Here is a 121,896-nt window from a genome sequence, read left to right as displayed (position 1 = left end):
TTATAAATACAAGTAGTGCAAGACGTAGCTATATAGTATCAACAGGTTTCTAAATGTTCAAAAATATGTGAAAGGACAGTTCTATTATTTTTTTTAAATCTGTTAGTGTGACTAAGGGCTGAGGTGGCTGTGTAAACAAACTTCAGAAAATAATGATATTGTGCTGAAATATGTAAGAAAATTAATATTTAAAATGTAATATAATTAAGTATTTTTATTTTTTAATATTACTAATTAAAAACGAAAATTAGTACATCTGCGTTAAAAAAACTGGTTTTCTCGCGAAGTAAATTACGCGTAATTTACGTAAAAAACGTATCGAGCAAATTACCTTGCCAACCCTCGTGGATACACAGTGATTCGAACCCCCCTTCGTGTCCCGATCAACCTATCCGAGCATAAAGAGGATTTTTGCCATCGGAGGTTCAAATTTTACTGAACATTAAAAGCCAAAAAGTGCAAGAAAAGCAGACAATGAATATTTGCTACTGGCAACACTGAACAGCCCCCCCCTCCCTCTAACGTTCCGCTTGCGATAACTGGGGAAAAGTCAAGACAACAGTGCGAGTGCAGCGGAAGGCTGCTGGCTGCCACTTATTGAGTAAAGCTCGTCTAGCAGGGAAGTGTAACGAAAACATTTTAACACATGAAACTGAACAATAGAGAAACTGTTATCGACAAGTATGTAATGTTTGCAAAGAATTGTTTTCTCTCAGTTGTCGCCCAGAGAGCGGGTAAGTCAGACATATATTTTTTATTGTTCTGTTTTTTATCTGTTTCTTTGCCCTGCAAGAAGAGAGTTGAGGATGAGAGTCGTAGGTGTAAGTATAACCAGATTATTTTCTGAGGAGAGGGATTCCAAAACCAAGGGCGTCGGGAGGGCGGTTGAACCACTCCGTCGAACCCCTCCCCCTGGAAATTGGCAACATTCAATTTACAAAGGAAAGGGCCTTCCCGATCATAGGCAAACTACTATTCCCGGTAGCGCAGTGGTAGCGTCGTCGCCTTGTAATCAAGGGGTCCCGGGTTCGATACCCGGTGGAGGCACATAGTGGTTCGGATCCGATTTTAAACTGTAGCTCCAGTCCCGATTAGCCTTACTGTGCATAAAGTGGACTTTAAACACCAAATCAATAAAGTTACAAAAAACAAAACAGAATGTTCGTTACTTTTAATTGTTAATAACAGACGTACGAACAGAATAACGAAGTAAAAAAGAGGTTAAATCGAAAAAATAAGTGTAAAATACAGGAACGAGTTTATGTTATCATCTGCAATTTAAGTCACAGAATAAATGGTTTCACAGTCTTCAAAATTCCAAAAATTAGAGCTTTATTTGAGAAGTCGCACAACATCAACACTTTGGCAAAATTTTCCTTCTAACTTATAAAGCTTTTTTTTGAACGAAGTGTATTTCGGTACACTAACTAAAATGAATGAAAATAACGATAAACAGTTGTGCTGGATATTTACTCATATGGAGTAGAAATAATAATATTAATAATAAAGTTGGAATTCAATTTGTTCTTTTACTTTATAATAATAATTATTTTACAGTAATAATCATAAGCATAATAATAATTATTATTATTCCTATTATTCAAATTTTATCAATTGCTCGACTCCCCCTAGAATAGTTTTTGGCGACGTCCAAAACCTGTAAACTGGGAATTGTCCCGCCACCTCAGTGGCCAAGCTATTTGAGCAGTCGACTCCTGATCTCGCTACCAAAGTTTCCAGTTTCCACCCAAATTTTCCCCATCCTGAAATTTTCATAAATGCTCACTTTATGGTCATTTCAGCTGTAAATTAACCCTCACATTTCCTTACAACAGGGTGCGAAATCATTTAAGACTGGTGGGTGGGGGAGAAATCTTAATCTACAACCCCCCTTCCACTACAAACACACATAAATTATACCATATACATATTTATAATGTTATTAAAAGTAAAAATAAATTACTAAATTAGTAATTAAAAATAGTATTATTGTTAATTACACAGAAATAAATAAATTTGTACTTTTCTGTATATCAGATATTATAAAGTAGCAAACTACGTCCTTTACTAACTGGATAAAGATGTTAATAACTTATGAAATAGTTGAAGTGGTTGTATTATTAGTGTTGCTCACGGGACGGGACATGTCCCGTCTCGTCTCGTTTTCGAGACGAGACACGAGACGGGACAAGCCTTTTGAAATTCGAGACGGGACGAGACGGAATGCCTTTCTCGTCTCGTTTTCGAGACGAGACACGAGACGGGACGGGACGGCTTTTGAAAAGTCTCGTCTCGTCTCGTCTCGAATGTCTCGAAAAAGTAAAAGCAAAATATTTAATCAGTTGCAAATACTTGTTTGCTTGGAAAAAGGTATTTCAATTAGAAACGTTGATAAGCGCGTGTTAAGTCAAAAGAAGACTATTCTAGAGAGAGTAATGAATGAATGAATACCTAAACTTATTTTCAATACTCTTTCGAAACACAGGGTTACTCCCCATTTTTATTTTTCAATTTATTCCAGGTTAATAACTTTATGTTACGATAGTACTCCAGATACTAATACAATTCTGAATAACATCAAGTAAAAGGGCAGGTAGAGAAGGTGGAGGAGGGGCCAAAAGATCGTGGAGTATCTGAGTCCGAGATTTATCTTGTAAACATAGTCTCAGCTCTATAGGTTGGAAAGATAAACGTACCGACGGATAGGGTTTATTATTATTATTTAATTTTTACATCAAAGGGTGTACAGAAGTGAATGTTATTAGGAAGTAGAAAAAACATTGTGGGAAACATGGCAGTACAAATTGATAAGGAGTTGTTGGGAAAGTTATTAAGGAGTCCAAGATATTAGCAAGACTAAGAGAAAGATATAATTATGGACAAATAATCTTGCATTATCAAACTCCGAACAGCTGAGAGCTAAAGAGGAGGAGAAAATACGGGTGTTATGGAAAGAAGTAATTTGTTGATTTTAGTGTTTACAGGGAACCATGACAAGATTTTACCACGTGATTATTTGCACGGGTTGCGAAATTTTTAGAATGTTATGGTGACGACGACTTTTTCAAAGTGGTGTATTCTGCATGATATCACTTTCCTGCGTATAATACCAACTTGATTAACAAATATTAATTTGTTTAGTATATATATAGCTATGTGTATGTGACTTTCGTTCAAGATTCGAGCACTGACCTGGGCATAGGTGATTTCTCATTCATTCATTTATGTCCTGTAATAGCCGAGATTAACCTAAGTTTTAACCAGTCTTAAGAACTGGGAAAAAGTGTTGAATGTGGATGGTTTTAAAACATCACGAATATTTTCAGGACCACAAGACATCATCTGTAGTACGGGCAAATTATTCTAATCGTGGTCGTTAGTGACAACGCTAATTATTAAAAGACATTCAAAGTTGATTCAAGATTTGGTTGGTTGGTTGATTTGATGTTTTAAGTCCACTTTATGCACAGAAAAGCCAATCGAGATTGGACTTATAGTTTAAAGTGCCTCCACTGGGTATCGAACCCAGGACCAAAGGTGATCGGAGAAACCCCGACACTACATGTCAGTTGTTGTGGATTCATCGCGGTTTCTTACTATTCAGGGACTTGAATTTCGAGATGATGAGTCTGAGGAAACCGTAACAAAGGGAATTTCTTCGATACTCTTGAAGTTAATAAGGGGATATTATTTGGAAATGTATTGAACGTGAACCTTAAAATGCAAATTACACTTAAAATTCGATTCAAAACATATCGCGGGCAGGTAAAATAACGCTTATTAGAATTTGCCACTCTTCAATCATTGGATGAAGGTTCGCTCTTACTCGTACATATCAAAATCGAAGAACTTCTTCCCATGAACCCCATAGGTGCCTGTAATTGTGTAGCACTGACATACGTTGGAGTGGTAGAGTAAGAGTAAGTAATGCCAGGGTCAGAATATTTCTTGAATTATGAGATAACTGTAACCTTTGTCTGATTTTTTTATCCTGTGATAACATTTCCCTGAAAGGTGAAACACAAATTTTGCCCAAAACTCTTCAGCATTACGAAGATGGTTGTCCTTAAAATCTTTGAAAAGGCTTGCTCGAAACAGGATGCTGGATGCAAACTGCCTCATTTGACTGTTCTTGCCATTGAGAAGAAATGTCAAGTCCTGGACGTACCAAAGGTGGGCAATGTGTTCTCCAAAGCACATAGAGCAGAATTCTCCTACAGGAGAAGTGCCTCACATTGTTTCTAATACTTAAGAAGATTCATTTCTTCCAACGTCACGTTTATTTTGCAAGAAAATTAAAATCTTCGAAGCATTTTTTCTTATAACTAAAATATTTATATCAGTAGTTTCATCTCAAGAAAGACGATGAATTATAAAATTATGAATGTCTTCCAATACTGAAATAGGCCACTAGAGACAACGCAACTTATCAATAAAAAATAATTAATGTCTTTATTAAAACGAATCATGTGGAGATAAACTCGTAATCAAGAAGTAAATTTAGGCAGTAAACGTCCACTCTAAATAAAAGACAAACACAAAACACCATACATGAATATAATAATAATAATAATAATAATAATAATAATAATTATTATTATTATAAGTATTATTATATATGTATATATATGTGTAGTGTTTTCGGGCGTTTTAATGTGACTGCCCCCTTACAATATTTTGTTGCCAGCCTTCCGTCCACCCCAGTCACATTTCTCTGGCCCCGTCACTGGTTGGAAGTAAATTTATTAGGACGAGGAAAGTAACATTAGCTGTTGACAGTGTTGCACCAAAGGACGGGATGTGTGCTACTGTTTGTATAAATTATAGGAAATTTAAGCAAAAAATTATAATTGTTGAGACTTGAGAGTTGTTTCCTTCATTTGATCGTAGGGAGAGGTTTTCTGAGACAGAGTGGGATTATTTTACACATACATGAGAAAGGGTGTTTGTTTAAAGATAGAGACGTATTTCGCACATTTTTTAAAAGTTCAGATAAAACGAGAATTTAGCCTTACTCTTATGAAAAGAAATAACGCAGTACAGGGAAAGAATAACTCTTCACATTTCTTGCACCTGGTGGGATGCAACCCACATGCACAAGAGTATTGCAGGAAGTCTATGAACGAGGATGAAGAGGGATATGTGAAATTTGACTTAGCTGCGGGTGAATTAGTTTATTCTAATATTCTTAAGGTTGATATTGGGTTTTAAGTCCACTTGATTCACAAATAGGCTAAATCGCGAACCGACCTACAGTTTAAAGTGCGATCCGATCCACTTTGTGCCTCCATTGGGTATCGAACGCGGGGACCCTTGATTACAAGACCTCGACGTTATTACTACGTAATCGGGGAGGCACCCAATTTACACAAATATGTTGATTCCAATAACACGTTATATGTATAATCTGATAATGATGCACTTTTGGTGCATCTAAACATATTTTTTTCAACTATAGCATGTCTAAAAGAATCATTGAAGTTGGGATTTTTATAACTTCAGGAGGCACGGCTCTGTAAATGTGCGATATAAAATATATGCAGGTTTGCCTTCCATACGTGGTGGTTTTGTCACGTTTCTTCGCTTCGTACAACATACACTTTTGCAGGAAAGGCTTCTTGCATCCTCCTGGGGCCTTGCTCTAGCTAAACAAAAATATATTTCTTTAGCATAATCGAGGGTTACTTTTTCATGCCGAACAAGGATTTTATTGCGATCATACGGCTTTGAATGACAGTATCAATGAAGATTTATGTACACTACTACTTATAATAATGAGAATAAAATATTAATCAGGAATTTTATTTTTCGTCAAGTGGACTTAACATCCTTTTTTGTTATTTAGCAAATATTCAATTCATCACCTTTTTTGACATTAAACTTCTTGCCAGGACAGTTGTTTTTATGCAATTTAGGCGATCTTAACTACACGTAAGCTAGATATTAGCTAATATTCGTGCTGTTATATTACTATTCTTCTACAATCTTTGTAACATTTCATGTAATAACAATAATAGAATTGATTAATTTACATATTCAAGTGAATAGACCTTTGAATTATATTAATGTATTAATTTAAACATTTGCTTAATTGTTGTCGTTAATGTTATTATTATCATTTTTTCTGAAACACTTGGCTCGGACATCCTCCCGCGACATATATTTCTAGATGCATGCCTGCCGAAGGATAAATTAGATCAAGCGCTGGTGGTATCTGACTTAGAGGCTAAAGAGAAAACAAAGAAGTATGTGCGTCGTAAGCTGAGAATAAGAAACAGCACAATATCACAAAGAAACACTTTTTGAAACTTATGTCATAGAAGATGTTTAACAATATTAAGAACAATAAATGCTTTCTATTTGTAATATACTAAGTATTGAAATTTTAAATAGTCTTTTGTGTTCGTACTACACATTTAAAAACTTTGTTGCTCCCGAGCGCCAAGCTTAGAATTTAAAGAAGAAATGTACATTTTCATAGTGCACGGAAGTTCGACATTCAGAAAGAAAGAAGGTCTAGTGGAAAACATTTCAAAACTTCCAAAAGGTATAGCAGTAAAGAAAAGAGCACTCTTGTATGGAAGCCAGAAAAACCACAAGGTAGATTTCATAAGATACCTAGCAATCAGTAACCAACAAACTGCATTTTTAATATTAATGTCCTCATGATTAACGAACCTTATTTATTCTCACCACGCAATGGGTAAAATATTTGGAGCTTTATCCCACTTTCCGCAAAAATTTTTCGTGTTTCTGCAACTTTTGACTTTTGTTGGCATGATATCCCGAATCACTTTTACGAGACGAGACGAGACAAAACGAGACGGGACGAGACGAGACGGGACAGAACCCTTCGAGACGGGACACGAGACGGGACAAACGAATATTTTCGAGACGAGACACGAGACGAGACAGCATTTTCACGAGACGGGACGGGACAGACCAAAGTCTCGTCCCGTCTCGTCTCGTGGGCAACACTATGTATTATGTGTAAGTTTTTATTTAGGTTTTGCTTTATGTTAATATAAATCAATTAGATTTCATAGTTATTTTTATTTTTACTTTTTTGTGCATTTTGATGTAGATTTGTTAATTATCTCTTGAGAGAGAGAAAGTATTCAACACTCGCAACCACACTAAATTGTGTACGTTTTCGATATTATTCTTAGTAAAGTATATTTGAGTTTGGTTTGGTTTAAGTTGCTGTTTTAAGTCCACTTTATGCACAGTAAGGCTAATCGGGACTGGACCTACAGTTTAAAGTGGGATCCGAACCACTTGTGCCTCCACCGGGTATCGAACCCGAAACCCCTTGATTACAAGGCAAAGACGCTACCACTGCGCCATGGGGGAAGCCCCTAAAGTATATTTGAAATTAAAAGTAATTGCTTATCTTTTGTTTGTTGTAACAAAATCTCTCCCCCCCCCCCGGAAATTTTTGGTGGGGGATTGTTGAGGCCAAGATTGTTGGTGGGGGGGAATCCCCCGTCCCCCCAGGATTTCGCACCCTGCAAGATTAGTGTCCTTGAGCATGAGGGTCGCTTAATTTCCCTCTAATCATCAATGCTCGAAGTGGGCGGGTATGTTACAATGCATCTCCCCGTTTGTCTCATTGTCAGCATGTTAAACTATGGAAGCATATACCCAGTCGCTTTCTCTCTCCACGCAATCCCTTTCCTCACATGTTCATAGGTGGAGTTGTCTCGCGTCACTACTTACGCAGACACTTATTTTCGTTCGCCTCCTCCAGAGAAACGCTGCTAATCATCATCGCGATTAGCCAAAACTGACAAAAAAGCGATGCTAAATAAAAATGAATGTGGACCCCTTAGAGGAAGGGCGATAATAGGCTTACCATATTTTCTTTGGTCCAACCCAGGACATATTCGCGATCAACTGGTTACTGCTGAATTTCAGTTGTTTTTTTTTACAAAAATAAATTGAAATGACTAAAAGCCTTAACATTTTATTGGAACATTAAACTATAAATTGTGCAAAAAAATATTAACATTATTTTCTAAAATCGATCAATTAATTTTCAAATGTTTAATTGAATAATACATTTTCTGATGTTTAGGAAGCCTCTCTGTTCTAGGTAGCATTCATTATCTGTTGATTGACTCAGTTGTACAGTGGGATCCATGAGTATTACCGTGTAAATTGTCCATGACTATTTTCATTAATTTTTCTCTTACATCCTATGTGTTTTTAAGCTATGGATTTTTATATATGCTGGTGCAGAAGTTGTCAACAGCTTGCTTTGAGTTTTCTTTTAATTCTTGAAGCTCTTATTGGGTGAAATAAAGTGCACGAACATGGTGATGGACAATTTGCACGGTAATACTCATGGATCCCACTGTACTTTTCACAGAAATGGCTTATTTGTTTAATAACATCATAAAATTCACAACATGAAAGTTCTGAATTAATTTTAACTTTCAGCAGATGTTTAACAGTGGATACTAGAAGTCTACCGCTTTCTGCAAACCAAATATTCCCCATAATTGAAAATACTCTCTCAACTGGAGCAGATGTTTCAGGCAAAGACATAGCAAACTCAAACATTTTAGAAATGTTGTTACGTGAAATATCAGTATTTTGAAACACCTTAAAAATTGCTTGCCACTTCTCTTCAATAGTATCTGGTACTTTTTCAGAACTTGAACCACAACCTACCTTTTGGTTTTGAATTACCTTGTTCATCAATATTTACTGCATCTTTTACAATTGCATTAATAACTTGTGCACTCTCTTGTAAATCAGAAAATGTATAATCGATACTTGCCGGTCATAAATTTTGGTCGTGAATATTCTATACCGGTAGCTATTTTGATGTTCAGATTCTCAAAACCCCGGACATTTTGCAATCCCGGACAGCTCTAAAAAAACAGGACTGTCCGGGCTAATCCCGGACGTATGGTAAGATAGCGATAACGACCAGTTACGCTTGTGTAGAGATTGGCGTAGTTGGCTTGTTAATCGTTTGATTTAATTCTGGACACATATTAAGGAAAGTAAACAAACAACAGAATATTCATATCTGAAAAACAGGAACGGCCCTACAACGTGAGGGGAGGGGACAAAGACAGCTCTAAATTTCGTGGTACCCACTAGAAAATGGCAGCGTGTTTCTATACCATATTTAATAAAAATACGTCATAGTTTGAAGAACGTGTGGGGACAAATTCAATGTAGGAGATTTCTGAAGAAAAGTGTGTTTATGTTTATAAAGTAGCAAAGTAATTTTTTACCAACTGGTTAAAAATCTCAATAAATTACAAAATAGTTGAAGTGGTTTTCTATTACGTGCAAATTTTTGTATAGTTTTTGATTAATACAAAAATTAATATAATCAATATTTTTCTTTTACTTTTATTGTGTACATATTGGTGTAGATCTCTCTCACACAGACACGCACGCGCACTATCCTTCCTTCTTTGTGTGTGCATTAAATATTATCCTTTGAAATAATCGTCTATCCAACATCAATTACTATTACCTAAATGCCGAGGTTACCGCACGTCACTAACGGCTACGCAGCTAATTTTAAAAAGCAAACACGCCCTTTATTGCACCCTCCTGAGTGGATAGTATATACACTGGCGAAATGCTTAGTTAAAAATCCGGTTCTGTTTAATTTTTAGCAATATAAAGCTTCGTAATTAATACATAGGTATATTCAGATACAGCGCCTAGAATTCAGAGTCCCAAGTGAAAAGCAAAAGTGATTGACCCCTAAGATCTATCCTTGAATTATCACACAAAAACAAGGTCAAGGTCTGGAAGGATGATTAAGCAAAGAGGGGAAAGAATAACCGTAGCTTTGTTCTTTTTCACGTACGTGCGTGTATATCCGGCAAATTCGAGCCGAGATAGGTGCGTGTGCTCCTTGGTTGTTTCATTAGGTCCAAAGGTGGGCTCGATTTCGAACTCACATCTGCTAGATATCTTGTACGAGTACAGGGTGATAGAAAAGAGACGCAACCTTATGGGGAAATGTAGTTAATTATTATTACTACTATATTTTCGCTTGTTATGTGGGGAGTAACAGCGAAAACTACACTAAACTGAGTGAAGCTGTAAATTGCATAAACACCTGATGAGGCAAAGTTGTTGCTGTAGGCATGTGATTAGCTGCGAAAATATTCAAAACTGCGTTGATGCAATTTCACAGTAAACGTTAAGAAGGGTCTTTCAAAACATGATTTACTGTATTTACTTGTGTAAATCTACAATGGCAACCACATCCAGCACTTATTGTAAATACTATACAATAAATCGTTTCCTCATAAGGTTGAGTCTCTTTTTAATCACCCTGTGGCCTGTATTATTGCTTATTTTGCTGATATGAGCATTTATTATGCAACTTGGGTGGGTGCGTAAGAGGCCGATTACTGCACATGGGGACGACACCCTTCTCAACGACATCGATTAGTAATCTGATGCTTCAAAATCACACTCTGCATAAGAACTAAGAAGTAGCTTTAAAATAATAACCAAGTTTTCTGACAAAATATATGGACACAATGTAATTGATTGCCGCAATAAGAACCTGAAACAGACATGTGTAATATCGAGACAAGTCCGGGACTTGGTATGTATGAGAGAATCATTACAAATATATGCTGCGTGGTGGCATATATTCAGGATAACACTAATTTTTCGAGGGTTCCTAGCGTCGAAATGAAGAGTCAAATAAAAAAATTTACAAAATGTGGTTTTCTTAATGGTCTCCATACCAGTGGTTCCCACTCTTCTTGAGACAGCGGTCCGCTAAATAAATTTTAAAACATTGTCGATACCCCGATCTCAACAAATTTGCTCCTAAATACCTTTCTAATTTTTAAAACTTTATGCATTGAGTAATATGTGCCCTTGAAACTAAATATTAGTAAATAAATTATGGCATGATCATAAAAAGTAATAAATGTCTAGACATGCTGACAAATACGTGTATAAAATAAAGTTTAAATTAGTTGTCACTGTCAGGCATTGGGTCTAATGCAATCTTGTAGTTTTCTCAGGCCAACTTCATTAAATTGATTCGCAAGTGTTGATTTATATTGCCATGTTGCATTTTGAACACCAAAAAATCCATTGAAGACTAAAATTGGTAAACGCTGTAAGTGCCACAATAACTCAAACACCGTTTTCCACGTTAAACTGTGAAATGTGCCATGCTTTATAATGTGGTAAACGAGAAATGTGGATGTTAGCTCTCTAAGTAGTTCAAAGGGCGAGTAAAGAGGTCACGTTCTTACGGGCTGATGTGCGGAACGATGCGATTTCCCAGCACTTTCGCTTTTGGCGCATACAACGTTTACCACTTGTAGTACTCAATTAATCAGAATTTTTGTACAAAAATATTTGTTAATGAAAATTTCTGCGCAAACTAATATGGCAAATTTCAGAAGAACCTCTCGTATCCCGGCATAATTTATGCCAGGGTCAGACGGTTGAGAAAATTATACGATCAGGCACGTAGTCATAGGGAGTTCGGGAACTGAAGCCCCCCTCTTAAAATCCTACAAATATTTCGTTGTGCCACTTTTTCGCCTTTAGATGGCCCCTGTACACGATGTGAAATTTCGAGAAAGACATATATACGTACAAATCGAGATTTGTTACTAAGTCTCGTCTCGACTCTATACTATCCCTGGTTATGTAATTGCTAGGGTTATCAAATAAGTTCATCCTGCCTTCCCAATAACCTTCTAGCGATATTATTCGTAACTTTTTTTATTCTAATATACTAACATTTGTTAGGTCTTGTAGTTCTTGAGATATCGATTGTTGATACGGACTCGCACGCACATTTTATAAATTGTCACTATAATTTAATTTAGGACCAAAAAAGGGGTGAACTGAACCAGTATCTGAAGGTCATATGAAATCTGCAACCAACATCGAAGCTTGATCATGGGACCACACTCTTGAATACATTTAAAGGTGCTTGTCATTTTCTCTCTTTACATAAACCTCAAGTTTCTGACTTACGACTAATGCTCAAGGTCACGAGCGAGCTACCATGACAACCATACGCTGATCAGTGATCAGAAAGCTACATTTTGAAAGTAGCTCCGCTACAACTACATACAAGTACTCTTCCAAAAATGTAGCTTCACTACAACTACAGCTGCATTTACCAAAAAGTAGCTCGCTGCGGTTCTTGTGCGTTACTCGCTACTTCAACACTTTTTCATAAAAAAGAACAAAACAACCATATGAATATTCAAAAGAATAGCAATTGTACTTACTATGTAATAGGTTACATGTTCCATTATTTATTACCATGAGACCCGTCACTCTTATTATTTACACAGCAGTGTTACCATCTGAGACTTATTTTTCATAGTTTTTGAGAAGGATAAGGTGACCTGGCTTGCTGCTTGCCTTCCCCAAGAACGGTAATGTATGCGAAAGCATCAGGAAACGGAAGCGCGATTTGAATTCCAGATTTTCACTCTGTATCTGTGAGCAGTGCAAAAAGTGAAAAATGAGGACTGGAAATAATAACATTTTTCATATTTTATTGTCATTAACTGAGAGTCTGCGAAATTTATGTTTGGGGGAGGGCGCTGAGGGAGAAGCACCGCGGGAAGGGGTGAGAACTACTAGGGATTTTGCACTACTAGTAGTGTTCTAAGAACTGACCAAAATTCAGCGTTTATGGAATTATTCCCAACATTCGCGTTTTTTTCCCTTCATTGATTCGGCTAAGGCGCATCAGTGATCGATTTACGAGTCTCGGCTTCATTTTCTTTTCAAGCAATAGCACCCCCCCCCCCCCCCGAGATATCTAGAAAGGATTCGTACAATTCAAATTTTGAAATTGTAGGGTGAAAACTTAGACGAGAGGTGTCGTGTAGTGTTGTCCACGGGACAAGACGGGACAGGCTTTTAAAAATTCAAGGCGAGACGAGATTGTAGATTGACCATGTGTCATGAGACCTATGATGAGACAAACGAATATTTTCGAGACGAGACAGGCCAAAGTCTCGTCTCGTGGGCAACACTAGTGTGGTGTGCTGTGAAAGACAGCAGATTAAGTACTTATGGAAATTATCCTGGAGTTAGGGTTTGCTTTACGAGAATTTTCTTAACTGGGGAAAATAATCATTCCGCGTTCCCCCCACTCGCTAACCCCTTGAAAAAAAAACCCGCGGTGGCATTGTTTGCGAGTGTCCATTAATTTAATCCAATTATCTTTCATCCTCACCGTCGCAATTAGCTAAAAGCTGAAACAAATAAAGGTCCAGGAATTTTAAATAAATTCAATTCCGGTCCAGGACAGAAAATCAGCAAGCGTAAATGGGTTCTGGAACGTAAAGAACCTTTTTATCTGTTTAGTATTTTAATTTTGCCCAGGAGCCATTTTTCCTGATCAATTTAAATACGGGTCAGGAATCTTTTTATCCGGATCAATTTAAATACGGTCCAGGAACCTATTTTTCAATTAAACAATAGGCAACTTTTACCTAATTTAAATTGTGCGAGAAAAAAGGTTCCGGTCCTGCAGCGGAACCCATTAGAATTTATGGGTTGCTGGCATGGACGTCCGCAGGATTTTTTCCAAGGAGGGGCAAGGAAGGTATTTTTTTCTGGGGGGTAAAGAAGTCACATTTCCCCCCAAAAGAGTGTAGTTCCTAAAAAAAACATTGCTTAAATTTGAATTTATGGTGTTAATGCAATAATTAACACATATTATTGTGGCTAAATTGAAATTATACAGGGTGTTTCTAAAGGTCGTTTACAACGCTTGGGAGGTGATTCCTCTCACGAAAACAAGCAAAAAGTGTGAGTTCCATTTTTACGACTGAGGCTTCGTTTCCGAGATAGGAGCCTCGCAAAAGGTGACAAAGTGAACGTCACACCTAACTGGGACGAATACTATCACAGATAGAGAGGCGGTTCCAAGGGAATCATGAAGGAATCGTATGTGCTCAGTCCGGAAATCACTATGAAAAGTTCACTGCACGCATGCGCAATGGAGTCCTCAAAGGAATTGGGGATTTCCAGCAAGAACAATGCATGGAAAGGGTATGTAACGCAGCAAGAAGGACCGTGACAATGAGAAATGCGTTAAAGACAACACATCCTGACCTCAAACATCAAAACATGAGCACGGAACACAAAATCCGAAAAGTTGAGCACGGTTGCATACCCCAGTTACACGCGAGGAATGAACGAATTATGTCATGTGGCATACGAGAGACACATTACTCCACCAGGAGGAGGGAAAGAAAAACACAATATCAGATGATTGCGACAACGTGTATTTTTACACGCGACAACTACGTAATATCCCCCACCACACACACACAACAAACAACAAATGCTACAATGTCTTACGCACAGACAGTGCGCATGCGTGCAGTGAACTTTTCATAGTGACTTCCGGACTGAGCACATACGATTCCTTGATGATTCCCTTGGAACTGCCTCTCTATCTGTGATAGTATTCGTCCCAGTTATGTGTGACGTTCACTTTGTCACCTTTTGCGAGGCTCCTATCTCGGAAACGAAGCCTCAGTCGTAAAAATGGAACTCACACTTTTTGCTTGTTTTAGTGAGAGGAATCACCTCCCAAGCGTTGTAAACGACCTTTAGAAACACCCTGTATGTGTGAAATACATAATTTTCGGTCGACTTTCATTTTCCAGGGGGGGGGGCACGGCCCCTTCCGGACGCCCATGATTCCTGGACCTTTAACAACCCTGCCTCCAAATCATATCAGATTATTTTTTACTCATACTGCTGGTACGGGCATGTGTGGGTAGGGTAGGCCTTGTGCCACCTCGCTCCTGCGCTACTTTACAGAGAAATGAAGGTCTGCCCGAACACAATCACAAAGGAATTGAGATATTAATTGCCTCCATGTGAAAGTAAGATATGGTTCAATTGCCCGCACAGAGCATCAACCTGAAAGCGAAGACGGAAATACGTATCAAGTGCAAATTGTATCCATGTTCACGCATCCATTCAAACAGCACCGAGCGCCTGGCCTGGGTTCAAGGATCTTTGTTTCCCTTCACCAGCCTTTCTTCAGCGGAACAGGGTTGCCAAGAGCTGCTATTTTTCTGTAATATAAAGATGTGCTCATGTTTGATATCGTGGCGTTCACCTTTTAGCACAATATAAGTCTTATGGTAGCATATCCGTCAAGAATGAAAGAACAGTGAACGAAAACTAGTTGCGTTGCAGAATCTCGCTGTTTCGTGGTGTAATGTTACTTCAATAGTAGCTAACTTTTTTTTGCAAACACATAAGGTAAGGCTTTGTTAAAATTAGGAACCAAACATGCTTTGAGATTTCTAATTTCAGTTTGGGGGCTGGCCTAATAATAATAATAATAATAATATAATTTCCTGTAAGTGTACCGAATTAAATTACATAATTAGCAACATATTTCTTGCCGCTTCGATGGTTACATGCGTTCAGTGGTCGACTCACGTTATCAATTTTATCGATCTACATTGCCACGATAGGTCTACAGTGGCAATAATGGAGACAATATAAGAAAAATTACAAGATATTTTTTATGAAGTAACGAAGGAGGTAAATAAATCGAAGGAACTGTAAGAGTTATTAAAGCAACGCTGGGGAGGTTCACCTTGTTACTTCACACATTATATTATCCTCTCATCTTTCTCTTTGTGGTTAACCTTAAGAGCAGTAGCGTGCCCAAAGGCGGGTTGATGTTGGCCCAGCCCCAGTCTCTTTAAAAAAAGAAAAGAAAAAAAGAACGTCACATGCAGGAAAGGACAGACTACGAAATAAAAAAGTCACCTCCTTATGACATTTCGCCACGGCTAAAGAGGTATACGTGACGTCAAATTATGTGTGTGTATGCGCGCAGGGTGTCGCTGTAAACACCGACAAGTTCCACAACTTTCCTTGTAACGTTTTCGTTGAGGTTTTATTTTGACGATGCGAGCCTTCGAAAAAACACATTTTCTATCCTGTGTTTATGCAACCATACTATACAAAATCGCGGTTGGCACTGTCATTTATTATTTCTATCGGAAAACACATTAAAATCGTTAGCACGGCTGTCAGGAGAGACCTTGGGAGTGTGAAATCACAGGGTCAAGTGCAAAGGTTTTTTATAAGTTTACTTCAAGCAGAGGTTAATCGGGACTTCTGGAGTTTTTAAAGTGTGGTCCGTACAGCGGCGGCTCCAGGATTAATTATCTAGGAGTGCCGAATGAAATTTAGAGGACTCGGTGTTGAAAATAAAGAAACCATGAAACATGTTTTAACAACTACATCAAACAGCAATCGCCTTTTAGAGACTGAAAACTACTCGTAAATTGCTTAATTTTTGCTTGTTTTGACCACAACAACGAAATGAACAGTGGGATGCATAAGGACGGGCAAGAGGATGGACGTCCGCAGGATTTTTTCCAGGGAGGGGCAAGAAGGTATTTTTTTCCAGGGGGATCCAACATGGCATATTTTCCCCAATAATAGAGTTCATCCCTCAAAAAAACATTGCTTAAATTTGAATTTATCATGTTCGTACAATAATTAACACACATTATTGTGGCTGAAATTAAATTATATGTGTGAAATATGTAATTTTTGGTTCACTTTCGTTTTCCAGGAGGGGCACGGCCCCCCTTGCCCCCCTTCCAGACGCCCATGGGGAAGAGCACAAGGTCAAACGTGTGTCAAGGTCCCATTTTATATTCTGCAGTCGTTGATATTATTGGTTACCCAATACTAAAATTGTTACAGTTCTTCGGCATAAAATATCAGTCAGCTAGCTCAGTGGCAATCAAGAATCAGTCAGTACCCGTAGCGTCGAAACAAGACTTCGAGCAAAACGCTACTAAGTAAGAAAAGTAGCTAGCTCATCTTGATGCGCGCACGCACACACATATTTTACTGCGTAAGATAGTTGTGCTCTCAGTCTGCAACACTAATTTACAACAGACAAGAATACAGAATCGTAATACAGTAAAAACTGCATATCCCGGAACCTCTATAAGAAGGAAACCTGTAAATACGGAAAAAAAATGTTTTTATTCTCAGTAAGACGGAAATTTCGTCCTTTATTTTTTTCGCTCGCAAGAAAACAATGCAATACTGTAAGTGGAACACGCCTCTGTTGCCACTCGCTTATCGGTAACATTGTCGATATGAAAGAATGCGTTACAATACTCATACGATTCAGTTTCTTTCTTTCATCTCTTACCCTCTTTCTCCACCTTTCTTTCTCTATTTCTCCTCTGTTCTTTCATCAACTTTCCATTTTTCTTGTTATCTCTCTTTCTTTCTTTTATCTTCACTTTTAAATCTTTCTTCACCTCTCTTATTCCATCTTTCAATCTTTCTCTTTCCCTCTATGCACATCGCGCTACGACCCCAGGGGTCCCAGGTTGGAAATCCTGGCATGCGCATGGATGTTTGCGAGTGTCCATTTTACTTCGCTTTTTGTGCCACTTTTGGCTATTTTTCGAAGATGGAGATGAGTGATGATATGATGAAATTGATGAATGTATCGCATTTTTATTCATGTACGTATGTGCATTAGTACTATACATTATAAGTAATGCAAAACGTAAATCTGTCTCCATTATTTCCTGCAGCGCTCTATACTGTATTTAAAGTCAACCCTGCATAAGAAGGAAAACTGTTAAGACGGAAAAGTTTGCTCAGAACCATCATGTTCGGGGATAGACAGGTTTTACTGTATTTAAAAATAAAGAAGCTGGTGACAGTGGCGTGCCCAAGGAGGGCTCACATCTCCTCTTTGGTCCATTCCTAAAAAAGAGAACGTCAAAGGCAGAAAAGATGCTAAATGAGGGATCACTACTAAAAAAAAGTATATGAACCTCCCCCCCCCCCTTTTACGAAAATCCTAGAACACTGGTGACCTTCATAGGCTCCTGTGTGACACAAATAACATTTTCTATGATTTCCTTCAAGCGGAACATGCAAGAGAACAAATAAAATCAAATAGACTGTAAATAACAGGAATTAGCATTTTCTCCTTGGATCTGTTTATTAGAAAGTGAACTCCGGTAGTCAAAGCTGATGGTGTGAAAGTTATTGTGTTTCCTGTGGTATGTAAATTCAACACCGCTGTTATTTGTTTCCAGAGCACGATGCAGGGGAAATACACAAGCACGCTATCTGCAGAGGCTCGTCGCTATGCGCGGGAGACCCTTCATGAGAACGACATCATTCGTGAGAGCAACATAGAGAGCATCCGCCAATGGATAAGCAGAGAGACTACCCTCAACGCCAAAACAGGTTTGTGACTAGTGCAGTAACTATACGTGTGATTCAGGTGCTTATTTATGTTCCACGAGAGACTGCTTCTCTCTCTCTCCCTCAATAGCAAAGAATCAATAGAAACGGATTAGATGACAAAAGTCTAAGTCTCGTTTCAAAATTCAAGAACAGACCAAGAATAAGACAGTAACTTGGTCCAAAGTTTGCAAAAAAATCCAGTTTTGTTGAGGCATTTCGGTTGGGAGGGGGCAAATCTAAAATTTTGAAATTTGTTCCCATGAAACTATTAGCAGAAATGAAAGCTAAACAAAACAACAACAATATATAAATATATAAAGCATAGGCGCTAGTATTATTTGTGTTTGGCAGGTCCGAGATAATTGATTCTTATGTAAAAACTTTGACAAAAAATTGGAATTTATCCATTAAATATGGAAACGTACTACAACACTTTAGAACTACACATTGATCGCACCCACGGCAACTCAAGACGAGATACTTGCAAGAACACAAAGCTCTGAGATTGAAGCAGCGAGAAATTTTAAATCTCAGAACATTATCAGTTATTACAGAACTCCATGTATCTCTCAATCCCCTACTGTTGATTTCTCGGCAGAGATTTTGATTCCATCTGTAAGGGCAGGGTCATTTGTAATGAAAAGTTCGAATCTCTGGTTTCTAGGAACTTGGGGCAAGGCAGGCAGTAAGAAATGAAGGAGTGGACATTTTGGTGTTCTACATTTGCTTCTGAAGATTTTCTTCAGAATAACAAGTTAGTTCCCTGTGCAGTGCTCTAGTTCTGCTGCAAATCTCTGAAAATTTTATGTAGTATTAATGAATTTTTAATCGATCCAAATTTTGTTTGGATGATGATCCACAGTTGCAACCTCCCCTAATGACGTCCCTGTTGAGGTAACTCCCAGGTGAGTTCAATGGACAAAACACAACACGAATTTTGAGACCCAAGAGCCAATTTTTGGCCGTGCCCCACGCATTCTTAATTTTTCCTATAGGGATTGCATGCCTAGAATGTAGGCATTCTGCCGAACGTGGTCTATGACCCTCAAAGGGTTTGTTCACTTTATTTTTTTAAAAAAAATTTGAGCCAAGAGGTCATCAGAATATATGCGCGTATTCCATGGGCGGAGTTTGAGCTTTTGCTGGGGGGGGGGGGGGCAGACTCTGGGAGAAGCATATGATGTACCTGAGGGTTGTTGAATATCCCCTAGCTTATAAGGGGTCCAGAGACCTTCCCCAGGAAATTAAAAAACAATAACTTAAAAACACTGAGTTCTAGGCCTTTTAGATTTGAAAATCTTAAATTTCCTCACTTAATTTGATTTGATTTGATTTAGTTTATTTTACTTCACATTTTGTGCCTCTTGGCTAATTTGCGAAGATGGGGATGAGTGATGAAATGATGAAAGTGATGAATGGACATTCACAAACAACCAAGCCAGAGTGGGATTCGAACCCGGGACCCTTGGCGTCGCAGCGCGATGTGCTAACCACTCGGCCACAGGATCCGGCTTTTCTCGCTTAAGTAAACAAATATAAACAAACATTAATTAGTATATTGGTTGTCAGTTTTAAAAGAAGCAAAACAGCATGATTATTGCATTTTGCATTTCATTAAATTTTTATTGATACAATACTCGTATTACTTTAAAAAAGTTAGGGTACAATAGTAAGCTTCAGAAATTTTAGAAAAATTAAATTGAAAAGTTCTTTTGATGCCTCAGCAGTAACTGTTGACTCAACACAAAGTCATTTTACGTTTTTCTTTCTTCAAACTGTACACATCAATCAAATCGTCTAAGACCCGCTATTGTGGCACAATTACCACACATGCCATCATGCCAAACGTCAAGATTTGCGGTATGGCTTCATAACAAAAATGTAGTAACTGAACTTAATCATGTGTTATTTTTTTAGCCTTTTTTTAATTTGGGGGGCCATGTCCCCCCCTGGCCCCTCCAGAACTCCACCTATGACGTATTCATTACAGAAACACATTTGAAAGCAGTGGCGATCTAAGTCAGTCAAAATCTTGAGATTCTTTGGCACAGGCCCAGGATCGTCTCCTACACTGACTGCCTGCATCATTCATCACTGCTGCTACTCTTCTTCCCTCTCCCAGCTTCGTTACCACCAGAGAGGAAATGGTGCTGATGCTTTCCTTCAAAGCCGTGACCCTCCTGCAGCAGTGTTCCTGTTCCACCTTCGCTTTGTGTTCAGCACTAACTGCCTGACACAGCATGTACTCTTCGCCCAACTTAGCCATGAATCCTGATCTTCCTTTCATCCCTTGCTTTTCCAGAATTTTTTGGTAATTGTCTACTTCTGTCATTTTCGCGATGTTCTGATGAGAAATGTCAAATAGACCATCTACTGTTTTCGGGAACATCGCCTCTCTCCCCAGTTGTTTCGTGGTTCTCCCATGCTCAGTCATTCTTGGTAGAAGCCCTCGATAGCCTTAATAGTATGTGCCTTCAGGTAGGCCACCGCCCTGCTAATACACTGTAAACTTCTCCATGACAGATTCTTCCCACATCACTTCAAGAACAACATCAGATTTTGCAGGACTTCTCCTCTTGAAGGCAGCTTGCGTGCTATTCAAAATCTTCCAAGACACGATGACCATCACCCTCCCCATCAACGGCACTTTCACACATTTTTGCATGTTCACTTTATCCAGAGACAAGAACACGGGGCATGTATACAAGAGGATCTGCCCTCAAAGGACCACAGATGTACACTGAGGTCAGTCTCCATCAAGTTGCGAATTATGTGCACTCAATTGGCATGCATTCGCTGCACTGCAGACCAGTGGTGCTCTCTCTGCCACCCAAAGATGATATTGCTAGCCTTTTGATACAGATGGCAGGCCACAACAGCAGATTGGGAGCAACATAGCGATTTTTGATCTTTTTCAGTGCCAAATCTTCATTGCAATGCTAAATGGTCGTTAAAAATCTGATGTTTCTACAATGAATGTGTATTATATGATTTTTTCATGACCTTCTATATACCTTTGAGCACTCAATTTAAAAAATATATATATATAAAAAAGTGAACAGACCCTTAGAGGGCCATACGGCATATTTGGTAGCATTCAAGGCATGCAATCCTTATGGGAAAAATTAAAATGTGTGGGGCACGGTCGGAAAATGTTGCTCAGGTACCAAAATTTGTGTCGGGTGTGTTTTTGGGTTCACTGGCACTCAACTGGAGAAGGGAATTAATCTTTTGGGAATTTTAGACCAGCTAACGAGACAGACTGCTGTAAAATTGTGACCAGACTGAGATTTTGTGTCTAAGACTGGGTCTCGTTTGACACTTCGGCATTACATTTGGAAAATTTGCATAAATCAAATTTACTTTACTATTCAATTTCAGACATATCAGTGCTCGAAGTGAGGGGGAATGTGCATAAATGGCATCCCCAACTATCTTATTGTTACGTCATTAAATAAAAATCGGAGCATTCCCCACCTAACAATTTCCATTTCAGGTACTAACACATATCAATCAGATATCTGATTATTTGTATATTATAATTACAAAGTAAATTCATTAGCAACAATTGTGAGGTTTTGTCACATGGTTGCATATATTCAGAATTCCATTCATCGAAGGTTTGCAGCCAGTTCTACCCCCCCCCAAACAATTTTGCACCTTTAGATGGTGGCTTCTGATAAGAGATGAGCCCCCTCTGAAATAAATTTTTGTGATGCCTTGAAACAAGGCATCAAACAACGAAAAATTAACTTTATTAAAAAATGTGGTTTTCCTCAATGACATCTACACACTGTGAAACTTTTTTGCTGACACATTGTATGTGTTGATTACATGATCTTTTTCAAGAATTAAAACATGACACAGCCAAGATGGGTATTTACAAGTAAAGACAAGGCCAAGACTGAGTAAGACATTTACAATTTGAGACAAGACCAAGATCCAGCCAAGTCTTGTCTCATCTTAAAACCACATATATTTAGAGAGATATGAAAGCAGTAGCATATTAAATAATTTTAAAATTCTGCATATTTGCAACGATGAATGCAGATATGCAACTAAACACAGTCAAAAAAGTTTTGCATAAGGGCGGAAAATGACAAAATATATATGAAGCACCAAGTTTATTGACAATGACAATGGGAATACAACAAAAAAGATGAAGAACAAGACATGTTGAATGAAAAGGGAACATAAAACGTACAATTTTCTCAGAAATGTTTTTAAAACTAAAATGGCACAATTCATGATGGAGGCGAAAAAACAAAGAACTGTCACAAGAAGACTGTTCGTCATAGTGGATCCATCAGAAACATTGCCTACCACTTGGTGTGTCCTCCCCTGGCTGCAAGAAGGTCTTGAACATACTGTGGCATACTGAGGATGAGACGATCAAGGTGATCTTGCGGTAAATGATCCCATTTGTCCTGTGAAGCAAGAAGAACTTCACAAAGATTGGTGGGAGCCACAGGACGGTTTGCACTGGCATTTTTTAGCATTGCCTATGCATGTTCGATGCAATTCATGTCGGGAATTTGCGCTGGCCAGACCATGCGATGGATATTCGCCGCCTGCAGATAATCGTGCACCACCTGTGTGCGGTGTGGACGGTCATTGTCATCCACCAAGACAAATTCGTCACCAATTTCCTGATGAAATGGTTCCACAGTCATCTGGAGAATGTCCCTGACATAACGAACAGCTGTTTGAGTCCCTCTAATTGGAATTAGGGGCGTTCGACGTCCGAGCATGATCCCTGCCCACACCATGATTCTTCCTCCTTGGTATGGATGGACCCCCTGGACACCACAAAGTCCCATTTGCAGTCCAGGGCCTTGCCACACCCGACTTCTTCGTGAATCTGGCCTTAGACAGAGCCTACATTCATCGGTGAAGAGCACATGAGCCCAATGATCGGGTCCCCAATTTCGATGTGCACGGGCCCAATGCACACGGTCGCGCCGATGTCGTGGTAATAGGTACTGGCACCGGAGAGGTCTTCTGGAAGGTAAACCACTTCCTCGGAGTGTGTTACAGACAGTTTGGTTTGACACATGCACAGCAGAGGCTGCCTGGAGGGCATGAGTGATGTTCCTTGCCATCATGGTATTCTGTCGCCGAGCTGAGAGTCGTACATAGCGGTCTTGTGCTGGTGGTGTGATCCGTTGACGATCTGCTACTGTTCCTGTGTCTGTATACCGCCTCCAGGTCCTACAGACATCGCTTCGCGCCACTCCAACAGCCCTAGCTACAGCCCATTGTTACATGCCAGTCTGCAGTAGCGTGATGATCCTGACCCTCGCCTTAGCTCGCCCTTGCTAACTGGACACAAGGAACACATAACTAACCTTCGTCGACTACTGTGGTGTTACACTTGATCACACGCATGCACTTGCCGACTCCGGTAGTCGTCTGTGGTGATCGGTATTGCACGTTGACCGCGTTACTTTGCACAATGAGCTCTGCTTCATCGGTTCTTGTCCGCTTCGGCATGTTGCGAATGATATTTTCATCACTTATCGGGTGATGCAAAACTTCTTTGACTGTGTTTAGTAGGTTCTGCCCAGAAAACACAGCAATTCCACAGACCCTGGATGCTGCCATTCAAAATAAGACAGATTTCACACTGCTCAAAGACCCTAGATGTGAAGACTCAAATAGGACAGGTTCTCATTTGGTCTCAGCTGAACAGAACTAAAGGATCTGCTGATTGGAGGGGCTTATTGCCTCCTTTAATCTGCATTATACAAGTTATGGTTTTATGTACTTTTGAATGTTTATGTACGAGGGTAGTTTGAAAAGTAAGGTAAACAAATAAGAGATGGCAGCACCATAATCAAAATCGATGCATGGTCGATAAGTTTGATCCTTTAAACGACCCCTTGAAGAGTTTCAGCCCAGTGCATGGTGAGGTTATGTTTGATCGCACGAAGTAGGTGAACATGCAAGTGTTTTCAAAAATGATAGACAAAACCACCTGGACAATACGTCAATGGTTTCTATGGCTAAAATCCATTAACTTAAGTTTGAACTGTTGGATCATCCACTCTATTAGCCCAATCTAGCCCCCTCTGACTCCCATTTGTTCCTTAACCTCAAAGATGGCACGTCGGAGGACAACGATTTTCCAATAATGATCAAGTGATTCATGCTGTAAATGGCTGCAGACCAGGAGAAATCATTTTATAAAAAATAACCCAAAAATGCACTGGGCTGACTGCAAGCGCTCGATTCAAGGATCAAACTTATTGTCCACACATCGATTTCGATTATGGTGCGGCCATCTCTGCTTTGTTTGCATTACTTTTCAAACTACCCTCGTAATGTCCAAAGTAGGGTAAAGTTCATTGTAATATTCTGAACCTTGATGTTACAACCTTAGCACTCTTCTTTTTTTTTTAGATGATCTATCAATTCTTCGATTTCTGAGGGGCTGCAAGTTTGATTATGAGAAGACAAAATGCAAAATAAGACATTATTATGAGATGCGGCGTCAAGTTCCCGAATGGTTTACCTTGAGGGATCCAAGCTTACCACAACTTCAGGAACTTTTGGATCTTGGGTAGGTAATTTGCCTTTTTTTTTCTTTCTGAAAAAAATGAGAATAAAATTGATATTTTAGTATAATACTATATTCTCACTGTGGATAATAAGATACAGTAAATTAGATTCCTAAATGTTAATCAAGTTTTGAATCTCATGTTGTGTTGAATATTGCATTTAAGTAACTATTATAATAATTAATAATTACCTTAACTTAAGCTGCTCTTAAAATTCTGCCAACATCAGATTTCTAATTTTTCATCCAAATTTTGCTTTATATCTGCTCTTTAAAATTTAAAAATTTAAAATACTTTTTATGTACTGTTTGGATGTTGATTCTCTCAGGATCAATAGTATGTATTTAGGGGTCTCATCAGAGGCAGTAACAAAGGTTTATCCAAGGTTTATGGAAGTGCCAAGGCATAATTAGATCCCAAATGAGCATAAATTGAAATTTAGTTTAAAATTTTACGGGCAGTGTTGTGAATAATTTGGAGATGTGTGCATGTAGATAAATCACTGGACAGAAGTATAACTCACTCTTCTGAAGTCTTAGAATACTAAGTGTTACAGCCAGCAGAAAGTCTTAGGATACTAAGTGTTACAGCCAGCAGAAAATCTTAGGATACTAAGTGTTACAGCCAGCAGAAAGTCTTAGGATACTAAGTGTTACAGCCAGCAGAAAATCTTAGGATACTAAGTGTTACAGCCAGCAGAAAGTCTTAGGATACTAAGTGTTACAGCCAGTAGACTATGTTATGTGTATGCATGCCTCTTCATTATAATAAGAAATGTGTCAAAGTAATTATTATCTGCATATGTGGGCATATCAGTTTATCAATAAAATTTTACAGATTCAATATTTCTATAGACAGATTGTATTCATATGCAAAATTTTGCAATCTTATAACTGATTCATGCATTGTGATTTTGTGAAGTAAATTTCAATATATATTTTGTTTACTTTTCTAAGACAAAACCCATTGCAGTTACATGATTACCTACCAGGGGCGATTCCTCCATCTAGGAAGTGAGGAACTTCCTACAGTTTCATTTTTACTTATTTCCAGGTCTCTACTTTTTAGGAGTTTAGTACGTGTTAAAAAATTATGAGCGCAATGTAACCTTCAATTGCCTAGGTTAGCTACTGTCAAAAGTTGACTGGTCTCGGTCGCTCCAGTAGCAGTCAAAAGACGATGGACACAGGCTTTTCTGCCACTCGCTGAGGAACCTCGGCGGTCTACAGACAGATGGGAGGGGGGTGGAAGGAGCAGTGCAAGGGAGTGTGGAAAGGTTGCGAAGATCGGCGAGGATCGAGGAACCAGCAAGACTTTCCTCAATCAGCAATGCCAACTCCAACAAAATGTTACTAAACCAAGCACAATTTGATCTTTGCTGGCACTTAGCACCATTTCTAGCATAATCTGCAAACGCCAATCCCTGGGAGTGCCCCTTCATCAATTTCATCATATCATCACTCATCCTCAATGTTACGATTATCCAAAAATGGCAGAAAAGTGATGTAAAATAACCCAATTCAATCAATCAATCAATGAATCATTCAGTCCTTATGTAATATTTCTAATTTTATACTGATTGGTATAATATTGGTTGTCACTAAATTTTATAACTATCAGTATGGGCAAAAATTTCACATTGGCCCAAACCTAATTATTCCCCTCTCTCCGATTAGCAATCTGACAAATCATGGTCTTGAAAATAATATGAATTATACAAGGGTCGTTCAAGGTTGACCGGGATTTTCGTACGTAAAAAATCGATGAATAGCCGATCATGATGAAACGTGAAGGTGACGTAATGTATTCCTTCGCGAGTAACTAGCACCCGGCATGACGTATTTTGCGCATGCGCAGCAGTTGCAGCGAACATGGCAGCAAGCAGTGTGTCTGTGGCTGTGGAGCAGCGGTGTGTAATCAAATTTCTCGTGAAGGAGAAAGTGAAACCAGCTGAGATTTTCAGACGATTGCAAGCACAGTATGGTGAACAAACGATGTCGCGGACAAGAGTGTACGAATGGTGTGAGCAGTTTCGCGAAGGACGGGAGCTGGTGACAAATGAAGCGCATGGACACATTCGCCCGACTGCAGTCACACCAGTGAATATCGCACGTGTTGAGCAAATGATTCTTGAGAACCGGCGAGTAACAGTGCGGGATATTGCTGCTGAGGTGAATATCAGTGTCGGGAGTGTTGAGACAATCATTCGCGACCACTTACGCAATCTGTGCAAGGTGGGTTCCCCGCCAGCTGACATTCGATTAGAAGTGGACACGGAGGACGGTCTGTGAACAGCTTCTGAATCGGTTTCGAGCAGAAGGTGATGAATTGTTGCAATCCATCATCATGTGTGATGAAAAATGGTTGCACAATTCAACCCCAGAGACCAAAAGACGTAGCATGGAGTGGCGGCATGAAGGTTCCCCGCCCCCCAAGAAAAGCAAAACGCAGCCGTCCGCTGGAAAGATCATTGCAAGTGTCTTCTGGGACATGAAGGGCGTTATCCATGTGGATTTTCTGGACAAAGTGAGCACGATTAATGCCCAGTATTACTCCACATTGTTGAGTGGTGCTGTACGAAAGTCCATTCGCAAGAAAAGACCTGAGATGTTGTCTGGAAATGTCATTCTTCTCCATGACAATGCCCGCCCTCACACGACCAATGTGACAACAACAACTCTGGCCGACATGCGCTGGGAAGTTCTGCCCCATCCCCTCCTACAGTCCGGATTTAGCCCCCAGTGATTATCATTTGTTTGCACCCCTTAAAGACCATCTGGGAGGGAAGAAATTCACAACAGACGAAGCACTGCGGAGCAATGTCCTCCAGTGGCTACGACAACAACCAAGGTCTTTCTACGCCAAAGGAATTTGGGAGCTGCCAGAACGATGGCAACGGTGCCTCGGCGCGCACGGAGAATACTTTGAAAAACTAACATAGTTTGGTGTTTCTTCTGCTACCTATTTCCTCTGCAGAAATAAAAGTCCCGGTCAACCTTGAACGACCCTTGTACACAAAGTAAGTTTGAAACCACATAAATATTATGGAAATAGACCACAATCTACACAGAGCAATCTGGCTGTCTATTATTCATGCAACATCAGTACCATTTAAAATAAATGCAGTCTTTTACTGGTTGTTTCAACCAGCAAGAAATCAAATGTTGCTCAAATTACATGGAAAGGCAAGCACTTGCTACCTTTACTTGCATTAGGCCAGGAATAAGGATCTCTTGTAATCCAGCGCTTTGCAGGACAGAATTTGCCACCAGACCTTGTAAGTGGTGGTTGTTCACAAGAGAAACAATGAGATTCCAAACTCATTTATCGTCATCCGTGTACAGACTTTTACAAACGTATATCATTAAGTATTTTAATTTTTTTTTTGTGTTACATGATCCAACATATATACAGGGTGATCTGTAATTAGATGTATTCCCTGAAAGGGGTTAAAGTAGAGGCAATTTGCAATAAATTTGACCATATGATACCCCGTCCGAAAATTAGTAGTAAAGTAAAAAAAGTAAAGTAAAGTGCTCCCCTGTGCATAGCACCACGCCATGAAGGCGTATACGGGGTGTGGGGGTAACACCCCACACTTTCTTGATCCGGTCGTGTGTGGGGTGATGTAATCAGCATCACGCCCCTGACCACCTTTACCCCCCAGGGTTTCCCCCAGGTACCCATTTTATTCGACGCTGGGTGGGCACCAGGGCCACTTCCATCGTTAGAAAAGTTCCTGGATTTGAACCGGCCGGGGATCGAACCCGGGACCTTTAGCATGGTAGTCAGCCACGTTACCGACTGAGCCACCGCAGCCACTTCAAAATTAGTAGTTTTCGAGATAATCGAATTTCTATTTTTATTTTTAATGACAATTTTCCACATAAAAATACAAATTGAGAAAAAACAGCTCATTGTATGGCACATATTTCAGCGTTTTCTTATAACTAAGAAATAAGTGTTTTTTTGGAAGAAAAAAAGTTTTGTCCCAATGGGTGGGTCTAAACTTACAAGTGATGATAAAAAAAATGCACTCTTAGTTTACTTGGCATCGTATTAATAACAAAAATGGTATGACACAAAGCGTACAAATTACTCAAATTACTTTCTTGTGTCATCTGCTATCCAACATGGTACAAATGTTGCTAACATTCACATTTGTGTACAAGAAATAATACTTCATTCATCTTCATGTGAATGGAATCAATGAACAATACAATTAAAGAACATTATATGTCTTGTTCAAAGTGGGCACTTCCGTCACGAATGCAGGCACATAGGTTTTTACGGACATTTGTTCTCTTAACTCGTGATGTGATGGTGTCCTTGATGTGTTGACCAGCTGTTAAGATCCTCTCCCTAAGCTTTTCTTGCAAGTTTACTGGTATCTTGTAAACTAAGTCTTTGATGTGGCTCCAAATGTAGAAGTCGCAAAGCATCAAATAGGGGGATCGAGCTGGCCAGGGAATTGGGCTGCCTTGGCCAATCCATTTCTTTGGGTAATTTTAATCCAGCCACTGTCGCATGCCCAGGCAGAAGTATGGATGGGCATCATCAACAATCATTTGATCGAGCCATTTTTCCTGTGCCTCTAGCTACAAGACGAGACATGATTTACCACCATGTCTACCCAGCTCACTCCCCCGATCGATTTGACACTTTGCAACTTCTACATTTGGAGCCACATGAAAGACTTAGTTTACACGACACCGGTAAACTCGCAAGAAGAGCTTAGGGAGAGGATCTTAACAGCTGGTCAACACATCAAGGACACCATCACATCACAAGTTACGAGATCAAATGTCCATAAAAACCTGAGTGCCTGCATTCATAACGGAGGTGCCCACTTTGAGCAAGATGTGTAATGTTCTTTAATTGTATTGTTCATTGATTCCATTCACATGAAGATGAATGAAGTATTATTTCTTGTACACAAATGTGAATGTTAGCAACATTTGTACCATGTTGGATAGCAGATGACACAAGAAAGTAATTTGAGTAATTTGTACGCTTTGTGTCATACCATTTTTGTTATTAATACGATGCCAAGTAAACTAAGAGTGCATTTTTTTTATCATCACTTGTAAGTTTAGACCCACCCGTTGGGACAAAACTTTTTTTCTTCCAAAAAAACACTTATTTCTTAGTTATAAGAAAACGCTGAAATATGTGCCATACAATGAGCTGTTTTTTCTCAATTTGTATTTTTATGTGGAAAATTGTCATTAAAAAAAAAAAAAAATAGAAATTCGATTATCTCGAAAACTACTAATTTTCGGATGGGGTATCATATGGTCAAATTTATTGCAAATTGCTTCTACTTTAACCCCTTTCAGGGAATACATCTAATTACAGGTCACCCTGTATATATGTATATAATTTTTACCCACACATGCTGTACTATATAACCTATGGATTACTTTAGATTCATCATTACAGTCTAATAGTAAACAAATACAATAAAAAAGGGGTATTCTTAACAGTATTCTGTAATGTTCTTTCCAGCACTTTTGTTCCACTCCCAGACAGAGATCCAGAAGGTCGTCGAGTAGTAATCATAAGAGTTGCAGTTCACAACCCTCGGAAACACAAACAAAATGATGTATTCAAGATTGGGAAAATGATCATGGACCTTCTAATTGAACAAGATGAACTGTGCTCCATTTATGGAGTGGTTGCAATTTTTGATCTCTCTGGGGTAACCCTTGGACATGTTCTGCAATTAACCCCAGCAATGATCAAGAAAGCTGTCCATGCATGGCAGGTAGGTTGTATGAGATGCAGGTTTTGGATGGAATTTTCAAGTTCGTAATTCACAACGTATCTGTTCAAATTGCAGGAAAAAAAAAACAACAGTTAAATTAAAAATTTATCTACGCTATGTATAAAGTTGCTTAATTGAGTGGGTAACATGATTCTATTTAGTTGAATAATTTATAATACGAATTATGGACGTTTTCTTTGTTGTCTTGGATATAATCTTGAAATGAACAGCACCAACACTTGAATCGCTAACAAATACAGGGTGAGTCAAACGTCAGGTTGCATAGGGATTTATAGTACATCCCATATACTCCCTGCTGTATATCTTCAATGTGCGCACCTTGAACATCAATGCATTTGCGCACGTGAAGTTTCCAGTTCTCCAGAACCTTTTGCAGAACGTCCGTAATAATCACTGCACATTGCACTCCTTCAGATGCTAGATGTTTTGAATCTTAACTGAGTAGATGAGTGCCTTTAAATGACCCCAAAGGAAAAAATCCATTGTGTCAGCATTGGCACAGCACATGGGAACTGCCGCCTTCTGCTTGCGGAAAGCTGTAAGCCTTCTGGATTTTGCCTTACAAATTGCTGACCGCGAACGAGCAGTGCCTACCCTTTCTGGATGGAGAATAATGAGCCAAAACCCTACGTGTGTAAGCCTACGGTCAGAGGCTGACAGCAGCGTTGCAAACCTCATGTTTAGAAAAAAAGTGTTGTTCATGGACGTCTGCAGTATGTATTTCTTTCCACCAGGGAGGATTAAGCAAAGTAGTTTTTTCCAGGGCTGGGGTAAACTAGGTATATTTTCCGGATAATAGAGTTGCCTCCTCAAAAGATACTAATTCAATTTGAAGTTACATTTTCCTGCAACGCCCTTACAATAACTAACATAATTTGATGTGACTGAAATAAAATTATATGTGTGAAATAGCTATATTATTTTAAAGTTGAAATTCATTTTCCAGTAAGGGCCTTCTCCGCTTGCCTCTTCTGCACATCTATGGTGTTGTTTAAACTCTGAAATTATAAAGGTAAAAAAAAAGAGGTAAAGGTAAAGTGTTCCCCTGTGCTTAGCAGCATGCCATGAAGGCGTATAGGGGGTGTGGGGGTAACGCCTCACACTTTCTTGATCCGGTCGTGAGTGGGGGTGATGTGATCAGCATCACGCCCCTGACCGCCTTTACCCCCCAGGGTTTCCCCCGGGTACCCATGTTATTCGACGCTGGGTGGACGCCGGGGCCGCTTCCCATGTTAGAAAAGTTCCCGGATTTGAACCGGCCGGGGATCGAACCCGGGACCTTTAGCATAGTAGTCAGATGCGTTACCGACTGAGCCACCGCGGCCACCACTCTGAAATTATACTACATACTATTAAATTGTTCTGTTGTCGATGTATGTAGATAAATCACTGACCATGCCAGCCCAAAAATCAGCACAACGGGAAATAGCCTTCATCATACTAGGCTTACACTTTTGGAAAGGTCACGCTCCACCACTGGCCACATCTATGCTAAAAAATCTCTATATAATGTGCCACAGAAGAATCACTCACCTTCAGCGACAATTGTCTACCTTTGTGTAAAGATTTTGATTACACTTTATATAAATAAAATTTTCTGTTTTACTTTGCATAGCTACATTTAGATTCTACTTATTAAACAAAATAACAAAAATACACAGTGTTTCAAAAATAATCATCTGATTTCGAAGTCATTTAACTTGGTAACCGTTTTCTAAAACACATCGAACAACATACTGTTAGGAAGAGGATATTGATGAGTTTCACATGATTGCCAGCAGGTAGCAGTAGCATGCCCCCCCCCCCCCCCCTTTGCGCTTGCATCACATTCAAGCAAGATGGCGACGTCGCAACAAAAAGCTTTCTGTGTACTGGGCTTTGAAGTGTGTGAATCTGTTACAACAGTGCAGCGTGAATTTCGGCGACAGTATGGTGAGCACTGGCTTTTCCCAGTTACAGCTTGATTTCAATGACTACTGTGGATGAACTGCGAAATCGGATCACAGCAGCAGTGGCTCCAGACATGTTCACATCTGTATGGGACGAATTCTCCTACCGTAAGGACATATGCAGAGCGTCCAAGGGGGGTCACATTCAGCACTTATGAACATTTTTTATGTAAAACTTTGTGTAGCTGTGTATTTTAAAAGCAATTCCAAGTTCCTGGTTTGATAAATAAAAAAATATATAGCCTTTTGAAATCGGGTGATTCTTTTTTAAACACCCTGTATAATAAACAATTCTGTTTAACCCACTGTTATAACTAACATATAAATAATATTCTTTGTTTCCATTTTTATTTAGGATTGTTACCCAGTGAGAACGAGGAGTATGGATTTCATCAATTCCCCACCACATGTTAATGTTGTCCTCAGCATTTTCAGGAGGTTTATGAAGGAAAAGTTACGGAAAAGGGTAAGTTAATTCATCCTGAGAACATTCTAAAACCAGTACAAGATGACGACACCCACATTGCCATAAGCTGTGATTATCACATCCTTAGAGGTAAAAGGATTGATAATTTGCACCTTTGTAATGGCAGACATTATATTCATGTACTCGAGGATAAATGGCATGAAACTGGAACATCGTTACACCCAGGGGTAGAAAAATACAGGGTGCCCAGTTGCCATGGCACCTGAATTTTCATATTTGGTTCTAAAAATATTTCATTAATATTTTGAGTTCACTTATAGAAATTTTCATCACATTTAAAAAGAAAATAAAGAGTACAGTATATTGGTTTGATTTATTATGTTTCACTGCCACTTTTGACTAATTGCAAAGATGAGGATGAGTGATGACATTATGAAATTGATGAAGTGACTCGCAAAGAACAACCATGCCTAGGCTGGGATTCGAACCCGGAACCCCTGGCAGAGTACAGTATGTTTTTGTTGTTTGAGCGTTTTCTGTATTTTGGTGGAGAATGCAATTTTATAAGGATGACTGGGAGCTCCCTGATGGCTATTTCCATAAGTGTGTCTTAAAAAGTGAATGACTTTTTATTCAATCTTGTATTAATTAATAAATTAGGTGTTTTAAGGTCTCATCTCAAATGTGTAGCTTTTTCTTAGTTTCATTCATGTTTTTTCTTAGTCCGTATTTGAAAAAAAATCTGGCACTTGAATTATTTTTAGTTTTTTCTACATTCAATATTTGAAGTAAATCGATGTGTTCAATATTGTCTGCTCAGAACACACAAAAAGATAAAAGATTACTGCTTACATGCATCAGCTCTGGTGGAAGATTTTAGTAGGTAAGCAGCATTGATTTTGTGGTTTCATAGTGTATTTCGTTATTTTCATAAATGTGGTACACCTAAATTACACGTCCAAAATTAACATATTAACAAATTATAATAAATAGTGTACTCCATACAGACAACACATATAATAAAACCCACTTCATGAATAGTTATATAGTCTAATATAGTAATATAGTATAATAGTTAACAGATGTTTTTCTGAAATGAAAGATACATATCTGACCTTCCGAAATGTGGTAACATTTACAGGATGAAAAGTAAAGTAAAAAAAAAAAAAAAAGTAAAGTGTTCCCCTGTGCATAGCACCATGCCATGAAGGCATATAGGGGGTGTGGGGGTAACGCCCCACACTTTCTTGATCCGGTCGTGAGTAGGGGTGATGTGATCAGCATCACGCCCCTGACCGCCTTTACCCCCCAGGGTTTCCCCCAGGTACCCATGTTATTCGACGCTGGGTGGGCGCCGGGGCCGCTTCCACCGTTAGAAAAGTTCCCGGATTTGAACCGGTCGGGAATCGAACCCGGGACCTTTAGCATGGTAGTCAGACGCGTTACCGACTGAGCCACCGCGGCCACTATGAAACTACTCTATTTTTAATCCACACACACATACAGATATGTCAACTGCCACCTGCTAGAATGTTCCAGAACTACTTTCTAATAGTCTGGAGGGAGTAATGTTTGTGTATATATAATGCCCTGTTTTTGTATCTTGTTACTTTTGTACTTGATACAGAGTCTGAAGAAGACCTTGCTAGAAGGTTGAAATGTTACGTTTAGTTTATGTTTTTAATAAAATAAATTACTGCCTTGGTCAGCATATTTAGTTTTTCATAATCATGGAAACAAGGCTTAATGGTGTTATACAGATTAAGTGTTCCTTTATTTTAGGTTCATGTATATGGGAAGAATATGAGTTTGCTTTACCAGTCTGTCCCTAAGGAAGTATTACCGGAAGAGTATGGAGGAACAAATGGAAGAATACAAGACTTCATAAGTATGTAAATTATTTAAAAGTTAAATTTTAAAAATAGGCAAATAAATTTACTGCTTTGAATGTGAGAGATTGCCTCATCAAGGTAAGTACATATTACACAGGTCTACAAAAAAATATTTTTTTTTTTTAGTTGCCAAAGATTTTTGAACACATTTATAGTATTTTGGTTGTCCTGAATCTAAAATGAACAACAGTTTTGCCAAATTGCTTCTAGTTCTTGAGATGCTTGATATCCTTCGATTTTAAGTTTATCTCAATAAGAGATGTAGGTGTTAACATGAAATAGGGCATGACTCTTATTTTAGAATATAAAAATATTTCTCTAGTCAATCCATTGCACAGAATATATTTATTAAAAGTTCGTTTTTCTTTATTTCTTTTATTTTTATTTCTATTGTTGAGGGGAATGAAACATGCGTTCTGCATGAGCAAGCTGCGTAAATGATCCTGATGGATTGTGCTGCATCTGTGTTGAATATTCTGTGCAGGAACAAAGAAAAACATCACTGATTTTGTCAAGGAATCATATCTTGCATGTTGAAGTAGTTTGTTAAGTCTTGGATAAAGGTGGTGAGTGTTTCATTACATCTGCAGATCCTTTCATTGACGAAGTACTGAGAATCTAAAAATGGGGATCTTTGATGGGCCTCAAACTCGTAAACTCATTAATGATTCAAACCTCTCAAATTTTAAGAATGATATTGAAGCTTCTACATGATTCAGTTATGTCTCAGTTGTCAAGAACTTCGGCACTCACAAACATGAAAACTATGAAGAACAGGTGCAAAACTTGCTCACAAACTTCAAATATTTTGATATTAATATAGATAAAGATAAATTTACTCCAAATCAACTTTGACAGTTTTCCAGATAATCTTAGTGATTTCAATGAAATACAAGGGAAGAGGTCCCACTATGATATAAAGGAGATGATGCAGGAAATAATTCAAAGCAGATGGGACAGATACGAGATAGCAGATCAGTGGTAGCGATTAGGAGGACATTTTCCACCCACTTTTTACCTCCGCATTGTGGTCTGTTAATGATAAGCCATGTCTACTAAGGGAGACTAAACTGTCTTTGCACCTGCTCCCCTCCCCGTTTTGGCATCCAATTGTCGCTAGTGTGGCAGATTATTGCTGGGATCTTCAACGTGATTGTTCCAACACCCTGCGAAGAAGAAAATCTCAGAAACGACGTTTTTCTCATCGTTAAGATTGATTAACAATGAGATTTCATGCTTTTTAATGTTTTTTTAAAGGACAGCCATTACTCAAAAACTAGAGCCAATCTAGAAAAATTGATATCATATTTGAAATCACAATGGAAAAGATACCCTAAAATGACTAATTTCGTTGGCAATAAAAAGTGTGTTTACCGGTGTTATTACTTGTATTGAAATCAGGATATATAAAAAAAGCACACAACACAGAGCAAAATTAAAAGTTAACAAAGGGATGTTGACATTTCAGGTATCCTCGTTCCAGTTGTCAGCATAATAATTGCACAAATAAAACTTACAAGGGAGGTTATCTAAGTGTCCCCCTCCGATTTCTATGAAACTTGGCAGGTGTATAGAGGGGCCCAAAGGAAGAAATATGTGTTTTTTTGTCTTGGCTAAAAAACTGTTTTAGGGGGCAACCCCCCCCCCTCAAATGTCAAAATGAAGACAAATTGAAGTGGGCATTTGACCTCTGTGTCCCCTCCGATTTCCATGAAACTTGGCAGGTGTATAGAGGGGGCCAAAGAAAGAAATACGTGTTTTTTTTCAGCTAAAAAACTATTTTAGGTGGGCAAAACCCGCCTCAAATGTCAAGATGAGGACAAATTGATCTGACCCGTGTGTCCTCCTCCCTCCGATTTCCATGAAAAAAACACCTACTTCTTCCTTTGGGCCCCTCTATACACCTGCCAAGTTTCATGGAAATTGGAGGGGGACACAGGGGTCAGATTCCCACGTCAATTTGTCATCTTGACATTTGAGGGAAGGTTGCCCCCTAAAACTGTTTTTTAGCCGAAACAAAAAAAACACGTATTTCTTCCTTTGGGCCCTCCTATACACCTGCCAATTTCATGGAAATCTGAGGGGGACATTTAGATAACCTCCTTTGTTAGTAGAAACCTGTAATAAATTATATTAATGTGTATATCAAGGGGAATAATTAATTTTCGTTACATGTAGAGAAGAAATGTGTTCCAATATTCAATGTCCTTATTCGTAGGCTGCATTGTCTCCAATTTCCAGTCTGGCTTGCTTCTTTCTTTTCTTGAAGTTTTTAGGTTTTTGGCGGTCTTCTAATTGGGCCTGTCACAGTCTACACCTGGGTGGTGGGGCTGCCACTTGATTTTCTGTTGGGGTTCACACTCCCTTAGCCTTTCTAGGCAGTGGGGGCAAACACTTTTATGGTGGCGTTTATTTGCCATGACACAAGGCTGTCGATGGGTATCTGTGGGATTTACTGAGTATGTCCATGCCACTGGACACCTTTCACACCCTGATAGCTTTGCTGCCTCAGCCCGGGTGTAAGGCCAAAGGGGAGACCAAGATGTCGGTAGAAAGAGAGGAGTGGTGGAAGTTCAGGAAAAAATGGAAAGGCTTAACTTCTATGCCGACCCAGCCAGAGGTGAAGAATGATGATGATAGAGAAAAAATGCAGCTAAATACAGCGTGTCCAGCTTAAAAGTACAATAAAAGAAAAAAAATCATTACGTGTAATACGAGGCTTGTCCGGAAAGTAAAGATACAAACAAAAAATAAGATATAAAATAAATGTATTGCTCGCAACTAAAGTTACACTTGATACACTGATAGAGAGGCTATTTCTCCACATAAGTGCCACCATTGTCCAAACATTTGTTCAGACGCGGAACAAGTTTTTGTATCACTGAATCGTAGAAATCCGCCGCCTGCATCTGGAACCAAGTTGTGACTTCTTCCCTGACTTCATTGTCGTTGGCAAAGTGTTTTCCACCAAGATGTTTCTTGAGGTACAGGAACAGGTGGTAGTCGCTGGTTGCAAGGTCGGTGCTGTATGGTGGATGGTGAAGGACCCTCCCATTGAAACTGTGCAAGCAGATCCTTGGTGACATTCGCTGCATGGGGGCAGGCGTTGTCATGAATAAAGCGGATTCCACTTGACAACATGCCTCTCCGTTTGTTTTGAATTGCACGTCGAAGATGTTTCAAAGTCTGGCAGTAGGTTTCAGCATTAATCGTTCTTCCAGGTGGCATGAATTCCACCAGCAGGATGCCGTGGCGATCCCAGAAAACGGTTGCCATCAGCTTGCGGGTTGAAATTGAAGTTTTGAATTTTTTGGCGTTTGGAGAATGGGTATGGTGCCACTGCAGGGACTGCTGTTTGGATTCAGGCATATGGTGGAACACCCATATTTCATCACCTGTCCCAATGGAGTCCAGGAATGCATCTCCCTCTTCTGCGTAGTGAGTAAGAAAGTCCAGTGCATATCCCAGTCGTTTGGTTTTGTATTCGTCAGTCAAATGTTTTGGGACCCAGCGTGCACACAACTTTCTGTACCCTAACCCACTCACAACTTTATGAATAGTGGTTTTCGAACTGTCAGGAAACATCACACTCAATTCTCGAATTGTCACCCACCTATTCGCATGCACCTCTGCTTCAATACAATTGCAAAGGTCGTCAGTGATCACGGATGGCCTCCCACTTCTCTCATGATGAACATCACGTCGACCTCTGCGAAGGCACGGCACCATTTCGCCACATTTTGACGATTCATTACGTTCCCGTACACAGTCACAATTTCTCGGTGGATTTCCGATGGACGCTTTCCTTGTGTCTGCAAAAACCTGATCATGGTGCGCACTTCGCACTTGGCGGGATTCGGTATCGCCACTGACATTTCCAACGTGTGTTCCTCGCACAAGACTCAGCGCACCACTGACGACTCACTCCCAATCCTCATCGTATGGATCGTGGTTACTGCCAGTGTTGCCAACTTTGGTACACATTTTCCCCCTAACGTGCAAATGTGTTTGTGTCTTTACTTTCCGGACAAGCCTCATATTTAACCAAGAGCACCTTAAGCCTTATGTAGTTTGAAAGGTAATCTCAAAATGTTTTTTTTTCCCCCACGCTTGCAAAACGTCTGCACTCATTGCATTGTGCGCACGTGCGCGAAGTGAACTGAACTGAACGCTGGATTGGGAGAGGTTCTTCTTCTATCCTTTGGCCCCCTAGATCCCCGGACATTACTCATCTTGATTTCTTTATTTGGGGTTTTGTAAAGTAACAAGTGTACCAGACACGAGTTCGTGACCTTCCTGACCTACGACATCGCATTTGTGCTACAATCCGAAATGTGACTCCAGTAATGCTGAACAACACATGGGCAGAGCTTGAATACAGGTTGGACATCTGTAGAGCAACTAATGGCGCTCATATTGAGGTGTACTAGGTATGCAAAAAATTTGAGTTACTCTATAGGTAGAAGAAAACTCTACGGAAATATCCTAATACTTAAAACTTTTAAAATGTTATTTTATTGTACTTTGAAGCTGGACATACTATCTTAAATCCCGTTGAATCTGGCATAATTATAATGGCAGCTGTAATGCCATATATCATGTCTTTATATCATAATAAAGCAATTAATTGAAGTTACTATACCTGCATAAAGGATAGTGTATAGTGTGTCCCACTCAAAAGCAGCTCCAGTTTTCTCTGGCAAATTTTGGTTAAATTTGAAGAATTGCTTTAACATTTTAACACTGTTCTGTAGTTCGACGAAAAGAAAATACAACACCACTATGTGGCATGCGTAACTGATATGTGGGATCTTTCCCAGTATTTAACCACTTGCCTGACACATTATTTTCCCAAAAATGGTCCATATTTTACACATTTTTTTTATTGTGTGTTTGTAATGTACCAATATTGACAATTAAGGAACAGTAACGAAATTATATTTTTTGGGGTCAAATAAGGTCACAAAACTATTCAAAAAACCTCCATAATTATTAACCCGAGTTAACTCGTACATATATGGAAAGTACTACAAATGTTTGAAAATAGCATATAAACTGTCGAAAATAAAATGTCTTCACATTTTAATGCTGTAAGTTTACAGACTATCACACATACTGTCTCACATCAAATGTTACCCACAGTGTGATAAACCCAAAAGCATGGGCTAACACAGAGTGCAACATTGCAATGTGGGCAATAGTATCTTGACTCGCGACGAATCTTCTTTCCTCTTGCCTCACTGGAAAGGCGACAACTATGTAGTCTCACAGGAATCCGGTAGATGGCAGCAGTACCTCGACAAAATGTCTACACCTTCCACCTAGTGGCCAAAATGGGAATTAACACCTATTAAAGCTCAAACGAGACTATCCAGGTAGGCAATAAAGTGCACTGCAATTGTACGATTTTAACGAGATAACTCGGGTAAATAATATGTAAAGCAAAAACAAATTGAGAGTTAACTCGGGTTAATCAGGCAAGTGGTTAAGAGAGGAAGTTTTGGTCAATGGGGAGTAGTTGATTGGCTACTTGGTTTTTGGTGTGGGTGGAAATGGTGAAATCAGTTTCGGGTAATTGAACAGGGATTGTTGATTCTGAGACCTTGGGGGTTCACCCAGGTGAAACACGCAGCCAGGCTGCAAAATACAAAACTTTTCATTTTGTGTGGTAAGGATTTACTTGGCAACTTAATAATTCACATTTATTCTACAGGTTATTGGAAAAAGCAAGTGAGTGATAACAGAGACTGGTTTCTGGAAGATGAGAAATACAAAGCTGCAAGTCCTGAGTGAAGCCTGTTTTAAATTTTAGACTTACACTGAGCAAATCATAAAGTCTCTGGACTATGGAAATCTAGTTCAAGAAACATATCCTCAATGACAACTATTGTTCCATTCTTTTGACAATGACAGAACTGTCTTTTTGTATATTTTTAACTTATTAAAGTATCTACATACATTAAACTAATTATTGTTCCCATATATATCACCCATGTATCAGACTGCGAGGTGTGGCAGAAAAGTAATGAGACTGATTTTTTTTTTAACCATGAATATTATTCTCTTTACAAATCAAGGTTATCCCCATCAAAATAGTTCCCTTGGGCAGATACACAGCGATGGAGGTGTAGCAGTGCTGGAATACTCTTCAGCTTGTCGGTTACGCTCTTCTGCATACATTATTCAAAGTACCAAAATTGCACCCTTTTAATTGGTTTTTGAGCCAGGGGAATAAAAAAAAAGTGACAGGGACTGAGATCAGGCAAATATGAGGCCTGAGGAACCACAGGAATTCTTTTTCTGCCAAAAATTCATTGATGGAGACTGCCGTGTGACATGGGACATTGTCGTGGTGCAGCATCCAAGTGCTAAATTTGATGGATGGTAAACCGGTTCAAATTTAACTCACTGCTGATCATTCTCAACTCCAATCCATGATTTGACCTAACAAGAGACCTCAGTCTTTCCACATTGTCGTCCGCTTTTGAGGTTGAAGGTCTTCCCGCATGGGGTTCGTCTTCCACTTGATCTCAACCTTCTAAAAAGGACTTCTGCCACCTCAACACTTGTGACCTGGATAGGGAATGTTTTCCATAAGCCCTTTGTAAATTTTTATAAGTCACAGTAGCGATTTGCCACAAAATTTGATGGCAAAACATTGCTCAAACGTTTTGCCAGTCCATTTTCGTAATGCACCTCACAAATACAATTTCACTTCAGACGTTCTCAACAATCGTGTAGCAGCTGTAGCAAGTTCAAAGTTGCACTGAGTCAACGGCAGGGGTTAACCTAACTGCCATCTGAAGGGGAAGGCAGCAGTGTTGTCAATTCGTGCGCAGTGTTGCAAGTCTCATTACTTTTTCTGCCACACCTTGCATATCATTAAGTTCACTTAGTACATTTGTGATGATTACGATATTTTTACTTTATACATAACCATAAGTCATGCATTAAACAATTATTTTGCTCAGATTTGCCCATATGTATGTGAACTTTTTTTTTATTCTATACCTCAAGACATATGACAAATTGCACCTCATGTTCAACTTTTCATCATCAGCAAATTGATGCCAAGATGAGTTTCTAGAGGACCACTTTATGTGAAAAACACTTTCTTTATCATCATTCGTTATATTCAGCCCTTTTTGCTCAGGAGGCTACTCTTTTGGTCTACACTCCTCAAGCACAGTCGCCACTTATACTATGCTGTGCATTCATATACAAAAAAATCTAGCATCAAGTTAGTGTGTGCTGTCATTGAACGATACCTTTTGAAAATACTAAATACCATTATCAGCTATCCCATGACTGTTTACAGCCTATTTACTGCCTCTCCCTTGAAGATAACTATTATTTCTACCAGTGGTGTATTCTGAAAATTTGACCTGGTTTACTGCAACTATTCTTATTTATTGTGTACATTAATTACACATAATAGAAATAAAACACCAACACAGTAAAACAAAAACAGAAGTCAGTCTACTTCAAATTTTTTGGTAATGTATATATGTGAAAAAGTTGGTTTTGCTGGTAGGAAACCAGGTGACATGGGAAAATATGCCACTGATTTTTACAAAAGACCAAATAAAACAATAATTAGTTATCCAAATCTTATTTTAATAATAATCATACTAAAGATCAGGAAAATTAATATCCAAACTAAAGGTACAACAAACCCTTCCCAGACACCTGGGTGCAAGAGACCCCAACCACGAAGAATCATGTTCCGCATTCCGTTAATGGAGCATGTTAAAGGCAAGCCATAACTGAAAAGTCTTAGTCCATCTGGCATGGCAGACGAAGGCCATATCACACCTGAAAAATAAATATATTTTGCAGAAGTCTTGGAACCATCATGAAAAAGAAATCAAAACATTCTTCATAATGAGGACGAATGGTGAATTGGTGAAAGAACAAAACACAATTAAGTATCCATACTTTACCCAGGATTTGAAGCTAAGATCTCTGGATTTATAGTGTACTATGCTAACTGTTCTGCCTTTGAAGGCTGGCAACATACATTCATGTCAGCAGTACTTTTCAGCTTTTTCTGTTGATATATTTTTCTATGCCATCGGAAGTTTGATATTCCCAAAAGAACAAATAAAATAATACTTCCATAAGACCAATGTATTTTCTCTTTGCCTGCTATGGCCATCCTGGCAGTGTTGCCAAACCTGATGCACATAAAAGAGCTAAATTTCACCATAAACGGAGTGAAAACTTTCAAGGAGCTAGATTTACGAAACTGGATAAAGTGCCTCCTGGGGTAATTTTAGGTGTCAAATTGAGTGGGTGTGTGTATGAGGGGGCGCTGTTATTACCATTAACTTTAAAGTGATAGCAATTTATTCTTAGTTTTCGCCATGTAGATTTGGCAGCATCACCCATCTCAATAATCCACCGATGGTCGTATGAAATCGAAAACAAAGTATTCCCGGATAACAATATTACGTCCTCTTCACGCCAGCCAAGGCGCTATAAAGAAAAGTAGCTGGGGATGTAAGAGGGGGTGGGCCGATGCAGCCAATATAACAATATCACGTCACGTACAAAATGTATACTTATGACAGAAGTTGTCTATGTAAGCTGGAGCCAGTGATGGCATCATAGTAGGGTAAGGGGCGGGTGTCACAGTTCGCAGCCAAACGAGTGCACAAAAGAGCCAGATCTGGCTCCAAAAGAGCGAAGCTGGCAACAGAGATTGGCAGCTGCCCAAGAGAGAAGAACCAGGGGAAATTGTCCCTCCCCCCTTAAGAAGGTCAATGAACCATTTGGAATTTTGTATCAGATCAGTAGAATATCACTTATTGGCATCAATAAATTAAATTTTATATAGGTATCGGCCAAAATTTCATATCGGCCCATTCTTAATTTATTGTTGTACTTGCTAGTTACTATCAACACACTTCTAAAGTTTTATTGTACTGTCAGAATGAAGAAAATAAAAACACAACATAGCAATGGACTTTATCTTCAGTTGTGTATTATTTTCATCACCTAAACGTATTTCCAACATAAGACTATATCCATGTGAAACACTATTTCATTAATATGAATACTCCTATAGAACAACTCCATACCACTCAAAAGCAATATTGGGTAGTAGCTGCCCAGTGCTCCTTCAATTGCTTCTCTCTCAGTTGTAAAGCAGGTAGACAGCAGGAAACCTGCAACAATAAAAGGCAAATGGTAAAATTGGCAATTTTTTTTTTTTCAAATTAAGACAGCTGAAGATCAAGCATTGAAAATCAAAAATATGTGAAATAAAATTTTAACATGAAATTTGCAGTTTATCTATTGACACTCAGACTCCCACAGAGCCAAATGATTAGCATACTCACCATTGGTGCAAGTTATCTTGGGTTCAATCCCCAGTGCGAGCTTCCAAATTTTGGTGCTTCCGAATTTGGTACGAAACTTTCATAATTTGCAACACTGAAACTGCTAATTTGTAACTTTCATACGTTTTGAAGCTTCTTATACTACTGTGTTTGCTGCTGTTACTGCTACTAATTTTAGAAGTAACTATTACGTAAACATGGTTGTAAGAAGAACTATATTATTCATATAATAAATTTATTGAATGTTAAAATAAACTCAAATTGCTACTGCTACTACTACTAGTATTATTATTATTAACAACAACATAATTTAAAATACCAATTATGCAATAATTTTAAAAATGAACCCCCCTTGACAAACGTCTGCATATGCCACTGGTGTGTGTCACAATATTTTTGAGGGGGGTGTTCGACATCTTCAATTCGATCCCCCGTAAGAAAATTTCTGGCGATGCCCATGGATGGGACTCGATATGCTGATAATGGATCACCCAATAAAAAAGCCTCTTAGTAGGGCCTGGCTCTCTGAGGGCTGTTGCATCATGCTTTTTACTTGAGAGTTTTATCGACACTCACTTTCCTGTGAGGTATGTCATATCCTTAAATATATGTAGGATGACAAATAAATTCTTCAAAAATTAATAATTGATTGATTTGGTTTATTTTACTTCGTTTTTCTACCACTTCTGGCTAACCACGAAGTATGAGTGATGATGACATGATGAGACACTCACAAAAGCACCCATGCCCAGGCTGGGATTTGAACCGGGGACCCCTGACATTGCAGCACACTATGCTAACCACCCTGCCACGGAGGTCAGTATTAAAAATTAACAAACTTTATAACATTACACACCTTTGATGCAGTTATACAGCGCATTCGGTTTAGCCTGAGCTCTGGCATGTGCAAAGCGGGAGATGTTTGTCGTCTGCAGAAGGCCTCACGTGACTCATAGGAGCAGTGTTGCAATACGCGAAAGTTACAATCCTACTAGACATTAAACTGGCAAAGCTTTATGCTGTTTTCTCATTAAATAAAATACTTACGAATCTAAACTAGCATGCTCTCCTTCCTGATCGTGAAGTTCGTCAATTGTTCTACGAATAACACACTTGTCAAATTCGTCCACATCACTTTAAATTTCTTTCTTCTGCGTGGTTTGTTAGGCGTTACTAATACCTTCCCAGTTACTGTGTTGTGATCATTTTCGTTTCAAAGTACTTACTGACATATCAGTAGATGCTGAAACATGCTTTTGCACTTGTTTCACGTTCAACACAAGACCACTGTCAGCTTCTTTCTTCATAAACTTATGCACGTTAAGATAATTTCTCAACTCTGACTATGAAGCACTTTGCTTTCTCCGATATTCATTCGTTTTCACCTCAGCTTCCGTTGAATAAAACACCCTAAGCAACACAGGTCAACAATCACCTTACTCGTGGTAACACGATCTGCCCCCCCCCCCCCGGAGAGGAAGATGAGGAGAGGGAGGATGACTCTTTTGCCGAGGGGCTTAACCAATGAGGGTTTCACTGACAAAAAAGAATCATCTGTCATTCTTTTCCTTGCACTATCACCTTTTCAAACTGTCGCTTTTTGAAAATACACAGTAAGTACCGAACACGCCTACCAATAAGCTCTGAAGTCAGATTATGGATATAGGTAATTTTTAAGGCAGTTAGCAACTCTGTTCTCAGTGGAACTCTTGCATCCTCGTACTGACGGCAGGCTTCTGCGCAGCTGAAGGCCAGAGCTCAAGCTAAACCGAATGGCCTGTAGATTATGATAATGCCTATTAGGATGGGAATTTTTATTTTACATGAAAGGTCTAAAATTTCAAAATCAAATGTGAAATTTTATTCACGATAGCAACACCAGAATATCATTTTATAAACCAAATTTGAACCCAAACTTGAGTTCATTTTTGTATATTTTTTTGTATCTATTCTAATTATGTACTTCTACAGATGACCTATAACTATTTCAGGAATTTGTATAGCTGAAGAGCTAAATGGTGGGGTGCATAACAAGCCTTTACCACCAAATAAAATGTTCAAATTTCTAATAATCAATATTAGATGACTTCTCTGACACTACTCATTAGCACAAAAGTAGCATGTCACGAGTAGGGATGGCCAAACAGATCTGGATCCTCTGGATCCGAAAGTTGCAGATCTGGATCCGGATCTGAAAATCCTGGATCCGGATTTGGATTCAAAAGTTCCGGATCCAGATCCGAAAGTTCCAGATCTGGATTTGGATCCGGGATCGAGAGTTTCCTATCTCCATCCCATTATAATATTACCACACCTTAAAAGGTATTATGACCTTCGATTACAAAGAAATTTTTCATTAGTTAGTCCTTCAAGATTTTTTTTCAAGTGTTGTTCCTAAAATAATTTGCTACGCATCGCCTAACACACTCGTGCACAAAAGTAATCTTATTTGTTTAACATAAAATGTCAGAGGTGATTTTGTAAATGCCATTGAAACGAATATGTATTCATTCGAATGTATTGGAAATGGAAACACACATAAATGTGAGACATTCCATTCCAGGATGAAACCTTTAACAAATTTAACAAGATAGAAATGTTATACAAAAATTATACAATTGTTCTACAGTTACAGTGTTATAATTAATCCGCGGATCCGGATCCGGAAAATTTTAGGATCCGGGACCAACCAGATCCAGATTTTGGATCCGGTAGGATCCGGATCTGGCCATCCCTAGTCACGAGTACACATTATCTGATTTGTTAATAATCCTGGCTTACATGTAGATTAATCAAAATCAATGCACTGCGTATCAACTCACCAAAAGAGATTCCACACAAGCCTATTAGCAACAACAAGAGCAAAAGCGAAATGATGTTCCCTCTCATGGACACGTTGAATATTAAAAATATGAAGATTAGAACAACTGTTATCTGGGCAACCACCACCACCATGAATACAGCAACATACGCCAAGGCAATCTCCACATTTGTCACTCCTGCGAAATAATCGTTACATCTATGAGTTACGCTCACTTCCTACATTAGTGTAAATCAAACATAAAACTCTAAGCTCTAGTCACTTCCATGTTTTTAAAGGTACTTTGGATGACAAAAATTAATCAGTACTCTACTAGTAGAGGCACATATTTTTGGTAAATAAAAAAGCAAAGTTTCGGCACAAAAACAGAGTTAATTTCTGGTTCAAAAGCGGTTAATAAAATAAAATTTTGCTGTTATAGCGGTGAAAAAGTGGTTTATAAAATGACATTTTGGTTTTAAAAATTTGAATATAATCCCACACTTGATTTAAAAGCTGCATATACTACACAAAATATGCATATCCCTTCTAATAGCACAATTATGTCGTCACCAGAATAATAAGTTTATTCCTGTATAATGAGGTCCATTTTTGCTTCTCAAATATTTACAGCAGAATTAATCAATTTACCGCGAATTGCATAACTCACAAGATAATTCTGTCTTCCAGAAAGTATCACGTCGGTAAATAAACTCTAAATTTCGTGTTTAAGGGCCTATTTCGCATTTTGCAGTTCATTTCGTGACAAAACAGGGTGGGAAAATGCACCTCACACCTTTCAGAAAAATGTACAATACAATGTGTTATTTCACATTTTCGTCAAAAACAAAATATGCATGCCTCTATCTATTAGTACCAGCCAATATAAGCATTACAACATACTGGTTTATGGCTAAAATTGCCAATACTTTTACCGATATATCTCCAAATAGTCTTTCATTTAGTGTAAAATTTATAATTTATTATGGTGGAAGTCGCCTGGTTACATACATTAATTAAGTAGAGGAGTATGTTGTGGGCATTCTTCATAACTTTATATCAGATCAGCAGAAAATTGGTATCAGCAAAAATTACATATCAGGCTACTCCTAATAAGTAAGGTGAAAAGATAAAGGTACCCCTGTGCATGTGCACACATGCCATGAAGGTATATGGGGAACTGTGGAGGTATAGAGCTCCACATATTCTTGATCTAGCCACAGTTGGGATGATCCGATCAGTATCATGCCCAGCCACCTTTACCCCCCTTTTTCCAAGGCTGCCCCAGGTACTCATTTATACTACATTAAGGCTGGGTGGGCCATAGTGCCATACATAAACAGGGAAATGACTAAAAATTCCTGGCCTAGTTCACCTGCCCTGGGTCTTCCATGTAGTAGCCAGATGCTCTAACAACTGAGATACTGCGGTCATACTCCTAATAAGTGCAATTAAAAATAAGGGGAAGGTGAGGGAGTAAGGATGTTACTGGGTGCCCCCCCCCCACACGTACATGTGTACATACAATGGGACCATTGCTTGGTTTCCGAGTGGCATGCCACTTAGGTGCAGCATCATTTTGATGAGTCCTGATTGGTGTCTGTGCATTAAACAGACTTCAAAAAACACACATTGCCAACCTTTTACAAACCTACCCTGCTTCATTACATTCAGAAAAGACATTCAAAATTTACACAGCAATATTATTCACCACTTCTTTCTCCTGTTCCTAACAGGTGCGGCAGTGAAACGGGCGATTTGGCAACCCTGGAAATAGCAAGTTACGTAAGCAAGCAGAAAACGGGAGTGGTGCCATCTGCCATTTGCCATTGACACTGATATCGGTGTTCAGTCGAAATGGCATCGTGGACCGGTGAACAACGCGCTTTTGCCGTGAAGGCATTTTACAAAAACAACGACAGTTACGTGGCCGCGCAGCCTTATTTGTTTGAAGACGTTCGCGGCAATGCTGTGACTGTGAATACAGAACGTTATGCTCACATGTTGAACCATTTCCTAGTGCCACAGCTCGCTGATCTTCCTGTAACTGGAAACACTTTCTTCCAACAAGACGGGGCCACATGCCATACCTCGCGGGTTGCCATTAACGTGCTACAGAACATCTTTCCTGGTCACCTCACCTCCAAGAACGGGGACATTTCCTGGCCTCCAAGATCCCCTGACCTTTCGGCTTGTGATTTCTTCCTTTGGGGTTATTTGAAATCTGAGATCTTCCGTTGTGACCCACCACACACCATCCAGGACCTGAAGGATCGCATTCGGGAGGAAGTTAATCGAATTCCAGTGCCAATGCTGCAAGATGTGATGTCGAACTTTTGTAAAAGACTTCGCATGTGTGTGGCGGAAAATGGGGGCCACCTGCGTGATGTCATTTTCAAGTGATGGACATTTTGTGCCGTGACATGTCTGTGCAAGATGTGCACGTTGTTCAGAAACATTCATCACAAATTGCAAGCATTGTAAATTCATGTTGTATTTGTTTGATATCGCTGTGAATAAATTTATATCTCTGGTGGAGGTTTCAAAATCGCCCGTTTCACTGCCGCACCTGTTATAAGCATGATATATATGCATGTCTTACACACAAAAGTGCATATCTGTTAAAAACTTGCTTACCTGCCACATATAAACGATTTAGCAAACCCTGGTTCTGCTCAACTATGAATGAGAGTGATGTAAGACCAATTGCCAGAAAGTATACTATGCTGAAATAGAAATAATTCCAGACATTTATATTTTCAGAAAATCTCATCTGTTTATTAAGAATTGCAAGTAAACTAGCACTGAAAGTGTTGAAGAAATTGCAAATGTTTTCTCTGTCTGTGTCTTCATTCAAAATTTAGTAAAAATTATATGTATCATTCAGCGTTCGAAAGTATGACCTTTATATTTAATTGCAGTGCTTCTACCAACTGCTACAAGCTACCAAGCCAGTCTCTGGCTTCACTACAGTTTAAATAATATTTTATATTATCACCAGACAAGTAGGTTTCTATAAAATACAAAATAAAAAGAGTTGGAATGTAGAACTTAATATCTTCTCAATAACTTGTACATAAATATAATAATGACAACCCATTATTGCACAGCAATAGGTACCATATCAGAATTTCTTATTCTACGTTGTTTCTCTACTACCTTTGGCCTATTTCAATGATGAGGGTATGGAATTGATGAAAGGGTTACACACACAAGGAACACAGATGTCTCCAAACTCACTGAGCCATTGAGCTACTTCCTACATTTGAAAATACATGACGAGCTACCAAGTGTTTTTTTTTATGTTTCTTTGTTGGTTTATAAAAACTTTAAATTATATAAACATTTTTTACATCACTAAGACATCAGGGGCCTCAAGTTTGAATCTTAGCATGAGCATGTGTGTTTTCTTTGATAGCGTCCCTTCATCAATTTCATCATATCATCTCATGCTCATCATCACCATTATTCAAAAGTGGCAGAAAGGTGACACTAAATAACAACATTCGAAACAAATCACAGCCAAATTATTATTTTTAATTTTCCTGCAACATACAGAGGCTGTCATTTCTTAGAGTTCAAATCATGTAAATACTTTTCTTACAAACACAGTAAAATTTAAAAACTTGCGCCTAATCACTATCATTCTTACCATGTTAATGAGAACGATGACAGTCATTTTCATCCACAATATTTGTTAGGGTGGATGAATAGGTTGTCCCAGATATTAGAAAGATGTCCATCTATCGGCAAAAGCAGATCTTTCTGCAAGTTTCACTCAAATACTGCCTCTCTTATCTGCAGTCTATTCTAGTCAAACCCTCACGAGCTACTGGAAATGACCCCATGAGCTACTGGTAGCTTGCGTTCCCTGGGTTAGGCTGAGACTTGAACCTGGAACCTTTGAGGTCAAGTTCATGAGTTGATCACTAAATGCACTCATACTGATAATGTGCGAATTGCTCACAATCGAATATCAACTAAAGGTTAAAAGATTAAAAATCAGTAACTTACGTGCGTGAGCATGAGGTGGAAGTAGAATTCACCTTGGACTGGTGACTCACGAGCCCCAGTTGGGGAAAGGCTGGAGAGGAGGAGTTTTCCTTCTCCAAGCACGAGCTGACACCGTACATTCGCCTACCCTGAGCACCGATCGGCAGTTTGCCTTCAGCAACTTTGAACGTTCTTTATTTTAATAGAGTATTGTGCGATTTTAAGTATGTATATTTTACAACATCTTTTTAGTAAGTGTTCTTTCCTCTACCTTTTGACCTAAATCCTCAACCAACACTTTCTCGACAAGGCACCATGTCAGGTGTCTGAAAACATCGCAACAACCTGAAGAAGGAGGTAGTATAACCTTCGAAACGTTGTTTGACCAATTTCATGCTCACAGACGTAAGTTACTGATTTTTAATCTTTTAACCTTTAGTTGATAAATGCACTCAACCACTGAGGTGGCTGTCAATTCTAAAATTCTAAAACATATCTCGTGTAAAGCCTTTAGAAGTTATATGTCTCTTATACAGGGTGTGGCAATGAATTGGGCAATTTTTCAACACTGGATATAGCTAGTTGTTGTGACAGAGTTAACAAGTGACTACTATCGTCTAGCAGCTCCTGCTTTACCATTGAGTTATGATGAAGTTGTGGAAGAATGCTCAGTACGTCTTCTCTGTAAAGGAGTATTACAGAAACAATGATAGTTACGTGTCCGCACAGGGTGCATTTCTGAAACATTTCAATATTCCACGTCATGATCTGGTGCCTTCTGCCCATGCCATCACAACATGGGTTAAGAACTTCGAGGAAATGGATTCTAAAGATCAGATCCGAGAAGGTAAAGGTAAAAAAAAAAGGTAAAGTGTTCCCCTGTGCTTAGCACCATGCCATGAAGGCGTATAGGGGGTGCGGGGGTAACGCCCCACACTTTCTTGATCCGGTCGTGAGTGGGGGTGATGTGATCAGCACCATGCCCCTGACTGCCTTTACCCCCAGGGTTTCCCCCAGGTACCCATGTTATTCGACGCTGGGTGGGTGCCGGGGCCGCTTCCAACGTTAGAAAAGTTCCTGGATTTGAACCGGCCGGGGATCGAACCCGGGACCTTTAGCATGGTAGTCAGACGCGTTACCGACTGAGCTACCACGGTCATCAGATCCGGGAAGAGGTGGCTCAAATTCCTGTGGCCATACTGTGCAATGTGATGTGTAACCAACCATCATAAATTAATAGTGAAGCAGAGGCTGCAAAATAGCGGTAGTGACGTATTACATTTGATGCAACAAGTAGCTATACCCAGTGTTGCAATATTGACGAATTAATCACCTCCCTCTCTACCTCCTAGCATTACAAACAACCTTACCTTGCCATAACACCTGGAGCTATGAAATCTCTGAATGTCACTGTATCATTTCCATGACTGGTTCCAGTGAACTAGAATACGAATTTAATCATCAAATATAAAGACTTGGAGTCGCAACTTTTTAAATTTTACAACACATCTGCAATTGCTCTCAAAAATGTTTCTAAAAATCCCTGCAACACACATGGTCAGTTAATGATATAACCACACAAGATTACTATTCAGTGTGGAGTTTTCTTAAAATCAACAATGGCGGAAAATGTTGGCAAGTTCTTTGAACATATCATATTTGCTTTTACATTATACATCTGATGAACTAATATGTCAAAGAAAAGAAAATCCTAAGAACAGGAAAACTGACCCATTAATTCAGTACAAGACCACATTTAAGTTCTCAGCATTAAATGCTCAAACTGTGAAATCTGCTACATTACCAATACACTGTACTTGTCCCAGTTGAGATTTAATAACCAGCTAAATTAATCATATTTTCCTTAGGTCATTACAACCGACAGTCATATACAAATTTGTATTAGATGTTTAATATGTTTCATAATAATTGACATACTTTATCCCAATAATTCACACAGTGTGCTAATTGATTGTTTATTGCGTTAGATGGTGTTACTTTTTTAGAATCAGGTACAAAAAAGTAAAGTTACCCCTGCACATTGCAACATTCCATGAAGGCACATGAAAGGATGTGGAGGTAGTCCCCACACATTCACAATCTTGACCATTTCTGGAGGTGATGTGATGAGCACCATGCTCCAGCCACCTTTAACTCTCCATGTGCTCATTTATTAAAGGCTGGGTGAACTACAGACCTGCCTCATGCAAAGATACTGCTGAAATTATTACTTTTTAACATCTGGACGTTCATTCTCTAATGTTTCTTCCAACATCGGACAAGGCCTATGTATGATTGGCATAACAAATTCCATCACCACAACATCAACATTATTGGATGGCCTTAAATAGCCATTGAACCATGAAGGTAGTTAAAAAATGTCAAGAAAATGGCACATTCAATTTTTGAAATGCCTATTACTGGGACAATCACCCTAACTAAAGACCAAGAATGAAACTTGGGACTGCTGCACCAGAATCTTAATAACAAAATGGATTGCTAATTACATGGTGTAGCACAAATGATAAAATAGTTAATACCACAGATGCAAAAATACTTACAGATATTGGTTGTGCATTATTCACAGTACTATTTGGTATGTTAAATTTATTTGCTATTTCCAACATAAGATAGTGATATGCTTTCAATAAAACTTCTTTAACGTAAAATTCAGATTGTTTATCTGAAAAAAAAATGTAAGAATATTTTGAAAGAATATTTATTGTAATTTCCTCATGCTGTAATGGATCATTCATTCTGCTGAACAAATGCCAAAAAAAGAGCATTCATATTTGCACATTACAATAATTAAAGATATTTCCCAATACAAAAATCAATTTAACATCTTTTACAAAATCCTTACATGTACCATGTATACTCAGTTACTATAAGCATAAAAACAATACACACTGTAAAAATAATAATAATACAAAAATTAGCTCGACAGCCCATGAAGGGCCTAGGTCGATCTCCCATCTGCCTGTCTCCCTCCCAAAATCCTACCTAGAGATGTGAAAAACTTCAACCGTTAATAGGGTGACGTGGGGTCAGCACGTCGAACCCCCAGCAGTTGTAGGAGATTTCTGAGACCGGGAATACACACTGTCTCAAAATGAAGAACCTTTTGTCAAAATACAGAACAAAAATAATTCACAGTAAATTTACAGTGCATATATATGGAAGGAAGCGGTAAATGCTTACCACACAAAAATAATTTCTATATTTTGCAGCCTGATTGCATGTGTACTGAAGAGGAAAAGATGCCATCATACTGCAGTGAAGCCACATGGGAGAAGATAGCCACAGGCATTAGACAAAAAGAACTTTCACCAATGTTTGACTGTTCGTTGGATAGTGGATGGGTTGGAAAATGTCAGAAATGTGTCTGGGATCGGAGTGGTGGGACATATTTTACTGATTGATTTGGTTCTTTTAAGTCACTTTTCTTCCACTTTTGGCTAATTGCAACAATGAGGATAAATGGTGATTAGGTGAAACTGGCAAAGTTGCATTCACAAAGAACACCCATGTCCTAGAACGGATTCAAAACCAGGAACATCAGTAGCAAGGGGTGGGTGTAAGTTGTGGTGGTTGCCGATTGGATGAGATCAGGATCTATAGTAATGTACATAGATGATATGTAGGACATTTCCCAGCATTTCTGAAGGCATGTGTTGGTTGATGGGGAATAACTGTTACTTGGAAACAGTCACTGAAGTTAGTGTTGTCGTTGTTGGTGTAGGTTAAAAAAAAAAAGGCAAAGTGCTCCCCTGTGCATAGCACCATGCCATGAAGGCGTATAGGGGGTGTGGGGGTAATGCCCCACACTTTCTTGATCTAGTCGAGAGTGGGGGTGATGTGATCAGCATCACGCCCCTGACTGCCTTTACCCCCCAGGGTTTCCCCCAGGTACCCATGTTATTCGACGCTGGGTGGGCGCGTCCATCGTTAGAACCAGCCGGGGATCGAACCCGGGACCTTTAGCATGGTAGTCAGACGTGTTACCGACTGAGCCACCGTGGCCACTTGGTGTAGGTGGCAATAGTAAAATCTAAGATTGAGGTGAGTGTGCGACGATTGTTGATTTTGAGGTTCAAGGGGGTTTTGGTTTTGGCCAGATAGAAGCCACTACAGCTCTGGCAGATTAGAATTATTGTTCTTCAGGTTGAGTGTAGAGTGTGACAATGACAGAGAGAGACAAAAGAAAGATGCAGACAGTAAAGATGAAATTGTTAACGAGTATATTGGGGAAGACTAGAAGGGATAGAATAAGGAATGAGAAGATCCGACAGACAGTGGGGGTGGTGAAGCTTCAGGACAGGATAGATCAGGTACAGATGAGATGGTTCGGAAGAGGATGCATGCAGAAATACTACCAATAAGAGCTTACAATGCAGAAGGAGTGGGAATGCCAAGGGGAGACCAAGATGTCGGTGGAAAGAGCAGATAGTGGAGAGTGTTATGAGAAGAGGAAAAGATTGGAACACCGTGGAAAGAGAGGAGAGGTGGAAGACCAGGAAAAAATGGAGACGCTTGGCTTGAATTCTATGCCGACCCAGTCAGAGGCAGGAAACGGCGGAGGATGATGATGATGATGACGATGTAGAGCAGTGGTGGCCAACCTTTTTTGCTTTCAGAGCTAATTCACATTTCCAGAATCACTGGCAGTCTAATTATCTTATTAGACCTAACAACGAGAGCCTAAACAAGGAAGCAAGGGACAATACCATAAAATTGACATTGATTTTTATTTTATTTTATGTATTTATTTATTTACTTATAAAATAAGTTTTGGCTTCAGTACTGTGGGCCTGGCACCTGTTTTAGGCCGTATCTCCTGTTAACAAGTGCAGTTTGAAAAATCCCTTTGTTTCCCTTTTGTTATTATGGAATGAATTGAAGATAAATGGTTGTAACTCCTCAACCACTACATCTATTTTAACAATTTAAAATCTAAATGTAAGAATGAGTAAAAAGCAACATTTTAAGTAACATCCGAAAATTATAGGTCCAGGGGGGAAGCACGGGCAAAGGCCTAAATTGCGAAATTTTCCGTAATTATGCAAAATTTTCAAACCCCGAAATTTCAGTTTTCTTTTCAAAATTGCAGCACGGGTATTACATATATTCTCACAGAGTGGTCTTTTGTTGCGCTTTCCTCTAAATGTGGTCCATCCAGCATCCATAGGACCAATGCTGTAGGGACATTGTCCTGAAGCTGGCAACACATATAATATTATAATTCTTTTTCTTTTTTATCAAGAAATAATCAGTCTGATTTCAACCAAACTTTGCATGATTTTAGGAATGTACCACTGCTACATTCCACATTTTTCCCCATTCACTTCGGTTTATTGAGGGGGGGGGGCACAATTTTCTTATTTTTCTTCTTTCTTTAACACTAATCATTTGGAGGCATAATGTATAAATTTTACCTCTGCTAAAAACTGTCTTTAACAAAGAAAACAAAATCAATTTCATCTTTCTATGGCAATTAGTTCCCAAGCTATGATTATTTTTTGTACTTCACGGTAAGTTTGAAAAGCATGCGTTTGAAAAGGTCCAAGCCACAGAGGTTTACCAGCCGCGCGAGGCTCTGTCCGCTAAATGTTAAGGACAGAAACTTCCTTCATATATATGCATAGTCAAATGTTGCTACGTTGAATTACGAACAGTAAGAGAAAAACCAAATAATACCTGTATCATCCATTGTCACTGTGATCTGTAAGTCCTTGAGATGAAGTAACCAAATTGCTGCAGGCATAGCTGGGTTTGCTGTTAGTTTCTCAAAAGTTTCTGTGAATTTCTTCCCTATGAGGATGGCAGCAGCTGATACGCCAGAATTTACATCATCCACTGCTGATTCAAAAAAAATCCTTGAATACCTATCAAGGGGATTCAATTATTCATAGCATTCCATTCAACACGACTAATTTGTATTTTACATACCTTTCTTTTGTTGGTATTCATAATTTTCAGATTGGCCGTGATCGTACATCAGGAATGGGAAGTAAGGGAAAAAAGGTTACAACATAGTTAAAATTATTTTTTTTAAAAAAAAGGTTAAAAGGTATAAAAGGTATGCCATGATCAGATTGATAGAAAGGCCAGCCATTTCTGGAAGCTAAGGCATGCATACCACTGTATCACTGATATTAGTGATGTGATGTAGCAGGCAATTTAATCTGATAATTTTTTGAATTAACTCTGGTGTCACACAACTTTTAACTGAAACACACAATAGCATTTCCAATCATTTCAGACGGAAATGTTATGATTATCTGTATTTGTCTAATTATAATTGTCTTGAGAGATTTAAAACAACTGCAGTTATTCATCTGCCAGGGGTGGAAACTAGTCAATGGTCCAAATTATTGATTTAACTGACCAAATACCGACTAATTACTGACCAATTTCAGTACAGCCTATCACTAAAAGTGAAACAGGAATTCTATTGACAAAACAATATCTGGCATTCAACATCACCAAAGCTAGTCATGGCACATTTTTTTTATTGAAACATCAAGCTATAATTTCATGAAGACAATGTTTTCATTTTATACAAAAAGTCAATGAACTGAAAAAAGTCACTTAGAAACGAATTGGTAAAAAAGATGAGAACCAGAAAAAAAAAAAAAACACCTTCAGACCAGAATATATATTTTTTCAGAAAGCATGGAGACTCAATGTTCAGGAATGGTTTTCATAATTGTGGTACGTTGTTAGGAAAAATTACATAAAGAATGTCTTATCATTACATAAAATGAAAAAAAAAAAAAAAAATCAGTCATATTACTGAAAAGTTGTCATTTATATATATATCCCTCTTCCTCCAAAAATGCAATCATGAATTGCAGTCAAAAGAATAAAGAACAGCCTTTACTTTACTGACCAATATTTAAAAAGACTGATATATTAAGGATCAAGATGAAAAATCTGACTTTTACTGACATTACTGACCATTTTCCACCTATGATGTGTTCGAGTTATGAATAAAATGGAGGAATATGAAAGCATTACATGAATACAAAGTAGAACCAATAATTCCTAGGACATAATTACTGAAAATGAACAACATGACCTATTTTATTAAGATCTCAAATTAGGAAACTGAGTATTAGAATCATTTTAAATATGAGGGTTTTGCTGATTCTAGCAAGGGTGACCGCATTTTTTTCTAAGGGGCTGGGTCATAGCAACGTTTATTATTATTGTTATTATAAAGTTTAAAAAAGTAAAGTGCTCCCCTGTGCTTAGCACCACGTCCAACACTCTCTTGATCCGGTCGTGAGTGGGGGTGATGTGATCAGCATCATGCCCCTAACTGCCTTTACCCCCAGGGTTTCCCCCAGGTACCCATGTCATTTGATGCTGGGTGGATGCCGGGGCCGCTTCCAACGTTAGAAAAGTTCCCGGATTTGAACCGGTCAGGGATCGAACCCGGGACCTTTAGCATGGTAGTCAGACACTTTACCGACAGAGCCACCGTGGCCATCATTATTGTTATTATTATTATCATCATCATCATCATTGCTATTATTACTACTTTTATTGTTGCTCATTTGTTGTCATTGTTACTACTACTACTAATGTTTTTTTAAAAATTACATAAATTTGTAATTTCCATATTCTGTATATCTATATGCAATTTGCAGAACTGTATAGTAACAAAAAGCTGTTTTTTATAGTTAGATAATCAGTGTAAAATAGACTATAAGCTTAAATATAACCCTGCTTAAAATAATAATAATAGGAATAATTGCTGTAACTTACAGCCTGGAAGTCACAGAAAATAATATTTTTTTTTATAAAAATATCGTTACAATTTCAACATTCGAATTACATTAACTTTTTCCAGAAATCACGCGGGGGGGGGGGGGGCAAGTGCTTCACCCCATCCCAGCCCTGCGGGCGCCCTTGGATTCTAGTATACTAATTTCAGCTGATATTCGAACATCAGATATAGATTTTGTGACATCACTAACGAACATTTTAATATTCGAAAAATCTGTTTAAAATTGTAGGAAGGAGAGAAATCACTTGCTTATGTGTATGTTTACTTCCTGTATTGCATTACAATTGTTTCTGATTTAGTTATTGTTAATATTATGTTTGTGCTATGTAAAAAGGTTGTTTTTATTTGAGGTCATGCCCTGGCTACCAGACTATACACAGACTGGTACATTAAACTGCTCTTTCACCAAAGAATCAATAAATGAACTTACCACTCGATCATGGAGTTCTTTAAGCTGGGAAATGTACCAGCAGCTGTAGTATTTCCATGGACTACGTTGGCACTGATGTTCAGATGCATCATTATTCACAATTGTAAACACAACATATTTTGGATCACCACCAATTGCGACACAGAACAGTGTAACTTGGACAGCTGGCAAGCCAAGTGCAAAGAGAATAAATCTGAAGATAAAGAAAAATTCCGATGAGCCATTACATTATGACCACCCCAACCCGGGAACATTTAGCATGCCTCGAGCACGGAGAGTATCACGTGACATGCTGGCAGCATGCTATATATTGGGCAGGTCCACAGACTCACTGTTAGTAGTGTCTCAGACGTCAGAATGGGAAAAGTGGCCGATCTCTCCCAGTTTGATAGACATCAAATTGTCATGGCACGGCGCATCGGTACCAGCATCTCTGAAACGGCATGGCTTGCTGGCTGCTCTTGTGCCCCTGTTATAAGCATGTATTGAAAGTGGTGCAATGATGGGCAAACAACGACATGTCGTCCAGCAGTGAATCGACAGCAGCTCATTGGTGCCAGAGGCCAACGGAGTTTGTCATGCATTGTTCTGAGCGACTGCAGGGTCATAGTGAGAGAAATTGCCCACAGGTACAACAGTGGTGACCAGGATAATGTTTCACAGCACACGGTTCATCAAACAATGCTGGGATTGAGGACATAATGTGATAGCACATTAGGTAGGTGGTCATCGGTGTAAGTTCTGTTAACAACAACCAAAGTAAAGATAAGAAACAGTACAACAACAAAAGTCATAATTCGCTTAAATGTGATTTAACTACAATCACTATACTCCACTATATGAACATTTAAAAAAAATGCTAAAGTTAAGCACTCAACATTCTCAATGACATAACATAGACAATCCAACTGACGAGACTACAAAAAGAACGGGCATTTTATACGTGACAACAAGTGCAAGTCAAAATCTGCAATCTCGCTCAGCCCCTAATAAATGAGCACCCAGGGCAACCCTGGTGTGGGGAGGGGAAGGAGAGTAATGCAAAATTTAATTAAATGCCACAGTTTGCTCCCTCCCTAACGTACTACAATGTTGCATGCTATAAACCCACGTCACTGGAATTACTAGGGAATAGCTGTTTTCACACCGATCGTTGAGATATGCATTTTAGGACATGAGATGAAGTAAAATGAACACACTTTGTTGCACCTTTTCATGAGATTAGCACATTTATGCCCTTTTTACCTCCTCTTTGATGCTTCAGCACCCTTTTAACTTCCTTTTCTTTCATGTTTTGTTAAACAAATTGGACACAAAAATAAATGATTTTCACTCTTCTTGAGCAGCTATATAAAATCCCTTAGTCTCATTTTGTAGAGCAGAACGAGAGCTATAAAATGGTATGATATAATCATTGCAACCCCAATAGTTCTCAAGATAATGTAGCAAAACCCGCGAGAGAAAAAACAAACCTCAACAAAACGTATTCGGCAGAAGCACAGTTCTCTCTGCGGTCCGTGCGCATTATACACAGAAGGCGCAGGAAAAGAGAGCATTGAATAAAGGCATTTTATCAGCACCTTTTTGAAAACATTTTCAGAACCTTTTCTTCTCTTTCTCGACCATAATTTTGCACCTTAAAATCCCTTCCCTAGAAACTACACAGCCCATGTTCATGGATTTACGGTTTATTTCTCAGCACAAAGAAAGAATACGAAGATCTACTGACACTTCTATGGCACAGAAACAACCATTCTTGTAGAAGTTAGCATAGAGTTTGCAACTCTTGCAGATACCCATAGTTAGGAGGGCAAAAGTGTTTTCTTCATCTCTAGTTTTGCTGTCCACGGCTCTGGGCAAGCTTACAGGCACAGGCTCCTACAAAGAGAGAGAGAATTGCATTTTTCCTCAACAAAGAACCAGTGGGTACTACTTTACTATATGGGCACCACTTATAAATAATTTATTTCGCACTTTTTTACATTGCTAACGTACTATTCTGGAATGCGGAACATTTCTTTAGGTGAAATAATAAATTTCTAACGAAAATAATGTCTATTTCATACATTTACGAGTACTTACTGTTATTCGTTATTTCGATTCTGTAACACACATTATGGCGATAGCGTACTGGTTCATCGCACGTTGTGAAAGTGTTTAGTCGATTTATGCAGTGTTGCAACCTTGTTCACCGGAAAATACCTACTTTCGTGCCCGGATTTGAAATTATGGTAATACCTCGCAAACCATTGATGTTAGCCCCACAAACCATTCACGCTAGCCCCCAAAACCATTCACGCTAGCCCCCAAAACCATTCACGTTAGCCCCACAAACCATTTTCCGTAAGGTAAGGTTGGGTTAGGTTAGGCAAGCATAGTTAAAAAAAAAAAATTAAAAATACTCTACACGTCATGTTCTAGTGAAAACACGGCGAGTTTGAAACACTGACTACGGGGTTTATGTCATCTAACACACGGAACATTGTGCTCTCGTGCAGAAAGCAAATGGCGGCAGCAGAAACAGTGTGTCGGACAGAGATTTTCGCAGAAAACAACATGTATTCGCATTAAAATGGATCAAAACTACATTCACGAACTTCCACAACGCTAGAGAAAATGATTTGTGTAAGTACTTTCTCCTGTAAAAAGTAAGAAATCTGTCACTCCTATAGTAAAGTGTTACCAACCAATGCAGTTGACAAGGAAGCATGGAAACATTATAAGTGAAATGGAACCATGACTTCAGAATTTTGAAAATTCTATCATAGAGCATGCAGAAAGCAGAAAAATACATGAAAACATTCTGTGCAAGTGGCACTTGCCTCGCCTTTATTCAGAATACACTACTGCATACAGAGCCTGATGGGCCCTGCCCAAACACCCCTATGTGCATTAATGATACAATGCAATGTACAGGATCAGCTTGACCTCTTCTTGTCATCTTCAAGAATAAGCAGCAATGTAAGTAAAAGTAAAGTGCTCCCCTGTGGGCCCCACACTTCCTTGGTCACGGCCGAAGGTAGGGGTGATGTGATCAGCACCATGCCCCTGGTCACCTTTACCCCCCAGAGTTTCCTCCAGGTATCCACTTTATAAGATGCTGGGTGGGTGCCGGAGCTACTTGACCAGGTGGAAAAAATAGCAGTGTTATTTTCTAGATTACAGTAATGCCACTAATAAGATAAAATTATTTATGTGCACAATGTATAGTACTTGAACAAGACACACTTACCCAATGTTGCGAACATTTACAATTGAATTCTTCCATATCAAAGCCAATACATGATTTCTTGATAAACATTGAAAGAGACAAGACTGTTCCTTAAGGGAAACAAATCAGAAAAGTTACATTAAACTTACCATATTTATATGTGTTACCAAAGTAATCATTTTAAGAACAATTAAACAAACGTTAATTGAATTCGCTTTCTTACTTATTCAACATTTTGATGGCATTCTTGATTAAATAATTTCCAAACATTACATTCATTAAAAAGCATAGTGGAAAAGGCACTCAAAATGAACGTTTAATTGTTCATAATTCATTTAATGTTGATCTTAATTAGAATATTACAAAATTCAATACCAGAGCTTCATCATGTTTTAAATACTCTAATAAAATTAATCTAAGTATACAATATAGGATCAGTGCAGACATAAATTTTAAAACACAAAAACTAACAAGAAAAAGAAACAAGGATGATTAGTATGTGTTTCTAAGTTGTTCAAAACACATTTCTTGGGTTTTCCATTCATCACAAGTTATTAATATAAATTACATACAGTTGTGTCTGCATTTATGAGTATTTAGTCCATCAACCATATACAAAAGAAAAATGTAAATGGTTAACTGTAAATGGCTTCATAAAACTTTCCTTCGTTTCACAACAAACTTGAAAATGAGAAATTTTGAGCATCTGTCAACTAATAAAATATTATCGACATAATTATCAATATTTCTTATCTATCTTTCCTTAATAATGTGTATTTCTGGAATAATTAGCAGTTACAATTCAACAAAGGTGTGCTGAAATAACATAATGATTAGAGGCACATATTTTTGGTAAATAAAAAAACAAAATTTCGGTACAAAAACAGAATCAATTTCGGGTTCAAAAGCGGAAAATAAAATAAAATTTCGGTGTTATAGCAGTGAATAATCACATCAAAATTGTTATATAAAATGACATTTTGGTTTTAAAACTGTGAATATAATTCTAAATTTGATTTAAAAACTGCACTTATTACACAAAATAAACTTATAAACGCAAAGTAAAATAAACTAAATCAATCAATCAAATTCAAATATTTACTGCAGAATTAATAAATTTTCCATGAATTGCATAACTCACAGGAATCTTCAGACTTCAGAAAGTGTCGCGTTGGTATATAAACGGTAAATTTCGTGTTTAAGAGTATATTTCGCATTTTGCAGTTCATTTCGTATTATTTCGTGACAAAACAGGGTAGGAAAATGCACCTCACACCTTGCAGAAACATAAAAAATGAACATTACAGCATGTTATTTCAAATTTCGTGTTTTCGTCAAAAACGAAATATGCATGCCTCTAATAATGATAGCAAAGAAAAGACAAGTAAAAGAAATTGTCAGGAGATATTGATCCCATTTACCGGTGTCAAAAACACAGCATAAAACTTGGCCTTCCCTTGAAAGTATATACCTGATAGAATCTAACAAACTGACAACACATCACCCTATGAAGGCTGTCATTTTTGATTTTATAATAAAATTCATGATTACACTACCTTGTTGGAAAAGCCACTGGACGTTTTCACTTCCAACTCTTTCACACTCCATGTAGATGCATTCTCTGCAGGGCCTGGCTTCACATCTTTGTCCAAGTCTCCTTCCATGCGAGCAAGCTTCAGAAACACATCGTCAAGAGTTGTGACTGAGAATTCAATGATCAAAGCGTCAGGAGAATCTTCAACCACCATTCGACCACCTCGCAAGAAACCAACCTACCAAAAGAAACACCTCTTCATTCAACTTCATACATATATGGCGAGCATTGAGAATTTAGTTTCCAGCAGATGTGTAAGTTGCAACCACACATTTTTTTAAAAATTTACACAGGAGTAGAAAATTAATTTATTCTTTGTTTTCCAAAGTAGAATTTTCAATCTCTCAGCACAGGATAAGAATCAGAATTGCATATTGAATTAAAACTTTCCAATCCTATGTTGGACCTTGTCTGACATCATGATTTTCCTGTTCTGCTCCGATGTTAGAAGACGTCTCAGACACTTTTCTTCTCTCATTTGTTTGCCTGCTCTGCTGTCGGAGCCTGTCTGTAATATGGACTCTAGCCAACAGCCTGTTTCTAGGCAGGCCATGTGTTTTGATGTGAACCGATGATCATGTGTTTGTTTTTGTGTGGTCGTGCTAGTAGGAAAAATAGCAGAGAGGAGGCATGTACGAGGAGGTACCCAAAAAAACCTGTAATTTTGTCACCTTGTTTTATTTTGACTGTACATGTACATGTTGTAGGTACATTCAGGTAAGCGTGTCTACTCTAGTCACCTTCAAAGTATTGCCCATGTGTTTTAATGCAATTGTCCCAATCTTTTTCCCACTGTTGAATACAGTTTCGAAACTCCTCTGGTGCAATAGTCTTCAAGGTTTTGTCCGTAATGTCTTTGACCTCATTGACGTATTGGAATCGCTTCCCTTTCACATTCCTCTTCATCCGCGGGAACAAAAAAATGTCACAGGGTGCTAAATGGGGTGAGTACGGGGGATGGGGTACAAACAGCATGTTGTTCTTTGCCAAGAACTGTAGCACTGACATGGGCCATGTGGGCTGGGGCGTTGTCATGGTGCAGTAACCACATTAGCAGACACCCGTCTCATCTTCAAATCGTCAGTTAAAATGCGCTGGCAAGCACTCCAGGACAACTCCACTTCTTCAGAAATTTGCTCGATGGTCTTTCGACGATCTTCATTAATGGCATCTCAAACTTTTCCAATGTTTTCTTCATTTCTGCCTGTCGAAGGACGGCCAGGCCTTGGCAAGTCTTCAGTTGACATGTCGCCATCTTTGAACTGGGAAAACCACTCGTAGACTTGTGTCTTTCCCAAAGCAGCTTCATTAAAAGCTTGGCAACGGTCCCAGCAGTCATTTTTCCCAACAAGAAACAAAATTTAACACAGGTCCTTTGCTCCTTGTGTTCCGCCATCTCAACAATCACTCAAAAATTGCCAGACTCTTGCTGCAACACCACAAACAATGCTACACTACGAACGAACCGGTCAGCACAGAATAATGCCAACTTGCAGATTGATGCAAGATATCCCATACTAATGACACCTAGCGGCACAAGCCGTAACTACATCGATAATCCACGCAACTTTATGATTCCAGTTTTTTTTTGGGTACCTCCTCGTAAGTATATTATAAACAAAAATATTTTAAATATTTTATGGAACCTAAAATAGATAATAAACTTATCAGGCATGCTCATGTCTATGTTTCTCTCTTTCAAAACTGTAGGTTAATTACAAGTAATCCATCAACCTTTATCCCGTCCAAAATAAATAAGAGCTGGGGAGTATGCAGGTGGCAGAAAAGTTGGACTGGAAAGGGTTAACATAAAACTTCATTGCACAACAGACCTGAGAGAGCCAGGGCCAGCCAAGCAGCTTTTCGTGTCACGTGATCAATGCATCTAGTCCCATCACTGTTATTTTCCGGCATTTAAGACAGTAGCCCACTATTACTTTCAAGAAGCTTTCCAGTTGTCCTCAGGACGATGGGTCAATACCGACATTTTTGGTGCTCCCGCCAGTAATTGAGCCTGGAACAACTCGCACCACAGATGATCACACTCACCTATTGAATTAGCTTTCTGTTATTTCAGACGTTGACTATTTAACACTGCTTATACCTCTCTGAGTTAATCACAATGATGATAAAACAAACACAATGAAACACGTGTGCTATCTTAGGCCTCCCCGATGGTGCAGTGGTAGCACCCTCACCTTGTAATCAAAGGGTCCCAGGTTTGATACCCAGTGGAGGCACATAGTGGTTCCAATCCAATTTTAAACTGTAGGTCCAGTCCCAATTAGCCTATATGTGCATAAAGTGGACTTAAAACAACAATTCAAAGCTCAGGATCTTGGAAAATCAGAATTGAGCATTCAAACATTCAACATGCTTGGTACCCAGGAGAAACTTTTGTTAATATAGTTAAAAGTTATGAAATGGCACAAACATTTTGTAATAGAACAGTCAGGGGCGGCCGCTCATAAGGACGATGCACTGCAATGTGTAACCACAAGTGAACAAACATCACATTAACATTTATATATTAGCTTTTACATTGTCTGAATTGCAAATATTCCATTGCTTATAGATCGTTGGTTAGTCGGTTCTGCATTCATTCTTCTGCGACAATTGCGAAGTTTGCATGCCACCGTTCGGGGGAATACGGAACTTCGAGAGAAATCTGGCGGGGCGCCGTCCTCCCACTTTACGAGACGTAGAGCATTTTCAGGCGCGGTCGCGAGGGGTAAGAGGCGAGGGAACTGTGGGAATAACACGCGCGGGATCTGCGCCTGGGAGGACGGAGGGTTTGTCGTCCGAAACCCACCCCCAGGCGAAACTGGCCCTCTCTCAGGAGAACGGTAAACAATGAAGAGTTGCCAGAAGCAATGAAGTTAACATAAGAAAGAAAATTACCAACCGTTGAAAAAAATTATTCTGCATTCCATAATCTTATTCATTTATGACATAAGAGTAGAGCAATAAATAACGCAATTTCCAATGAGAAAGAAAATATCGGTAACTGAAAATTTACAGAGTCTTGCTTGATTTTTGTTATTTACCGTCGCTTTCTGCTACTTTTCGGTAATCACTACGATGAGGATGAGTGATGATATAATGACATTGATGGAGGGGCACTCGCAAAGAACATACATACCTATGCCGGGATTCGAACCCAGGAGCCCTGGCTTTGTAATACGGTATGCTAGCCATGGAAGTCGGCTATAGATTCTTGTTACACGCAAAATTATCGTATATATGCGTTGTATTTTTTCTGAGTTTAGTGGAAAGTACATTTGGATTACAATGATGTGGAGTACATCATGTAGATTTAATTACATGTTTTGATTAGCACGTTTGAAAAAATTCCTGATAATGTGACAAAGTTGTCCAATTTCTTTTCAAGGCGGATGTTAAATAAATTAGAAACTCGTCATCTAAACTCGCCGCTACAGAAACCTGTAAATTACAAATTTCTTAAAATTTGGCAAAATTGTCTGGCAACCCCGAAGCAATAAAACGACCGGATGGGGAGACGATAGTATTGACACTCCTTGTTTCTTCGTTTTCCATGGAAAAGTGAAGCTTTTTCGGTACTTGTGTGCTGTAATTGTGCATTTTTCGCGATGAACAGTGTGGAGAAATTGTTGGTGAGAAGTTTTTCTAATGAAAAAATAAACATAAAAAACCTAGGCCTAATTTGAATCTACCTAGAATAAGTGTCCAAGAAGGGAGGACGTGAGTTCACTCGCATATTTCGCGTTGAAGGACAGAAGGATGAATTTCAGTTACAAACATGTCTGAAGATTTTTGGTAAGTTTGAAGTTTTTACTTTAGAGCTTCTGGTAACGCAGATATAACCTTTCCAGTGAGATATTTATTTTGGTGCCCTATTTCACATATCAATAGTCATGTTGGACAGGAAACTTTATCTGTGTAACTTTTTTACTAGAAATTTTTACTATCAATGCACGTAAATATTCGTCATTGCGCTTATCAAGTTGTGTAAAATTTAATATCCTTTCTTCTGAATTATCCCCTCTGTTAAACGACTAAATCTGTTAGAATTCTATTTATTCTTCCATCTTCTTCGGATTACTGTTAAATAATTATTAATTTATTATAATATGTGCAAACGTGTAAAACATGATATTCGGTAAACACGGACGTATCAATTTATTATCACGTTGGCTGTTATACAAAATTCATCATTTAAACTCACATTACTAGTAGAGCAAATTTGTGCCGGTCCCCGTGGCGGAGTGGTTAGCACATCGCGCTACGACGCCAGGAGTCCCGGGTTTGAATCCAGGCCTGGGCATGGATGTTTGTGAGTGTCCATTCATCAATTTCATCATATCACTCATCTCCATCTTCGCAAATTAGCCAAATGTGGCACAAAAGGTGAAGTAAAATATAGCAAACCAATAGAGCAAATTTGTGAGCTATCGCCCCTCCACTTTGGTTCACCACGAGCCGCCACTGAGGACGGTACCTAATATCAATTCAATATCGACTAATTTCTTCTGAGAAAAACATGCGAATAAGAATATAATAATAATTATGTGACACAATATTATGCCTTGCAATGAAAATTACAATTTATTCAGTATTCAATATTATAAATAAGTAGTATAGTCTTTCATATTAATGTGGTGACATTTCACAAACTCATTTGTATCATGAGACACTACATGTAATTGAGTGCTGGTGTCTTTCTTTCGAATTGATTGTATCTGGTAATACAAACTAGAAGTTCGAGAAATGTCACCACATTAATAAAATAATCTGTTTACCCGATGAGCATATCTCGCTTCTTCAGCATAATGCGTTGTTATCACTATTGTAGACATTCCTTCTGAAAGCTTTAGAAGATGTTTCCAAATCCTGAGAACAGAAGTTAATATTGTAATGTGTACAAGGAACTTATGAACAAATGTTAAAAACGTAGTTTACCAAAGAAGGATTTCAGTCATTAAATATGAACCAATACTCTCCCACTTCATAACCTAGACTCCTCACAAAAGTTGGAATATTGTTACATTAGGCAATACGTGCTAGGCAAGATCTTGGAATTCAACAACGCATGGTATCTGTCTGCTGCACGTTCTCGTGTTTTCGCTGACATATGCCACCCTGCCTATCACCTATTGTCTAATCATCGTCACCTTGTAATCAAAGTGTCCCGGTGGAGGCACATAGAGGTTCGGATTCCACTTTAAACTTCAGGTTCAGTCCCGATTAGCCTTACTGTGCATAAAATGGACTTAAAAGCACCAAATCAATCGATCAATCAAAACCTATCGCTTAATATAACAATATTCCAAACTCATTGAGGGGTGTATTTGAACTGTATTCTATTTATATTGTAATTTGCATATTTTATGCCACTTTTCAACCTATCGGTTAATTGCAGTATTGAGGATGAACATGAAAAAGATGACGGAACAACCAAAAAGAAACATCTATCCAGGATTTCAACTACAGAGGCTTTGACTTTCCAGCACACACTGCCTCACTACAGAAGCTATTTCAGTCAAACCTAATACTCCATACATTGAAATTGCACAAAAACAAATGCAAGCCAAAAGTAACTGCAACTGTGAAGCTTAAAATTTTTCTATGTATTGTATTTCCTAGGCTCTGAAGTATTAAATTTCGCTAAGGATGAACCAATATCAAATTTACTATTACCAATAATGACTACACAATGGAAAAAAAAAAAACAACAACATATTCATGTACCAGGTGTGCCGATTCATAATTCTTAATTGATCCGAAAGAAAACAGGTGTATCTGGGGAGAAAGGTAACAAATGCTTTATTCAAAGTATGCGCCATCGCTAGCTATACATTGTGCCCATCTGTCCGTCAAATTGTGGATGCCCTTCCAGAAAAATCATTCACATTTTGAGGTGATCCAGTCAGCAAACCATTGTTCGACATCTTCGTAATTGTTGAAGTGTTGCTGGGAAAGTGAGTGAGACATCGATGAAAATAAGTGGTAGTCCAAAGGGGCTAAGTCTGGTGAGTATGGTGGGTGGGGCAAGAATTCCCAGCCAAATGCAGAAATGGTGTCTCTGACGCTTTTCGCTGTGTGTCATGAGGTGTTGTTGTGCTGCAAAATCACTTTTCCGTGTCTTGTTGCCCAATCTGGGCACTTTTCGATCAATGCATGGTTCAAATTAATGAGTTGTTGACGGTATCGAATGGCATTCACTGTTTCACCTGGTTTCAGAAGCTCATGGTACACCACACCCTTCTGATCCCACCAAATGCACAGCATTGTCTTCCTTCTGAAGCGATTTGGTTTTGCAGTCGATGTTGAAGATTGTCCTGGGTCAACCCATGACTTTTTGCATTTTGGGTTCCCGAAGTAGATCCATTTTTCGTCCCCAGTCACAATCCGATGCAAGAAAGACTTACTTTCATGCCGAGAAAGCAACACTTCACACACTGTTTTTCACTTTTCCATTTGTCTGTCGTTCAGATGATGTGGGACCCATTTTTCTGCTTTCTGGATCTTTCCCATGGCATGAAGACGATCAGATATGGTTTGGCGATCAACATTTAACTTCTCTGCCAGTTGTTGCATTTGCATATCGTCTTCGTCCAACAGTGCTTGCAATTCAGTCTTGGAATTTTTTCGGCTGGCCCGAGTGATCTTTGTCTTTCAAATCGAAATCACCACGTTTGAATCGTCAAAACCAACGCACACACGCATCTTGCGTTCGGACATTGTCACCGTACGTTTCCACAAGGATACGATGGCTTTCACTCGCGTTTTTCTTTTGATTGAACAAGAAAAGCAGGACGTGCCGCACATGCTCCTTATTTGGTTTGAAGGTCAACATGTTTCCCACACAAACCCAATATCACGATCACTCGCACTCGATTGCACATCCACGGTGCTTTGACAGGTACTGTCCTGGCAACACACTGACGTAACAGTGGAGACTGTGCAACAACCCTTGCTTCCAGCGCCATCCAGCGATGAAATTAAGAATTATTAACCGGCACACCTGGTACCTCCTCAATTAATGTATGACTACGGTGGATTTTGCCTTAGAAAAAGAAGTTGCACATTAGAATTTTATTTTACAAAAGCAGGGTTCAAAAAATTTCGCTTTGATGATCACAAAATAACTACCAGTGAACAGAATTGGAAATTTTGCTGATAAAACTGGTATACCAGTGTATCTCGATTGTCCAGTATCAGTACCACTTTGGCCTATTCCTATTTTTTGCTAATATACGTACATTTGACTGACTATTTTAACATTTATCAATTCAATTTCACTTGTAACTGACATACAAACTATTTTTGAACTTTCTTTTTGTGCAAATTGTTATATAACTATTACGATATACAACTGACTGATTTGCTAGGAATGAGCTAACATCACTTGGTGCTCATGCCAAGATCCTTTCTACTTCATGCAGTTACTGAGATTCATATTTGAGTATTCAAGTTTCTCAAAATTACTCCAAACAGTTCTAAATGTTAAACATTATGTATTGCTTTGAAACTTTAAAATGCCATTCAACCAGTTTCATGTAAAATATTCTTACAGTCAAGTACAGCTTGTCAAGACATTAAAAAAAAAAGTCTTGTAAAATCAATTCTCATCATAATATTCTTCCATGAAATTAATATTGGGGATCATATTACATGTACTCTGTCCCCGCTATCTCTGGAACAAGGCTGCGCATAGCGGCAGAGAAGGGGGGCGGGAATCGAGTGGTCAGAGTGAAGCAGTACACACTGCTGCGAAGGCTGGTAACTGCAGTTGCTTTTTCCCTCCATGCAATCCCACTCCCTCTAGCATGTTCATTGGTGGACACCGTCTCATGTCACTACTTGCACAGAGACTTGTTTTCCTTTCCTTGCTCCAGAGAAAGATGGGGCAGAGTATAGTAATTAAATTATTTTTTTCTTTTCACGATTGATGCTGCTGATATCTGAGCACTCACCTTTCTCGGAGCAAAGGGTCCACTCCTACTGTAGGCTCATCTAGGATCATTAATGAAGGTTCATGCAGCATGGCGATGGCAAAAGACACTCTTCTTGCTTGCCCTCCACTAAAAAATAATTCTATCAGCATCAGTACACTAAATGTCAGTTTTTTACGTTGCACACTTTCCAGATGCAAATAAGCTCATACATTCGCATTCCAGAATTCTTTGTTGAACACAATTTGAACTGGCTTAAGCTATGAGGTGCTTGTCATGCACTATCAGATGCAGTGAAGCTGACGAATCAAAATATGAGTCGAAATAACAAGTTGATATTGATTTGGTTGCTTCAGAAGCCACTAGGTCAGAAAGGAACACATCTTATGTGTAGACAAAACAGAAAGAAACACATTTAAATTTGCAAGTAGTACTACAAAATCTTATATTTTAACTAAATTTGTTAAAAGGGTTCAAAAGCACCAACTATGTTAGAAGAAAAAAGCCTTCCCGAGAAATAACTGCACTTAGATATCAGTAGAGTCATGCATATGTTGTTTTTGACGAAAACACAAAATGTTAAATAACGCATTGTAATGTTAATTTTTCATGTTTCTGAAAGGTTTGATGTGCATTTTCCTACCCTGTTTTGTCACGAAATAATGCTAAATGAACTGTAAAATGGGAAATTTAGAGTTTATTTACCAACGCATCACTTTCTGAAGTCAGAATTTCCTGTGAATTATGCAATTCACAGAAAACTGATTAATTCTGCTGTAAATATTTGACATATATGTTTACTCATTCATGTGAATATCTCTTAGCCTGTGGAACATGGTGGCTACCATATGTAATGTACCAGGTGGTTATAATTAAAGTGACGGTGTTCAGAGTGGTACAGCACGGGCTGTAATGAGAGTAGCAGTCTGAAACTTCGTAGATATGGTAATGAAGCAATGCGCTCGCGAATTATGCAAAAAAAAAAAAAAAGTTCCAATTCTCGCCACCAGGGTAAAAAATGGCGCTGTAAGCAGTCAAAACGTGGAATTTTTCGTAACTCTGACGTCAAAGTCGGGGACATTGCCTAACCATTGTGTGAGCTCCCTGGTTGTTGTTTGTGTCGCTTGTTGCTTTTTCCTTTAGTAATGTTCTTGTAATTCGAATAGTGAAATTGTAGCGATATTTTATTACAAAGAGTATTGTTTTCTGCGTATTATAGTGTTTTTCCTGTAACTATACCAAGTTTTGACTGCTTACAGCGCCATTTTTTACCCTGGTGGCGAGAATTGGAACTATTTTTCTTTTTGCATAATTCGCGAGTGCATTGCTTCATTAGCATATCTACGAAGTTTCAGACTGCTACTCTCATTACAGCCTGAACACCGTCACTTTAATTATAACCACCTGGTATGTCAATTATAAGCACACTAGAATAATTCAATACTGAAATTACCTGAGATTCTTCACATAACGAGAACCATTGGGAAGATCCAGTAGCTCCAGGAGGAAGGAGATCCTCTTCACAATGTATACCACTTTCAAACCGAAAACACGACCGAAGAAGTGCAAAGTTTCATATATTGTGAAGGCTCCATAAAGAGCTAATTCCTATCAAAAGAACAATCATTTAAAAATAAAAAAAAAACATTTATTCTATTTTCGTAATTGTCTTTACACTAAATTTAAAATAAGTATTTGCAATCAAATCCAGATTCAGTTCTAGTACTCAAGCATTCAAAATGTTCATGAATAATACACAAAATAAAAACATGGCAGAAGACAGAGATGATAATTTTCATTCAGCAGTTTGGCATACATTTACAAATGTATAACTTGGAAATACAGAGGGAAATTTACTGGCTTCTGGTTTTTCAAACTAAAAAGTGCTAATTACTAGACCTTACGGGCAGCTAACACAATTTCATGAATAGTGTACTGGGAGTGTGATTCTCCAATGGCATAGTGACAAATCTGTTGCCTTGTAATCAAGGGGTCCCAGGTTTGATCCTTGATACAGGTGCATTGTACAGTAATTTGGATATAGGTACAGTTCAAATTAGCCTATCCTGATCATAAAGCTTGATTAAAACTACGAGAAACTTTTTTGACTATAAAATTCCCATTGCGTGTGGTGTTTATGTCATGTACAGTCACGGACACTTCTAGGTTGTAATGATTATATTGACTTTCAATGCAATAGCCACAATCCAGAAGTGTCTGTGACTGTACATCAGATGAAATGCAATACTGATTACCGATTATTGTTTATTATGCTGGTTTGGTTGATAGGGTGACTTTATTTAAAGAAATAACTCATGCCATAAGCACATAAAAGGAACTTACCTGCGGCATGTAGCCAACATTACATCCTGGAATTCCACACCTAGGATCACCTGGAGCCACACCGTAGAGGAGAATATCTCCAGCATCCAGCTTTATTAAGCCCAGAATGCAGCTGATGAGGGTTGTCTTCCCTGCTCCACTTGGTCCCAGAAGCCCATAACTGCAATGGTACACTCACCTCACTCAGTACTGAAGCAGTTTGCTTCTTTAAACAGCATTTTAGTTTAGTTTAGTTTAGTTTAGGACTACCGGTGTGTACAAATTACAGTACATGGTAATATAGGACATGTCGATACTTACATTACAATACAATACTACATTAATACAACCTTGGTGACAATGAAGTTCGACCAGAAATGAATACGTGATGAAATGCACAGAGGCATAGGCGGTGGAATGGGTGACCCGCAGAAGTGACGCATGTGTGTAAGAGGAGGCGTGTGAGCAGGCAAGAATCGTGATCCCAGCATGTTGCACCCAAGGTCACGTAAAGAACGAAAACGGGGAACTATACGCGTGACATTGAACTTCGACCAGGCACCAGACCCATACGGAAAATTCCAGATAGTGGCGCATTCGACGGAAGCATGACGTCACGGACACGATAAGGGAGTCCGCTGTATATAAGCGTGTGCTGTGCACCGAGGAACCGCAGTGCATCATCACCATGGCCAGGGACAAACCTATTGACAACACCGTGAGGAGAAGAGTGGTGGAGTTGCAACGGGATGGACTCAGTGAACGGGAAATAGGGCGCCAACTGAACTTACCCAAGTCAACCGTCCACTGCATCATCAAACACCACCAAAATACGGGTACTACAGAGCCAGGTAAGGCCCCTGGTCGAAAACGCCTGCTGAGCGTGCGTGACCTACGGATATTTAGGCGCTATATCCAGACCAACAATCATGTTTCTGTGGCCGAATTACGACTGTGGACTCGAGAATGCTTTCACATTGAAGTGTCAACCAGAACCATTCGCCGTTACCTACAGCGATGCGGTTACCGAGTGTACAAGGCGAAACGTAAACCCTTCCTTTCCATGTTGAACAAAGGCAATCGACTACGGTGGGCACGAACGTACCGGGGATGGACATTTCGGCAGTGGAACAGGGTTTTGTGGACGGACGAATCCATTTTCAATGTTGTGTACGGGAAAATACGGAAAACAGTCATTTGTCAGAAGGAGGAACAGAATGAAGCAAAATGTTATGCACGTCGGGTACAGAAACCTGCACCAGTGATGGTATGGGGATGCATGACGGCATCTGGGGTTGGCCCACTACACGTCTGTGAGGGCATTGTGAATGCACAAGCCTATACACGCATACTGGAGCGGCATCTTCCCACAGTGCGAAGGCACCTGTTCCACAGGCGGCATCTCATCTTTCAACATGACAATGCCAGGCCTCATACAGCGTGGCTGACAAGAGAATGGTTGACTCGCCATCACGTGCGAACTCTGCCATGGCCACCATCGAGTCCCGACCTCTCGCCCATTGAGAATGTGTGGCGTGTTCTTAAGCGACGTGTGCAACAGAGGGGACCCACGACAGTGGCTGCTCTTATCGCCTGCCTGCAGGAGGAATGGCACCGCATCGATGTGGAATACCTTGAATGACTCTTCCGCAGCATGCCCCGACGCATTGCCACAGTTATTCGCCGACGGGGCGGCGTCACACCATGGTAAACAGCATCCCCTCTAACAGTGGTCGGACTTCAATGTCACGTGTAGATGGACGAAAATGTTTTATTTTGTGTGGACACCATACATTGCTGCGTTGCAGCGGAAATTTATGTTTTCCTTTGTTCCATGTAGCCTGTTGAATAAAATATGTTCAGCATATGCATGTGTTCTCCTTCTTTCACAACGCACTCCTATATTTGTGACTGGTTGAACTTCATTGTCACTAAGGTTGTAGATTTTACAAATACAAAATACATAGCCAAAAATTGTAAAAAAATTGGGTCTTACTCTGGTATTACATCAAAATCACAAAAAAAAATATAACATGAGAAGATATAGCACATTACAGCCTACTTCTAGGTGACACTAATTATCCATCTTTAATTGACATTTAATTTTACAAGAATAATATGTGAGTATACTAAATTATGGCCACGGTGGCTCAGTCGGTAACGCGTCTGACTACCATGATGAAGGTCCCAGGTTCGATCCCCAGTCAGTTCAAATCCGGGAACTTTTCTAACGTTGGAAGCGGCCCCGGCAACCACCCAGCGTCAAATAACATTGGGTACCTGGGGGAAACCCTGGGGGGTAAAGGCAGTCAGGGGCGTGATGCTGATCACATCACCCCCAGTCACGACCGGATCAAGAAAGTGTGGGGCGTTACCCCCACACCCCCTATATGCCTTCATGGCGTGATGCTCAGCACAGGGGAGCACTTTACTTTTTTTTTGTATACTACATTATAGACATTTTGTCTTATGTAAAAGTCGCTTCCATGTATTCAGCTATAGAATAAAAAACATGCTTCAGAAGCATTGATTTTATCTTGTGCTTGAATATCATCAATTTTGGTTCTTTCCTCACATCTTGTGGTAGTTTATTGTAGAGATCTATGGAAGAGTTTAAGGGACCTTTCTTACATAAGTTAAGGTGGCAGTGTTTTATGTGAAGTTTATCTTTATTTCTTGTGTTTAGGCCATGTATTTCCTCATTTGTGGCAAAGTTGGAAATATTTTGCTTAACATAAATTAAGCATTCATAAATGTATATGCAGGGGAGAGTTAACACATTAAGTTTACGGAAAAGAGTTCTACATGAATAAGTTTTCTATACTCCAGCTATGATTAGCAACAGATACAATTCAAACTATATTAATGAAGAGTTCTCAAGTTATTATTTTTTTTATCCTTTCATGCAATCAGACTTTTATTCTTAATGAAAATGAAACATTTTCTAATCATGTTCATAAAGAATTAAAAATAACTGTATTAATATTATGCTGCATATAATTACACTATTGTAAAATTGGTGATCCTGAACAAGCATTAATCCACTGCATTTCAATATAAACCTGCAATACTGTGTGAGATGTTCTTGATTTATAAATATTCTTTAAAACTTTTTGATAACACAGGGCCGCAAATTAAATTCAATTTAATGTTGTTTTTTGTTTAATAGGTGAACTTTATTATTTGTGCCATGCTGATCACGAATATGAAATTCGTTTTTCTCTATCACGCAAGGTTTTCTTACAAATCAAATTTCAAAATTTGGGCTTTGTCCAATATTGCATACTGTTTTATTATAATTTTTCTTTTCTTCAATCAGAATAAGTAGCTTATCACACTAAACGCATGAACATGTTTATTTTAAAATGAATATAGACAGACACAAAGGACCCATATAATATAGAAAACGACATATAGCAGTATATAATATACACACAAGAAAATCATTACACAATACATATTTTTCAGTTCTGTTTAGCACGCTTTCTTCTGCAAACTTTTCTAACTTTCTTGTGATTTTCTTCTGGCGTTTCTCTGTACAATGCCCAACAGTAGCCAGCCCTCACGTTAACACTCCAATGTCCTTGATACCTTCTCTCCATATCCCTCATGTACCGTTCGCCTTGTTCCTCACTTAATTCACCGAGATTTTGTGGAAAGTTATCAAGGTGTGAATGCAAAAAATGTAATTTGAGATCCATGGTGCAACCCAGCTCTTGAAATTTAAGTAACATATTCTCAACAACTTCTCTGTAATCAGGACTTTTGTGGTTCCCCAAGAAGTTCAACACTACACTTTTAAATGCTATCCAAGCATCTCTTTCAGCTACAGTCATTGTTTCCTCGAAGTCTTTATCATTCATTAATTTCCTAATGTCTGGTCCAACAAAAACACCTTCTTTCACTTTGCCGTAGATAGAAATTTGTTGCATATGAACTGGAAACATTGTCCTTCCTTGCTAAGTGCCTTCACAAATTGTTTAATCAGCCCTAATTTGATATGAAGAGGGGGAAGTACAACTTTCTCAGGACTGACTAAATGTTGTTGTACGATGTTCTTTAAACCCGGGTTCAACGTTTTCCGTGTTGGCCATTATTTTCTTTCCCAGTGGTAATATCGTGCCCTACTATCCCACTCACAGATGTAACATGGCATTTTCGTATATCCACATTGTAGTCCAAGTAAAATGCTCAAAACTTTAAGATCACCACACACCAACCAACCATGGTCCTCATATTTAATTTTATTAAGAACAAGTTGCATATTGCTGTAGGTTCCTTTTAGTGACACAGAATGAGCAATATTACATATTCCATTATGTAACAGAACAAATTTTAAACTTGTTTTATTCGAGTAAATGAATAGCCTCCAATCAGTTCAAAGACAAGGAAAATTTAACTTAGTCAGCAAACCGGACACATCACAACAAAACACGAGAGAATCTTGTTTCGAGAAATAAGGCACAAATTATTTTTCTCGGTGTCTGTACCACGAAAATGTTGTTCCACGAGCCAGCAAGTTCTTTTCGTTAAGTCTGGAACCAAGAAGTTCAGCTGATTCTTTAGATAAATTTAGGTTTCTAACTAAATAATTGAGTTCGCTTTGAGTGAACGGTATAGGGTCACGAGATCCGTGTCATCTTCCATTTCACTTCCTTCCATTGAATCACTTAGTGAACCAGGATCACTTACACACTCAAGACTTGATGGAGGTGTCGGTACAGGCAAGTCTGGACCGTTCAACACAGGTCTCATTGCAGAGGGAATATTGGGATACACTATCCTCTTCTTATTTCTAATATTTCGGCCTACAATTTCACAGGAACAGAAGTGTGATCCTGAGGCTCCCTCCACACCATGGGTATTGCAAATGGCATAGATGGCCGCTTTCCCGTGCTCCAGTTTCGTAAAGATTCCACACATGATCTACATACCTTGTGTGGGGCCCACGATTTATCTTGATCTAGTTTTATTTTAAAATATGCGTAATATGCTCTTCTTACAAAATCTGTAATTTCCTGTCTCTGTATCAGGGGACACCTTCATGGCGTGGTGCTAAGCACAGGGGAGCACTTTACCTTTTTTTTTGTATCAGGGGAACAAATTCACCGCAGATGTAGCAAAACATATCTGGGCTATTCAGACAACCACGAGATGCCATGGCCACACCATGCAAATTAGGACTTTTGAGAGTTACATATAAAATTAATTTCAAATGATATATCAATGTTTTATATAGTATTATTTTCAGCATTTAGGCAATAAACTTATTAATTAATTTAAATAAAACAAAACTTCGGAACGAGTTTACAATACCGGACCACTCTCCAATTTCTATGAAATGTCGCCTACTCACTAATTGTGAACTCCTGAACACGAATCTGCATGTAATAATTGGCGGTCAAGTATGGAAATCGAGAAAAAAACGAAATAAACTATGTTTTCTTAACGTAACGTAACCTTACCATAAGAACAATAGTTCCACGGAAGACGCCATTTTCCCAACATGAAGAAATCAACAGGCAAGACAAGGTATAGTTCTCGTAGCTAAAATATTAATTTTTCTTTGTATTTATGCTAATGGAACCTAACCTAACAGGCCTAACCTAACCTCGTAGGCATTCCTCGTCTTACGTCAGCAAGATTGTTGTGCATAAAGGAAGACCATTAACGAATTGCGAAACAAAGATGGTTCCGAATTGCTGTGTAGGGACAATCAGCGTGGTAAATCGCAAGGTTATTTTACAATTTCTAGACGTAAATGTACAATTTTAACAAGCGACCGCCAAATATGAACTACAGTTACGTCATCAGGACACCGAAATTAGTAAGTAGGCGAAATTTTATAGAAATTGGAGAGTGGTCCGGTATTGTAAACTCATGCCCAAAACTTCTCTGTATTTAAAGCTTGTTCGTCTTTATTAGTTGTTGAATAAGTTTGAAACGTACCAATGACATCTAGCGACAGTCACTTCAATTGCACTGAAACGTGCATACCACAACCCACATATAAAAATAGTGAATTGCAAAAAATTCTTGCGTGATGTGAGAAAACTAATGCCAGTTTCAGCATCAGCAAGTTCAAATGCATGTAAAACACCCAAAATTATAAAAACAACAGAACCCATGCGGCCCTGTGTAATTTAACTAATAATTTCAAACACAATTTTGTAGAAATTTTTACATTAAATTGCTGGGAACTTTGTGACAGACATTATGATAAATTAAATGACAAAAGACAGATTTGTGAGAAATATTATCTGCTGAAATAACAGGGTGTCTATCAAAATAACAAATCCAAAATTCTTGACTTTATCCTGACTTTTTCTCCCTTTTTCATAACATTTATTTAATCGCCCCCTGCTTAGGTATAGTTGTAAATTAAGGAAATAGACATTTTTATTCAATGAAAAACACCTACCACAAGGGTGGTTAAGATGAAAACTGAAGCTGCACTTTAAGAAGAGATATAGAATTGCTTTAATTATTAATGCATGTAAAAATTAATGCTTCAGACTTCGTGCTGGATGGGGAATGGCCATTTCCAAATAAAAATATTCAATTTTATCAAATCCCTGTACAGGTAAATGTCAATGTACATTCACTATACTGTAAAAAAAAATTGCAAAAATTCTTGACCACAAGCATAATTTCTTGACTTTCTTGACCTACCTGTTGATTTCTTGACTGGTAGACACGCTGAATAAAAAAAATTCAGTCTTTTTGCAAAATTTGATATTTGGGGAAACTAATGCAAGAAACTCACTGAACACATGGATTTAAAAAAAATCAAATGAGCATTGTTAACCCTTAAACAGAAACATAGGTCTTTACTTCATAATTAGAAACATTCAGTCCGAGAGACCTCATTTTTTAATATTTTTTACATTTTTTAAAGTCTTTTTAGACAATAAAAGAGCAAAATTATGATTAATAACTCAAATTTATTGAAAACTTAAATTACATGGGAAAACTTAGAAAATGTATTATGTAAATCACTTCCAACTTTTACTCATTTGATCATACATTGGCATTGAATACGTAATGTGAAACACCCGGTCTGTTAGACCTGCAAGTTGTCAAACAACACTAAGTGTCTCGTAACAAACAGTCACAAGCTGAGCAGTAACATGTGCAGAGTGTAGGCAAGTGGTTGATAATAAGGTACTGTGGAGGGGGGAGACGTAGCTCGATCAGTGTTGCCACACTGTAGAACTACAAAACACTAAAGGTCTGACAGGCCGATGTTTCTCTTTAAGGGTTAAAGCTGCACTCTGTAAGTCTGATAAAATTGAAAAGTGAGTGTCAAGCACTCTACATTGCCATGATATCACATTCAATGGTTCACTTTTGATCTTGCCAGATATGTTTCTTGGTTCGAGTCCCAGCCTGCGTGTGCATGGATGTTACTCAAGTGACAGAAAAGCAACTTGAAATAACAAAGTACAAATTCAACTGGTGTACATCAAACTATTAGGGTATTTCCCTCCTCTCCTTTAGTGCATCTGGTTTATGTGCAAAAACAACATTATCCTTACAAGAACACCAAATGCAGATGAATTGTACACTTACATCTGTCCACATTCTACCTTCATATCAAGGCCAGAAAGAACAGTGATGTGTTCTCGCCTGCCATAACTTTTATAAGCTTTTTTCACTTGAACTGGTAGTACTATTGAATCATCGTCAACAACTTTGTGTTGCAAGATTTCTTGGCAATTATATCTCTCTTCTGCTTCATCTGTTACTTCTTCCATCAGTTACCTTGAAGAAAAAGACAAAATGCAGTTTCAACACTTTACAACTTGCACAGCAAACTTAGTAAAATCCTATACTGAAGTGTTGATTATTGCAGAAAGAGAAATACATGTGTAAAAGTACCATATTGCAGTGTCAACAAAGAATAAAGGAAAATGTTCAGGTAACAGTTTCATACATCGGAGACACATTTCTTCAATTTTACACAAGAAACTACTTACGGAAATGAGTTTCTCCAAGGTTTACAATGCTCGTCGAGGTATTTTCTTTCATCGTGGAATATATTTGACCAGGAAATCATGTATTTTTCAAGATAAATATCTCACAGACGCACAATTGTCATTGCTTTCATTTGCTTGCCCTACGACAACCGGATGCTGCGTACGTTTGTTGACGTAAGCCCCTGTCAGTGTTTCAACCCCCCCTTTTTTTTACTATGCTTGCCTAATGTAACCAAACCTAACCTAAACTTTTCGGAAATGGATCGTGGGGCTATATGTCAGCTACCCGTGCATAATGTATAATTTCCACCGGTGACAAACATGATAGTAGGTATTTTTCGGTGAAGAAGGTTGAAACACTGCATACCCACAACGTGTCAACATGTGCCTGCCATATTGTGTGTTCTGGAATCGAAGAAAGGAATAATAATAAAAAAAAAACACCCAGAATGTGAAAAATTGACTTTGTTTTTGTGTAAAAAGCATAATGGCACCTTGAACTATGTTCCACAATACACAATTGGTAAGTACGAACCATGCGAAACACAAAATATCCGATTTTAATGTGTCTCCGAACTATGAAACTGGTACCAAGGTATGCTAACAAAATATTTTGCACTTTTTTGAGTAATATGCATCACATCAGTCTGGAACTAATGTCTTAATTGAAAGATTATCAGCATACACAACTCTGAGTTAGAGAAAGCAATGTACACAATATTACCACACAAGCAAGAATATATCCTGCACTGAAATTAAAAATAGTTTCACAACTAAAATAATTCCTACAAGACAAAATAAGTAACATAAACGGAAGCATTAAACCAATGCCACTCTTGCATTTTCTTCCCTGCACCAGATATTCAGAATGGTCTAAAAGAAAATAAATAACATTTGCTATTGATTAACACAGCTTTGGTTATCATTGTCTTCATAAAATAATTTCATTTCCATGAAAAACTAAAATCTTAGTATCACGTGCATGGACGTCCGCAGGATTTTTTCCAGGGAGGGGGCAAGGAAGGTATTTTTTCCAAGGGGGGGCAAACAAGGCACATTTTCTCCAAAAATAGTGCTGTTCCCTAAAAAAAACATTGCTTAAATAATAATTTATTGTGATCATGCAATAAATAGCACATATTACTATTGTGGCTAAAATGAAATTGTGTGTGAAATAAATAAGTTTTGCTGGACTTTCATTTTTCAGGGGGGCCACAGCCCCCCTTCCGGACGCCCATGATCACGTGCAATTATACATCACAAATGTCCATGATTTTAAATAAATTCTGAAGGAAAGTTTGAACTTTGAACATAATACTAAACTTGGAATAATTTGTAACTTGATATCTTGTCAGGTGCTAGAATAATTTATTCCTTCTTTATTGTTTATTTACTGGGTATAAAGTATTTTTACAAACATAACATAGAAAGGTCAAGAAACTGTTTTCAACTTACAAATATTATACACCTTAAACTTCATAGAGGTTTCTAGTGTCGGACAATAAAAATATTGATTCATAAGCTAAAGGTTGAATTTATATAGGTGGATCTCTCAGGAACATTCAACAAACACGATTAAATGGAATGAATATTATTATTATTTTAACTTTGAAATTATTATCCTATAATGCATTAATTTTCATTGAAAATTTCTAAACTCACAAAAGTGCTCAATAGGCACCTGTATGTATTACATCTTGACTGAATGTTGCATATTGCAAGGGGAACTCCAAATATGGCAGTAATTAGCAATTTCAATGCAAAGCACTGATTAAAACCAGAGCTTACTAGAAGGACTTAAGATTGATTGATTGATTGATTTAGTTTATTTTACTTCGCGTTTTGTGCCTCTTGGCTAATTTGCGAAGATGGGGATGAGTGATGAAATTGATGAATGGACATTCACAAACAACCAAGCCCGACCGGGATTCGAACCCGGGACCCTTGGCGTCGCAGCACGATGCGCTAACCACTCAGCCACAGGGTCGGGCAGAAGGACTTAAGAGAACAGTGCACTTGTCAGTCATGTGCTGTCTATTATTTTGCAGAGGCGAGTCTTATACAAGAATTTTTCATTGGGGGGGAAAAAAACAGTAAGGGGGGGGGGGGGGTGGTAGGTAATTTAAAATAAGTGTGCATGTAAAAACAGAAATGCATCACCCCCCCCCCCCTCCTGGGACTTTTCATCTTCGTGATCATCACGTTCCTGAGATGCAAGCACCAGTTATTCTTGCGACCTGCGATCACCAGAAGTTCTTCGTGTACAGCAGTGCACCCCAACCCCCAACAACTCATAACAATTAGTGATCAGCGCCTTATAGAAGTCATCAGTGTTGTTGGGCAGCCATCACCAGAACCCCCATCAGGATTCATCAGTTTGGAGAGTGGAGTTCCCCCGACCCCCTGTCAGCTTTTATAATGGGGATGACCATTACTTACCAGATGCCTTCCCCCATAGTCATAAGTTTCGTGACCAGACTTTACATGATAATAGAACATAAGATCCTTGTTTGGGACCCTTATATGATGGCAACACGACAGGTTACTATATCACACAAACAGATTGCTTGAGAGAAATAGAATCCCATTTTTAGGTGCAATTTAGCTCTTTTCTGCCAATCCAATGTGACAACACTGGCCTGTTCCACCAGACCTGAACTGGACATGGCCCGCGCGAATAACCCCATAACACTCTTTGTCCTAAACCCAAAAAAGTCTTCCCTTGCATTGAACTCTCGAAGTCCTCTTCTCTTGTTACATCTTCCCTCAGGGTAAATGAAACGGTCTACCTCCTCTTCACTTGTGTCGGCTGCATAAAGAAATGTCTACTCGACGACAGTGTTAACGCATTACATAACATTTCAACAACTTCTTATTTTTTTAAAAAATGTTGCTGCCACTTGCCGGTTACTTGCAAAGGAAAATTTTAATAATAGAGTTGAAAACGTTTTAGAAATGATATATTACATCGTGTTATAAGAAAGAAACATGAACAAAAGTGGGTCCTACCTTACCGATGAATTAAGAATTCAATTGTTCTTGTATTTTAGTCCAATCAGCACTTTGCATAAATCTGATCGCTGCACACGACACGAATCACAAACAAAGCTCTACCACCTCAAACCTCATCCTCGCGAACTGCCTTGTAGCATCATGGGAAGAGCAAGACAGGGAACAAGCGAGGGAATCCCCATTAACAATAAAAATAAATTATTCTATTTCCAGTGTAAGTAAAACTACTTTGTAAATATAAGACGTAACTACAGGGTTCCTACACAAAATCATGCAATTTTTTCCATGAGATTTCCATGACTTTTCAAGGATTTTCTACAATTATTCCAGGACAAGTGTACAAAGTAATCATGGCAAAATACACATCATTACATATTTTCTTTTATTAAAAAAAAAGTTTTACATTTTTTTAATGCAGGCTCCCACCTCCCCTATAGCTGCTCCTTTCCACACCTTTCATTTCTTAATATAAAGAAAGTTATTTAATTTTTAGAATAGTACAGAAAAAATACAAAGATAGAAAAAATGAAAAGTGTACAAGTTTATAAAAAATTACCATCTTGTATTACAAATAAACAAGTATAATATCTTTAGAAAACTTGGAATATTTAGGATAGCAACCACCTTTTTTTTTTTAACTATTATTATTATCATTATATTTTCTAGTTTTTACATATTACAAAATACAAAAGAGCAAACTATAAATATATAATATGCAACTGAATTGAACTTCGAAACAACAAGACCAGATATCTTGATGGTGCAGAATCAACATTCAGAAAAATATACTCTTACTGTTTGTATTGTGCATGATAGTTATGTCAGGGGTTCTCAACCTGGGAGGCACGCTCCCCTGGGAAGTCGGAGAATTTCAGGGGAGGCGTGGTGAGCAATGAAAAATATATACATGAATTACCAAACCCCCCAAAAAAAAGTTGTAGCAAACTTTTGTGTAGGTCACAGAAAAGAAACTTCTGCAAATAGTTCTGTCACTCATTAATTGTGTTTTTAACTGCAGTGAGGGCAGAATGCTTTGTAATGTAGGCCTATTAAGCACTTTTATTATTTAATGAAAATGTTCTATCAACAAAACAAGTATTAGTATTTTTTAATATCTGTAATAATAAAAGCATTGTAAAATATTCTTTCAGTTAGATTTATTAACCCTAACAGCACAGTTTTGTACATCAATAATTTATTATGCCTAGAGCAGTGGCGTGACCAGGAGGGGGGTTAGTGGGGGTTAAACCCCCCCCCATTGGTTTCGTCATTTAAAAAAATTCAAAGCAGAAATAAATTTTATCTCATAAATTGCCAATATTGTAAAATGGTTACATTTGGCAATGAGAAATGTATTGCTTCTTCAATTACTTTTCATAATATTGGAGTTGAGTTACAGCAATGCACAGGCATTCATTCATTCCTTAGTCACTGAAAAGGAAGGAGAATTTCCTTCTCAGTATGGTCAAGAAAAGAACCGTAACCCTTGGAATGCGAACTGAAGGAATCCCTCCTCCCCTTTCTTTCACCCACGATGACCCTCTTAGGAGAATGACCCTCCCTTTCCTGTTACGACAGTGCTGCAAACTTCCCTTTTCTTTCTTTCCCCTTCTAATACCATTTATGCCAGCAGAGCAAAGTTCTGTGAGATTTGAATCACTACAATTAGTAGGCAAAGCAAGTCAAAATCTTATATCGCACCTGGATGCATATTTATTTCAAAATATCAATAATTATAATAATAATAATAATTGTTGCAGGCAGTAGCGAAGCATGGTTTTACGAAGGAGGCAAGCGATGTTTTGTACAATAGCATGCCGGGAGGAAGGGAGGGATGCATTATATAGCCCAACTGGCTCAGTCAGTTTCATAAACAAAATAAAAGCAATGAATATGCCAAAATAATATACGTTTTACTCTTGTGCTCTTTACAAATTAGATATTTTTTTCTCAACCAATTTCCAGCCTTCAGTTTATTGAATTTTCTTGTAACATCTGTGAAAGATCTCACTTGAATTTGTGCGTAAATAATTTAGCAGTTGCCAACACTACTGACACTGACATTACTGGTTGCTGTCAACACTGGTGACGTAATTTGAGCTGGACCAAGCTGGATGCATGGTTCAGATATTCGACCCCCCGGTATGTTTGTCCCAAGTCCTGGTGTTCACTGGGGTTGTAGCGAGTTGCAGTCTGCAAGGTAGCAAGTCGAAGTGGTCGTGTTGTGTGTTACGTTTCTGCATGTGTAATAGATTTTTGACGTGGAACTAAAGATGGATAGAGAAAAGAGGAGAAATACATTATTAGATTATTTCCAAAAGAAACAAAAAATGGAAGTTGAAGCTTCACCTTCCACAAATAGAACGTCAGAAAAGGTCGATTCAAGTTCAGAGGAATTCCATCTGAATTGCGAGAGTGAAACGTGCGAACTTTCAGACTCTTGACATTCAACAAGAAGGCATAACAGAAGATATTGGAAACCTTGTTGAAAAATTATGTCAAGGAACTGTCGAGGTAAGTGACGTTCATTATTTGATAGCAGATATATCCATAGGCGGATTTAGAATTGTTTTTCTGGGAGGGCACAGCATGTGCTGTAAGCATACAATCGTGTGTGTGCAGGGTGGGGGGTGCCCGCGTGTGTATGTCTGGAAGACGTGTGTAGGATGTCACCCTATATCACCAATAAACTTTCGCAGGGCGAGAGAACATGAAGATGAACAAGTTTCCTCAATGATTTCATGGGCCTCAACGATGGTGGTGTAATCAAAGAGGTCCTGGGTTTGATCCCCTGTGAAGGTGCATTGCACAGTGGTACGTATCCCGATTTAAACTTTAAGTCCAGTCCCGATTAACGTATCTGAATATAAAATGGACTTTAAAATCATTTACTTTTTGTTTTGTTCACGAACCCTCGAAAAAGATATTACCTTGCAACCACATTATAAAATCACGGTTGCCATGGACAGTTTTATTATTTTGTAGGAAAGGGATAAAATTTGTAATACGACACGGGATAGACTAGGTAGGCTTCCTATTAACTGTAAATATTCCTTACAAATCTTCTGAATATTTCTCTTGTACAAACGCAACAAATACAATAAGCAATATACGTGTGCAGTAATAAATTCATTTTCTGAAAGCATCTTTTCTGGCATAAGTGGTCGAAGTAGGGGATGCTGCCTCCAGTTAAGAAAGTTTCACAAATCATACCCCCAATTGGAATAATTTTCATATTGAGCATCCTCCACCTACTGTTGATCCATACAAGGATGTACCCCCTCGTATCTCCAAAATCGATCAAATATCCCCTCTCTTTTCGGCTACGAATTTCTATTTCGAGCACTGTCTGGCAAGATTTTGTCGGACTCAGTGACAGATCCTGTGGTGCGGTACTGGGCTTCGGAGGGGAAGGGGGGAGTGGCCCCTTCAACAGTTGGTTTCGCAGTTCCATAACGTTAACATTATACAAAATTCCTCTCCATAGACCTAATATGAAAATGAATATGACACTGTAGTAGAAAATGTTAATCACTGAAGGGGTTCGTATTTGTTTGTCGACTGTCAAACAAATGTTTTGACCAATAATATAATAATACAATGCCAAAAATGTACACAATATTTAGCAAAATCATCTCCACAACAAGTACAATGTTGATTGAATTGATGTTTTAAATCCACTTTATGCACAGTAAGGCTAATCGGGACTGGGCCTAAAGTTTAAAGTGAGATCCGAACCACTATTAGCCTCCACCGGGTATTGAACCCGGGACACCTTGTTTACAAGGCGACGACGCTCACACTGAAATGAAACTGTGGTATCATCATCTTGCAGCAATGCAAAGACGTCCAGTAAATGCTCTTGAAGCAATTGATATATGCAGTGAAGTAATATTTCCCTGGGTAAAAACACGTTTGCGCATATTATGTACAATCCCGGTAACAACATCAAATGAGAAATCATTCTCAACTTTGAGGCGGTTGAAGACCTATCTTCGAAATACCATTTGCGAAGAAATATTAAATGGGTTAGCTGCTCTGAACATTCACCGGGATATAAAAGTTACTTGTGACGACATATTGTCAGAACTCGCACAGAAACCTCAATGCCTAAATTTCAGAATTTAAATTGTTGAACTGTGGTACCTTATTTATTACTGTCTTTAAGACATCAAGTAGTCTTAATCTCTTTAATGTTGTTACAATGTTGAGCGTACATATTTTTGGTTTAAAAATTATATTTGAGCAATTAAATATAAAATATTAATAATTTGGAAATATTCAAGCAGGTGCTTTTATATGATGCAATAGAAACATGAAGCATCCATAGCAAATACATTGATTGCGTTCATTGGGGTAAAATCCAAGTATATTAAATATCTAATTTATTACAAGAAATTTGACCTGTGAACTGGAAAATGTGTTGGATTCATAACCCCCCCCCTTACGAAAATCCTGGGCACGCGCCTGGCCTAGAGGGAGGGGGCATGGACTAATTTGAGGATGCAAAGGGAGGGGGGGGCACATGCCCAAAAAGGTCGAGAACCTCTGGTTTATGTCATGAAAATAACAAAAGAGAAATAAGATTAATAAACATGACAATATTACAACCCACTTTCAATGAATGATTCAGGAGTTTGAAGAAAAAAAAAATTAAAGGGATTCAGACACCTTATGAATTTCCTCCGATATCTTGGAAATTTCATCTACTGACTCAGTAGCTTTTGTCCTGTAATCATTTGACTTGGCTAAAAGAGTAAAATCAGACTTCTTTTCAGCTTGAATAGCCATATCATCACTCGGCTTCTTGCAACATAATGTTCATTGATTTCTCTGGCCTTTTTCTTCTTCAGCTCATTTACAGATTCTTTTACCTGTTGTCTCTTTAAATACTTCTCTTCGCTGGCTTGTTTCTTCTTTTAATCATCAAGGTACTGATGGTATCTCACTCTTGCTGAACGTGCACTTGCTATAAGCTCCTTTGTTATAACAAACTCATGAACATTCTTGTCTTTTAGTTCATCACACACCAGTCTTCTTACTACGATACTATGGGCTTTCAATTTTTCTACAGTCATTTCCTTATTAACTGAGTAATCACATTCCACAGAGGCCTGTCCATGAGAAAGGGTCAGAACAAGTTTCACAACTTTCCACAAGTCACCATACTGCTTGTTATTGGAGAGATGAGTTGAAAAAAATGAGTGCAAACATTGGCTTTTCTGGTCAAACTCTTTAAATGCTGCAGAGTTTGGTTTCATTTCCTTAAGAAACAGTTTCAACTTGAGTAAAGCTGAATCACACTCACTTGAACTCAAACGATTTTTGTCTGCAGGCTCTTGAAGCAAATGAGTAAAGGATTTAGTTGTTTCATCCTCATCAGGTAGCATAGATCTAGGATCAAGGCATCTAGACATTCTAACTACTGGATATTTCAAGGGATTTTTCACTTGGATCTTCTTAACTCTTTCGCTGCGGACTTTTTCAAGCGAATGTGGCCTTCGCTGCGTAGTTTTTTTTTGAGGATTTTTCAGAATTTAAAAAAAATGTAAATAATTAATCTAGAAACCTACTACGTATACTACTTCTACAAAAGTAAATCAGGTTTCTATATAAGTACACTTTAAGGTAGATTTTAATGAAAAAATGATGCTTATGTTACAGTCTAGCACTGACAGGTAGCTTTGAAGTTCTTTTTTGTGTAGTAGATCTCAAAACTATGAACACCACCATTTACAGAATCACTTTCACATTTTGAACACGAATCTGTACCACTCACTAACACTTCGTCAACACAGTCACTTTCTCCATCTTCTCCAGCACTAATTACATCTGATCCACTAAATTCACAGTCCGAAATAACATCCAAAAGATCTGTTACTTCTCTGTGATCTGAGAGTTTCAAAACCTTACGCGCTGCCATTCTTGCTTACATACGCACGGCGGTACACGAAGTTCATTTCTTCAGAAAAGGAGCACGATTTGTCCTTGAAAACTTATTGAAACGAAAGCCGCTAGGTGGCAGCATCATACAGTAATGCTTTCGTTACGGGGCGACTTCACTCGACACCAGCAGCGACGAGAATATTTCAAATCGACTCCAGTCGCTTTTCGTAAGTTACGCATATTGAACCAAACCGACTCAAGTCGCTTCCCGCAGCGAAAGAGTTAACTAAAGTTTTCATAAACTCTAAGCACTCCTGTTTGAAGGTAAAAACATCTTTTTCACTCACTTTCTTTTCCTTCAAACATGACTTCAACATGTCCGAGGTTGCAAATCCAATGTTAATTTCTATTGTGTACATAAGATTTGAATTGCTGTTGACATCAACTTTAACCACTTCCACATGGTTTTCAGTTTTGTACAAAACTTCCTTCTTGATGAACAGAGACATAAGTCCATAAAGAAGTTCCATCATGTCGAATGCTTGAAAGGGGATCATTGGTGAATCTGTCTGGTAATACTTTAAGTATGCTTCTAGCTTTGTGGCAAGAATATAAATATAAATGGACAGTACTCATATAATTCGATACAAAATAATAAATAAACACGTGGGCCTTGGATAATCATGCCTACCTCTGAGCGATACAAAATAATACAAAAACACGGGGCATTATACTTCAATCACAAAAATAAAACTTAGCACAAAACTATGACTACAGTACACAGCAACATGACGTAAATAAACCACTGTCATGGCACTGACCTGTTTTAAATGAAAACTTTTTTTTTTCATACAAAAAATGGGGCAAAGGAATTTCCAGGACAACCTCCAAAATTCCAGGTACAACTTGGAAAAATGTGGAATTTCATAACATTTCCAGGCCTGGAAGAAATATTTTAAAATTTCAGGTTTTCCAGGATGCGTAGGAACCCTGAACTAGCATATTAACTTACATAATTTGGTATGAAGACTTACTTTACAAATATAACTTTATTTAGATTATCTGTTTATGCTACAGTGTTGGGTGAATAGACAAGACCATCAGCACTCTGACCAGAAAACGAAGTCAGAACTACAGTACAGGAAGGAAAACCTAAGTTTCGTACAAAATATGGAAAATGTACAATGAAATAGAAATCTCTCTGCATGAAAACAGGCTTATGTTTATATAAAATGCTGGTTCAACACAAATTTCCAACCCTGGCGGAAATGTAGTGTTGCTGATATTCCATTCGTCCTAGTCAGCAACACCGTGAGGCCGGCCTCATGAGCACATTATAAGCATACGTACAGTACTCGTAAGATTAGGCTTCCTGCATTTTCGACTGTATGAAAGAATTTGAAGAGAAGAGGCCCCAGCAGATGTATCTCATTCCGTAGAAAGTTTGTATACTGGACAGGGTTAGAAGTTTTTTGTAATTATCATAAATAAAAATCGAAAACCTTTGCATTGCATTACATACCTTTTGACGAAATAAGTAAAGACATTTTTAAGAGAGTAATGATGTGAATAGGCCCGACCTCCTGGCCTCATAGGACACTTCGCCACTGGTTGTAAACATCACAAATCCCACACTTTAAATTTGGCATCAAAATGTAGAGTCCAAAATTACACTTATGGTTCCACTTATTCTCACAATAGGAAAATATTAATTAACCACTGAGGACTACAATCGTAATTACAAAAAAGTTCTTGAGCTAATGATTTGATCCAGCCCACTCACTAGGTACGTATATCAAATATTGTGAAAATTACTTTTAAAGAAACTGATTTATACTTACATATTCTGTCCTGGCGATCTCTGGAGCAAGCGAATGAAAACAAGTCTCTGCAGAAGTTGTGATGCAAAATGGCTTCATCAATGAACATGTGAGAGGGAATGAGATTGCATGGAGGGGAGAAAGCAACTGCAGTCTTCACAGCAGCGTACACTGTTTTGCTCTGCCCACTCAACCCCACTCCCCACCCTTCTCTGCCGCTATGTGTGACCTTGCTCCAGAGATTGCTGGGACAAAGTATAGTTACTTTACTCAAAAAATAACCTATACGGCGTACGCTTTTAGAAGGAACATGAGTTCAGCCAATACGCAGAAAGTGCTGTCACGCTGTTGCCAAACGAACTGCTAGCGGAAGGAAAACACAGAGAATTTGCTGTGTCCAGTATTCACCTTTTTATGGGTATAATACATGCACGTGATATTTGAGTACAATGAAATATATAGTGAATAATTCTACATAGGATTATATCATATCACTACAGCATATAAGAGAAACTCGTACCTGAAAGAAGTTTGAAGGTATGTATTTATTGTAGAGGAACTGCAAGGTCATCATCATCGCTCTCGTTTCTGTTCTCTGGCATGTTTCCCAGGAGATTTGAATAGGGGTTCGCCGATTTCTGTGGTAGATACTTTACCCTGTTTTATAATGCGCAACACAGTATAAACACCTACATCACACGCTTTAGCCGTAAGTTCTCGACTCTGAGAAAACACTGTTTCAGCACGCACGTCTTGCGAACGCCAATTCCTTGAAGTAAGAATAAGCTTTAAAACTAAGATTTCTGTCTTGTGAATGTAATACGAGTATTTTACCCTTGGTGCCTGTACTACTGGTACGCACTAGGTTTCGAGAGCGACATTATTCATTTGATTTGCTTTGCTTTATTTTACTTTGCTTTTCTGTCACTTTTGGCTAATTGCGAAGATGGGAATGAGTGATGATATAATGAAATTGATGAAGGGACGTTCATAAACATCCATGTCCAAGCCAGGATTCGAACCCGGGACTCATGGCATCGTAGAATATGCTAACCACTCCAGAATGGCGCCGGCGCAACATTATTAAATAACACTCACGCAACACACACACTATTGCACAACTATCGAGCATAAGGGTTGTATTGCACAACATGCTACAACGCCAGGAGTCTCGGATTCGTATCCAGACCTGGACATGAATATTTGCGAGTGTCCATTCATCAATTTCATCATATCATCCCCATCTTCGCAAATTAGCCAAAAGTGGCAGAAAAAGCAAAGTAAAATAAATCAATCAATAACGGCTGTATTGAATCCTCTCACAACTGTTCTTCATGCCGTATGAGTAAAATTATCTTACACCGCCCTACTTTTGAAAATGCTGAACTCGAAACTGACTCAGACTCGCAATGTTTGTGAACACACAAGACAATGAAAGGTCACTGTGCATATTCAGCTGAATTTGACACCCATAGGTTTACCAAGACACAACAACTCATCGGGGTCAACACGGTGGCAACGAAAAAAAAAACACATGGAACACGGAAGGAAAACGAAAGGGTCATTGTGTCTGTGTGTAGAGACATGTTTCTTCGTGAAACGATAACTCCGGGTGTAGGCAACGGAAATTTGTGGGACTTTGACAGTCAGGTTCAAAATGTTGTGCACGTTCTTATGATGAACCTTAAGTGGCGAGTTTTATGAAAACTTCTTGCGTGCAAGAAAAATACAGAACACGGCGTTTAACTCGTGCGCCGCAGTTTCCTAACTGTACAACGTTGTACTCCTGCCATTGGCTGGTCGCCACACACACCCTCTGCGTGGCTCTGCCCGATATCGCTTCTAAAACCGTGCGCTCTATAGTTCCAGTTACTATCTTTGAAATGTAAGTATGTTGTCCTTCCTGTTACTTTCAAATATAACTAAGTTATTTTTAGTTACTTTATTCTAGATAAGCTGCAACCTGTGGAAAGTGTTGCATGCATCAACTGCAAGAGGGCTGTTCTATTCCCACCAATCATCATTGAAAAATACTTTTTTCGTAACATTGTAATAAATATTGTCCTCCTCCTTGGCCGTGCGGTCTAGGCTGCTGTGCTTTGTGCTCCTACTGCGGGACAGCATGGGTTTGAGTCCACCTGGGTTCTCGGCCTGTGTATAGGACTGGTGGCAACCCACCATCGTGAGGAAATTGGGGAGCTACGAGTGAGTAGCGTAACCCGGTCTCGGAATCTCCTATAACGACTGGAGGTTCGACGTGCTGGGCCCCCGTCACCCCATTACCGGTTGAAGATCTCCACACCTCTAGGTAGGAATGTGGGAGACTGGCAGTCAGGAGATCAGCCTAGGCCCTTCAAGGGCTGTTGAGTCACAGCTTATTTATTTTATTATTATTTAATAATAAATATTAAATGTTTAAATATGAAAATATCGAGGCAACAAAATGCAAATTAAACTTAAAAATTAAGGAGGTAATAGTAAAGCTACCCTCTGCACATTGCATATGGAGGGAAATAGGAGGTAGAGCCTCACACATTCACAATCTCTGCTATTTTTGGAGGAGATGTGATCAGCACCATCATCAGGTAGAAACATTCCCACCTCAGTTCACCCACCCTGGAAATCCAATCCAGATCTCCCACATGGTAGTCAGATATGCTACTACTGTGGCTCCAAATTGCATCCCAAAAATTATTTTGCTTGTGACAATTACACAAATTATTGCTGGCAAAAAATGTACAAATAAAAATCATTTTCACACATACATGAAAGTTAAATTTATATTTATACCTTTGCAAAGAATAATATTGTTCATTACTGCTGAAACTTACAGAAAAGTAACTATTAATTTCATTTCTTGTTACCTTGTTGTAAGTAGAGGCACATATTTTTGGTAAATAAAAAAGCAACATTTCGGTACAAAAAGAGAGTCAATTTCAGGTTCAAAAGCGGTAAATAAAATACAATTTCGCTGTTATAGCGGTGAAAAAGTGGTATATAAAATGACATTTTGGTTTTAAAAAGGTGAATATAATCCCAAATTTGATTTAAAAACTGCACTTACTACACAAAATAAACATATCCCTTCAAATAGTGCATTTATGTCGTTACCAAAATATAAAGTTTATTCCTGTATAAAAGAGTCCATTTTTGCTTCTCAAATATTTACAGCAGAATTAACCAATTTCCCATGAATTGCATAACTCTCAGGATAATTGTGACTTCAGAAAGTGTCATAAATAAAATCTAAATTTCGTGTTTAAGAGTCTATTTTGCATTATTTCGTGACAAAACAGGGTGAAAAAATGCACCTCACACCTTTCAGAAACCTGAAAAATTAACATTAGTGTGTTCTTTCACATTTCGTGTTTTTGTCAAAAACGAAATATGCATGCCTCTAGTTATAAGTAACTCATTACTTCTAAACATTTTTTATATCACCCTACATATTCACAAATTTTACATTCTTCTAGTTAGATGTCATGTGTTATATCTTTATTAACCATCACTCAATCTAAATACAAATCCTCAACATGGCACTCAACAAATTTAACAGCAAACAATATTATGCTACATAACAGAGCTGAAGATTTTTATTTCTTTAATGTTACAGTTTATCGAGATCTAATTGTAAGAACAAGAACACTCAAAATATAAAACACAGCTGCCCAGACTGCAGCTACAACGTATCCTAGCCAGACTCCAGAATAAGTGATATCCCATCCACGTAGTAATATGTTCCGTAATGCTTCGATTGGGTAAGTGAGTGGGAAAAAATAGCAAAAGTACCTCCATCCAACTGTCATTGAAATTAGTGGCCAAACCACTCCTAGAAAAACACATTGAAGGCAAATTTCCAACACATTCTTTAAAGAAATAAATTGCAAATTATCAACTAAAGGTTAAAAGATTAAAAATCACTTAAGTGTGTGAGCATGATATAGAAAAAGAAAGTTAAAAATTGTACTTACGTATGTGAGTATAGTGCTCTTATTGTAGAACGACGTTTCAGAGATTGACTATCTCTTTCCTCAGGTTCGTATAAAAACTAAGTACTTGGCATAGTACTGCGTCAAAAATGTAATATGAGGATTGTGGTTAAGGGTTGGTTAGGGTACATTTAAAATATTAAGTTTTTGCTATTAGAAGTACGTAAAAACCAAGCCGTTCCCTAATAAAACTTGTACAGTAGACCTATTCACAGGTAAAAAAGTTAAAATTCTAAAAAACCTGCATAAAACACAATGCAACCTGCAGGTTTGGCCTTTCCTACCCAACTGTGCTTATCTATCCACATGAAGGTCAATTCTCAACGAATATTTCCCCTCCCCTTAATTTTCTCGTTTCCCCTTATTACGTCACAAATCCAACGTGAATTCACGTTCCTCTCTTGCAGCTTGCATAACTTCCGGAGTGACGTGGAAACCGATATTGCGTTCAATCTTCCAGGCTTTATCCCATTTTTTGAGGAAATTGATCCACCCTTCTTCCAAATTTCCTTCGTCCCTATTAAGATTACTCTTCCCCCCCTACAAATACTCGCTGTTTCATACACGTTTCTTCCTAATTTCCTCCCCTCTTTTCTGATTACCTCTTTTTTTGCGATTCTATGCCCACTTTCCAAAATATGTTCTGAGAGACCCGTTTTGGGAACTTTTTCCCTTATGTCCTTTTCATGCTCGCTCCATCTTTTACCCATATTTCGGCCTGTCTGTCCTATGTACTCCTTCCCGCATTGGCATTCTATTCGATAAACCCCCTTCTGTTTTTCAGGTATTTCCCTAATTGTCTTTCCTTTCTTATAATCGGTGAAGTATTTTTCTACATTCTTTGGTGCTTTCATCCCGCAAACGATTCCAAAATCTCTCGTTATTTTTCCGATTTTTTCCGATACGGATTGATGGTAAGGGATGCCAACGTACTTTACCCTCCTATTTTCGATTTTTTCCCCTTCTTTTTGATCACCTTCTTTCCTAATAATTTTCCGTGCTCTCTCCGCTATCTTATCCATTTCTCTATTTGTGTATCCGTTTTTTAATCCTGTTTTTCTTATCCACCGAATTTCGTTGTCTTTTTCATTTTTCATTATTGCATAGTCTACCGGCCCTAATAAAAAAGTTAAGGAATACGTTTTTCTTTGTTATTTCGGGGTGCGCCGATTCCTTGTTAATATATAAGTTCCCCGATAGGGGTTTATGATGTACTCCTGTTCTAATCCTATTCCTTTCTTTCAAGATACTAAGATCCAGGAAATTGATTTTTCCATCCCTTAAGTTTTCCCTAGTGAAGTTTATTCTTTCGTCTTGTTTTTCTAATTCTTCAAAAACCTTGTTCAGTGCTACCCCCTTTCCTATAATCAAGATATCATCAACGTATCTCCCATAATATTTAATACACATTCCTGTTTTTTCCAAAGCTGCCTTCTCAATGAAGTGCATAAAAATGCTCGCTACTATACCCGAAATGGGGTTTCCCATCGCCAAGCCTTCTTTTTGTCTATAAATACTGTCATTGACATAGAAAAAGTTATATTCCGTTACAAGGTTATACCATCGTACATATTCCCAAGCAGTTAGGATGTCTATTCCTTTTTCTAACAGCCACCTTAGTAAACAATCTCCCGCCCGCCCCCTCGGTACACTTGGGTATAAGTTAACAACATCAAAACTACTTATTGTATCCTCGTCATCAATTTCCAGATTTTCTATACATTCTTTAACTTCTACGGCATTCCTAACGCTATATTGGGTGTTCTCATTTACCTTCCTTATTCTTTTTACCAGCAATTTTGCTAGCCCATATCCCGGATGTTCGTATGTTGGTATAATAGGCCTAAGTGGTATGCCTTGTTTGTGTGTCTTAGGTATTCCAAAAGCAATTGGTATGTTGCCAACTTTAATTTCCTTAATAAGGATTTTCTTTTCGCTTGTGCCCAATGTAATGCTTGTCTCTACCCCCTTTTTGATCTCTCTTCTAATCTTATTAATAGGGTCTTTCTCTATTTTCTCAAAATCGTTACCTTTAAAGCTATCTTCTAATTTTTGGTGATATTCCTCTCTGTCCATGATAACCATCTTGTTTTCTTTATCAGACCTAATTAGAAATACGTTATTCGCCTTCACCCATTTTCTTACATTTTTTAAATCGCGTCTTAGGTTTTCGTTTACTTTCTCTTTCCGTGTTCTATCTCCCCCTTTCATGTTCGTTTCCTTTTTAATTTCTTTTTGCAAGTGTTGTTCTACAATATTACGTATCCTTTGTCTAACCTCAGTTTTATCCTCCCTTTCGTCAATAGTTGTTACGATCGTTTCTGCTGCTATTATGAATTCCTCTTTTTCAAGTTTCTCTACCCCTATTGCAAATTTCCGCCCCTTGTTCATAATCCTAATCAACTCTTTAGGTGGTTCGTGGGTGGTTAAATTTAAAATGTTCTCATTATTTCCCCACTCCTCTGTTTTTGTTTCTTATTCTCTAGATTATCCTATCATCCTATTATCATGAAAAGGACATAAGGGAAAAAGTTCCCAAAACGGGTCTCTCAGAACATATTTTGGAAAGTGGGCATAGAATCGCAAAAAAAGAGGTAATCAGAAAAGAGGGGAGGAAATTAGGAAGAAACGTGTATGAAACAGCGAGTATTTGTAGGGGGGGGGGAAGAATAATCTTAATAGGGACGAAGGAAATTTGGAAGAAGGGTGGATCAATTTCCTCAAAAAATGGGATAAAGCCTGGAAGATTGAACCCAATATCGGTTTCCATGTCACTCCGGAAGTTATGCAAGCTGCAAGAGAGGAACGTGAATTCACGTTGGATTTGTGACGTAATAAGGGGAAACGAGAAAATTAAGGGGAGGGGAAATATTCGTTGAGAATTGACCTTCATGTGGATAGATAAGCACAGTTGGGTAGGAAAGGCCAAACCTGCAGGTTGCATTGTGATTTATGCAGGTTTTTTAGAATTTTAACTTTTTTACCTGTGAATAGGTCTACTGTACAAGTTTTATTAGGGAACGGCTTGGTTTTTACGTACTTCTAATAGCAAAAACTTAATATTTTAAATGCACCCTAACCAACCCTTAACCACAATCCTCATATTACATTTTTGACGCAGTACTATGCCAAGTACTTAGTTTTTATACGAACCTGAGGAAAGAGATAGTCAATCTCTGAAACATCGTTCTACAATAAGAGCACTATACTCACATACGTAAGTACAATTTTTAACTTTCCTTTTCTATATTCTGGATTTGTGAGTAACACGCGACAAACCTATAAAATGTGTGTGAGCATGAGATTTGTCGAACTACGTTTCGAAGGTTATACTACATCCTTCTTCAGGTGGAAGCAATGTTTTCAGACACCTCGTCGAGAAAGTGTTGGTTGAGGATTTAGGTCAAAAGGTATAGGAAAAGATACTTACTAAAGATGATGTAAAATACACATACTAAAACCACGCAATACTCTATTAAAACAAAAGAACGTTCAAAGCTGCTGAAGGCAAACTGCCGATCGGTGCTCGGGGTAGGCGAATGCACAGTGTCAGCTCATGCTTTGAGAATGAAAAAAAAACTCCTCCCCTCCAGCCTTTCCCCAACTGGGGCTCGTGAGTCACCAATCCAAGGTGAATTCTACTTCCACCTCGGCAGCTTTCCTAACCTCATTCCGAATTACAACTTGGTCATACTTATGATAAAATAACATGTAGACCTAGACATAAAGATTGTTCTGACATTTGCGGAATGCCAAAAGCGATGGTAGTGTGGTCTTACCGCACATCTTGTGTATGTTTTCATTTTTTTTTAAAATGATAGATGCATGAAAACATGAGAAAATAAAGAATTAATTATTTAAAAAGTAAGCCTACCTGCCTTTATTCATTTCAATTCAGTTCAATTATTCTTTATTAAAGGGAGAGGTTCAGCTTGTGACTGTCCTGCCACCTAACCCAAACCTATGAAACACTTAGGTACCTTAAACAGACACCTCCAGTGTAAATTAATAAACTGACACCTCCAGTGTATGTTATTAACACACTATTGTCTTTTTAATGGTTGTGCCATAAATATTTTTTGCTTCATACTTCACATACAGCAATCCCAATTTATCTGAAGATGAATATGCCATCTATCTAGGGCATCATAATATCAGCCTGCTGCATATATACCTCCCATAAAATGTCAGTCTCTCTTCATTCAGCATATTTTATGCCTGACATTTATTGTGAAGAAGACTGTTAGAGGGTGGAAATGTTACATTTTTAGTGCATATTTTTTTTGTACAAAAAATTTGCCTTGGTCAGCATTTTAATGTTTTATTAACATGGAAACAAGGCTCAACGGTGTTACAACTGACATTCATTACATAAGAGATTTCTTATATTGCAATATGATAATATTAAGTATACGTTACAGTGCACTATGCTGTATGTTTATATATCAAGTAGTTTCAAAGATATCTATATCAGTTTAAAACGTCCAATGGCTAGACCCAATCCAGAAGAAAATAAAGAATCCAATTGATATTCTATAAATATTTCAATTCACGAAACTTCACATTTACAGTGCATTCAATTTGCATTTGCCAGGTCTTCAAGTTCATCAATTTTCATCGTTTTACACTTAACAATTCCTAATATAATGACATGTTGCATGGCACTAACTGTTACTTATCAGCCAGATAACAGTCCAAGCAATATGGGCCTCCCCGATGACGCAGTGGTAGCGTCGTCACCTTGTAAACAAGGGTTCCTGGGTTTGATTCCCAGTGGAGGCACTTAGTGGTTTAACTTTAAACTGCAGGTCCAGTCCCGATTAGCCTTACCGTGCATAAAATAAAAAAAGGTAAAGTGCTCCCCTGTGCTTAGCACCACGCCATGAAGGCATATAGGGGGTGTGAGGGTAACGCGTCACACTTTCTTGATCCGGTCGTGAGTCGGGGGTGATGTGATCAGCATCATGCCCCTGACTGCCTTTACCCCCCAGGGTTTCCCCCAGGTACCCATGTCATTCGACGTTGGGTGGGCACTGGGGCCGCTTCCAACGTTAGAAAAGTTCCTCGATTTGAACCAGCCAGGGATCGAACCCGGGACCTTTAGCATGATAGTCAGACACGTTACCGACTGAGCCACCGTGGCCTTACTGTGCATAAAGTGAACATAAAACACCAACTCAATCAATCAAGTCCAAGCAAAATAATCTGTGATGAATTTAGTTATTATTTCAAAGGTGTATGAAACCACCAGATTTTGTCTTTGTAGATGCAGCACTTTCTGAGATTCCAACAGGTGAAACAGGTAGACAGACAGTGAATGGATGAGCATGTGACCGACACATAAGGGCTTTTTTTTTTAGATTTGCTGAGTAGTACACCGAAACGGAAAGTTAAGTTAACTGTCACACTATAAAAGTCACATTATTACAGACCATTCGAATAAGCCATTTACCGAATTAAATTATGGGAAGAAAATAAAACTAAGTTTAGTGAGTGTACAATAACATACCACTGATAATCACTAGTGGATAGAAGCTCCCAAATGCTCCTTGAATAGCTGTCATTTCTGTGTCAAAAACTGTAGACAACATAAACCCTAAAGTAAAGGAATACAAATTATAAAAATTCAAATCAGTGTAACAATATATTCAAAATACATGACAGATTAGAATAAATAAATTACGTCAGTAAGATGGGTGATCAAGAAAATTATGTAATAAATGAGGGGAGAGAGTGAATGCGACTTCTGCTTCGGAAAAATAATAATTAGTTAATTACATTGCTGTCCTTCAATACAAAAACTTTTCAGCTGTATATTATTTCAAATACAAATTTCAAGAAGTCAGTCGCATCACAGAAATACATTGATCCATTTTTGAATGCACATACAGGAGAATTATAAATAAATGAAAACAAGCTATTTATGGTAGAAGAACAAGTTAGGAAAACTCAGTTGCATATCAACATACTTTCTTACTCTCGGTCTGGAGCGTGATTCACTATTGTTGCAAGATGACGTTCAACCAGGAGAAAGTGTATATTGTGCTGGAGGCAACAAATACAAATTCTGTCACAATGGTACATCAGTATTTCTCCACATGCTTGGTAAAGATAAATCTTCTCGGAAGAAGATCTACCATTGGTACCATCAGTTCAAAGAGATTGGTTCTGTGTGTAAAAGAAGATCACAGGACAGCCACACGTATCAGATGAGAATGTTGACAAAATCAGAGAATCCCTCAAAAGAAGCCCACAAAAATCCACATACCGAGCCTGTCGTAAGCTGCAGCTGTCTCAAAAAATGGAAGATTCTTCATAAATAGGTTAGGTTAGGTTAGCCATACAAATTGCAGATGATACAAGTCTTGGAACGAAATGGCAAGATTATATGTATGGCAAGAACATGACTATTGGCTGGACATATCCCACATGACATGCAGTTCCCCACATTGAATGTTTGGAAATCTTTGAGAATGAATAATAGTATTTGTATTTTTGTTATTTCATGTTGCTCTTTCGCCACTTTTGAGTGAAGATCAATGAATGATTAGACGAAATTGATGAAGAAACACTCACAAAGAACATGCATGCCCGGGCCCTGGGACCTTTGGCACAAGGGGGTGAGATTGAAAATCGGCCACTTCATGCACTTTTGAATCTTTGTGATGTATGTAAACTTTGAGCATTTTCCTATCCACGGATACCTACATATTCCTCTATTATAAATAGTTTCTTTAAAATAAATGCATAAAGTTGCTTCATCCATTTATAATTATCCTGTACTATAAATGTGACAAAATAATCAGTTGATAGTGACTATTGGTTGATAATGGCATATTGATTTGCAAGTCTTTTATAAAATTAAATTGCAACTTCAACAATTTTTTAAAAATATGATTTCTCACACTAAAGCATGAAAACATTCTGATAACAGGGATGTTGGCATCCTAGTGAGGCATTTCGATTCTCACTGTGTATTGCTGCTTGTGATTTTAGTCCAAGTAAAGCAAAAATGTGGTAAAATAAAAACTGACATCAAGTAAACTAGTCAGAAGTTAATTGAGCCACACATTAGTCTAATTTAAACGTAACACAATCTTCATAGATTGTAATCAACTAGCACTGAAAAAATGTATTATCATGCTGACATCGAGTCACCAAAATTAACAGGGCAAGTGAAATTAATACTATTTGTGAAGGAAATAAAACTATATGCTCTTCAGTATATGACATTTTCCTACATTTGAAGCAAGAAAAGTTCAAGTACTTACCAAATGTCATTCCTCCAATGCCAACAATTAAAAGCAGAAGCAAAACCAAGTATAACTTTCCAACAATTGTTATCTCGAAAATCAAGAACAAGCAAGTAACCACAATTATGATTTGCATCACAACCACCAGCGTAAAGGTTATGATGTGACCCATGAGAATTTCCATGTTATTTATGCCTGAAATTACAGGACAATTTAAAAATTTTCACATTGCTCATTGCCCCAGCTACATAAAATAGATTACAGCACACACAGGATACATTCTAAGTTAATGAAGAGTTATGTAAATATTGTGGCTCAACCAAGAATTGAAAAGCCAATGCCACTGAGCCACAAGTCAGCACCAGTCCTCCACACATTTTCCCACGTATACTGCAACTTCTTGTTGCTATTGGACCCCCATGGACATGATAACACTAATGCCATCTCTCTGCAAATGAGGGAACTAATTCAACTGAGCCATCATCAATTGCAGGAGTTTGTTTTTAAGTCCACTTTTGCACAGAAAGGCTAATCAGGACTGGACGGACCTACAGTTTAAAGTGGGATCCGAAGCAATATGTACCTCCACCAGGTATTGAACCCAGGACCCTCTGCTTACAAGGTGATGACATTACCACTATGCCATCAACTGCAGGAAGATGGCATTAGTGTTCATATGTCTAAAAGCAATGTGATGTTGCAATATTACTGGAGATTCAAGATGTGGAAAATGTAGGGAGGCCAGAGGTTGTCTTGATAGCACAGTGGTAGATCATTGGCACAGAATGTCAAAGATTCCTGGTTAAGCCATAATTTTTACGTAAATTTTCAGTGTTATTTTTGTTGCAGAAGGAGCAAATAAAGGTTATATATTGCACAGGATGTAGCATAATAAGTAGGGAACGGATTTTAAGGTGCAGCACTTTTCCAAAATATAGCTGTTTTCATACTGATCGTTGGAGATATGTATTTTTGAACACGAAATCAAGTAAAATGAATACACTTTGTTGCACCTTTTCATGAGATTAGTATATTTATTTCTTTTTTACTCCTCTTTGATGCCTTGACACTTTTTCCTTCCTTTTCTTTCATGTTTTGTTAAAAAAAATTGACAGAAAAAAAATTATTTTTACTCTTCTTGAGCAACTACCTGTACATAAAATCTTATAGTATCATGTTGTAGAGCAGAACGAGAGCTCTAAAATTGTACAGGGTGTTTCACTCGGGGCGGAACCCTGTATTTCGTTCATAACTCGAACACTAATAAAGATATTTCAACGAAATTTGGAGTGGACTTAGCTCTGTTCATGCGAAGTTGGGTGACATCATAAGAAGTGTTGGAAATGGCCACCATTGGCATCCAGGCAGCATTGGATGCGGAGTTCCAAGTTGTGGAAAGTCCATCTCAGTACGTCAGGTGTCACTGCTGGGATGGCCGCACTGATGTTTGCTTTCAAGGCCTCTATGGTTCGTGGTTTGTTAGCGTAAACCTGCGACTTCAAATGTCCCCACAAAAAAAATCAGGCAGCGTGAGATCGGGCGAGTGTGGTGGCCAAAGTCCCTTGGAAATTATGCGGTCGCCGAAAAAAGACCAGATTTCGGCCATGCTTGCATGCGAGGTGTTGCTCCATCCTGCAGGAAATAACCAACGGATAATTCCCCATCATCCAGTTGGTTCACAAAGCAGTTGAAGATGTCCAGATACGCTGCTGTTGTGATTGTCGTGTCGAAGAAGATGGGTCCAATTATGCACCTCCGGGAAATTCCGCACCAAACACCAATTTGCTCGGAATGAAGGGGTTCTTCGTGTATCACCTTGGGATTCTCGCTTGTCCAAATGCGAGAATTCTGCGAATTCACACATCCTGAAAGATGGAACCACGCCGCATCCGAAAACCAAGTGTAGTCCAGAATGTTCGGATTATCCTGGACAAGGGTCTGGAACCATTGACAATACGTCACACTCTTCCCGTATCTGGCTGTTTTAACTCGTGGACCACGGAGATTCGTTCTGCATAAATGGGCGCGACTGATCGGCGCTGTTGCTACTCCAGGTCCTGCGATGTTTTGCCGCCTGGATGCCAATGGTGGCCATTTCCAGCACTTCTTATGATGTCACCCAACTTCGCATGAACGGAGGGAAGTCCACTTCAAATTTTGTTGCAATATCTTTATTAGTGTCCGAGCTATGATCGAAATACAGGGTTCCGGCCCGAGTGAAACACCCCGTTATAATATAATCATTGCAGCCCCAACAGTTCGCAAGATAATGTAGCAAAATCTGCGAGAGAAAACACAAACTTCAACAAAACATATTCAGCAGAACCACAGTTCTCTATGAGGTCTGCACGTATTATATACAGAAGGCACATCATGTTGAATAAAGAATTTTAATGCAACTGGTTTAGGCCTGAATAAGGCTTTTATCAGCACCTTTTGTTGCACATTTCCAGAACATTTTTTTCCTTTCCCAACCATAATTTTGCACCTTAAAATCCCTTCCCTAATAATAAGAGATGAAAAAGTTATGAACTGTCTCTATGCATTGTAACAATGCCAGCATTGGTTGTTATGCTTCCTAATGAACATTTTGTTTTCCAAATGAATGAATAATACCTTTGACTCCATAGCCCTTGCATTACAAACATGCCTCACAGTGGCCGCGGTGGCTCAGTCGGTAACGCGTCTGACTACCATGCTAAAGGTCCCGGGTTCGATCCCCGGCCGGTTCAAATCCGGGAACTTTTCTAACGGTGGAAGCGGCCCCGGCGCCTACCCAGCGTCGAATAACATGGGTACCTGGGGGAAACCCTGGGGGGTAAAGGCGGTCAGGGGCGTGATGCTGATCACATCACCCCCACTCACGACCAGATCAAGAAAGTGTGGGGCGTTACCCCCACACCCCCTATACGCCTTCATGGCATGGTGCTAGGCACAGGGAAGCACTTTACCTTTTTACCTCACAACTGAATGATGGCAAAGCAGTTGGTACTAAAAATTAGGGATGGGACCGATTAATCGGTACTCTATCGATATCGGCCGATATAGGCATATCAGTGTATCGGTTTATCAGTAAAATTACCGATTATTTTACCGATCCGATATATCGATAAATATCTTATAATTTAGTGCAAAATTCTGCCATCTTGTTGTAATTTTTATGGATAACCTCCATGCCCTTCCTTCTAAAAAAGTAAATGTTTAAATATTCAACTTCTTTTGCACTGCAGTCACCTCGAAACACTCATTTATTAAGGAGATCAATGAACATTTTAGGTTCTTCAAGGACCATTTCTAATTTTTTATCGGATCAGTAGAATATCGGTTATCGGTATAGGTAAATTTTATATCGGTACTTGATCGGTATCGGCCAAAATTTCATATCGGCCCATCCCTACTAAAAATCATATGCTTACATATCTACATCTAAATTGTTGAATGGCATTCTCAGGAGTATAAACAAAAAACCAACTACATTGACACGAGTACAAGCAAAACTCGGCACTGACGAAAACAATACATACGCATCATCTAGCACTTAGAAATTGAAAGCAGTGGTTACAATACACATGCACAAGATTCGCGGTGTGAATATAGTCCATTGTTCATTCCAAATATGAATGTATAGTGGGTATCGCTGTTATCCACCTTATTGGACAGTTGTTGTACAGGGTCAACAAAGTTGGTAATAAGTTGTGTTTTATACAGCGTATCAATGTTCTTCTTGAAAGTTCGCATAACCACTTTCTTGTACATGCAAAATAATCTAACACAGTTATTTTTAGTGTTTTTAATTGATTTTGTCTGCGACGTTTCGTTCTGATTTCCCAGAAGTTTCTCAAGCTACACTAAGATATACATACAAAAACACAACCTAGCCATGTGAGAACTCTCTCAAGCTACACTAAGATATATACATACAAAAACACAACCTAGCCATGGGAGAAATTTCTCAAGCTACACTAAGATATACATACAAAAACACAACCTAGCCATGTGAGAAATTTCTCAAGCTACACTAAGATAAACATACAAATACACAACCTAGCCATGTGAGAACTTTCTCAAGCTACACTAAGATATACATACAAAAACACAACCTAGCCATGTGAGAACTTTCTCAAGCTACACTAAGATATACATACAAAAACACAACCTAGCCATGTGAGAACTCTCTCAAGCTACACTAAGATATATACATACAAAAACACAACCTAGCCATGTGAGAACTTTCTCAAGCTACACTAAGATATACATACAAATACACAACCTAGCCATGTGAGAACTTTCTCAAGCTACACTAAGATATACATACAAAAACACAACCTAGCCATGTGAGAACTCTCTCAAGCTACACTAAGATATATACATACAAAAACACAACCTAGCCATGTGAGAACTTTCTCAAGCTACACTAAGATATACATACAAATACACAACCTAGCCATGTGAGAACTTTCTCAAGCTACACTAAGATATACATACAAAAACACAACCTATCCATGTGAGAAATTTCTCAAGCTACACTAAGATATACATACAAAAACACAACCTAGCCATGTGAGAACTTTCTCAAGCTACACTAAGATATACATACAAAAACACAACCTAGCCATGTGAGAACTTTCTCAAGCTACACTGAGATATACATACAAAAACACAACCTAGCCATGTGAGAACTTTCTCAAGCTACACTAAGATATACGTATACAAAAACACAACCTAGCCATGTGAGAAATTTCTCAAGCTACACTAAGATATACATACAAATACACAACCTAGCCATGTGAGAACTTTCTCAAGCTACACTAAGATATACATACAAAAACACAACCTAGCCATGTGAGAACTCTCTCAAGCTACACTAAGATATACATACAAAAACACAACCTAGCCATGTAAGGACTCTCTCAAGCTACACTAAGATATACATACAAAAACACAACCTAGCCATGTGAGGACTCTCTCAAGCTACACTAAAATACATACAAAAACACAACCTAGCCATGTGAGAACTCTCTCAAGCTACACTAAGATATATATATACAAAAACACAACCTAGCCATGTGAAAACTCTCTCAAGATATACATACAAAAACACAACCTAGCCATGTGAGAACTCTCTCAAGCTACACTAAGATATAAATAGTCTCAGAGATACAACGTTTTTCTGAAATAACTTAAAAATTTAAAAATAGTGCACAAAGACCACGGCCAGAGGGGGTTACTTTCTTAAACCTGCTCCGCGGTCTAAAGGTTAAACTCCTCGATCTCTGCCAATTTGGAGATGATGTGATCAGCACCATGCTTGGGCAGCCTTTACCCCCCCCCCAAGGTTACACCCAGGCACAAATTTATTTTAGGCTGGGTGAGCTCCAGAGCTGATTTATGTGGTAGCGTAGATCACCTGCATTTTAATGGCATTTAGTTGTGCACTAAATTTGGCTGCTCAAAGAAAATAGTGCCACACCTTTAATTTATTCACTCATTTTTGCTGGCCCAATCGCATTTTCTTAGGAATCTAAACGACTTCCCATTAAAGAAGTGCAGTTCTTAGTCAGTATCTGGTAGCGGAGGTTGGCAAACCCTTCTTATTTTTTTTCCAATTCCAAGAAGAAAGGAAAAGTTTTCACAAACAAGCCCCCTTCTCGCTTTTCTTTTTCGTTCCTGTCAACTAGGTAGGATTCCGTAAATCTGTGTGGCCAAAGAAGCGAATGATGATTGAGTCCTGTTGTCAAGTTTTCACTCGGAGTGGAGAGGGCCAACTTTCGTTGTCCAAATTCTAAGGCAGGCACCATTTAGCGAGAATCGGTTTGGCAACAGTGTGCTTGTTGTCCGATCCTGAGGCAGAAGAATCGGCCCCTTGTATCTTTACCGGGAATGCAAAAAATGCTGTTTTCCCTTCCTGTCCGTCAAGGAAGGTGCGACAAATGCAAGCTGCCCCCCCCCCCTCCCACCTTTCAACCTTTCACAGAACCATGCCTCTTCGCTCCCTCTTCACTCATGAAAACCTAACATCTGGAAGTTCGAGATCGCGTGATGAATGAACCAGCTTCGAACGCAAGAAAAAGGAGGGATAACTCAAGTAGTCAACGGAACAGGTTTCTGCCAAATTTTAAGACATTGTCACGGCTCAGAAAACATATAAAGCAGGAAACGGGAGTTAGAACGAACGTAAGATTGAGGTGAACGTCCTAATATTTAACATGGCCTTTTACCGGGGCCTGACTGGATGAACGTATTAAGCAGGAAAGCGTACAATGCGGAAACGTAAAATCGGGGTTTCACTGTATTGACACACATGTATGTTGAATTGTATCTTCTGAAAATATGCTGTATAAAGAAACAAACTGCTGGAGTACTAACTGAGGCGAGTGTACAGCAGGCTATGCCATTGATAACCAATATTAATTAATAGGTACATACCTGCAACATACATCCGATTAAGTAAGCCTTGACTTTTCTCTGTAACAAATGCCACTGCTGTGAGACCTAAGGCTAAAAAGTATACAATGCTGGAAAGATAATGAATTGCATGAAATTATTCCATATCATATATTTGATATAATCTCATTAATGACTGAATAAAGTGAAAAACAGAAGATCCTTATCAACTTAAAAAGCATTTATAAATTAAATTACATTTGCACTTAACCCCCAATACAAAATATTGAATACTGTCACCCTTCTGGTACAATTTAGTTATTTAACATTTGGTTACTTGTCCTTGCATTCATCTTGTTTGGCTGATAAACTGACAATGTGACACCCTTGCCATTGTTTGTCTTCTCTACAATGAACTATGAATCAATGTCATTAACCTCGAAGGCTTGAATCACATCTACGCTCAAGTAACGCTCAGGTCATGCTCCGCTCACGGTTCGGTCAAATATTGTTGAATGATTTTTTAATGGAAGCATTCACACCTAGCGGTCCGCTCCGATCACGGTCTGGTCTCAATAAACTGGAAAGAATATTTGACCTGAGTGTGAGCAGAGCAGAGCTTGATTAGACCAAAGCTTGATCGCTGATGTGAACATGCATAACGCTCAACCTACAGTCTAGTAGGTCTTCAGCCTCGTTGCAAAGGACACGTAGCTTAATTTGGTGCTTAGAATATGAACAACCAAAAGTTGAAGACCTATTGAAACACAGGGAAAGGCGACTACAGATAAAACTGATTGATGGGGGCAATGAGCAAACAATCCATAATTATTTTCTTCTTAATAATGTTTGTAGAATAGCGGTAAAAATATGCACTTTCATGAACCTGAGTAAAACAAATTTAAGAAGGCAAAAGACGAAAACAAGCCAATGAAAAAAATTAATGAAGAACTAACTATGTAATACATAATCCATGAGTACTAGTTATTAGGACTTTCCTCCAACTTATTGTATCAAGTACAATCCTTAAATCAAAAAGCTAACCAATTGACAATCATATATATTTTTCCAGACAACCAAATTGTCATTTTTTTGTGTGTATGCAAAGGGAAATAAGGTATTGGTCAACCTGCTGGCAAGGGAAAAAATAATTCTTGAGATCTAGCTCCGAATAAAGTTTAATAACAAACTTGTTGTTTGTTTATGGAAAACTATACAAAATTATTCCCTATGCATTATTATATTTTTAAGTCGAGGGAGGCGACTTTCACGTGATTTGCATAACAATCGGGTCCTTGAAACAAGGCTTACAACCTGATGTATATTTTTTACGTTTTGTGTCAGAAACTTTCTAATAAAAGAAATGGTCAACAATGTCGATATGAAATAATGAGTCCGAAAATGTTCATGTCAAACAAAGTAGTGTTTAATATTGTTGACATTTACAGTTTTGGAAATTTTAGCTGCTAATAGATCTTTGCCGCTTTAAAACCAAAAGTGTAACATCAATAACATATTATTTCATTAATAGTACAGATATGGTAAAAAAAAAAAGGGTAAAGTGTTCCCCTGTGCTTAGCACTACGTCATGAAGGCGTATAGAGGATGTGGGGGTAACGCCCCACACTTTCTTGATCCGGTTCTGAGTGGGGGTGATGTGACAGCATCACAGCCCTGACCACCTTTACCCACCAGGGTTTCCCCCAGGTACCCATGTTATTCGACGATGGGTGGGTGCCGGGGCCACTTCCATTAGAAAAGTTCCTGGATTTGAACCGGCCAGGAACCGAACCCAGGATCTTTAGCATGGTAGTCAGATGCGTTACCGACTGAGCCATATGATATTGAGTTCTGATGTCAACTTGTACCCAAGCGTACCAAGGAAAAAGGCTACTGACTGTTTACAGAGGTGGCTGATGGGGAATGGAATTGATGTAGTAACTTTTGGGAATATGTAAGATGGTTTAACTTATGTACGGGGTACAATTACTTTTGCTGTAACGGAAAAATCTTTGTCCAAAAAGAAGGATTAGCTATGGGGAACCCCGTTTCAGGGATAGTATCAAGTATATTCCTTCACTTTATTGATTGATTGATTGATTTAGTTTATTTTACGGGCCTCCCCCATGGCGCAGTGGTAGCGTCATTGCCTTGTAATCAAGGAGTCCCGGGTTCGATACCCGGTGGAGGCACAAGTGGTTCGGATCCCACTTTAAACTGTAGGTCCAGTCCCGATTAGCCTTACTGTGCATAAAGTGGACTTAAAACAGCAAACCAAGTTTATTTTACTTTGCGTTTTGTGCCTCTTGGCTAATTTGCGAAGATGGGGATGAGTGATGAAATGATGAAATTGATGAATGGACATTCACAAACAACCAAGCCCGACCAGGATTCGAACCCGGGACCCTTGGCATCACAACCCTTGTGCTAACCACTCGGCCACAGGGTCGGGCCTTCACTTTATTGAAAGTACAGCCTTGAGCGTAATAGGAAATGAGGTTAAATTCTATGAGAGATATGTTGACGATATTTTGGTATATGTTGACGATATTTTGGTAATCGGGAAGAAGGAAAGATTACAAAGTTTATTCATTGCATTGGGGGAACAAGAAGAAGGAATCAAATTCACAAAAGAAGAAATGAAAGATAATAAGATAAGTTTCTTAAATCTTGAGGTTTGCACAACAGACAAGAAAATTAGGATGGGCGTATATCATAAGCCTTTGTCAGGAGAAATGTATATCAACAGGGAATCTACGCACGCAAACAGGACTAAGTACAGAGCATTCCCCGACATTTGCTACGAGACTCAGCGGGAAGTGGCCCGGCATCAGCGCTTGTCTTTCCCGGTGAACAGTCGGTTTCTTTCGCTCTCCCTGCCTTCGCTCTCTTTCCCATTCTGTTGATGTTGCAGACTGACTCCAGTATAATCGTCCCTCGGAAGTTGTGTTGTGTCGTGTCCGTGTGTTGAAGATTGAATATTGTGGCTTAATATGGCACCACAAAAGTTTTCATTACAACAAAGGATTTATCTTGTCGAGTGTTACTTCGGAAAGAGGAATTGTGGAAAAGTGAGACGACGTTTTTGCAACAAAATTCCCTGGTGTTCCCGTTCCACATAGGACAACTATATTAAACCTCGTAAAAAAGTTTAGAGTAACAGGGTCAGTTCTGAATAAAAGTGAAAAGAAAAACCCATGTGTACTTACTGAGGAAAAACTCGACAAGATAGGACAAAGGTTAGAAAAGTCTCCTCGGAAATCTATCTGCCGCCTCTCACAAGAAACGGGTGTTTCAAAAACCACAGCATTTAGAGCCGCTAAAATTCTTAATCGGGCGAATTACAGTAGATGTACTTGCACATGTAAATGCCAATTTCCTTCGGAGATGCCAGGAATGTGTTCCAGCAGAGGGCCATCATTTTCAACACCTTCTGTAGTCAAGGTTAGTACACAATATGAAAACTGTAATTTTAATAGCAGACTCTAGGGACTGTCGCAGACCCCGTTCACCGAGAAAGACAAGCGCTGATGCCGGTCCGCTTGCTGCCGAGTCTCGTAGCGAATGTCAGGGAATGCTCTGTATAATGTTTTCTTAAATTTCTTTGTACGTGCAATAAGATTATGTAACTTTAAGGAGAATTTAAGGAAAGAGATTGAATGGATAATGAATGTGGGTAGAAAGAATGGCTACAAGGAGACTGAAATGAGGAAGAATTTAAGCAAAGCACAAAAGATATGCGAGAAAGATGATAGCAATAAGAGAATGGACAAGGATGCAAAAGAAGGGGGAGAAAATAAAAGGGAAGAGGAAGAGAAAATTAGGTACATAGGAATCCCATATTTTAGAGGAGTGTCAGAGAACGTGGAAAAAATAGTAAAGGGATACGGAATCAAATGTGGGATGAAAGTGCCTAGAACCTTGGAGAAATATTTAACGAATTACAATAGGGAGGAAATGGAAAAAGAAGACAATGAAGAAGGGAAGAAAGGGGTGTATAAGATTAAATGCCAATGCAATAAAGAGTATATTGGACAAACAGGTAGAAGCATGAGCATACGTTGTAAGGAACATGATAGAGACATAAAGGAGGGGGTTCCCCAGACCGGACTATCTGAGCACATTATAGATGAAGGACACCACATAGAAGTACGAAAAATAATAAGGGAACAGGTAAATTTCTTAGGAGGAACGTCTATGAGGCCTCATACATTTGTAAAAGTAGAGAGACTAAGCTTAACAGAGAAGATGGTAATATAGACGAACTATGGATTGAGATGCTTAAAATATGGGAGAAACGGGAATACGAGAAAATTGGATTCAAGGTCACCTCTGACGTAATACGCGAAGACAAGTTACAGTCCTGTGCGAATTAATCGGAACAAGATATTTTTATGCATGATAGAGTCTCAAACTTGAGTATGGTTTCTTTGTGATGAATCTATGACAAATCGTGTAATACAAATTATATAACAGAAAGAAGAACATATTAGCTATTAAGAAATATTACGAATATGTAATTTATTGTTTCTGAATAGTGTAACTGATGAATTAGGGTATAAGTACAAAAAAATACATAACGTGTGTAGTTATTGTCGTATTTCAATTAATTCGCACGGGACTGTAGACCTCATTCTGATTAGCCTACTTTATTTGAAATATTTTCTCAACGTTCATACATTTATTAGTGGGCGAATTCACACACACGTACAGTCCCGTGTGAATTAATTGAAATACGACAATAACTACACACTTTATTTATTTTTTGTACTTATACCCAATTCATCAATTACACTATTCAGAAACAATAAATTACATATTTGTAATATTTATTAATAGCTAATATGTTCTTCTTTCTGTTATATAATTTGTATTACACGATTTGTCATAGATTCATCATCATGAAACCATAGTAAAGTTTGAGACTCTATCATGCATAAAAATATCTTGTTCCGATTAATTCGCACGGGACTATATACGTGATTTTGATCTTGAAATGACGTAACAAGGTGGAGAAATACAGGGGCAAAGTAGGGGAGGGGAGAGTCGACCCACCCGCAACCTCTCGCGTACGATAAGGAAAGCACAGGCAGACCGCATGGGAACAGTGTGATAAGAGGGCATCTTTTCTTTTTTAAATAGTTTTAACTTGCACCGGTTTTTTAGAGGAAGGTTTTATAGTGATTATTTTAACAAATAGCAGTGAGCATGGGTTCAAGAAAGTTTTAGCGTTTTCCAAATATTTTACCTTTACCATATTGTACCAATTCCTTTTTCTGACGAATGTATGAATTGACAAGGCTATGGCAATTTTTGGATAGCTGAGATATAGGACCTGAAGAAGGAAACAGTGGTTCCCGAAACGTTGTCGGTGTACAAAATAGATACTCATATTACGTAAGTAATAAATAATTTTGTATTTTTAATTTTTAGAAATACGAAAGAATATATATAAAAGTGAGTAAGTCTCACAAACCTGAAGTATGACATGATATTTATAATAGCCGACCTCCGTGGCCGAGTGGTTAGCACAGCATGCTACAACACCAGGTGCCCGGGTTCGAATCCCAGCCTGGGCATGGATGTTCTTTGTGATATCCCTTCATCAACTTCATCATATCACCATGCATCCTCATAATCATAATAAACTGTCATAAAAGCGAAGAAAATCAACAAAATCAATGAATCCCCACTTTTGCAATTCTTTTTCTTCTTTGTCATTTTCTTCTAATTAACGCCACTGCTGCAACAGCCAAGTCCGTCGTTGAAAATATCTTGAACATTTTAGTTAGCACAATCAGCAGGCTTTTAATACAGAAACATCTGTGTACACTGTCAAGAAACCAACACGACTGGCGTTGATCGTACCTTGACTGGAGCAAAGCTTGACAGCTAGTGTGGATACCCACTGACCGTGAGCGGAACATGACCTGAGTGTTGCTTGGGCGTAGATGTGAATCAAGCCTAAATGCTGAGGCCCGTTTCACACAATAAAGTCCCAACGACGAGTGTGTTTTCAGTCCACTTTATGCACAGTAAGGCTAATCAGGACTGGATCTACAGTTTAAAGTGGGATCCAAACCACTATGTGCCTCTGCCAGGTATCAAACCAGGACCCCTTGATTACAAGGCGACAATGCTACCACTGCGCCATCGGGGAGGCTGTTTTCAGAGGGAAGTTTAAAAATATGCAAGGTTTTAAATAAAGAAGTATATTTCGGTATTGCTTGATTTGTGTTCCATTCTCATGGCAAGAATTGCACACTCGCAGCTGAAACTTTCGGAGAAAATACATTTCCAATGTTAAAGCTGTGCTTTTTTTTAACGGCAAGAAAATCCCTCTCCCTTCCCTAAATATAGCCAGAAACAAATGAAACTTTACTCAAGACTTGTGTATCACTCAAAACATGTATTTCTAAACATTACTTGAGTCACAGTATGTTCCAGAAGTTGAAAACACCAAATGTGGCATACATGTCACATCACAGCGTTAGCAACCTCAGCTAAATAAATGTGGCACCTAAATATGTAACATTCCAGCATTTAAGGGTTAAAGGGACATGGTATTGTTCTGTTAAAAAAAATTCTCATTTTATTATTTATGAACAATATTTACAAATAGGAAACGCAAAATATAGAATGTCTGCAGTTTCATGGACAATATGCAAAGATTTAAATATTTACTTGATAAGTGATCAAAAGTTATGATACTACAGGGTGCACAAAAAAAATAACCACCTTACGTTTTTCTTGTATGTATGCATTGCTTGCATTGTAGAATTATTTCTCTTGTAGTCTACGGTTATTACAAGCCTAAAAAACACAGTTTTTCGTTGTGACATTTCAGGAGAACACACCCTACCATATGAAAATGGCAACACAGACCCACTATAAAGTTTTTCTTATCACAAGTGGAGTAAACCAACTAACTAACTCTCTAGCCTTCTTAAACCCGAAGGTTCATGGCTGCAGCAACACAGGCCTTCCATCTTTCCCTATCTTGAGCAAGATCTATATACTCTTTTCCATCCCTACCGGTTTCCTTTAGGTCCATCTCAACGTTGTCCCTCCATCTTCGTCTTGGCCTCCCTACAGGTCTCTTACCATCAGGTTTCCCAACAAGAATCCTGTAAACTCCTCTTTCCTCTCCCATTCGTGCCACATGGCCTGCCCATCTAAGTCTTCTTGATTTAATTATTCTAATAATATCTGGACATGAATACAAATTATGTACTTCTAAATTATGTAACCTTCTGCACTCACCTGTCTCCTCATCCCTTTTAGGTCCAAAGATTTTCCTAAGGATCTTATTTTCAAATACTCTCAATTTATGTTCCTCTTTCAATGTAAGGGACCAAGTTTCACATCCATATAATACTACAGGCAAAATTACTGTTTTGTATATTTTAACTTTTAGTTTCTTAGATATTAAACGAGAAGACAAAAGTTTATGAAGAGAGAAGTAACATGCATTTCCTGAATTAAGCCTACTTTTTATTTCCTCTTTAATATAATTTTCATTTGTTAATATTACTAGGCGTCGTGGAACTCGCATACAATCTTGATGTTGGTACGATCGTTGACCACCACTTGCTTTCTTTTCGTGGTGTTGATAACGAACATCGGCCTGCGTGTTTTGAATTCGCTGGGCGCGTAGTACACGTCCACGCTTCCCTCGGTCACGCGTTTGTAAGTGGAGTAAACCACCATCTCTAAAATTTAATGTGATGGAAAACATCAAGGAACTCTGTGAAAGCAATGATGATTTTGAATTGCCTGATGATACTTTGGATTCATAATTTTTAAATAAAAAAGAATGTGATCAAAATTTCTATCTGAAATAAAAATAAAACAGAATGCTTGTTTCACAGTTAAGTTGCTATATTACAACAATGTAACATTGACAACATCCATTGTATAATTGATTCTTTTTTTGTTAAAAAATTTTAACCATGGTGTAGCGACAGCCACTGTGGTGTGGCGAAAGCCACTGACTTTTGCTGCCACCTAACGGGGGGAGAAGGAACTCCTTCCGCCTCACCAGACTCGAGTTGATTGACCCCTGGAAGCAGGGGTGAAAGACACAGGACACAGAAAAGGGCAGTGAGACTACAGGCATCGTGGACACAACGACGAGAGCAGCCTCCTTCTGTATTACTGAGTGTTTGTGATGTAACAGTACCTGTAAGGAGTGATCATCCAGAATAAACCAGGAGGTAAGATAACATTCTTTCATTTGGTGTTTCTACCCCAAAATTGTTATAAGTTATAACTGTTATCTTTAATCAAACTAAAAATAAATGTCTGATTAAGGGAGAGTGTGTTCTCCTGAAATGTAACCATGAAAAACTGTGTTTTTATGCTTGTAATAAAAATAGACTACTAGAGAAATAACCACCTTAAGGATGGGTTCGAATGTATTTCACGGGATATTAAATCGGTGATTGTGTTGTATTGCTCATGGAATATTTTTTTTATCATTCAAATCATTTTGAAACAGTGTATATGTTTGGAGTACACAAGACTTTGTGCGCATTCTCTAAAGCATTGTATTTCCAAATAGAATACACAAAAAATAATTAGTATATGTTAGGAATTTTTCATTTCTAATCATACCTTCCCATAACACCAGGAGCAATGAAATCTGTGAATGTCATGCCTCCTCCTCCATAAACTGGTTTGAGAACCTGAAAACCAAAAGTAAGTTTAAGCCAATAAACTTTCCCCATCATAGGCTACAAAAATTTATCACAATATCAGCACAAAATTCCATTTTGCTTTGTAAAAGAGAATAAAGTCTTTCAGTTTCAATGACATCAAATTCATTCAGATACTAGAGGTCTATGACTGCCAATCCTGACTGAGAACACTGAATGTTAAAGTGAAGCCTTACTAACTAACTCTCTAGCCTTCTTAAACCTGAAGGTTCATGGCTGCAGCAACACAGGCCTTCCATCTGTCCCTATCTTGAGCAAGATCTATATACTCTTTTCCATCCCTACCGATTTCCTTTAGGTCTATCTCAACGTTGTCCCTCCATCTTCGTCTTGGCCTTCCTACATGTCTCATGAAGCCTTAGCATGAAATAATTCGGATTTAAGCCTGACCAGAGCAGAGGGTTTCATTATGTATATTCTATTCCATTTCCATTGTTGTGACTAACTTAAGAAGGTAGAAAAGCAATGTTAAACAGTAAAGTATGAAGGAAAAAAAGAGAAAAAACTACCCATATCATTGCAATTTTTTTTTTAAGCAAGATGCATCTTTCATGTTCATATGTAAGTAACTAAAGTCCTTCTTTTGTATGAAGTTTTAAAGATTGTTTAATTATTTCCCTTCATCTCGTACTTGACATTTCCTAAAACAAACACCTCAATCCTTAAATGACAAAATCTACATTTGGGTCGAAGGTGAATGGAACCTTTACATGTAACAGGATATAGTGATACATTTTGATGTCAAACTGATATCAGATTTTAAATTGCGGAGTATGGAAATCTGGTATCAATACCAGAACTTTTTAGTGCAATTTTCTTATAACAAAAGTGGAGCTTCAAAATATTTACGTTGTCAGTCTCAAAACTGAATTGAAGAATACTTTAAAATCTTATAATCATCTTAAATTTCTAAATTATCAAGTCTAGAAAGTACTGTGGTATGGTCACAATAAGTTGAGGTGTACAACCCATTCGAAGGCACCATGGACAGTGGTATGGCAGCTGTTTGAGCAGCTTATTTTGTACAATTCATTTCTCCCTTAAAAAGAAAATAATAACATTCACAAAAATGTGCAAATGAAAAAAAGAAACATGATCGATAATGGGAACCTTTCTGAAGAAAAACTTCTAAATTTTTTAAAAAAATGTTTAAAATTTGGAAAAGTTTGACAATTAAAATCTTAACCCTAGCCCCACATGAGTGTTTACCTAAGTTTGTAATCTCATTAGCAGCAGAGATAGTGAAATGTGTAACTCGTTTTCCAAAAATATGAAATTTTCAAAATGCCGTAACTCTAAGAGATGGGTTTCTCCCAGAAAAAAGTTTGCACGCATGCTCAAGGGACCTGGGGACAAAGCTCTAAATGTAGTCAGAGTGGGATGGGGTGGTGCCATGCTTGATCAATTTTCCACTGATCTGTCATGTAGTGATACATAGAGCACCAAGTAATCAAAATAATAAAAATGACTATACTATATGATGCAATGAGATAATGTACTTACGAGAACTGGTTGCACCTTGGTCATATTTATATCTGCATCATATGTGTGATAAACATATGCTGCAATTTTCCTGCTAAAATCCTCAAATGCCTTTGTTACAACTGTTCTAACATAGTATTCTACTTGTTTGTCTGGAAAACAAATTAGAATAGTTTACTATGTTTTAATAAATGTACTACGAAAAGTATTTATTACTCCTAGCTGGAATATATTTTATAAAATTTAATCAAAATCAGCATTATTACGTAAGATGGAAAGGACCTGAATAAACTAATATTTTATGAGCCCATCTTTAATTCAGGACTGCATAAAATACAGGGTGTGGTCAAAAGTCAGGACCGGGGTAAATATTTTACAAACTGCGTACAGGTTTGATCTAAAGTCAAATGGTATCCATGTTGCGGGGAGGGGAAACATTATGACGTGGTTGCAGTCCTCGTCCACCATCTTGGTGGTGGCCATGTTGGATCCAACTTTGTTATTTCAAATGGCAACATTGTCATGTGATATATCAAATTACACCCTCTTTCAATGAGGAATCAAATGGCGCAGGTCATTTTACGATAACTGTAACGGTGTTGGACTTAGGAAAGATATTAGGGTCAGTTATGAACTCTGCGGGCTGTTACATACACACCGTGTGACACCACAACAAACACATGCATAGCGAGGGAGAATAGCTGTGAACCACAAACCAACAGACAATCACCATCACAGAACATGTTCCACATGGCCACCGTTCTCTTTTAAGCACTTTCGCAAACCTTTAACCCAATAGTCATGCACCCTACGAAGTACGTCAGGTGATACTTGTGCACATGCCCCAGTGATTCTCCTTTTCAGGTGGGCAACGCTATTTTACACTGGTACACAATAGCCTTCAAGTGCCCCCACAGATAAAAATCTAAAGGAGTTAGGTCGGGGGACCGTGGTGGCTGTCAATTGAGCCACGCCGACCAATCCATCTCCCTGGAAACTGTTCATGAAGCCCCTGATGACATTTTTACCATAATGCGGCGGTCCGCCATCCTGTTGCCAATATTTGAGGAA

At 38.5% G+C, this 121,896-nt stretch overlaps 4 protein-coding genes across 12 annotated transcripts in view; 1 reads left to right on the top strand and 3 right to left on the bottom strand.

The window, feature by feature from the left end:
- Positions 1-559: 559 nt before the first annotated feature.
- LOC145981625 (retinol-binding protein pinta-like) lies at positions 560-40,841 on the top strand. The gene is made up of 7 exons (XM_083115006.1): positions 560-734; positions 18,108-18,261; positions 24,664-24,823; positions 30,330-30,588; positions 32,914-33,024; positions 34,768-34,873; positions 40,591-40,841. The coding sequence occupies exons 2-7, from the start codon at positions 18,114-18,116 to the stop codon at positions 40,668-40,670; spliced, it is 864 nt and encodes a 287-aa protein (XP_082971132.1). The 5' UTR covers positions 560-734; positions 18,108-18,113; the 3' UTR covers positions 40,671-40,841.
- A 1,636-nt stretch (positions 40,842-42,477) lies between these two features.
- Positions 42,478-56,844, bottom strand: LOC145981482 (ABC transporter G family member 20-like). The gene is made up of 6 exons (XM_083114712.1): positions 56,712-56,844; positions 52,385-52,455; positions 49,659-49,747; positions 47,044-47,220; positions 43,961-44,047; positions 42,478-42,692 (listed from the first exon to the last, which is right to left on the bottom strand). The coding sequence occupies exons 1-6, from the start codon at positions 56,718-56,720 to the stop codon at positions 42,478-42,480; spliced, it is 648 nt and encodes a 215-aa protein (XP_082970838.1). The 5' UTR covers positions 56,721-56,844.
- Positions 56,759-83,800, bottom strand: LOC145981341 (ABC transporter G family member 23-like). Of its 4 annotated transcripts, none has more exons than XM_083114558.1 (10): positions 83,738-83,800; positions 81,876-82,067; positions 74,325-74,484; positions 73,435-73,589; positions 72,003-72,110; positions 68,826-68,916; positions 64,007-64,222; positions 62,472-62,560; positions 59,240-59,432; positions 56,759-56,873 (listed from the first exon to the last, which is right to left on the bottom strand). In XM_083114558.1, exons 2-10 carry the CDS (start codon positions 82,058-82,060, stop codon positions 56,859-56,861), a joined length of 1,212 nt encoding a protein of 403 aa, XP_082970684.1. In that variant the 5' UTR covers positions 82,061-82,067; positions 83,738-83,800; the 3' UTR covers positions 56,759-56,858. The 4 variants fall into 4 exon arrangements, with proteins under 4 accessions (XP_082970684.1, XP_082970683.1, XP_082970686.1 ...); XM_083114557.1 differs by having other exon boundaries at positions 56,778-56,899; XM_083114559.1 differs by lacking the exons at positions 56,759-56,873; positions 59,240-59,432 and adding an exon at positions 61,074-61,117.
- A 12,771-nt stretch (positions 83,801-96,571) lies between these two features.
- The window catches only part of LOC145981205 (ABC transporter G family member 20-like), a 70,083-nt gene continuing 44,758 nt past the window's right edge, over positions 96,572-121,896 (bottom strand). For all 6 annotated transcript variants that reach the window (XM_083114332.1, XM_083114330.1, XM_083114333.1 and 3 more), the window contains 6 exons: positions 120,847-120,977; positions 119,243-119,313; positions 110,669-110,757; positions 104,261-104,437; positions 102,499-102,585; positions 96,572-96,829 (listed from right to left, as the gene is read on the bottom strand). In XM_083114332.1, coding sequence (XP_082970458.1) covers positions 96,615-96,829; positions 102,499-102,585; positions 104,261-104,437; positions 110,669-110,757; positions 119,243-119,313; positions 120,847-120,977 — 770 coding nt within the window. In that variant the 3' untranslated portion in view covers positions 96,572-96,614. The remainder of the gene's footprint in view (positions 96,830-102,498; positions 102,586-104,260; positions 104,438-110,668; positions 110,758-119,242; positions 119,314-120,846; positions 120,978-121,896) is intronic.

Source organism: Lepisma saccharinum, chromosome 29 (genome assembly GCF_977018435.1).
Source record: "Lepisma saccharinum chromosome 29, izLepSacc3.1, whole genome shotgun sequence".
NCBI classification, from domain to species: domain Eukaryota; kingdom Metazoa; phylum Arthropoda; class Insecta; order Zygentoma; family Lepismatidae; genus Lepisma; species Lepisma saccharinum.
The sequence above is the reverse complement of the archived record's forward strand: the minus strand, read 5'-3'. Positions and strand labels throughout refer to the sequence as shown.

Excerpts from the sequence above, each read along its gene's own strand:
- LOC145981482 (XM_083114712.1), bottom strand. Across the intron at positions 49,748-52,384 it reads GCTCCAGGTGTTATGGCAAG|CATAGTATACTTTCTGGCAA; the intron begins GTAAGGTTGTTT and ends TTTCTATTTCAG. Across the intron at positions 44,048-47,043 it reads CTTGTGTGGAATCTCTTTTG|GTTTCCTGCTGTCTACCTGC; the intron begins GTGAGTTGATAC and ends TTATTGTTGCAG.
- LOC145981341 (XM_083114557.1), bottom strand. The coding sequence starts at position 82,060 with ATGGAAGAAGTAACAGATGAAGCAGAAGAGAGATATAATTGCCAAGAA. Across the intron at positions 73,590-74,324 it reads ATGTTGGCTACATGCCGCAG|GAATTAGCTCTTTATGGAGC; the intron begins GTAAGTTCCTTT and ends TTCTTTTGATAG. Across the intron at positions 59,433-62,471 it reads GTAAATGTTCGCAACATTGG|ATTTATTCTCTTTGCACTTG; the intron begins GTAAGTGTGTCT and ends CTTTATCTTCAG.
- LOC145981625 (XM_083115006.1), top strand. The coding sequence starts at position 18,114 with ATGCAGGGGAAATACACAAGCACGCTATCTGCAGAGGCTCGTCGCTAT. Across the intron at positions 18,262-24,663 it reads TACCCTCAACGCCAAAACAG|ATGATCTATCAATTCTTCGA; the intron begins GTTTGTGACTAG and ends TTTTTTTTTTAG. Across the intron at positions 34,874-40,590 it reads AAGAATACAAGACTTCATAA|GTTATTGGAAAAAGCAAGTG; the intron begins GTATGTAAATTA and ends TTTATTCTACAG.